We start from the raw sequence: 136783 nt of genomic DNA on the forward strand, positions 1-136783 counted from the left end.
ACCCCAGATTACTTTATAGAAAATTACTCATAAGTGTCACTTTGAAACTTTAATTAGCTATAAGGCCACATAAATTTTTTTATACACAAAAGGCCACTTCTATTTCCAAATTATTTCGTCTATGACAATTATGCCCTTCCACTGTTTCTAACCTCTCAAATAATATCTCTCTCTGGTTAAAAAAAAAAATCCTCTCTCTCTCTCTCTCTCTCTAACCGAGATGCCGTTGTATACCTCAGGAGTTCGCCGGAGACGACCTAGAGGCGTGGCACGACTCTCCCTCACAAACCAAATTAATGTCGTTGCAGACCTCACGAGCTCGCCGGCGACGACCTAGAGGCATGGTGCAACCGGCACAAACCGAAACGATGTTGTTACAGACCTCACAAGCTTGCCGGTGACCACTTGGAGGCATGGCGCGATCTACACGACAAAGTCGTCATGGTCTCCGGCTCTTCAACGAGGCCTCCACAGCCACCATTGCCTCTTCCTCCACCTCACCTCCATCGGAACCTTAAACGAGGCTTCTTCTCCGGCAACGATGACAAGGTCCGCAGCCTCTTCAACTCGAATCAAAATCCCCGACCGGTGGCTTTCTCTTCACATTCAATCTCAACCACCACCAGGTACACTGTACGGCACCTCTAATCCTAGATCTCCACCTCTTTTCTCTGATTTGTGTTTCAGCATTTTAATCGCTGGGTTCTGGTTTCAATTTCGTTCTTGTAATCGATTTCGATGTGCCTGATTTGATGCATTGTTGGCTTTGGTGTGTTTGCTCGAGTGGTAGTAATATTTTGTCTGTGGCATAACTTCGAACACCTGGTGTGCAGTTTAATACAACTTGTTTGTAAGCAAATTTCTGTAAAATCTTGTGAAATTATTACTGTGGGTCATGTTGTATTATGTTATTGGAACTTTTATTTTTGATCTTCTGCCTATCACAAGATGGAAACTTGTTGCATGGAATGGAATCAAATTGTTCCTTTTAATAAAATGGAGAAATCCTCCAAATTTTCTTTGTTGTTCTGATGTGATTTGTTGGTAGTAGCTTTTGGTTTTTGTGAGAGTAGGTTTTGGTGTTGGTTAGTGTAGCTCAGGACTTGAATACCGTATTATTTTCACTCAAACTTGCGATTGTTGTGTCAATGAAGCTGAAACATATTATCACAACTATGATAGTAGGTTTTTAAAACTATAGAAGTGGCTTTTTATTTTCATAGTTTTGTTAGACTTTGAGAATAGCTTTCTCAGTTTATGGGAGTAGTTTTTTTTCTACTTGGTAGTAGCTTTTGGTTTTTGTGAGAGTAGGTTTTGGTGTTGGTTAGTGTAGTTTTTGTTTTGCTTGATAATAGCTTTTGGTGATGGTGAAAGTAGCTTTTGTTACTGGTGATGGTGACAGTAGTCATTTGTTGCTGGTGAGAGTATCTTTTTGTGTCCGTGACAGTAGTTTTTGTTAATGGTGTTAGTAGTTTTTGATTTTTGGGAGCGTATCTTTTATTGGTAACAGTAGCTTTTGTTGTTTGTGACAGTAGCTTTTGTGACCTCGCCGGAGGTTGCCGGAAATTTCATCAGAGTAGCTTTTATTGCTAGCTACAATAGCTTTTTGTGTTAGTGACAGTAGCTTTTGTGGTCGCCGGAATTGACCGGAGATCCGCCGGAGGTTGACCGGAGTTCGGCAGAGATAGGCCTGAGACCCGCCGGAGTTGACTGGAGACCTCGCCGGAGAGGAGAGAGAGAGAATGAATGTTGATTTTGTACTCTAGTGGCATTTATGTAAATATATTTATGTAGTGGCATTTATGTAAATATATTGGTTTTTAATATCCAAAATATAACATCTTTTTTAATGTAGTGGCCTTAAGAAGGAAAAAAATTAGTTGGTGGCCTTATGGCTAAAAAAATATTCTAAGATGCACTTATATGTAATTAACCCATTACTTTATCAAGCCTAAGCTCATTATGAGATTGCTGTTTGTCGTGGTTGGAGTCTTGGAAAAAAGTCTCATTTTGAGACTTAAGACATGGTTAGAGACTTGGAGATCCCGTGAGGTAACTTCGGGCTCAATATATTGTCGATCAAATTACAATATAATTTTATGCATATCTAATGTACAGTCTTTAATTAACTTTCTTCTCGGTGTTGGCCTGATCGTTCATCATTGAATTGAGATATCAGAGTACAAACTAGGCAAATCACTGTCTCCATGTCAACTGTTACATGATGATAGCATGGCAAAGTCTTTGTTGACCAATGATATGGTTTCCAGCTGTCATCCATGTACTAGCTTTCTAGATATTTTCCTTTATTTCCAGCGTGTAATAAGTGTTAGGTTTTTCCTAACTATAAATAGGGTATGCTTGTATGATTTGCGGTGTGTTGCATTAATTGAAGAAACTCAGAAGAAATGGTTCCAGCTTTTTTCCTTCTTCTCTCTTTCTTCTCCTCCATTGTTGATAGCTTGAGATCGTCAAGGTTTAGCTATGGCTCCCATGTTATCATGGTATCAGAGCTACGGCTCATGATCCTGTGGCCTATCATCATGTTGTAGTTGTAATTCATCCACTTCCTGCTTCCGCAATCAAAGTCTCTGTGATTCATATGAGCTGAAGTCCTAGATTTACTTTTGTAGCTTAGATCTCGACTGTGCTTGTAGTGGTGCTCTAGATCTGTGAATTTGTGTGCATCTGAGCTCGTTTCTACTGAAATCTAGCTGTGATTCTTGTTTTGGCTACTCTAATTTGAATTCTGGAAAATCAAGGTGTGATTCTAGATTCTATTCTACAAATCAAGCTTACTCTTCGTCTCAAGCTTACTCCAAGCAATGGCTTCATCTGGTGAGCTTTATTCACTCTCTGTTCTCTCAATTTCATTGTAGCCGTGCTCATATGTTCATTGTGATGCATCTGACTCGTACAACCTTCATATGAGGAGATCTATAAGTTGTTGATAAAGCTTTTCATAGTCCTTTGTGAACTTTGTGATAATATAACAGTTGATAACAAAACTTGTGTGTTGAGGAGAAAAAAAAAAGTTTCTGATAATTGCTATAACTTGTTGATTTGTGATAAAATGAATATCATTGCTATGTCACAATCTGAGATTCGCTCACTGCTGAGCATGATCACTGTTCGACTTGGAGAGAACAACTTTGTGAAATGGAGTTTTCAGTTTCAGTCTGTCCTAGAGGGAATTGACTTGTTTGGCTACTTTGATGGCACATTTCTCTGTCCACCTGGCTTTGTTCTTACTGAACAAGGTGAAGTTACAAGGGAAATCACTAGTGCTTACAAGATTTGGAAGAAGACTGATAAAGCCCTACTTGGCCTTCTAATGGCTACTCTGGATGATGACACTATGGAGGTTATTGTTGGCAGCAAATCCTCTCATGATGCCTGGCTTGCTTTGCTTGAGAGGTTCTCTTCCTGCTCAAGAGCCAATATTATACAGTTGAAGACTGATTTACAGACTATCAAGAAAGGTGCTGATTCTGTGGATGAGTATCTGCTGCGAATCAAACATGCAAGAGATCAATTAAGCTCAGTTGGAGTTACTCTCATTGATGAAGATATTGCTGTTGTCACACTGAATGGTCTGCCTGATGAATACTCTATGATCAAGACAGTAATTCGTGCAAGAGATACACCTATTTTTTTGAAAGATCTTAGGGTTCAGCTTCTTGCCGTAGAAAGGGACATTGAGGGACAACTCCATCTATAGAACTCCATGACTGCTATGGCAGCTAGAAGTAATACATACAGGCCTAACAATATTCCTCACTACTCTTGCAGTGAGAATAAGTCTTACTCAAGCACATATGGAACTGACAAGGGCAAAGGTCTCTGGACAGGTAATAAACTGACTTCCTGGAATAATAATGGGAAATTCAATCAAACTGTCAGCCAAGGAGGTAGTACCTTCAGGAGTCATGCTGGTGTTGAGAGCCAAATCTGCAACAAGAAAGGTCATACTGCCAGGAATTGCTATCAAAACACAGAATGTCAAATTTGTCATAAGAAGGGTCATATTGCTAGCAAGTGCTTCCAGAATCCACTCAATAACAACAATGGTGAATATAGGAACAACAGTGGGATATCACCTAAGTGTCAAATTTGCAGTAAGAAAGGACACACTGCTGTTCATTGTTTCTATAGAACTGATGTTCCTGCTTATCATCCTGCTCATTCTGTGATTGTCTGCCAAATCTGTGGACTTAAGGGCCATGCTGCTCTTGATTGCCACCACAGGAATAACTATGCATATCAGGGTGTTGAACCATCATCAACACTCACTGCCATGACTGCTCAGTCCCAATGCAATGTTTCTAGCTCTACCTCGGTACACCACTCACAAGTTCCTGTGTCAGACTCTTTTGCTATCAGTTCCTCATCTAGTTCTTCTTCTTCTGATACTGCTCCTCATAGGCTACCTGTTTTATCTTCTGATCAATTGCATGCGTTACTACCGTTTGATGTTGACTCTCAGCCTCCTCCTGATACCTCAGTTTGGGCTAAAGGGGGGATAGGTAATGATGCTGCTGTTACTGATAATATTGCTGTTAATGAGATTGGAGGTGTTGAAAACATCAACAACAACAAGGCTTGCTCTAATGCAGTTCCTAGTATTGGTCATGAGGCTGAATCTTCTGCAACAAGTTTGTCTTCAAGTCCTAGTCAAAATCATAAGATGTCTGCTATGAGAATTAAGAAGAATGTGTCTCAGAGGTGTTTAAATGGCAATAGGAATAACATTGGCAACATGTCTGAAAATGGTGGAGGCTACAGGAATAATTTTGGGTTGTCTCCAGAGTGTCAAATCTGTAGGAAGAAAGGCCACACTGCTGAAAATTGCTTCTACAGGGTTGACATCCCTCCTAATCATATCTCTAACTCTGTGATCATTTGTCAAATCTATGGTCTGAAGGGACATGCAGCCTTGGACTGCCATCACAGGTCAAACTATGCATTTCAAGGAGCTGAACCTCCTTCTACTCTTGCTGCAATGACTGTGCATAATATCAATGGAGCTAGTTCTTCTAGTGTTTCTATTACTGCACAGGGTTTTCCATATGTAGGTACTAGTTCTCCTCGTCCTTCTTTTAGTCCGGATCAGTCACAAGTTATTCTTCCTCTCTGTTCTGCTCTGGATAACTCTCTTGACACCCACATTGGTGTTTCTCCTGCTGTGGTTGATGGGGGAGATCAGAATGTGATAAATAATGATCAAGCTGATGCACAGTTGGTGGAGTGTGATTCTAGTGCAGAGCTGCTGAACCAGAAGTTGAAGATTGGTGTCGTGTTATCTGGAGGCCATGCACCTGGAGGTCACAATGTGATTTCTGGAATTTTCAATTACTTGCAAGATCACGCCAAAGGGAGCACGATGTATGGTTTCAGAGGTGGACCTGCTGGTTTCATGAAATGCAAATACGTTGAGCTTACACCGGAGTATGTTTATCCATATAGAAATCAAGGTGGTTTTGATATGATTTGTAGTGGAAGAGACAAGATTGAAACTCCAGAGCAGTTTAAGCAAGCACATGAGACAGCTGTGAAGCTTGATTTGGATGGTCTTGTTGTGATTGGAGGAGATGACTCAAACGGTGTTATACTTATTCCTGAAGGTCTTATTGACTTCATTCCTGAGGTACAGGGGCTTATTGCTGAATTGAATGAAATTCTGCCCCATGATGTTGTAGATGGAGATGGGTTGTGGAAAAAGAAACTCACAAGTCAGTCTCTACAGCTTTTTGACTTACCTTGTGAACAATTTGATCCAAGAAGAAGTCCGATTTATGAGAATTTCATGCTTACCAAAGCCAAATGTTTGAGTATCAAGAAGAAGACATTTCAAGATTTTTGTGCCTTAATTCATAGAACTAGTGTTGATACATCAAGAACTGGTACGCAAAACTTTTTCATGTTGTTAGAGAGTGAGTGTAATGGTATGATCTGTTACTTCATTATGTTCCTTCTTCTGAGCATACTCCAGCTTTTGAGTATACTGCATATGGTCTTACGAAGGGGTTACACTAGCTCAGTTGTCACGTGTCAGTACACATTGCTCCAATCTCAGTTTGGTTAACCCCAACTGAGATTGAGGGGAGGTGTCAACTGTTACGTGATGATAGCATGGCAAAGTCTTTGTTGACCAATGATATGGTTTCCAGCTGTCATCCATGTACTAGCTTTCTAGATATTTTCCTTTATTTCCAGCGTGTAATAAGTGTTAGGTTTTTCCTAACTATAAATAGGGTATGCTTGTATGATTTGCGGTGTGTTGCATTAATTGAAGAAACTCAGAAGAAATGGTTCCAGCTTTTTTCCTTCTTCTCTCTTTCTTCTCCTCCATTGTTGATAGCTTGAGATCGTCAAGGTTTAGCTATGGCTCCCATGTTATCACTTTGTACATTGCGCTGATTACTGTGGCTAGCTTCAACCATTGTTTTCGTGTTGTTTTTATTGGTTTTCGCCTGGATGATGGGATGGCCGGGGAATACAGATCACTCAAGGTAACTAGCTACTAGCTAGCAATATTTGAAAAAGTATCCACTCTTTCAAGAATTCATACTGAACTTGAGATGAATTGTTCGTGGAACAGAGACAAACATAGGTCTAGAAAAAGCTGTCACCCTCAAACAATTAAAAGATGCTACTCGAAATTTTGGCCACGAAAATGAGATTGGTCGAGGGGGTTTTGGGACAGTATACAAGGTAAATGATTTTATCTGCTCTTTCTTGTGTATATTATGGAGTTTCATCTGAAATTTTAGACCTTTTTTTTTTTTTTTGAAATAAATCTGAAATTTTAGATCTAGAACTTTCAAGTTCAGTTTTAATAAGTAATGGACATTGATTAACGTATTGAACTTGTTTGGTTGCAATTGCATGCAGGCCGAATTGGAAGGTCGAACTGTAGCTGTGAAGAGACTTTCCTCTCATTCAGAGGAAAGGATTAGTGAATGGAAAAATGAATTTTATACCTTAAAATTAATGGATCATCAGAACATTGTTCAATTGATGGCCGTTTATAACCGAAAAGGCTTGCAAATGATTATATATGCAAAATAACTCCCTTGCGCACGCCTAATTTGGTAAGTCCTTTTTGTCTTTCAGTTCTATCGATCAGTTCCCTTTCTTTTTTATCTCTGTTATATTTGTGTTTCTGTTGTAACATACTAATTTAGGAGAATATATATTGATGTTGTGACTGTTGATTGCAGACTCAAAGCTCAGATTGCAACTTGATTGGAAAGCAATTGCAAGGTGTAAAATTTGCTTGGGAATAGCAAGGGGCTTGCAGTATCTACACAAGCATAGGCTGCAGACGATTCATAGGGATATTAAAGCTGCTAATATTCTTCTTGATGGAAAACTTGAAGCTAAAATTTCAGACTTCGGATTGGCAAGCCTTTACACTGAAGATAATCAATTCGAGTTCATCAAAGTAGAAGTGTCACAGTAAGTAAAGCTGTAAAGTTGTAGCACCCTACTACCTAACTGCAATGCTACAGTCAATTTGGTCATAAGTAACCTCTTGTTTTTCGCAGGGGATATATAGCACCAGAGAATGTTCGAGGAATTGTCACATTTAAAACTGATGTCTACAGTTTCGGGTTAGTTCTACATGAAACTGTTAGTGGAAAGACAAATGCAGGAACCAAGCGAGATAGCCTAGAAAGTGGATTCTCTTATACGGTAAAAGAAAAGGAAGCTAGATCAGCATTGCTATGTTTTTTGCCTTCTTTTGTTCTACTTCTGTATGAAAGTATGTTGTAATGAGAAAAAATGTGTATATTGTGGAAATGCAGGCTTATCATTTACATGGAAAAGAAGGCTGTTGGACTTGGTTGACAGAAACTTGTCGGGCAGTTATGACGCAAAAGAAGCCGTTATCATCTTGAACTTAGCAGTTAAGTGCACCAGTATAGCTCCAGCCGTGAGGCCTACTATGTCTGATGTTGTTAGTGTACTTGTTGGTGACAAAAGAATCGATCAGATTTGACCTTCTGCCCCAAATGATAATCCCATTACTCAAGATGGAACAGAACACATTTCTGAAACTAAACCCTAGAGAATTCCAAATGAAACAGAGCAATCTATGCTGCATCTATTCCCTATTTTCTTCTCCTCGTTTTCGGAACTTCTAAACTCTACTGCCACGATTGTATTTAACTTGCATGAGATTGATTCTTGGCCTTAAGTGGCTTGCCTTGTCATATTGGATATTAGGTATCACCAATGCATGATCACAAAATTTGAAATTCTGTTAACCCAAAACCCTGACCCAAAAGGGATGCTAATTAAACTTATTCACTGCAATTAATTAACTTTGAGCCTCAAACAACTTGTTTAACAATTTTGAATACCACCTTATGCAGTAACTGACGTTACTTGACATATTAACTAATTTGGGTTATCTCATTTATTACAGCCAAAGAGCTGGTTTTTTATTGACCCAATGCTCAATGCATGTCCTGGTCTGCCCGCAATATTAGGACTTTAATATATTTGAACTTGAAACTATAACGAAGTCTCACCTAATCCAATGCCTGAGCTTCTTAAAAGTTTAGCTGTTTGTTATATATTGTAATTGTTGGTGCCAATTTCGGCATCAACGAGTCAACGGAGGTTCCGTTGAAATCCAAGTGTAAAGTGGTGGGGTTGTTTTCTTCAAGTGGGCCTATCTTTTCTTTCGATTAGTTTGACTACGTGAGTAGCCCTGGTCGTCCACTTGTGACTGAAGGTATGCTCTGGTAGTCCTGTGCCTAGCCTTGGTCGTTCACCTCTTGTGACTGAAGGTATGGCCCCAGGCTTCCTTCACCTGATCCTGGGCCTCCAAGCTACCTTGTTTGGTGAAACTGATAGTCTCGTCTCGGACTTCCTTCACCTGATGTTGGGCTTCCTCCACCTAATGTTGGGCTTCCAAGCTCCTTGTTGGGTGAAACTGATAGTCTCGTCTATGACTTCCTTCACCTAATGCTGGGCCTCCAAGCTCCTTGTTGGGTGAAACTGATAATCTCGTCTCGGACTTCCTTCACCTGATGCTGGGCCTCCAAGCTCCTTTCTTGGGTGAAACTGATAGGCTTGCCTCGGGCTTCCTCCACCTGATGTTGGGCTTCCAAGATCCTTTCTTGGGTGGAACTGATGATCTTGCCTTGGGCGTGCCATATCCTCTACTTGACGCTGGGCATCCAACTCCTCAAGTTGGCGGAGCCCCATGGAAAGGACTTGCAAATGTGAAGAGATGGAAGGTTATCGGAGGACCAGCCTAAGGCCGGCCAAACACACTCCGATGCCTAAGTTAGATAGGTGTGTTTGAACATTTATGGAGATTGGAGAAGAAAGAATGATGCTTAAGCATTTTGATATAAGAATGAAGTTGACATGTCAATGGAGAAAGAGAGAGAAGAGATTATGCATTTTGGCATAGCTTTGGGAGAGAAGAGAGAGTTGAAGTCCTCTCCTCAGCCTTGTGAAGGCTGGGTATTTATAGGAGAAGAGAGTTGACGTGGAGAGGGAAAGGCATGGCTCAATCCCATAAAATCGGGGTGTCAGCCCCCCACTCTCTGCCTACTGACACTCCAGGACGGGCTGACAGAGTTGGTACGTGACAGGTGTCACCACGATGTGGTCTGGTTTGGTTTAGATGGAAAGGACAAAGTATGGGTTCCTCCCTAAAATCTGAGTGTCAGCCCATACCTTCTGCTTGCTGACACTCCAAGGGATGGCTTTGACAGAGTTGGTGACAGGTGTCACCACCATGTGGTCCGATATGGTTGGTGAAGGGTCAGAGACAGGTGTCGCCTATCCAAGCTTCCCTTTTCCTAGAATTACTCTTAGGCCATGCCTTATGTCGGAACTTGACACGTGGCAGGGTTGGTGAGATTTTGCTTTGATTGGTGCTCCATGTCTCTTCATGACGATTACATGTGCGTGACGTTGGAGGTCGAGGCTTTAGCCTTGGAGCTCGTGGTCATGATCCTTAGAGGTCGAGGCTTCTAAGCTTGGGGGTCGAACTCTTGGTCTTGGGGGTTGAGACTCTTGGTTCCTTTGGACTGTGCTATTCTAGTAGTGAAGTCGAGATATTCTTTTGCATTGCCATCCAAGATGGTGAGTCAATGACATGGTGACTGTCCAAGACTTAAGAGGTGGAGATCCAAGGTTGAAGACTTGGAGTACCAAAGTGAGGCATCTCACTAGTCATGATTATTTCCATCTTAAGGTTATCTTTTCTTTCTCGATGAAAGGTTTAAGTGCGTTGAAAGGTCAGAGTCCTACATGGACTCTTTGACATTCAACGTGTACCACGTGGAATGGGTTGAAAAAGTCAAAAGTATTTGTCGAACCAAATTATGACATCAACAATAATCTTTCTTCTTCTTCTTTTTTCTTTCTTTTTCACAAACCTAGCAAGATTGAGTTCAAAAGAACTACCATGCATCTTGGATTCTTGGTCTTTGATATATATCATGCCTCTGGTCCTGTGATCACTGATCACATCTTTTGAAGAAATAACCCATTCCAATGGATTCAAGGGCTGTCTTCTGTCTTCTGTTGATTATGCAGTAGTTAAGCTCTCAGTCAAAATGTAGAGGCCATGCAAAAAATGGAAAATGAAAATGGATTTGATTATTGTAATCAACGTTGCACTCTTCCATGAACAGCTAATAGAGACTGAAATTCCTTCGGTGAGACGAAAGTCAAAGGCCTTATAACTGCAGGCTTGATGATGGGATTGTATTCAGTAGCAAGATATAGCATTCAGAGCCAAAATGATGATAGCATCCTTAGCAATGTGTAATCAAACTCTTGATGCACTAAGAGTATTGGAGTGTGGACTTCAGAGTTGAGTGTCTAAGAAACTGTGCTCCAAAATTGTCCACACAAAGTTTACCACTTTACCTCTTGCCAGTTAAACTTTGTGATTGAAATTTGCAAGAGCTAAGTAGCTAGCTAGCTAGAACTAATAAGCAGGGATTTGGGAAAAGATGTGTAGACCTATGGCTAGAGTTTTTATCATATATTGTCTTTGATTGTTCTTCAAGTTGGCTTTTATGAACGAGGAACACCTTTTAATTAATTATAGAAAAGCTCTACTCTTAGAATTTGTGGCTTTGATACCACTATTGGAATTTGGTGTGGGAGCGTTTGGTAATAGTGGGCTAGAACAATGTCTTTATGAGCTAGAAGTTGGGAGAAGATGTTATTAGAACAACTATGTTAGGAGGTTATGATTTGGAGGAGAAGCAGAGGAGGCTAGGGAAAGAGAGCAATACTTTGAAACTCTTAATTGTATTGCTTCTTCTTCTTACTTTCATTGCTTGCTTGATTACATTACATACTTACCATGATGGATCATTCTAGACCTTGCTAGATTTGTTCAGTAGTTCTAGATCCTAGTTACAATTCCATGACCAATCCAGAACCTTACCACAATTACATGATAATTCTAGAGAATTCCTACACCAACATAATCATTCTAGATCATATTCTAGATTATTATAGCCTGCCAACCCTTGAACTTCTCTTGATTTCTCTAGACTTCTCTGAATTGATGTAGACTATTTCAAATGTTTCAATGTGCGTTAACTTTCAACACTCCTCCTTAATGCACATTGATGATACACCAAGAAATCTCATAGTAATTCAAATCACGATCTTGGAATTGCCTTGGAGAATGTATCCGTTCTCGTCTTCTTTGTCTATTGCGTTCCTTTGTTTTTTTTCCCCTTCATTGCAACTTCACAACTTTTAGGTTGTGGAGTATTGAAATTTCCTTCTTCATTTATTTGAATTGGTGAATTCTTCGACTGCTTTGCTTAATGTGGTGGATTCCTCAGCTACTTTTTCTTTAGGACAATAGTTTTGTTCTTGATTTCTGCTTTTATGGCCATATGTTGTCAATGAATTGGAAAATTTCTATTTTTCATCCTTATTTTGAACATTTTCCTTCTTTTTCTATCCTATATTTTGTGGACGTCCCCATGAAATAATAGAGCATATCCATTTTCCATCATTTGTCCGGACACTTAGGAGATTATGTTCCAAGCTACGAACTAATAGAACATCATTAATATATTTAGTTCCTAAATTTGTTGGATGCAGATCATATATTTTCCTTTTGTCTCGACCATTTCTCCCTTTCCCAATTTCACTTGAAACTTGTACGTGGTTGTTGCAGCCATTGTTGACGTACCACTTCTTCTTTTCTCAGTGAGCTATACTCCAGAACAAAATGGAGTCTCCAAAAGAAAAAAATAGAACTGCAAAGGTACGTTCCGTCAAATCACAAACTATAGAGAAGAGATTTAGAAAATTTGAAAATGAAAGATTAAGAGATCATTAAAAATTACTATACCAAACTAGAGGAAAAAGTAAATCAATTAAGAGCCTATGGTGAAAAAATTAGTAAGACTAGAGTAGTAGAAAAAATACTCATTAGTCTTACTGAAATATATGATCCAATAGTAACTGCCATTGAACATCCGAAAGACATATCGACTCTTACGGTGACAGAATTGATATGCTATCTAGAAGCTTATGAAAAAATATTGAGTAGTCGGAATGAAGATCCTACAGAAAGTGCATTCCGATCTAAACTCTAACATGTATAGAAGAACTGCTTATCTTATTGATTTTCTTCTTAAAAGTATGGTCAGTGATTTTTTTAGTAAACAATTTTCCTTTATATATATGACCAAAATTATCAAAGTTTCGGCATTTTGGTTTTCCTTGAAATCAACAATCTATTTCTAGATGATTATTCTTTTTGCAAATCCCACATGGAGGATAATTTCTTTTTTTCTTATAATCTTTTTAATTTTCCCAATATTTGGGTCTATCTCCTCTAGAAAATTCTTAAAACTTTTTTTTTTTTTTTCATATTTCTTAGATCACATATTGAGGTTAGATCAGAATGCACTTTCTGTAGGATCTTCATTTCGACTACTCAATATTTTTCATAAGCTTCTAAAGAGCCTATCAATTCTGTCACCGAAAGAGTTGATATGTCTTTCAGATGTTCGATGGCAGTTACTATTGGATTATATTTTTCAGTAAGGCTAATGAGTATTTTTTCTACTACTCTAGTCTTACTAATTTTTTCACCATAGGCACTGAATTGATTTACTATTTCCTTTAGTATGGTATAGTAATCTTTAACAATCTCATCATCTTTCATTTTCAAATTTTTTAAATTTCTATTCATAGTTCTTCTTTTTCTTTCAGAGACTCCATTTTGTTCTGGAGTATAGCTCACTGAGAAAAGAAGAAGTGGTACGTCAACAACGGCTACAACAACCACGTACAAATCAGGAGAGAAAACCATCTTCTCCAATCTAGATACTTCGAAAAAGTTTCAAGTGAAATTGGGAAAGGGAGAAATGGTCGAGACAAAAGGAAAATGTACAATTTCCATCCCGACAAATTTATGAACTAAATATATTAATGATATTCTATTAGTTCCTAGCTTGAAGCATAATCTGCCAAGTGTCGAACAAATGATGGAAAATGGATATGCTCTACTATTTCATGGGGACTTTTGCAAAATATATGATAAGAAAAGAAGGCTAATATTCAAAATAAGGATGAAAAATAAAAGGTGGCTTTGATACCACTGTTCGAATTTGGTGCGGAAGCGTTTAGTAATAGTGGGCTAGGACAATGTGTTTAGGAGCTAGAAGTTGAGACAAGATATTATTAGGACAATTATGTTAGGAGGAGACGAGAATAGGAAAACAGAGCAATACTTTGAAAGTCTTAATTGTATTGCTCAACTTGTTTATTCTTCTTACTTTCATTGTTTGCTTGATTATATTACATATTTATAGACCTTGATGGATCATTCTAGACCCTGCTAGACTTGTTAGATAGTTCTAGATCTTAGTTATAATTCCATGGCCAATGTAGAGCCTTACCACAATTACATGATAATTCTAGAGACTTCCTACACTAACATGATCATTCTAGATCATATTCTAGATTATTCTAGCATCTGATCTTAGACTTCTCTTGAGCTCTACACCTCTCTAGATTGATGTAGACTATTTTTTATGTTTCAATGTACATCAACTTTCAACACCTACTATCGAATCAGAAACCTCTTGAATATTTTGAAAGAGTAGTCTTCTGCCATGCCTGCATGTGTCACATTGAGCAGGATTGCCCATCTCTCCTTCAGATTTAGCCTAGCTGTGATGAAAGTCGTCAGGGCCTTGTTATTCTTTTTCCATTCTTTGTATTCCCCAGTGACTTCTATAGTGATTCCATCTTCTCTGGTAATCAGAAACTGGGGAAGTACATTTTCTTCACTGTGAAGTGTGAAGTATAGCTCAAAATAGTTTTATCAGAACCATACCCATCAAGTCCAACAGGAAACTCGACAATTTTATCAATGGTTTCTGAATCATAGAAACCTTGGAGAAAATCTAAGTTGACATAGCATGAGCACTGACACCATCAATCAAAGCCCCATTCCAGCCATTTATCTGTCCAAAGTTTATGGACTTGCCATCACTAATTCTCCAAATCATACCAGCCCTCAGAAGCTGCTCAGCTCCTAACATCGAACCCCTCCATTTGCTTGAACACTGAGCAGGGCTTCTATAATCAAGATTAATACTAGAATCCCCTCCAAGATATTTAAGTTGAAGAACGCAACTCCATAGACCACCCTCATTTTGTTGCAACCTTCAACGAACCTTGTCAATAATGGCTTGGTAAATTTGTCTACTGATTCAGAACTGTACATTTCAAACATAAATTTGATCGGTCTATATTTCCAAATTTGCATATTTACCGGAAACTCTTGATAATTATTTTTCCCGTTAAAAACGCCTGACAATCTGGTGCAATGTTAGGACGCATTTTCGGGATATTTGAGAGCAACCTTTTTTCACCCACCAAGGGGTTGTCTCCCGGTGCATAAAGGTCTTCGAATATGATCATCGATAGAATGAGGTTGAAACTAACAATAAAGCTTTACTGTTCCTAAATACAAACAAATTTGGCCTCCGAAACATACATATTCCAAAGGTCTGCAGAAGTGAATAGCTTATAAACAGTTGAGAAGTTCACAAATATGCATTTATCACACACATTGTGATAATACATGATGACTTGCATACATATGTGCCCAGCTTTCTTCATTATTTGGTACTTTATTGTAAGCATCTGGCAGTTCGGGGTTCCTGGGGAAATGGGTACCAGAACCAATTACATGCAGATTCCTCTTTAAAGAGCTGGTTTTTCACTTGAGTCTTGAGGCAATATCATACGAAGCTCAATGAATCCTACTTCTCTAGAAGTCGAGGAACTGGACGAGCTAATCATCCAAATACAACCATTCGAAAGGCCTCAATGCATCAAATAAAGAGTTTAAGAGAGGGCACTGGACTTTCATGAGCGGCCACCTAACAAACATCAATAAGCAACTTGTGTGCGTTCATGGTTGTTCCATGATTGTGGAAGTCACAGCATCTGTTCATACATCTTTTACTGGAACTTTTATCCATAGTTCTACATTCAGGTCAGTTGCCACTACATGTTTCTAACTATTCATTCTAATCCGAACTCGTACGAAGTGCCAAACTTTCGTCATAACAGTTTGAACAAAATAAAGAGAATAGCTGTCATTTAAGGGTCAAAGCTTTTTTTTTTTTTTTTCCTCTTGAACAAGAGAAAACTTTCATTTATAGAAAAGAGGAAGTACAACAGATGCCCAGAAATGAGCAACTAAAATCACAACAGATGCCCAGAACTCGGCAACAACCAACAACATAGGAAATATGTAAATAGTTCGCACAAGAAGAAGAGCAATTACTTCCCTGTAACATCGATCTTCTCCAAGAACCAACCAATTCAGATAGCAACCAAACCAAATAATGACAATAGTCAGAAAAAAAAATTCACGCCAAGTATATTACTACATGACAGCACAATCAGCACAATATTGGATCAGTCAAGTAATTAAACCAGTTTCTGTTGCAATGATAACTCAAATTTCATGCAACACAAATCAGGGAAAAACGCAGCATCTTCTCAAGCTGCAGCTACTCAAATTTGGTTCTGTGGTTACAAACAGTGCAAAAAACACCATAAAACCTCCTGTTCTTCTATGCTTGCTGTTATCTTGAAAACTCTATATATATATATATATATATATATATATATATATATATATATATATCTTGTTAAATAGTAACTGACACTTAAACCTACCATTTGGAGGTATTTGAACTAATCTTTTGAAGTGGGCTCAACTCCCAAAGGCTTTATCTTCACAGATATTAGACGCTGCTCATGTCCACTCGGCTTCTATGGAGCTGGAAGGCGGGGGTGATCCAGCTCCCGCAACTGCATTGGATGCCTGACCAGTTGAAGTAACCCAGACGAGCTTCACAATGTGCACAGGACAACTTGCCTTCCATTGCACCTTCTTCCACTGGGTGATAGAGAACAACCACAACAGATTATATTATTTCCTAGGCTAAATCACAAAGAACAGAAACTCAAAAAAAAAAAAAAAATGTTCTGCTTTATTAAGTTTCAAAATAGAAAGAAAAAAGATGAACAAGAAAAGCCGTTAAATTTGTCAACAACAATTGACAATTTGGCTGCAACTAAACAGATTAATCTCAAGCGACAAAAGAACCAAGGAATCACTTTTCAAGAGGCTAGGTAGTTCAGTTAAAACTTAAGAAACAGTACTCGTCAAAAAAATAGACCAGCAAAAAGTCTAGAAATAAGGATTGATAGACCTAATTACCTGCTGTCATCCATTTTAGAGGCTCAACAAATATGGATGAACATTCAGAGTTGTTATAGTTGCTACTTTTCTGCTTGCGCCATTCAAAAGATGTCTCACCCTGACCTGGAATGTGGTCCACAACATTATCCTGTACTGCAACAAGTCTTCGGCATTTTTTGCAGCGAAATGCAGATGTCCCATTTTTTCCTCCGATTGGAGATGATTCCACTTGAGAGGTAACTTCACTGGGCAAACCAGGATCAGCACCAAATTTAGAGCTGTCTATTTTATCTCCGCGATAATAAGATTCACCTGAAAGGGGCAAAAATTCTTCAATCGAAAGGGAAATTCACACTAGCCACTGATATTCGAGAGTTCCATCAAAATGGTTGAAGAGTAAGTAAGCAGAACTAAATATGTCTTGTGAGCAAAACAAAATCGGACATGGTAAACATAAAGGAACAGTCGCATGCAATTACCATTCTTTCCAAAATTGTTACTGCTGTTATGGGAGGTATTTCTTTTGGCTTTTCACCACCACACCCCACTATTCAATTACCAAGGTAGAGGAGCAGCCAAATATAATAAAGATAATATTCAAGTTACAGTAGATCACAGTTAGGATATGTAGATATTTCTCAAGTTAGTTTCCTTAAAGACTCAGATTCTTTTTTGGCAAAGGCTGATTCAAATTTATCAGGTCATTGTATGGGTTATGTCACTTTAAGCTAGAGGTTAAGAAAGTAACTGGTAGAGAAACTTGTTTATGGTACTTTTATACCATAACCTTTGACTGTTTTCACTTCCTTTTGGAACCTTAAAGTATCCCCAACTAGCCTCCAAAAAACACAGTTTTGTCATCAGAAATATAGACCGCAGCCTCCAAACATGTTTCTCCCCTCCCCCAAACATTGAGCTGCAGATAAGGTGAAATGTACCGTAAGGCCAGAGCGTCGAAGAATTGTATTAAGATAAAATGGAACAAAGATTATAAGCAATAGCTGCCTCAATTTCTTTAAACTGGTATATACAATACCAACTGGTACCAGAAACTAAAAAGGAAATGAAAGTATCCCACACCTCCAGTATTTATCAGCTGAAAAGTCTCACACCCGCTTCTCTTTAACTTATTTTCTCCAAGCTAGATGGGACAAGGCATATATTTGGATAGATTACACCTCTGATGCTCGAAAAACATCTCGTGGGTCTTGTACAGTATAGTTTCAATTGGTCAAACTACTTGGGTTGAATTTTGAGGGGAAAAAAAGTTACTTGGATTGAAACACTGATTACTGCTAGCCTTACTTCCAAGGACACACAACCCGTTAGGTAGGTCAGTGCTCCTCAATACCTATGTAATAAGGATTTTTAAATAAGAATATCACAATACTCAAGACCATGATACATTTATCAATTAATAGCATATGCATTAGAGCCTACTCTATGTGTCCATGGAACATTTCGCTCGCACAATGTTGGAAAACTAAAATTATGTAGACATGAAGGCATAACATATAGATCAATATCCTTGATTGAGGCAGACCAACCGGAAAATAGGCGAAACAGAAAAAAGGTTGCGTACCCAATATTTTGAGGCGAAAAGACTTATATATGGGGCTGGCATGATCAACCTTGAAGCCCATATCTTCGTACATTTTTAGCTGAAAAATAATAAAAGAGAAGATAAATGGAAAATTCATGATGGGTTATATACAGTGAAATCAGCATGCAGTAGTATTATCCTTGTAAATAATGCCGTATAGAAGAGCCTTGCATCACCTGATTTAGAAAACCATCATTGGGGCAAACAAACTCACAGCTCTGTCGCAGGGATCCTAGTGCATCTACAGGCATGCATGCATAAGTAAGAAAAAGAACCAAAAAATACCAGGTACATGCTGAAGCAACAAAGGATTGCCCAATCTCCTATCCTTTCAGTTGACTTGAATTACTCATATATATTATTCATTTTATTTTACTTGGGACATTATACAAGCTACTCAAAAGCTCTTGTTTTTCTAGACCTTATAAAAGTTATTCCAAAGAAAGAAAGAAAGAAAAGCAAATACTTGAGCAACTGAGCATGTATAGTCCAGTTTCTGCTCTCCGTTTTGTAATCCCAATGGCTTAAAAGCTTTTCTATCTTCAACTGTTTAGAGATAATCTACTCAAGCATGCCAAAAACTACTATTTACCTAAGTCTTCGAAACAGTTATTTTGGATTTCCAAAATATATCATTTATGATGATGATAAAGATATATAGACTGACAGCACTAAGCAATGATCTTGCGATAACTGTTCTGTTCTCATAAGATATGCTGTAATGATAGCTGCACTGCAACAAACACATGCAAACAAGGGTGTAAACCCTTTTAAGCTTAACAAATCAGAAAACTGAAAAAGCTATTTAACCCTTTTATGACATACATGATGACCTTGTGATTAAAGTAAAACGAGCACACATACAAACCAGAAAACGTCCATAGTTCTGCCCCAAAAAAAGTGCAGGCATCAGCCACATTTTTCCTCTTTCCCATAGAATTTGAAAAAAAAGAGCCAATTATATATGCAGAATATATAATATAAGATTCTACTTTATTGTAAGAGCCTCTTATGTAGGTCAATTTGTTTCACTTTTTCGGTCCATCCATCAAACTGTTAACCTGGTTTATCAGGCCATTATCAAGCAACAATTGTATGTTCCTAACGCCGTCATTTTCTACATGGATGGATTTGAGGAAGTCCCTTTCAATTTATGGTGCTGTGCTCGCAAGGATCAATTTTAACCCAGCACTATCATTGCTTTTCAACTGAAACACTGTGCAAATTTCCCCTAATTTCATCTATTTATTACAGTTGTCATACACTAGTATCGTCTAGCTTTAGTCTAGAACTTCTCCAATGAAAAATCTCTACTTCTTTGCTCCCATCCCAATAGCAACATAGCATTGAAAGATAAATGGGAACTGGGGTTGTTCCAATTGAGCTGAAACACGGTATTCCGAAGAAAGGTACCTTCTTTACTTGAGCTAACTACACTGAACTTAACTCATTTCGTAACGAAAATCAAACAAAACTAAAATACGAGAAAAGGAAAGAGAGAATTGAGATATCAATATGTACCTTCTAGACACACCAGCAAAGCAATGCACCAAAACAGACCCCTCTTTTCTACTCTTATCAATAAAATCCAAACACACCTCCAAATAATCCAGCAAATTCTCACTCTCCATATCCCTAACAGGAACCCCCATTCTCACCAGCTTCAAATCCTTCCCCGCATATTCCAACAAGTACAGCAGCTTACCCCCGGAGCCATCATCCTCGGAGGCGGAGGCGCCGCCGCCGGCGTAGACCTTGGTTATCTCCTTGGTGGGGATGGTGAGACCCTTCTTGTATTCGGAGAAGAAGGAAATCGAGGCGGATCCGAGAACGGAGAGAATATGAGTGACGGTGGCGCTGCCGTTCTGGAGTACGTCGACGGCGTCGGTGATGTTGCCGATGAAGAGATTCTCGCGAACAAGGTGCGGCATGATCGCCGGTGAACTGTTTTGACTGAGAGGCTTGCTCGCTCTGGGTGGTGCTGTTCAACTTTCTTAGAGAGGCTTTATTATCTCTCTCGCACACAAAAACCGACCTGTATATTGCTTGAATAAGACTGGTGGCATTCCCTGCATTCGAAAACCGACCTGTATATTGCTTGCCTACAATTACAGAACAAAACAGTAACTGAATTCACAAGTTGACACAAAGCCTTTGCCTTTGTCAACAATCAAAACACTGGTCCATTTTGGACAAATGGGTTCACCAATTTAGACAAAAAGTTTCAAGCTTTGAGTACAATGTACTAGAAAAAAACCACATCAAAAAGCTATTCTAAAAAGAATGCTTCGAACTTCCGAGTTGAATCTACTAAAAAGAAAATCATAAGCATAAAGCCATTGCCTTTTTCAGCAAGTATTGACAACTGAGTTGAGTACTCACAAGTTGAGACCAGTTGGGCCTTTTCGAATTAGCGGTTCATAGCATACCGGGCATGATAACAGGTCCATTTCCAAGCTCTCGCTTTTCTCAGTGGCCATGAAAATTGATCGAGTCTCTTCTGGGTTTCTGGATTGAATGTTGTTTATGTTCTTCCTATTTTCTTTGCATTTTTCAAGCGTGAGAGAGAGAGAGAGAGCAATGCGACTGTGTGATAATTCCAAGTGTTATAATAATAATGGCCGTCTTCAACCAACAACAAACCCATTAAGTGTGACGACGGAGTAGAGTAGCAGACTCCACAACCACCACCCCCACCACAACCAAGACATGTCGGATTTCCATGAAACACCTTGGGAGATTGGACCCTCTAAATCTTCAGAGAGTCTTTCCTTTTACGGCTCACTTTGAAACTCGAGGACGAGCTCTCTGTCTGCACCAAAAAAGCTTCCAATGGAAAATTAAGTAAAAGTGAGCTATGCTCTGTTTCGTACATATCTCACTCACATTTACTACAGCTTCCTTGAAACAGTGTTTGTGCAGAACAAAGTCGAGCACATAGAATTCAAAACTTACGCTCATGCTCTGCCTGGGTTTGGGGCTTTCCATTGGGCATGTTTTGACTTCTAAAAAATGTATAAGCATATCATATTTATCTCAACTATGCTTCAATGGGCATTTAGAGAAACAATAATCAGAGAGAGATAATGCTAGCTTGAAAATAATACAAGTACTAATCTATCTCACTGAGTTCTGACTTTATCACCGCGAGGGATAATGCTAGCTCCACAATACTAATACTATGTCTCATTGAGTTCAGACTCCTGAGTAAGCACAAGCAATCAAACAATTCAAACTCAAACCTACAGATAACTGGCATAATGTACAGAAAACTCTTTGGGTCAAGTCACTGAGTAATGGAAATCTCTAAGCACCCTTGTCTTGGACTCGGAATCCCCCTGTTCCTCCACCTCCAGCCATAAACTGCTTGGTGTACACGCGGTGCCTTCGTTCCCTTGCGTAGATTACCCAAAAGATCAACGATAACATGACTGCTGCAGATACCATTACCAGCCCAATGTAGATCCAGCTGCTATGTTTTCGAAGGCCAGGACAATTCCTATTACTTATGTCGGTGAATGTGTCCCTGACAAATGTGCAGTCTTGCAGATCAACCAAGAATGGACCATAAGTATACAGACCATAACTCACATTTACTGCAGCTTCCATTTGGCCGTAGAAGATGGGAGTCAACCGTCCAGGAGTTATACAGATGCCTGCCGTATTAACCTTACATAACTCTTCCACACCTGCTCAAGACAAAGTTCAAAGTGTTACTCCTTACAATGCTGACATAAATATTACCAAACCTGAAGAAACTGAAGGAAGCATGTAAATACTTCATTAACATTACCTGTGTGGCATTCTGCAGTCCCACCTCACCAGAGGCACACTTGTGATCAGTGAGATCGGTGTTGTATGGGTTGCAAAGAACAGGTAATAGAGGGCCAGACTGATTGAAATATAACGGTCCAAGTTGGGGTGGTGGATTGTTAAGATTTGAGATATTGTTGATGACCTTGTCTACCATGCTCACAAGTTTGTAGGTTGTATCCTTGGTGCGTGATGAAGTCTCTTGAGCAGTAGCATTGTCCACACAAGGGAGTAGATCATCTAAAGCAGTACGGGCAGTGGGGTGCTGGACCCATTCATCCATGGAAACACATGCATCTGCAACCACACTATGCACATACGAAAACAAGTTAGATGATATGAAATTGTAAGTCATGAGTTCCACAAGTTATTTCATCCATTCAAAGTTCAAAGACAATTACTGTTCATCTCTAGTACCAACTATGTGAACAACCCACTTCAGGATCAATTTTCCCCCAAATGTATGCATGTATAGCACAAAATGATCTAGGAAAGAGTTATTAAAGCACATACAGAAGGGCGTAGCTTAAACAAAATGACTTTATTTTGTTATTTTCCTTGGGAAACTAGGGCAGTTTTCCAGGTGGACAGAATATCTAAGAGCAGCCTTTCTATTCAACCAAACACGATCGAAAGACTTGAAATGCTTCTGTTTTCTTTTCTTTCTTTAAAAGAGACGTATTTAATTGAGCTTCAAGCATAAGTGATAAACCCTTGATATGTTTACATAAAAAAATTTTGACGAAATTTTATATCCGTATTTCAGACTGTATCCAAATGAGGGAGTATCTAAGAATCACAAGTCTCTGTTAGAACTTAGAAGATACAGCTTCCTCACATAAATATCTCTTGCATACATCACGACCGTCAAATAAATTGGATACTTCAGTTTGCTTACACGTGCAAGGAAATGAAGCTATCCAACTTCAAACGTTTATCATGTCCATATTCAAACACGATCAATATGCATGAAGATGCATCTAAGCAACCAAACTTTAGGGCACTAATATACTCTGTTGGAGTCTATAACATTAGCCTCTAAAAGAACAGGGATAAGAAAAACAGAAATAAATTATCTCCCAGAATCATTTAAGTTGTATCAAAATTTTTACCTAATAGGTCCGGCGACTACAATCATATGACTATCTAGAATATAGAGAATATAAAACCATAATAAAGTCCATTAGTTAGTTTACATCTGACAGGCTAAAATTAACATCTAAAGGTCACATTGAAGGGTAAGATGAAAATCCAATATAGGTGTAAACTGTAAAGTGGAAATAATGTGATGTAATCATAACAAACAGTACTTATGGAGGAGAAGAAATACACCACACAAAATGAATGCCCGCAACAAGAATCCACCCAATAATCACCAAGCTGCATAAAGTATGTAAGTGTTTGTTTAATAAATGTTTAGGAGCTTTTTATGAGAAAGGAAAAAGAAAAAGAAAAAGAAAAAAAGATAAAAAAGGAAAGGTTTCAAGGGGTTCACTTACAAGTATACACAAGCCTGCATCCCCAGAATGGAGAATACCGCAACAAGTATTGACGGAAAAAATAATTTAATGCTAATAGTCAGATCTTCAAAATCTCTGCCTCTAATCAAAAGAATAGAAAGACTTACAAAATCCAAGAAAGGCCAAACAGAGCATAACAGCAGCAAGGACAAGGAGAGCCAGTCTTCTGTGAAACATAGCAAAAGATAAATTTTATCCAATGCGTTGTGGTCAAAGTTCAAGGCTCAAGAACTTTTAGATTTTACTTACACGCTATCCAATCCATCATCTATACGATTTGAATTCTTTTCAGTTGTATTAGAAAGTTTAGAGGCAGCAGAGTTGAGTTTCGTTATAGTCGTGTCAATGTTACTCTGAACATCTGATGGCAGAAAGACGGAGTCAACTCCAGTCCGCTTAGCTGCACCAAGATAACCTGACAAATTCCGGAGGCTTTCAATAGTTGAATCCGCCTGACTCACGACATAATCGAGTGTCCTTGTTGTACTGCTGTGAAACTTTGCCTGACCAGTGTACAGAACAACGCATCCAACACTAGAATGGCCAGAAAAGTATTGAAGGAAACCATCAGTTCATATGAATTATAGGCTGTACTTCTGTGTGTATGTGTATTGAGAGAGAGAGCGAGAGAAGTGTTACATTGCCGCGACAGTGAAGAAGATAAGGAAGATGAGAGAGAGAGCACAGGCTGTTCTCGAATAACCATAAGGCTGTCTTGGGCAACAGCAGTAACAGAAACAAATAAGTGTCAAGCTTAGCCCAAAGATCACGAACCACAGACCAGCAATGAGAAAGAAGGGAACCGCAGTCCAAGCAACAGACTAAATCACAAATTAAACATCACCATTAAAATACGCACTGAGAAACAAAATCAACGCATATATTTCAAACAATCACAAACATAACAACAGGATTTGAGAAACAAAAGACCCCACACAATATCAGCAAAACCCACAAAATCAATAACAGATAAAAAGTCCATGTTTTTCTATCTGGGCCCTGCTTTATCTTTCTACTCTTCATCCAATTTTGGTCTTAAGCAACATCAGTATAACTTGACCATCCCCAATTACTCATAAATTGAACGAAAACCCGAATGTCAAAAAAGTAAACAAGCAAATGACCCAGAAATGATTGGTTTTAAACATCCACAACATATCTAAGGAAAACAACCAATCAATTACATATGTAAAGTCCCAGTCTTTCTTTCTGGGCCCTGTTTTATCTTTCCACTCAATTATTCATAAATTGAACTAAAACCCAAATGACAAAAACAAAACCAGCAAACAACCCAGAAACGAAAACAAATTGTAGGTTGCAAGAACTCACAGCCCAGTAATGATCATTGCTGATATTCCATCCACCAGTGTACTTATGAAAATCATCAAGAGGGTCCTTCCTGCGAGTCCTCTCCTTCGCCAGAACCAGAGACGAGTTCTGCAGATTCTCATCCGCAAGAGACCTTCTTGTATCCATTGTCATCACATCTCTCTCAACATCACCACCAACACCAAAACCAAATCAACAAAATTCAAAACCAAACCATAAAGCACCAATTTTTTTCATCAGAATTACATTCCGGACAAGAACAGAACCAAAACCCTTCAACAGAGTACCTCTGCCTCGAAATGTGTGAGAAATGTGAGTGTTTCCGGAGGGGAGAGCGATGAAGAGGAAAAGAAGCAGTTTTTTTTAGTTAAAGATTGACATTTTGGGTTCTGGGTTTTGGGTTGAAGAAAGTGAGACTCTAGAAGAAGACCAAAATGTGCAGAAGCTAAAGCGAACAGAGGAGAGCCGCGTAGAGGGTTTTGTTGTTTATAGAAGAAGAAGCGTCTGTTTGTGTTTAAGCGAGTGCTAGAGATACACAGAGAGACAGAGACAGAGAGATGGGGGAGAGATTGAGAGTGGCGTGACTGCCACCTATATTCTGTGTCGGTATTTCAGTGGACTGAAAATAATGCCCCTCTTCGTTTTTCTCCGATTCTTTTTTTCAAATTTTAGATTTTTTTTTTTTTTTAAATCGGAAGTGAGGTAGAAAATCACGTCGGTTACGTTAAAGAGACAGTAATACGCTCACTCAGTCACTGTTGGGACCAAAGTCCTCAAGAGTATCCTAACAAAGCCAAACTAATCTCTCATCGTAAGCGCATTAAATTTCATATTTCAATCCACCATTTACTATTTTTATATTTTATTTGAAGTTAATTTTAGATTTTTTTGAGATATTATATCTTTTGTTTTAGGGAAATGGGAATTGAGAGAAAATCGCTGTGTATTCTCATTAATAATAGGGGTCTCTTTATATAGAAGATTACAATGCATAGAATCTGAATCATACAAGGAATTATAATCATACATTGAATAAGAATCTCTAGATTCTTCTAATCAAACCCTATTACCACTAGGTCAAGTAACCTAGAGTTTGGGCTAGACATAAAATAAGGTTTTACTTGAATACACTCCCCCTTGTGTCGCCCAAATGCGGTGCTTCTCTCGTTGCCTCATTAAAAACCTTGCCGAGTAACAAAAACCCAGTGGGACAAAAATAACCTCGGTCGAAGGGGAAAAAGAGCACAACACACCCTTCACGCTTCAAGATGAACATGTGGATATCTCCCCCTGATGTCTGCGCCTCCTCCTGATGACTACAATCATGGGAGTTCAGATAATTCCGCAAGCCAATTCTTGTCACATGCTTCTCGAACGTGGATTTAGGCAATGACTTGGTAATCAAGTCTGCCACATTGTCCTCATATCGAACCTGGTTTACTTTGATCTTGAGAAGCTTCTGTTGTTGCTGATTGTAGAAAAATTTGGGCAATATGTACTTGGTGTTATCGCCTTTGATGTAGCCTTGCTTCATTTGTTCAATGCAAGCAACATTATCCTCATAAATGCTCGTTGGCTCATCTATGGTAGACTTTAGACCACAATTGCTTCGAACATGTGTAACTATGGATCGAAGCCATATACATTCACGAACTGCTTCGTGGAGAGCAATAATCTCTGCATGATTCGAAGGGGGTAGCGACTAAGGTCTGCTTTGTAGACCTCTAAGATATCGCAGTCTTTGCCATGGTGAATACATAACCAGTTTGGGAGCGACCTTTGTGTGTGTCAGAGAGGTACCCAACATCAGCAAAACCTTCCAAAACACTTATATCGTTTTGGGATGGGGAGAGGGAACACAGTCCACCATGTGTGGCGTCCCAGGCATTGGATGGGTTTGAATCCATCGTCTCTCTATAGGGATAGAACAAGCCCAGATCAATTGTACCACTTAGGTATTGAAAGATATTTTTAACATTAGTCCAATGACGTCGTGTTGCCTCAGAGCTATATCTAGCTAGCAAGTTCACAGCGAATGAGATGTCCAGTCTTGTACATTGTGCTAAGTACAATAATGCTCTTATTGCACTTAGATAAGGCACTTCTGCCTTTAGCACTTCTTCATCGTCATCTTTTGGACGAAATGGATCCTTCTTTAGATCAAGACTACGGACGACCATTGGGGTGCTTGAAGGCTTAATCTTGTCAGTGTCGAAAAGCCTAAGCATTTTTTGGGTTTAAGCTGATTGATGAATCAGGATACCATCTTTGCGGTGCTCAAGTTCCAAACCGAGGCGAAACCGTGTTTTCCCAAGATCTTTCATCTCAAACTCGGATTTTAACTGTTCAGCAGTTTCCCTTAACTCTTTAAGGGTGCCAATTATATTCATGTCGTCGACATAAACAGCTACTATTGCAAATCCGGAACTTGTCCTTTTTATGGACACACATGGGCATAGTTCATTATTGACATATCCCTTACAAATCAAGTAGTCATTTAGACGGTTATACCACATCCGTCCGGATTGTTTCAATCCATATAGTGAGCGTTTAATCTTATAGCAAACACGCTCCGTGGTTTAGAGCCACTTGATTTGGGTAACTGAAGTCCATCTGGAACCTTCATGTATATCTCTGTATCTAGATCCCCATATAGATACGCAGTAACCACATCCATAAGCTGTATGTTCAGTTTTTCAGAAACTACCAAACTGACAAGGTAGCAGAACGTTATGACGTCCATTACGGGAGAATAGGTCTCTTCGTAGTCGATTCTAGGGCGTTGTGAGAAGCCTTGCGCCACAAGGCGAGTTTTGTACCTTACAATCTCGTTTCTTTCTAATGAATACACATTTATGACCAATTGGTTTGGTGTTGGGCGGTATTGGTATAACTTTTCCAAATACCTTTCTTTTCGCTAGAGAATCAAGTTCTGCCTAGATCGCATCTTTCCATTTTGGCCAATCGGCTCTACGTTGGCATTCATCAACGGAGCGTGGTTTGATGTCATCGATCTCAATAATCTCACGCGCTACGGAGTACGCGAATACATCATCAACGATGATGGAGCTTCTTTCCCACGTCCCATGTACACTAGTGTAATTTACAGAGATCTCTACGTTCTCAAGTATAGGTTCTGATATTGAGGCGTCCCCCAATGATGTCTCTTGGACATAACCATAATCCGGAACATTCTCATGCGACGGATGTTGAGCATCAATGATCAAAGGATTTGTTTGTGCCTCATTCGCTCTCTTTCTAGGGCGAGTATCCTTCGAACCAATTGGTCTACCGCACTTCCTTGCGGGACCTGCGGCCATAAACGCCACATTATTGCCATTTTGGGCAATGGCATCATCTCCTGGTGTCACAGGAGTGGCGTTATGTCCAGTATTCAGGACATCGATCCTTACAGGCACGTTTACAGTAGGTATGTGTGATCTCGTCACTTTGGCAACAGCAGAAAACGCATCAGGTAAAGTATCTGCTACGTTCTAAAGCTCGATTATTCATCGCACTTCAAGTTTGGACTGTGCGGTACGGGGATTGAGATGAGACATAGTGGGGACAGACCACGATAATTCATGTTCCTATTGAACATCTGTGTTCTTATCTCCCCCTAACGATGGGAAGACAGTCTCATCAAAGTGACAATCAGCAAATCTAGCGGTAAAGAGATCGCCTGTCAAGGGTTCAAGATAGTGGACGATAATTGGAAATTCATAGCCAACATAGATGTCCATTCGTCGTTGTAGACCCATCTTAGTACGCTGTGGCAGCGTAATAGGCACATAAATGACACACCCAAAAATACGTAAGTGCGAGACATCAGGCTCGTACCCAGTCACTAGCTGTAACGCAGAGTAAGTTTGGGTTGCAGTGGGTCGTAGACTAATTAGTGTCGCTGCATGCAATATTGCATATCCCCAAGCAAAAACAAGGAGACTGGTGTGCATAACCAATGTCTGTGCTATCATCTGTAGTCGTTTGATAGCGGCTTCTGCGAGACCATTTTGCGTATGAACATGGGGAACTGGATGCTCTACATCAATCCTTAGTGACGTGCAATAGTCATCAAAAGTTTTCTATGTAAACTCCCCAGCATTATCAAGTCGAATTGACTTAATAGGATGGTCAGGGTAGTGAGCCCGTAGACGAATAATCTGAGCGAGGAGTTTAGCATAAGTAGCATTTCTAGTGGACAACAGTGCAACATGTGACCAGCGTGTCAACGCATCAACCAATACCATAAAGTATTTAAAAGGTCCACATGATGGTTGAATTGGTCCACAGATATCCCCTTTGATTCTCTATAAGAACGGAATGAGTATTTTGGGATCTTTTGCATAGGACGGTCTCGGTCCTAATTTCCCAAAGGAACAGGCTTTGCAAAATGAGCGAGGGGCCTTAGAAGCAACCAATGAGGATTTTGGTTGGGCTTGAGCGCCTGTAGCGCTATTAGAAGCAAAATGTGTGACTACATAACCCATCATGGCGTTGGAACCATGGTAAGTGGCATCCATGGCGTCATGGCCATGGGTGGCGCCATTTATGGTGTCGTCACAAGGGATGTGGGCGGCCCTATGAATGCTCAAGAGCGCAGCAGCGCCAGAGGTAGCGGTTGTTGCGATCTTGCTAAGTGCGGGAATCAATTTTCGATTCTTGCTTCTTCTCACTCTGAAGAATGGATGTCCGTGTGAAGTCTTTAGTATACGGAGCATCATATCACGACCAAGGTGTCCTAGTCAGTCATGTCAAAACCAGTATGTGTCTAAATCCAAGAGATCTTCTCTTATGACATTATTGGATTCAATTGGTCGAATTGTAGTGACATAAAGTCCACTATATTGACACATAAGCTTCTCTAAGATGCGCTTCTATCCGCAATCATTAGAGGTAATGCAAAAGAACCCTTTTCCGTTCTCAGTATGCGTTTCTGCATGGAATCCGTTGGCTCTTATATCTTTAAAGCTCAATAATGTTCAATTTGCCTTAGGAGCGTAGAATGCTTCTGCAACTTTAATCAAGGTGCCATTTGGCAATAGGAATTGGGCCATTCCATGTCCTTGAACTAAACCTGATGGCCCAACCATCGTAGTCACAGAGGAATATGTAGGCAACATCTCTAAGAATAATTGCCTATGGCGTAGAATGGTGTGCGTAGTCGCATTATCCGCAAGACATTGTAATTCTCCAGAATCCATTCCTAAAAGAAAAGCTCGTAATTAAAAAGGAGTCATAAAGAAAAAAACTCAACTTTTATTAATAAGCCTAACGGAATTACATCATTGTTTCTTAACCAAAGGAAATCTAATCCAATAAACTAGCTAAAACAAAATAATGGCAGTCGTCTAATTTCTTTCGGTAATTCCAATGTAAATGTGACCAGGTGAGTAGAGAGATGTCGGTGGAGCGATGCTCACTTAAATACCACTAATCTCAAAACCTTCCTAGATATCACACTTACATTGAGTACGCCTACTTTGAAGAAAGACTAATACCATTGGCATCTACTACAAAAATAATATAGCAATTGCCTCCATCTCTTGGAAAATAAAATGACTTAATCAAAATCGCCAGTTTCTTGGCCCTTGAAGTCGTCCACCCTAAGAGCAACGTCATCCTCTTGATCTTATTGCTCCATGTAGTGCGCCTCCCTTGCTTCATGATACACCTTGTATGCGTCTGCAACATTATGGGATACCCTACATGCTTTGGCCCAATGTCCAGTTGATCCACATCGAAGACATGCAAACATCACTATGGTTAGGCTCCCTTGACAGAGGTGCCTTTGGGGCGCGATTTGGACGACCATTGCTCTTGGTGGCCGGAGGCTCCGCCTCTCTCTCTCTTCACACGTTAACCTCCATGGTTCCGTGCACACCTCTCTTGGCGGTTTCCTTCCTCTTTAAGGCGAGAGTATAGACCAGAACGTCCAGAATTGTCTCTACTCTTAGGGCTGCGTCCTCCCTTGGGGGCGCGACTATAGTTAGACTCTGGAATAGACTTGGTTCCCATGGGTCTAGCATTATAGTTCTTCACAAGAATATTATCGTGCTTCTCAGCTACGTTCATAGCGCCAATGAGCTCATGAAAACTTGTGATACGTCCTGCATTCACATCAATCCGATAATTCTTTGAAATCATCAGGGCAGAGGCCGGGAAGGTAGAGAGAGTTTTCTCGATCAACATCGTATCAGTTATAGTTTTGCCACAAAACTCCATCAACGTTTTGATACGAAGAGCTTCCGAGTTATAATCAAGCACAGACTTGAAATCACAGAAGCGGAGGCTATGCCATCTCACTTCTAAATCAGGAAGCAGGGAGTCACGAACGTTGCCAAATCGCTGCTCAAGTTCCACCCATATTTTTCTGGGGTCTTCCTCATTGAGCACTTTGGAGCGCGTCATTCATGTGCCTTGTCATGAGAATTATGGCTTTAGCTTGATTTGCTTCAAAAGTAGTAGCTTGCTCAACAGTGAGCACGTTTTGACTAAGCTCTTGGACTTAAGATGTTGGCGTACATCTCGGACTCACCTATGGTATCCTGCGCCAGTTGTCTCCAGTGGAACAAAGTTCAACTCTTTCAGGTTACTCATCCTGAAAAATAACACAAGATTAGGGTTAGTTTCGGAGCGAAGAAAGGCTACCACGAAAAATTATAAAATTTCTGAGCTTAGTCGCTTCCAAGAAATTAGAGATTTCTGAGCGTTGTCGCTTCCAAGAAAATCCGATTCCAAGAGGGGTTTTGGATTAGATCGAAACAATGATGTATGTGGTCGATCATTATCTTCTCAACAAACTCTAAGTTTGGAGGACTCTACAAGTTCCAAGCTTGGAGTAAGCACGAACCCCCACAGTTCAGCTTTTGGTCTCACCTATGAAGAAGAAAGGGGGGTAGAAGAAGGAAGGTTGCAAGTCCCTAAGAAAAGAAGAAAAGAATGAAAAACTTCAAAAACAGAAACTTTTAGAAAAGTTTACCTTGAAAAGTTGCAAGAAATCTTGACCGGAAAAGTAGTTGAAGATGGCCGGAAAAGTCGCTGGAGGTCACCGGAAAAGTGGCAGGAAGTAGGTGGCCGGAGCTAGGCTGGGTTGTGCAGGGCTGTTGCGGAGGCTGTGCAGGGCTCATGCAGGGGTTGTCGGCAGATGTCGGTAGCAGATGCGGAGGGGTTCGGTAGGTCTCGGCAGCAGGCGCGCATGGGCTCGGCATGTGTCTCGGCAGGGGCAGGCATAGGGGTGCGTAGGACTCGATAGCTTCTTGATAGATGCGCAGGGGCAGGCACAAGGCAAGGGCCGGTTCAGATTTTCCGACGGCCGGTTCAGGTCGATTCAAGCCGGTTCCTCCACCGGTTCTGGGCTCCTTAGGATTAGGGCTTCGATATGTGAGACGGTGATGCTGGAATTTTAGGGCTACGAAATTAGGGTTTTCAGGGTTAGGGCTTCGTGCTGATAACGTGTTTTAGGGAAACGAGAATTGAGAGAAAATCGTTGTGTATTCTTATTGATAATAGGGGCCTCTTTATATAGAGGATTACAATGCAAAGAATCTGAATCATACAAGGAAAGATAATCATACATTGAATAGGAATCTCTAGATTCTTCTAATCAAACCCTATTACCACTAGGTCAATAGTAACCTAGAGTTTGGGCTAGGCACAAAATAAGGTTTTACTTGAACATCTTCCAGCTTTTCTTTTAAGTCACATAATTGAGCTGTCTATTTCTGTGCAAAAATTTCTATTTGAATCATTTGACTGTTACGATGTTACACTTTTACATTCGAGAACTGCACGTATGTATTTTGATTCTGTCCGTGGAATAACTTTTATGATAAATCTATTACCTCAAGAAATGAGACTAGCCGAATCAACCAAATTGGCATTAACATTGGGTGAAGGTAAATATTGTTCATAGTTGGATCTTAAACCCTTTTTGAATGTATTTTATTGAAAAAAATATATATGTATAATAAAAATAAAAAGGAACAAATTGAAATTTCAAACGTAATTTTGAGAAAACACGAATCTTGGATTATAGTATCTATTTTCCATCGAGACTATTTTCCTACTAAACATCTGCATAGGGTAAAAATGGATACAATGCCATTTGGCCTTTGAAAATATCTTGCTGCATTAGCATCAATGTACATTTATAGATAGTTGTTGGGAAATACATGATTATTTGTGGTATGAGAATTTACATTAATTGAGTAGTAGTGCTAATTAAGATAGGGCGGTCAACATTAGTTGAAATCATGATTTTTTTGATGCTATATCTAGACTACTATCTTAATGAAGAAGAAATTTGAAATGCGTGACAATCCTCTTGACCTTCTACTTGATTACGAGTATTAATGATTTGTAGATTAAAGTAGCAAGGTTTTCGATTTATATGGTAAAACAAGAAAGGTAGAATGAAAGAAAATGTATTGTGGTCACGAAATGATGAAGATTTATACTTATTGTGTTGTAGGGTTTCTTCTTGATTCGACCATTCATATTACAAACTAGAAGATGTTGAAATTGCTACATTTGGGAGTCAGGACCATATATAGTCCATTTCGTCTATATTTATGTATGGCTTGCACTACACCAAAAAATGAAACAGACAACGGGTAAAATTCGTTGTCTAATTTGGACGCCCACCGTTGTGTATCGGAGCGTTGTGTGTTTAAAATTTGCACAACGGTGCAACACCGTTGTATAATATGCAATCAGTCGACAGATTTTCGTTATCACCGTTGTGTCTTCTCTCGGCAGATGGTAGGCAGAGCTGCTGCACAGCATGGCAGATGCATCATTCATACAACAGAACTTGTTTTCAAACTGTTGTTGGAAAGCCTAGTTAGACAACGTGTTCTTTAATGTCATCGTCGTCTGATATACCATCACACTTCAGTTGTATTGTATGTTTGTTGTGTGAATTGGTTTTGGACAACATTAGTTCATTTTTATCGTTGTGTGATTGTAAATGAGAAGACATTTTTTCTTTAAAACCATTGTGTGATATGTAAAGAATGCATTGAGTGAATGGGCAGTTTTGTGTATTCAGACAACGTTGGATTGCCACACTATAAAACTGTTGTACAATCAATTTCATTTGCTATATTTTGAGCATAGCTCCATTTTACCTAATGAACAGTGATAAATTGGAAACAAAACACACTGCAAATCATCAAATGGATCCACCAAGATGCATTCATATTAGTCATTGTTCCACAAAATCATGAAACCTAATAAGCCAAAGTGGCATATGTTCACTAAACAACCCAAAAGTAAAATGATCGACCTAGTACTTTGATAATGAATTGGTACATAATACTTGAGAGAAATCAGGACTTTTAGCTTCACATTGGGTGAAATGGTTGGAAGAAGTGGTGGGATGTGGGATCAAATCTAGCTCTCCACCTGCCTTCCCAGCACCAACTATGCACCATCCTTTATTTGAACAATATGATCTGCAAATGAACCTAGCAAAAACATGTGCCAATGAGTTGAGAACTAGTTTATCACCGCCATGCTTACTGCCCCAGATCAAAACAACTGTCCCTTCTTATGAAGGTTAAGCAACATCTTCTCCTCGAGTTCATTCTGCCTGTAATTGATTGCTATAGAGTAATAATGCTGGTTTAACCCATGGATCAAAGCTTGAAGAGAAAATTGCATTAAAGATCAGAAAGTTGCTATTGCAAATAATGGGGTTCAAACTGACTCATTGGGAACTTACTTGAATAGATGGTTTATTAAGATGGCCCAGATTGGATGTGGTCTGCCGAGGTTCTTGACCGAGCATCATAATCTGTGGGTTGATAAGGCGGAAGGCTTCAATGACCACCTTCCTCTTCACACTCTGAATTGGATCCACTACCACAGCAACAGCATGTTGATTCAAAGCTCTAGAAAAGATTAAACGACGTTTCAAAAAAAAAAAAAAAGATTAAACATACAAGTGTGGTGGGAAATAGACCTGCTTGAGTTCCAGAAAAGTCAATCCAATAATAAAAAAAAATCCCAGCACAATATACACCCAGACGAACTACCATTGTATTTCACAAGCAATAATCGCCACTCACCTAAAATAAAAACTGAAAAAAAAAAATTAAGAACCCAGAAATGAAAACTATTTCTTTAGAAAACCAAAAAAAAAAAAAAAATCATTACCATGCCTCCCAACTTATAGACAAAACTAAAGTAAGGGACTGGATGTGTGAGGTGTTAGTACGAATGGCTAAATTCTTTCTTGCCACAAACTCACATGCATGTATGAAGTTATGAAAACATATATAAAGTGAACTCTGAGCAGAACACAATGCTAGAAAAAACATATTAAGGTAACCCAGAAATACAGACCCCTATACTTTTTGAAATTGTTAAAATATTTTCTACAAGTAATCAAATTTAATTAGAGCTTGACTTGTTCAAATAGCAGAGCTCCCTTGTTCAAAGGTGGGAAATAGATATGCTTGAGTTCCAGAAAAGTCAATCCAATAATATAAAAAAATCCCAGTACAATATACACCCAGATAAAATGATGAACTACCATTGTATTTCACAAGCAATAATCGCCACTCACCTAAAATAAAAACTGAAAAAAATTAAGACAGTTTCAAAGTCGATTAATCTGAGAAACTAGAAATGAAATCAAAGTCAATTAATTAGTGAGACAAATGTGGCAAGACAGTTTCACCCAGTGTACATGCCTTCTCAAATCTCCGTAAGCACATGCCTTCAAAGAGATCAAATGTGGAGGAGAAAAAAAAATTTGTAAACGACAACAGAATCCCAATAGAAGTTAAAGACATGAGTATGTTTGAACAGACAAAAATTCAAACGTGCAGTTCATCTTTCCTTGAAGCTCAAAGAGGGCATGAACAGGACAATAGGAAAGACTTGATCCCATATATTATCTCATAAGCAACATAACTTTAAGCGTTTTGGCATTTGTGTGACTGTGCATGGAAAGAAAACAAAAAAGTACAATTCAAAGAAAACAAAAAAGTATAATTCATATCGAGAGATAGCCAGACTTGATACATAATCATTACATATAAACAGAGATAATAAAAATAGGAGGTTGAACTATTGGTTATTTGGTCAGAGGACAGCTCATTCGTGTGTGGAGAAAAAAAAAGAGAGGGAGATTTCCTAGATAATTGTCAAGCATTACTACCGGTGTTAAAGGCATCCTGTTTAATGTTGGTCCTTCTTTGCAATAGAGAACCAGTTCACATATTAGTGTGGGGAAAAAATTAATCCAACCACTCAGATGCCAAAGTGAGAAGGACATGAAAAATTAGCTACCAATGTAAACTCACCTATAATGCATCTACACATGACAAGGTTTGGAACAACTTTATCCTTTTCAGCTTGAGAAAGGAGCAGCAGGCCAGCTTCTAGATCATCCTTCCTACAATCAGGGTGCACGGGAAAGAGGTTGAGTTTTCACTTTGACAAGAAACAGAGAGATATAAACCAAATATAAGTGCAAGATCAACTCTAGTCTAAACGACTTACTTTTCACTTGCCACTACAAGTATGGAGTATGTTATACTGTTTGGACGCAGTCCTATACTCTTCATTTCCGACAGAACTTCCATAGCCTTCTGTAGTTGATCCCCATCACCTGACATGGTAATTATGTGATATCTCAATTAAGTTTTGCTAACATATAGACCCATATATTTTATATATATGGCATGGAAAAGGTGACCACTTCAGATTTCAAAAGCAGAATTGCATTGTCATCACACCATTTGTTAGGGCAGTAACATTTGGACACTTACATAGGGCAGTAATCAAAGCATTGACAGTTGAAACAGTCTGCTCAATTTTAGCTGACTTAAGATCCTCATAGAGCTCCAGTGCTTTCTGCCAATTTTTGGCCTGAAGCATGAAATATGCAACTTATTAATTATTATGAAATTTCTAGCAGCATAAGAGAGGTCGCATCAAAAGGAAATAAGTTGAGAAGTTAATCAGAGTTACTCTCTCAATTGGAGAGCAAAAAAAGCTTCTGAATTACTTCTCCATCACAGGACTACACAATTAATTTGCTTGTATGGTTGAACCAGAATTTGTAAGAAAATTTAGTATTCCAAGCCACACACACACACACACACACACATTTATATAGGAACATTACTTTTGTTACAAAAAATGAAAAACCTATAACACTCACCTGCTCAAGTTTGTGTTAATATAGGATGTTATAAGATATTTCTGATGGGCTATTCATTCTCAGTTTGCATGTAGGACTACAACTAATCACAGTTATTTCTTTTTCTTTCTTCTTTCCAAAAACAAAAGAATGTTTACCACAGAAGTGTCTATCTGAGACATACATTGCTACATGCGCCCGTCAATGAGCTATATGATACAGTTCCAACTTGTATTCCTCGATTTCTGGCTTCCTGTATGCTTTCAAAGGCTGCTCTAGCTTTCCAGCATGCCCAGCAACATCTATTATTAATGCACTAAGGAACATCTGCATTTAAGGCAAAAAGCATATGTAAGTAATCTTAAGATTGTATCAGAAGAGTGATCTTAATGATGATTGATCACTGAATGCACCGCTGACATGAATACAAGATTGTTTCCTTCATCCTCAACATACGAGGAACAACATATTAATAAATAAGTAAATAACCCACTGTATTTTCCACTTCTTCTATAAATCCTTCTAACTCCCCAGTCCCCAACTTATCTAAACCAGCTAACATTATTCAAGACTATCTTGTCAGGAGTCACGGCTAGCTAGTGTTGGTAAAACCTGAGCACAAAGCAAGCATTGTGGTATAAACAGCTATAATTGCATACCAGAATCAAACCAAACAGATCGATCAAGATACTAAACCAGAACATGAGTTAGAAATAACGAAAAGCAAGAAAGCAAAAAGAAGAAGTGAGCAACGCACCTAAGTAGATCTCTCCAAAGGATCCACTACTGTTCTTCCGGCCGACTCGGAATCGTCCCCCTACGCGAGGCTCCATAGCCCAAAAAAGCTGCTTCTCTTCGCTGCTCGGAGAACAAGAATTGAAATCTGAGAAACTAGAAATGAAATCAAAGTCGATTAATTAGTAGTACCTTCGGCTTTGGCGATAGAAATAGTGGAGAGTCTGAATCTATCTCTGAAAGGTCACTCACTGAATTGGAGTGAACGAAGTCGAAGGCTAGGCCAGATAGGTGGGCTGTCGCGACACCAGGTCAGAGACAAGCTTCAAAGTGCGGTGGAGTATGAGGGGTCGCGAATGAGTTGGAGAGAGCGAGTTAGCTAGGGTTTCAATGATTGAAGAAACCCGAGAAACCACCCCCCTCCCTCCTCCTTCAAATCCCCAAATTGAAAACCCTAATTGAGTATATCGAACCCCAATAAAGTGTTTTCAGAAGATGGGTTCGATTCTTTAAGAGAAGAAGAAAGATCAATGGTTTTTGATGGTGTTGAGAAGAGAGCTGCTCGAAGAAAGCGAGTTGAGGAATCGGCTGATTTGACAAAGTGTTGAAGTTTTGTAGCTAAAAACTCTCTAAGGCCAAAGTGGGAGTGAGAGATGGAAGGCTTGGCCGCTCGGGATTTTGCTCGAAGTGAAGAAAGGCTCTCTGGATTTTGCTCTCAGGGCAACTCCAACCATAGGCACCATTTGGGGGTGCTATTCTCATTTTAGCACCCCCTTGTTGCACTATTCATATAGGACTCAATTCTCATCTCCAACCATTAAACCTATATGGGGGTGTTATTTTCACTATTCTTGACTAAAATATAATATAAGTATAATTTTGATGAATATTATATTAAAAATATGTTAATTTAATTTGATGAATATCATAATATTTAAAAATTATTCTTATTATTTAATGAATTTAAAAAAAGATTTTTAATTTTTTTTTTGTCGGCATATACGACAAAAGTGTCGGCACATACGAGTAAGAATCTAACTATTTAGATCATAATTTTTAAAAATTATTCTTATTATTTAATGAATTTAAAAAAGGTTTTGAAATTTTTTTTTTTTTGGTCGGCATATACGACAAAAGTGTCGGCATATACGACAAAAGTGTCGGCACATACGACAAAGAATCTAACTATTTAGAAGATATTTTGATGTTTTGTGTCGGCATATATGCCAAACATACGAATTTCGATGTGATATCAGCGCCACGTGTCAATCTCTAATTGGTTGTCCTAATTACGGTCGAGTCTTCGTCCGCCACGTGTCATACATTATCTAATCAAAATAAACTCAAACCGTCCATAAATATGGGGTCATTATCATCCTCATCTCTCACAAATTCACAAACACTTCTCATATCCAAATCATACAAATCTTTCTTTCTTTTCCGTTTTGATTTTGTCAAACCATTTCTGCAATGAATTGTTTGACGAAATGGTTGCAGAAAGATCAAGAAGAGGCCGTCACGAGAAGCCGTCGACGAGCCTTGATGATGTCTACTGCTGCCTTGCAAATCCAAACTCTGGAAGATGAGGATTCACAATGGGGTGGTTCTTCAGAAGGTCGTACCTATAAGGCCAGGGATCGAGAGCTGATGGATCTTCGACTCAAAGCTCAATACTTCACGGATCCGTGCAGGTATGAACCAAACATATTTCGCAGGCGATATAGAATGCAACCTTGGGTCTTTGACAAGATGATGCGCGATGTGGCCAACTACGACCCATATTTTGTTCAAACAAGAGATGCTTGTGGGATACTCAGCTTATCCACTGAACAAAAGCTGACATGCGCCATGAGAATGCTCGCGTATGGCATCACAGCTGATTTCTGTGATGATTACCTAGATATTGCGAAGACCACTGCCATTGAGATTTTTGAGCACTTCACAAAAGCAATCTGGAATGTATACCATGAGACTTACCTCCGCCGACCAACACCGGCAGATTTGCGACGGCTGCTTAACAAAGCTGCAGAACGGGGATTCCCGGGGATGATCGGTAGCCTTGATTGTACGCATTGGCAGTGGAAAAATTGTCCCACCGGATGGGCAGGGTAGTATACTGGCTACAAGGGGAAACCCACAATCATCTTAGAAGTGGTGGCCTCCTACGATACTTGGATTTGGCATGCCTTCTTCGGCCTTCCAGGTTCCCTAAATGATATTAACGTCCTTGGATGTTCACCTTTATTCAATGACGTATGCACCGGTGAAACCCCTGAAGTGAACTACCAGGTACATAATAAGCATTATCGTCAATGTTATTACCTAGTTGATGGCATATACCCTAAGTGGGGGTCATTTGTACAAGCAATCCGAAACCCGAGGTCGGCGCAGACACAACATTTCACAAGGATGCAGGAAGCATACAGAAAAGACGTGGAGAGAGCATTTGGTATTCTCCAAGCTCGTTGGGCAATCATAAGAGGACCAGCTCGTGGTGGAGTAAGGAGAACCTTCAATACATCATGATGACGTGCATTATCTTGCACAATATGATTGTTGAAGATGAGCATGATGAATATGCAGCGCAGCCATTTGATCCGGATGATATCCCAACCAGACCAAGGAAAGCAGAGATATATAAGAGACCAGTAATGGACACCGATGTTGATCGCAATCCGCAACAACTAAATCAATTCTTGCGTCGTTATAGGGAGGTTAGATGTCCAGTGATGAATAAAAACCTCCAAGACGATCTAGTCGATCACCTATGGACCATGAAGTTACAAGCTGATCAGAACCACTAGTGAGTTTTTTTTTTTTTTTTTTTGTGCTTTCAATAAGTGGCCATGTTGTCATGATAAGTGGTCATGGCCTACTTTGGTTGTATTGTTGTGTGGTATGCTTTTACTTTGTGTTGTGTGCTTTTAATTTGTGTGGTGTGCTTTATTATGAAAATAAAAGTTCAATGCTTTTTTACGAAGATGATCTACTAAACAAAATAATTTTTATTATCATAAATTAAAACACAAACCATTCAAAGCAACTAACAATATTCATTACATCCAAGATGTCTCGCCAAGTGGATCATAAGTGGTCAAGGCTGTGTTGTCTCCTTCAGGGGGTGTAGGATCTTGAGATTGTTCCGGGATGCTTGAAGTTTCTGCCTCGTTATCAATTATTTGTTGTTGCTTCCTCTCCCAATAACTCCTCTTTCTTGGGGTGAAAAGTGATGGATCCACCTGCATCGTGCGAGCATCCTCAGCGCGTTGCTCAATTAGTTGACCTTCCTCAAACTGTCTTTGCCTTTGTTGGTACTCGCGTTCGGTTTGTTCATAACATTTCTGCATTTGAACTCGTAGGCCATCCGCATCCTGCTTATTGCCTTTTTTCTTAGCTAGCTTCTGTGCTTTTTGTCCTTGAGGACGTGCCTTTCTTGATGACGGAAGCTCATCCTCGGTAATGGTTGTTCCACCGTCATCCAAGTTGACATGATTAGGAACACTAAAGTGGGTGTTTTCCATTGATGGTGTTTTCCCAAACTTTTCCGTATTTTTCAAGTACTGCCAACAATGCTCAAACACAAAATCGCAACCTTCCGAGTCGTAGTACGTTGATTTAATATTCATGAGCTACATATAATATTAAGTAAATAAAATATTAAAAAAAATATTGGCTTAGTATAAATCGATGAATAAACTATATATTGGACATTATTGAACTACATGATAAATAAATCAATAATCATTATTGAACATATTTCAATATAATTACCTCATCCTCCATATTTTCGCCGCTTCTTCGTTGAAAGTGTTCGACTTTGTTAAGAGCTTGGCGCCACTTCATACATGCCGGACTTATTTTCTTCCAACGAGCGTGGCAACTAGAATGTGTTCTATCCATGCAACCGGCCGGTTTGTGAGCATTGTACTCCTCCGCCACACGACTCCACAATAAGTCCGACTTTTGATCTTTTCCAACGCAACCATCACCCCCAACGGTGATCCAAGCTTGGCAAAGAATAACTTCTTCATTGTGCCTCCAAGAATCCCCTCTTGGTGCCTTTTTTTCCAAGACAAAAAAAATAAAAGGAAGATATATTTAAGAACAAGAAGATGTAACAATGAATGGAAAATTGTGAAGGAGATGGAGGATATTTGGTGTGAGGAAATAGAAAAGAATGGGTAGGTATTTATAGAATTTCCTATAATTCACTGTTCCAACGGGTATATTTTTTCCCCCAATTTTCTGGTAATTTTTTTTATTTTTTGGAACAAAAATGAAATAATAACTCTTCAATTAATAAGAGCCGTTCATCACTTTTTTCCAAATAATCTGAACCATTGGATCTTGAATAGATCCGTTACAGTCAAAAAAAAAAAAAAAAAAAAAAAAAGAGGTAACATCGGACCGTCCAAATTGATCAGTGCAACATCTGGACCATGCATTTCATGACCGTTGGGGGTTCCAACGGTCACTAGGGGACAGCTGCGCAGGCGAGGGGCCCACGGCTGCAGACGGAAAGCTCCGAATTTTCTCTCTCTAGTGCGCGTTCCGCGCGTCCTGTCTCTTCCTTCTCCCTTTGGCGCGCGTTTCCTTCAATTTCTTCGTTCCGCGCGTTGGTTCGGCATGTGGGCTGAGACAGCAACTGGGCTGGCCCCCATGCACAGTAATAAGTTCTGGTCTTGGAAAAGTCTCATATTTGAGACTACAAATGAGTCCAAGTCCTATATTTATAGGACCAGACCCCCCAAAAACAAAAGGTTGGAGATCCAAAGTCTCAAAATGGCCCAAAAATAGGTTTGGCACCCCAAGGTTGGAGTTGCCCTCAGACTTGAAAAACGGCTAATATGGTTAAGTGTGTGTAATGGTGCCCTCGAGTTGTATAAGGCACCACGCATTAATTTTTTTTTTTTAATTACTCAGACAACATATAGAGTTCTATATGTTGTATGAAGTGTAGCAAAGCTGAGGGAACAAATATGGAAATTTCCCGCTTGGGCAATCAAAATTTCAGTTTTGGCACTGAGGTTAGGCATTTCTCAATCACACAACAGAGATAGTTATTATGTTGTAGGAACTTGCAAGCATGACAAACCATTGAAGCCAAATCTGCTCGTTTTGGGGGGGGAGAATGAATGCCATTTTGGAGACTTCTCCAAATTTTGCCACTCACTTGCACAACGGCACATTAAAAACCATTATATGATCATTTGCAAGTATACTCCTACAACACAAGTAACTAAACTGTTGTACAATTTAGTGGCATCTAGGGTAGAATTTGGAGCCAAATTTGAGTCCATCTAGGAGGGAAATCTGCCGCAATTTTTTTTTTATTCACACAACAGATTATTCTTGTAACCATCGTGCAATGACATTCTAGATAAAGACTTCAGGATTTTAACCACCTTATACAACGTAAGTTTACTAAACATGATGTCTAATTCACTTTTCTTCATCACACAACACATTTTTTTTTTCGTTGTGCAAAAAGTGTTGTCTGTTAACGTTTTTGGTGTAGTGTTGGGTGGCATGGAATGCATGTGGATCGTTGCGTCAAATGAATAACATCACATCACATGCAATATGGCATATGAGAATTGCTCTGAAAATATAGTAGTGGAGTTGGGTGAAAGACAAATAATCTTATCAACAAGTGTAATTTCCGATCTGGTCCATTAAATCTTTCAATTCTTTTTGTCCAGGCCTACTCACGAATCGAACTGAGATTCAATCCGTTTAACTTTGTAATAGCTCATTAATTAAAATTGGAGTTCAATTTGCACCGATATAATCATCCGAGTGAATCAAATTCGAGTCACTGCAACATTTCTTTCCCCTCTGTAAAGAGGTGCCTTTTGCAAAACATAGTTACTATATAAAGAGAAAGCAAGCAACCAATCTATCAATATGTGAATATGTAACCATATCAACCAATCTATCAACATTGTCATAAAAAAAAAAAAAAGAAGCCAATCTATCAACATAGTTACTACATAAAGAGAAAGCAAGCAATTGTAGCTCTTAAATCTGTCTTTTGCTAAAGTTTCTAGCCTTTGGCTGATAAGACTGATGTGATTCCATCAATATTGACATAATTTGGAAGAGACAGCTACTCATAGCAAAGGATGCTCGACGTGTTGATGTACTCTGAGGGTGGTTACTGCTTTAGCAACTTGTGGAGGTGTTTCAACAGGTGGGCTTATCCCTTCTAGCTGAATGCCAAGAACTAGCTCTTTCAAATCAGCAACTGTGTCACTGAGAAGTTTCAGATTGCTGCTCACTCTTTCCACAGAGTCAACCGAGGGCAAAGTTGATGAGGTGAGCAGCAATCTGAAACTTCTCACTCTTTCCGCAGAGTCAACCGAGGGCAAAGTTGATGAGGTGAGCCTGCGGAAAGAGTGAGCGGCAATCTGAACTTTGCCCTTGGTTGACTCTGCGGAAAGAGTAAGAAGTTTCAGATTGCTGCTTACCTCATCAACTTTGCCCTCAGTTGACTCTGCGGAAAGAGTGAGAAGTTTCAGATCGCTGCTCACCTCATCAACTTTGCCCTCAGTTGACTCTGCGGAAAGAGTGAGCCGGCCAAGTAGTGACAGATTCTCCAACTCAATGATTTTTAGAAGCCTTTCCAGCCCTATGATTAAATCCTCCTGCTGATCTGCATATCTAGGCTTTAGTCAGGAACCCCAAACGTGCACATTAAAATTGCTAATACTTCCTAATTTTTCGAGGAGCATTAAACCGTCTTCAATTTTCAGCCGGAGCTCTTTTATGTGTAGGGTTGAAAGGTGAAGCTGCACATTGTTTTGTCTTATCTGCTCAAGAATTTGAGGCTGGAGAATTTTGAGTATGTTTTCCAGCTGCCTAAGTTGAGACCTGAATAACTTCGTATTCCGGAGCGCTACCTTAACCATGTCGTACATGAGCTGAAACGGTGCTCCTGCCAAAAATTCAAGGGCCATATCTGGTGCAACCTGAAAGAAGACATATTAGTAGAATTTGGAAGACATGAATACGTAACCGTGTTTTACGTGCCTCCCAATCAGATGTTTTCAACAAATTAGTCCATTGGTAATTATAACAATGGACATTGGTAATTATAACCGGGTCATTCTGATTTGCCATCGTCCCAACCGTTCGATAAGGAATGAAAAAGAAATTGTTGAGAATATATACATCCCACATGGGAAAAATGGGACCTTGCCTATGAGTTTATAAGGGTTTGGGCCACTCCATCCATTGCCAATTGGTTTTGGATGTGAACCCCAGATTACTTTATCATGGTATCAGAGCGGGTTACCCACGTGTGCGTGCCTAACGGCCACACGGGCTCTACGTCACCCAAGTTGTCCACGTGTATGGCTTGAAAATTCGCCACACGTGCGGGGGCGTGTTGAGAATATATACATCCCACATGGGAAAAATGGGACATTGCCTATGGGTTTATAAGGGTTTGGGCCACTCCATCCAGTGCCAATTGGTTTTGGATGTGAACCCCAGATTACTTTATCAGAAATGTCACCAAAAAAGACTAAAAGCAGAACAAGAATATTTCACTTAGCTTTATGCACAACAAATAGAATTATTAAAAGTAAGATCAAATCATAAACTACTCAATTATTGGCATGTAATGCTACTTAATTTGATCCAAATCTTTAAAGTACTTGGGTCATGAACAATATTTAATCGCCAATCTGTGTATATGATCACCCACTTTCATATAAATTTGTGATTGCATTGTTCTACAATCCCTAATTTCATTGTAGCAAGTAATGAGGCTTTGTTTAGCAATTACTAATCATTGTTGGATTCTCTTCTCAATTTGTGAAGAGACACAAATTCAAACTGGGTCTAATTTGTCACACTGAGTCATTGATCCCGTACATATTCAAATTTAAAACCAAGAGCTTTCTAAAAGAGCTTTTTCCTTGTTTGCTACACACAAGAAAGTCCATTACTACTTTAACAAACATATTCTTGAATACTAATTAGTTTAAAGTAGGATGCTCAAGTGAATCATACCCAAACACAATTTTTGGGATCGACCTTCCACTTTTTTAATTAACTTGTACTTTTTATGGTTATCAAAAAATTGAATAGTCATGCTTGAGTAAAAAGATGTTCATATCCATACATGTTAGCTTCTCATTTCTACATGGTAATGTTATTAGAGCAAAACGGAAGATAATGCATTAACTATGAGTCGGAAATAGACATAAGAATTATCCTAAAATGAAATAGACATAAGAATTATCCTAAACCCTAAACCGCAAACCCATTAAAGACAGAAAAACAAAACGATGGAAAACCCAGAAATCATATCTCCAAAATCGAAACATAAACCCAATCAAATGAGATACCCAGTAAAGTGATTAAATCCCTTTCCACAGCACTCAAACACAAATATAGTTCCAATTAACAACATAAACAGACCCTATCACAGTACAAATAAATAAATAAATAAATAAGCCAGCCCTATAAACCGACCTCAGAAAGAAGCCGATTCTTTGCAAGTAGCTTTAACACTTCCGCTGGAAGAACCACACGCCTGCATTGCAAACATTTTAGGTTAATCCAAACATATAAAAAAAAAATGAGAAAGAAGAAAGAATGGAAAGGAACAAACGAAGATGGTTCAAAATTGAGACAGGCAATGCTTTAATCACAAATTGGATCGTTCTTCAAAGATCGATAGCAAGATTTGGACCCGATCCAAATCTTGCTATCGATCCCTACCTCGCTCTTTGTTGAAATGAAAAAAATCACAAGTTCATCTTGAATGAGGACTCTTCAACAATATGAGTGTTTTCGGCAAAACCAAAACATGAAAAGAATAATAAGAAAAAAAGGCATGGTACTTCTAGGATTCTACAATTTATCTGCCGAGTTACTTCTACCTTTACCAAAACTCTACAACAAAGTAATAAAAAAAGAGTTCAAGGCAGATGTAATTTGAGAGAAGAGGACGAGTCCAAGTACAATTAAAAAAGGTGAGAACAGTTCAACCTCAACAACTCTTGGGTCTCATATAAAACGAGCCTAGGAGGTCAAAAAGACGGGGGAGGACGCAACAGAGCACAGAGCGTGGAAAAACAAAAGGAGAAAGCAGCAAAGCAGCTTGGAAGACAAAAGGTTTCGACCTCATTCCATCGCTCTCCACCACCTTTTCTTTTCTGTTGCAGGCCTTCCTCACAATGGCACCTTCGGGTGTCAATGATGTCAAAGTCAACGTGCCGGAGCAGCATCTCCGATGACCATGCAGGGCAGCGTCCCGATGAACCTTGTCGGGCAGCGTCCTGATGAACCATGCCGGGCAGCGTCCCGATGAACATGTCAGAGCAGCGTCTCTGGTGTAGGCCTTGCGCTCTCCAATCACAGCAGCTGGCCTTCCCATATTGTAACAGTGACAAGTTTTGCCGCTCTCTCAACTCCTGGCAGTAGAGTCTCTGTAGTAGTTTCAAACTCATAAAGGAAATCAAAGCTACGGGAGCTACAAGCTTCACTGAATCTTCTGTCAAACAACAACAAAACCATAATTCATTCCTTGACAACCACAATAGCCAAAAAGCCTTCCCCGAGGCCATACTTTATTTCCAGAAGCACCAATCCAAAAAAAAAAAAAACATAATAAGTGCAAAGAAACTAAGAGAAGTAAACAAAGAATCTCACCCTCAAAATAAAGCTTCGAGACGTTGAAACTACTGTGACTACAATCACCTGTCCTGATTGAACCTGCACAACAAACAAATTTGTTAAAATGGAATACAAGCTTTGAAGCATCCAATTAAGAACAAATTTGGTGCACAAGTCTTTATATGTTGCAGAAGGCCAAAATAATCAGAGGAGGCAGTCTGAGGCCTTTAACACCAAAAGATGACAAGCAAGAAAGAAAGCTGTGTAGTCGAATTGCAAGGCGAGTCTCAAGTTGTCAAAATTAAACACACACTTTGTCACAGCCAATTCCAAGACAAATCTGATGCACAGGTTCTTATATTTGTAAAAGGTCAAGACAATCAAATGAAACAGTCTAGACTTGATTTCAAGAGGTGACAAGTATGTGTTCGTGGGTGCAGCGTGTCAAGGGAAGAAAGAAAGATGAGAATTTGCAGCGAAAGTGACTAAGCAAACTTCAAAGTTCAATTATGTGCAGCAGCTTTGAAATATTTGTGTCCCAAAAAGCTTCGAAGCGGTGCCAATATAAAAGCCAAATGAGAAAAGTCTTGGCGGTGGCACTTTTATCTGGGCATGGACCTTTAATTTAAGTATGGTCAATGTGATCCAAACCATCCCAGAACTTGACAAAGCATAAAGCAATATATATATATATATATATATATATATATATATATATATATATATAAAGAAAAAACAAAGAACGAGTGCTCTGGTGATGTGCAGGCGATGAGATAGATTAATTAAGCTATGCAGAAAACAAAAGAGCTTAATTAACAAAGTGTCCAACACAATTGCAGAAGCTGACAAAGTGGCATTGCAGGCCATCAATTCATGCACAAGACAAAAGCTCTTAATTAAGCTATGCATAAGATAAGAGGTTTAATTAAGTGCAACAATAAGATTGATGTAGAGCTGGGCTTGTGAACACAAAGGAAGAAGACCCAAACAATCACAATTTTCAATTCACAATTGATTTGGCTGGTGATAAAAGGGAATTTGGCCTCACCTACCACTCACCCAGAATACAACGGAGTCTTTGAATTGAGTGCCTACCCAATGCACGCTAAGGCTAAGCTCTAGCTAATACTTCTGTCACAACCATTGTCAAATGCAATACAAAGGGGAGATTAGCACCTGGGTCCTTGAATCACGAAGCTGGAAGAACTGAGTGGGGAGTATTCTTACCCAATTTCTCACAGGGAAGCACAACAGCAAATTTCAAGCTTCTAAGTGTTGAGAGATATCCTCTAGTCGAACATCCATGCGTGCTTCCATCTCCAAATCACATTCCATCTTCGGACCCATCTCCAATTCGACTTGGCAGTAGCGCCGAGCTCAGGTTCTATCTGGTTTTGGGTAAAGACAGTGGAAAGAAAGAAAGAAATATAAAAAGTGAAAAAAGGAGGTGAAAAAGGAAATTGGGAAAATATAGCAGCTGGGCCTCCGTATCACTTTGGGCCTCCATGGAGCTTCTGATGGTGACCCATAATAAATCCGGGTGTCCAAAAGAGAAAAAGAAAAGCTTGATGGGTGCCTCCGATCTTCAGGCAAAAATTTAAAAGTGCGACTCGGAGTTTACTCGACGCTATGGGTTCCATTTCCAAATACCCAGGCTTGGGTTTCGTAAAAAAATGCTCCGGAACCTAAAAAATATCCTTTTGGTACAAAACCAAGAAAAATCTCAAATTCCCAAAGATTCAGAACTACAATGGTTTGATCCCTTCACAGGGTATGTAGGCAATCTAGCGACCCACCTGATGCAACCACAAATTCAAATCGAATCCCTGACTCCACCAGTCAAATTCAGCAAATCCGAATCTCTGACTCCACCAGTCAAATTCACCCAAACACCAGAAAAATCAAATCATTCCCAAATCACCCAAAAGCAAATTCAAGTGCTCTAAACCCTCACAAATATCTCAAACACAAATCCAAAAATAAATGGGTCATCTACCCATTTAAATCCCAAGTGCTGGAACTACATGTGGTTTGATCCCGCAAGGGTATGTAGGCAATCTGGAATCAAATAATCTAGATGCAACCGCATCCCAAACACTATTCCTACTCCAAAAACCCAAGGCTTCCAATGGGTCATCCACTCATTAGAACTCTTGAACTACGAGTGGCTTGATCCCTTCCCGGGTACGTAGGCAACCCATTTCAAAATTCGGGTGCAGCCGCAAAAACAAACAAGAACACACTGGTTTCTTTATAAATGGAATCAAATGGTGTTTCTCTTGTAATAAGGGATTGTAATTAAGAGACACATTCTGTCTTGAATGGGTCGAACCCGAAATAATTAAAACTCTATTCTGTTAATGAATACGAGTGAAATTACGTTGGGTGACATTTTACACTTTGTGAAATTTTTAACCTAACATAATTTTTGGCACGCTCGGTGGGATCCATTTTCCTTTTCATCTTCATTTATTAAGAGACTAATCAATTTTGTTACTTGTTTGTCTAAGGGAAATAAAATGGCACCACAAGTAACAATCTACTTCCATGAGCTCAAGGGTATTCAATCAAAAGATGGACATGCAAGATGAGCTGGTTATTGCAAATCATTCATCATTGATCAAGCTTTAATTTCAAGAAATTTATTGAAGTCCAACCATGATGTCAAAGTGAACAAGACTTCTTTGACGATTGACAAGACCCAATTGAAGAAAGCACCTTCAAAGAATGCCCTCAGAAATGCAAGGAAGAGGGTTGTAAGAACTCTACGGAGAAACGCCACTCAGGCTCAATCAAAGGAAGCTGCTCAAGCTGTCCAATCAACATTAGTTACTCAAAATACATCAACAACTTTGGAAATCATACATGCATCAACTATTGAGACATATCATGCCCCTGTCATCACTCAAATTCTGATTGGCTCAATTCCAATCAATTTGATCACTACACCATCAGTACACGTGGATACCCAAACCAGTATATTTTCCACAAAAAATGTAGTGGTGGCATCCATCAAGAAAGAAGATGAGGTTCTAATAAGGCCTGAAGCCCAAACCCTCAAGTCCTCACAACAAACACTACAACAACCGACATTGATGTTCATCAAAGAGTCCGCAACTTCCAAACGATCTCAAACTGTTAGGTTCATTTCAACCTCTGATAGTTCGTCCAAGGAAGAGAAAAGTGTTGTAATATCACAGGGGGCATTCCAAGCCCGAAAAATGGTGGGGGCACTTCAATGTAATATATCACAGGGGGCATTTCCCTAGTTTCAAGTCAAAATAAGACCTCATACTCGGTCAACAGAGACCTCTAAATGGTCCAAGAAAAATATAGACATAAAGTCTGAGACTGTGTCAGTTATGATGACTAATACATTAACACTTGAGGAGCAAATGAAACAATTACAAGCAAGACTAACTCAAGCTGAAGCGGAAGTAGCTCGAAGGCAAGCTGACAAAGAACTGGAAGCCAAGAAACGTGCTGATGTAGAGGCCGAAGTAGTTAGACAGTTAGCCGCTAAAGATGCTGAAATTGCTGACCTAGTGGCAAAGTGTGCTCTCCTTATGAATGAAAAGGACAAAAAGAAAAAGAACGACGAGAAATCTTGTCATTCTGATTCAAATGAGTTCACGCTACAACATGTCAAGACTATGATAGCTGAAGGGAATACGCTGCAGATGGGCCATCACTCGAGGAGTATTGATTGTCACCAAATATGCACCTTATGCTCTGATACCAAACTGTCACGCCCCTGATTTTTAACAAATAAAAATCGATATATAATCCCATAATTATACATGCGTGAACGTTCATTCATCAATAACAAATACCTGGAAACTTTTTCCCTTTAATTTACGCACATATTGATGCCCTGAACCTACTATATCAATATTGACCCGCTCCACAGAGTCATATATTACATAAACTTACGAATTAAATTGTCAACAACAAGATAAAACGTAAATGCTTCTCAGAGTTTAACTACAACGGAAAACCTTATCAATGGTAAAGTCATAAAAATGGCTTCCTACTGTAAAGCTGCAAAGGCGCTACCTTAGCTTGAGCCCCGATTATTCCAACCTGCAGGATTAACCCCTACACTGTTTGAATAGTGTATCGGGTTGTCACACAACAAACCTGGTAAGCTTTTGCAAGCCCGTATGAGTAACTCAAAATAGTTAACACAACTCACACCAGAAATAAGGAAAACAACTCATGCTTTGATTCCTTAAAACACGAAATAAAGGAGAATAATTCACACTTTAATTTCCTTTCAAATCGAAACATAGAAAACAACTCACACCTTGAATTCTATCAAATGTACCATAATCGTACCATAGAAAACAACCCACACTTGAATTCTATCAATATAACATAGAAAGCAACTCACCCCTTGATTTCTATCAGTAAAACATAGAAAACAACTCACACCTTGAATTCTATCAATATAACATAGAAAGCAACTCACACCTTGATTTCTATTAGTAAAACATAGAAAAACAACTCACACCTTAAATTCTATCAAATGTACCATAATCGTACCATATAAAGCAACTCACACCTTGATTTCTATCAGTAAAACATAGAAAACAACTCACACCTTGAATTCTATCAAATGTACCATAATCGTACCATAGAAAGCAACTCACACCTTAATTTCTATCAAATCGTTAATAAGGAAAAACAACTTGCACATTGACCCCTTAAAAACCACGTAATGCCATGAGTTATCTATAACCAGTTCCCGTTACCCCATGAATTACCTATATGGCAGACAGATTAGAGCTCTAACTGAAAACGTAACCACTGGTCCGGCCAAAGACGTGATCACCATATATTCTGCCCAAGGTCATAGACCTTCAGTCCTCGGGCCTCACAGTCCCTTGGAGTAAAACATTAAACGAGTCGCACTGGACCCAAAATGTTACACAAATCTCAACGCTTTTGAAAACAATCGAAATCAACATTTCCATAATCATTGTTTTCCGAAAAAGCCATAACACAAAACAATAAAAAGCATCATTTCATGCATATTGTTTTCATACCCAAATCTCAACGCTTTTCAAAACAAATCGAAATCAACATTTCCACAATCATTTGTTTTCCAAAAGCCACAACCCAAAACAATAAAAAGCATCATTTCATGCATATTGTTTTCATAAGTCCACAAACCACCAAAACATATATATTTCACGTAAATATATATATGTAGTCATTCGCTCAGGAATGCCTACTAATACCAACTATAGTTTGTAGTTACTAAATAACTCTCAAAACGATATAGTAAGCCCGTTCGTGAATGAACTTCGTGAGATTACTCACCTCGAAACTCCCGCTGCGTCTTCAATACAAAACAAGGCAGCCAATCCACAAAATAGCTGTCCAAGGAGTACTACGTGTACCTAAGGAATTACAGCTCTGATTCAGTCAACGAATCACAAGGAATAACGTTTCGAAACCCTAAATCAAACCAAAATTCCCAAAGTGACGCCAAATGAGGAGAAACGACATCCTAGACAACCCAATGTCTCCTGAATACTTATATGATCGATATGTCAAAATCACAAGTCGATTAGATGCTTAAATCCCCATGGATCGAATCATCAAACGGTCCGAAACTGTAAAAATCACAACTTAATCATACGATCTCCAAAAATTGCATATTATATATCGAAATGCTCGTATCGACGAGTAGAAAATATATAATACAAAAAACTGTCCCTTACATGGAATGCCACCGGGTCAAACTTGACCATTGGAAAATCAAGGCCAACAAACATGATCATCATGAAGAGTAGAGCAACTTTCATACTTGAAGCTAAGCCTAGATAGTTCTAGATCATCCTAAATCAAGCTCACAAGATCGACCAATCGCTGCCGTCTGATCAAGCTCCAGATTCACTGTGCACTGCTAATCTTCAACCCTTGTTCTTCCACTCCACACACAAAATCGTCCTTCAAGGCGGGTATGAGGATGATCAGAAGGAGGAGGAGATTCCAAAACCAAGAAGGATCGGCCGAGACCTCACCAGAAAAGTGAATTTCTGGTCAGGTCTCGATCGCGTCGACTGTAGCTGCTCCGATCTCCACCTTCCGGTGAACCATCGTGCAAACCAACACCACAGGGAGGAGCGCACGGAGGAGGCGAACTGATCTGGGCACGTCTGGTGGTCTGCCGTCGCCGGAGCTCGCTGGAAAATCTGGGTCGGATCCACCGGGTCTAGGTCGGGTCAGTCGAAAATCAGGAGAGAGAACGGAGAGAAAAGAGAGTTTCCGAAAATGGAAACTTGGAAATTATGAAAATAATTTTGGAAAATTCCTATTTATACCAAAATGGAAACTTCTTCCGAAAGCCATAAGTTCCCCATACGAACTCCGATTGATGCGTTCTACATGTCCACGAACTCGTATCGATGTTCTCTACAACTTTCATGAAGGAAGTTTTTGGAGAATCCCAATGGATAAAAAGTCAACCTTTGCAACCCCCCTAAAACCATATTCTTCAAATAATTATTCTCCCGAAACACTTCCGCTCCATCCACGAGCCACGAAACCGTCCAATAACCATAATTTAAATTCTGGAAAATAATTACAAATTTCCGGGGCATCACATTCCACCCCCCTTAAAGAAATTTCGTCCCGAAATTTAAACGTACAAAACCAACAAGTACGAATAAACTCATCTCCAAAAAATCCAATTCTGATTCTACTGCAAGAAAACACTCATTCTGAAGCCTCCACAGGGTATTGAACTAGTCAATTATCCCCGATCAAAGTTTCTTTGCAACCCATACAGAAAGAAATCCAAACACTAACACTGATCGCCACATCTTCTATTTCAACAACACTACGATCAATCACACTGGATCCATTGTAAACTTCATCATCGGCATAGAAACAATAAAATATACCGCACCACAAAACACCTTGGAGATAAGGCTGACCTAACATCAAATCTCCACACCTCAAGGTACAATATGCGCCTAGCTCAGCAATCGATATAGGTACCTTACCTAATATCACAATTCAAATGCACCCTACCATCCCACTTGGAGATAATCTAAACATCTCACCTGTTTCAATCACGTACCAATGCAACAACAATTCTGCAAAACTACAGCACTATGCACAACTGCCTAAGAGTCTAGAGTCCTGTCCTCACAGTATCTGCATCACTCATCGATAATGTAACCCTTGCGTTACAAGAATTGAAAATGAAACCGTCATTCAATTCAAATCAACCAATGCCTATGCATCAAAGCTCAATAAGTATCTACCCATCTTGGGACACAAAATCAATCTAAGGTTTAGCCCCACCTGCCCCACACATAAATCATCACCTGTCATTGCAATCAAAATCAAAGTGGTATAGATCCCCTACTACCACAACAATGAAGGATGCATTGCACAACATGCCATTGCAGTTACTAAATAACTCTCAAAACGATATAGTAAGCCCGTTTGTGTAGGAACTTCGTGAGATTACTCACCTTGAAACTCCCGCTGCGTCTTCAATACAAAACAAGGCAGCCAATTCACAAAATAGCCGTCCAAGGAGTACTACGTCACGTACCTAAGGAATTACAGCTCTGATTTAGTCAACGAATCACAAGGAATAACGTTTCGAAACCCTAAATCGAACCAAAATTCCCAAAGTGAAGCCAAATGAGGTGAAACCACATCCGAGACCACCCAATGTCTCCGGAATACTTATACGATCGACATGTCAAAATCACAAGTCAATCGGATGCTCAAATCCTCACGGATCGAATCATCAAACGGTCCGAAACTGTAAAAATCACAACTTAATCATACGATCTCCAAAAATTGCATATTATATATCGAAACGCTCGTATCGACGAGTAGAAGATATATAACACCAGAAACTATCCCTTACATGGCCGGAACGCCGCCACCGGCGCTGCAGGGTCAAACTTGACCATTGGAAAATCAAGGCCAACAAACATGATCATCATGAAGAGTAGAGCAACTTTCATACTTGAAGCTAAGCCTAGATAGTTCTAGATCATCCTAAATCAAGCTCACAAGATCGACCAATCGCTGCCGTCTGATCAAGCTCCAGATTCACTGTGCACTGCTAATCTTCAACCCTTGTTCTTCCACTCCACACACAAAATCGTCCTTCAAGGCGGGTATGAGGATGATCAGAAGGAGGAGGAGATTCCAAAACCAAGAAGGATCGGCCGAGACCTCACCAGAAAAGTGAATTTCTGGTCAGGTCTCGATCGCGTCGACTGTAGCTGCTCCGATCTCCACCTTCCGGTGAACCATCGTGCAAACCAACACCACAGGGAGGAGCGCACGGAGGAGGCGAACTGATCTGGGCACGTCTGGTGGTCTGCCGTCGCCGGAGCTCGCTGGAAAATCTGGGTCGGATCCACCGGGTCTAGGTCGGGTCAGTCGAAAATCAGGAGAGAGAACGGAGAGAAAAGAGAGTTTCCGAAAATTGAAACTTGGAAATTATGAAAATAATTTCGGAAAATTCCTATTTATACCTAAATGGAAACTTCTTCCGAAAGCCATAAGTTCCCCATACAAACTCCGATTGATACGTTCTACATGTCCACGAACTCGTATCAACGCTCTCCACAACTTTCGTGAAAGAAGTTTTCGGAGAATCCCAATGGATAAAAAGTCAACCTTTGCAACCCCCCTAAAACCATATTCATCAAATAATTATTTTCCCGAAACACTTCCTCTCCATCCACGAGTCACAAAACCGTCCAATAACCACAATTTAAATTCCAAAAAATAATTACGAATTTCCGGGGCATCATATTAACTAGGTTATTGCATTGTGAGTACTTTGTGCCACGTGAGTTGGGTTGTTGATTAAATTATTGGGGTTGTTGTGTGTGTTCAGATTGTTGGATTGTTTTACTTGAATTAAAAGAATTGTGATTTAATAAATCAACCGTTCATTTCTTATTTACTCACGAGCTTTACAAAAAGTTTTTCGGGTTTTGTGTTTGCAATCCCGATACACTATTCAAACGGTGTAGTGGATAACCCTGCAGGTCAGGAGTATCAGGGTGGAGATCGAGCGGAGTAGGGCATCAGTGATAAGTGCTGCACTTAACCTATTTGGTGTGGTTGTGGACTCTTTCGGATTTAACATTTTATTTATGTTGGTTTGTGAGACGTTGGTTAAGAAAAAAATTCATGATGTTATTTGTATTGGTTATTATTCATGTTTCGGATTTGAATTTGTTATTCAAAATTTGGGGCATGACAGTTATTCTTTAACTAATATCTTTTTCTATAATTTGAGCAAATGAAATTGGTTCTACTCTTATCATATCAAGTAAGATTCATTAAGAACATCATGGTTTTATTGGTCACCTATGTGATCGACACACCATATCTAATATACATGGTGCATGTATTTGATTACATACATGATTAAAGCTTGCAACAATCAGGGGGAGCATTCAAAATTATGCTACCTAGGACATATGCGCGTTGCACTCTTTTTCTCCTTCGACCAAGGTTGTTTTTATCCCACTGGGTTTTTGTTACCTGGCAAGGTTTTTGATGAGACAACATTAAGCGCGTCCAACACCATATCATTTAGTGGTGGACATCCAAGGGGAAGTGTTATAAATATTATATAAATGTGGTTGTCCACTGTAAATATTCATTAATTATGTCCTTATGATATAAACATTACTCCTATATAAAGGGGTCTAATGAAAATAAAATACACACTTCTACCTCCTCCTACATTTTGTTTCTCTATTCTATCTCTCTCATATTCTCTAGTTTATAACAGTTAATATGAATTAGAACCAAAAAAAAAAAAAACATTAATGTGGCTCGAACCTGGGTTGCCACCCTTAGTGCCTCCTGCCAACGCACCACTGTTGCAGACACGTTGTTGATGTCTTAAGTTTTCTATCTAAGCTTGTTTCTTCAGATTCCAAATCAACCACTGTCATCGTCTTCATCAAAGACTCTTGAGCTTTGAGAGTTTCAGAGGAGACTCAACCTTCATCTTCGTCCTCGAGTCTCAACCTTTAACCTCCAAACCTCTGTCTCCTATCCAATCTTCTGCCAAAGTGCCAAACACAAGATCAAATTTGGCCAATCCATTCCCAATCCAAGCTGTTCTTGTCAGATTTCTTTACTGTGACTGGTTTTGCACCCTCTCTTTGAAATTCAAAGGGTTTGTGTCGTTGCCTTTCTGCCCTTCCTCTTCAATTTCGGTGAGGATCCTTTCAACAGTTCGGCAACAGTACCATTGGAAGTTGAGAAGATGGCGCTGCAATAGAGTACTAAATGACCGATTCGCCCCTCCGTTGAGAGGGATGGGGCCGACAGTAAAGGGTTCTTTTACCTACTACATCGAGCTTGTCATTTGTGAGATCCTAAATGACTATGCAACGCCCGGCGTAGCCAAGAATGTGCCAAAATTTGGCTCTATATATAACATTGTCCAACCTTTTGCAAAAGAAACTAACAGGTAAAATAGCTCCTTAAACGGTACCAAAGAAATATGATAACTATAAGTAGCATTTTCAGGCTCTGCTTCACTATAAATCAGAGTAATGCTAATAACAATATACAGATTACATAGATTTTTCAAGAAGCTAGAAGATTCTTACCTGTGTTTGTGTGTAGCTTTCTCAGAGAAGAGAGAACAAAGGAGAGTAAAACCCGGATGAGAGAAAGCTGGAAAGACTTGACCTTTGAAGGAAGCAAGAAATAATTTGAGATGGTGAGAGTAGCAACGAGTACAGAGTGATTAGGTAGTGAGACTTTTAGGTCAACTACAATAATTATGATCACTTTGGAGCGCTCTAATATGAATCAAAAGTACAATGCAGATTACAGCCAGACGTTGGCTCTGGTCGTATGCCATTTTTGAAACCATGCACTTCTCGTCCCATTTTCCTTTTTCGGCGATTCCTTCCCTTTACTTTTATCAGGTTTTTATTTTTTTATTTTTTTTATACAAACATGAAAATGAAAGTTTCATGGGACTTTGCCTATTTTTGCCAAAATTAATCTCAACACACTCATTTGAACGAATTATTCGTACATGTTGTGCTGCATTGTTTGACTACGTTTCGTGAATTGACCTTATAGTCTTATAGACTATTGTTGCTCAATATCAATCAAGTCATACATCATTTATTCATCCAATTGTATCAAATAAATGATTGATTAACATTTTTATGAGGAAATTAATGTTCACTATAAACCAAATGATTCATTTGATTGGACTTTACAATAGTGATTTCGAAAATAAACAATGTTCATCCAGACACTCTTTATTAACTTCATTAATTTGAACATAATGAATTTTTTTTTTCCAATCATGCACGGGCTAGTGTTAAGTATATTGCTTAGAATTCAATGTTGTGTTTTATGGGTTTGTCATGGGCTTCCCATAGAATTGGTCTGTTAGAATCATTATGGACTTATCACACATTAACATAAACTGATTTGATAGTATCAAATATGTCAAAACTAGTTCAACATGGACACAAACTATAAACCAATATTGTAACTTAATGAAAGAGTGTATCAATTCATTAAGGTTAATAATCCTATTCTTGGTCTGCAAGAAAGACTACAATGAAGTGTTACATTAAGGATCTAACTAGGAAACCTAATCCGATATGGACTGCTTTAATGGGAAGCTTCTTGAGGTTTAAGTCTCGTATATATATATGGATAAAATTGGTCCCTGTTGCCACTATGATTATTGCATTAGTTCTGTCCATTGATAAGCAAGTCGGTAAGTAACAGAAGGCCATATTCATTGATCGAGTTTTGTAGTTGCATAAGATGGAATCCATGCTTGTGATTGCTGAAGGTAAGTTTTGGTCTTATTGTGATTGTTGTCGAGTTGTTTTGCATATAATTGTGAGCATGAATATATGGTTTTACAATTGGTATAAGAGCATAGGCTCACAAATATGAATTTAGTTTTGCTTGACATAAAAATCGTTTTAAGGTTTTGCAAAACAAACAAAAAAAAATTTGCTTTACGGGGTTCAGCCTGTTAACTACTCTAGGCCCAGCCACAGTACGTAAACTATCCAAGCCCAAACTCGACCAAAACATCAAGAACAAGTGACCATTGTATCACAACGGTTAGTTTTGATCAAGACAAAGGTCTGGGAGTGGATTTAGAAACGATCTAGATGCTTTCATCTCGAGAAGGGATTCAAAATCCCGATTGCTGTGATTCAAGAAGGCAATAGAGTTGATCGCTACATCTAGATATCAAGTTCATGCTTCCGCTGAGTTTTTTGCAGCAAATTGGGGAAAAAGCAAAATCATTTTCTATGAAAATTGGTTTCGATTCATAGCATGATAATTGATTTTTTGATTGTGCTCAAGAACCCTAGTTGCATTCCTTGCATGCATTAGGCTAGAGTAGATGGTGACCGGATGAAACTTACAATTTCTTGACTGTTCTGTGGTTTCTTGGAATTGAAACAATTTTGGTTGTGCTTGAATATGCATGATGAATTGATGGCTTATATGGTATTATATTTGTGATTGTGTGACAATGTATGAAGAATTAGAATCTCCTAAAAGCTTTACACATTGTAGAAATTGACAGATGCAAGAGCTTAATTTTCTTATAAAGACAATGATCTGGGTAGAATATAAAGTTAAAAGCTCATGAGTTTCGTGGTTTTCTGTTGGCATAAGTGAACTTGGTGCATAAAGTATCCTTCATTGATGTTGGCAGAAAACATATGGTACAACAAAACTAAAATTGTGTCTTGTGTTTTAAGATTATGCTTATGTTTATCTTCCAAAGAAGTGGTCAAGTATGGTCTTAGAATGCAAGACAATAGTATGCATGCTTAATGGAAATATATTTGGATACTTGGAAATTTTTCTTCTGTCCAAATATGTGGATGAGTCTCCTTGGATAACATATTTTGATTAAGCATGGCATAAGAACTACATGATATTAGGCTTCTGCTCACAAGTGATGCTTAATGTTGTTTTATATATGGACTGACACGAATGCAAGTATGGATTGATTAGGTTTTCTATATGATTGATCTTGTATTGGATTGTTCTTGTTTTGGTTGCTTAAAGCTTAATAAAATACATAAAACTTAAAGTTATTTTCTTTACAAATTGAGAACTCACATGAATTTTGTTTGCTCCTTAGGTAACTCCTACATGAATTTGAACAGTGTCTTGATACTAACTGGAACCAACTATAGAGCTTCGCTAGACTGTGTAGAGAATTATAGGGGAATGCATGAAAATATAGACTATTGTTTTACTAAGGATAATCCTGCAGAGTTGAATGAAAAGAGCACCAAGAAAGAAATTGATCTTTACAAGAAGTAGCATAGATCCAATAGAATGGCTAAGAACCTCATCCGTACCTCTATGTCTAAGACTGTCAAAGGAAGTATAGAAGAGCCTGAGCTAGCATCAGATTTTTTGGAACTTATAGCTGCTAAGTTTAAAGAAAGTGAAAAAGCAGAAGCAGCTAAACTAACTAAGGAGTTTCATGATTTGAAGTACACGGGTTCAGGGGGAGTTAGAGAGCATATTATGAAGATTATCAATATAAATGGCAGACTCAGGGAGCTCTTGATGGGGGTTAGGGATGAGCAGGTAGTGCATTATGCACTGCATTCCCTACCTAATAGTTTTAGTTATCTTAGAACCAGTTACAATTCTCAAAAGGGAAACTGGACTCTAGATGAACTTATATCCATCTGTGTGGATGAGGAAGCTAGGATCAAGGAAGAAAAGGAACCTGTTACAGCCATAAATCTCATAGAGAAGCCTAAGAAGAAAAATCCACAGAACAAGCTGAAGCCTACCAAAGCCATCACTAAGAGTTCAACAGCTGCAATGGCTAAGGAAAATAAGCCATTTAGGTTCAAGTGCTACTTTTGAAAAAGAGTAGGACACATGAAAAAGGACTGCACTAGCTATAAGAACTGGTTAGCCAAGCAGGGTAAGATTTTTTTCTAATACAGTGTTTTCTTTAGAAATTAATCTTATAAATGTTGAACCGCAGTCTTGGTGGATAGATTCAGGCTCACCTATTCATATTACTAATTCTTTGCAGGGATTCATAAGGAGGAGAATCCCAAAAAGTGATGAAGTGAACCTGTGTGTGGGCAATGGCATGAGAGTGGTAATCAAGGCTATTGGCACCTTAAAGCTTGATCTAGGATTAGGAAAATTGATAGTTTTGGACAATGTTTTTTATGTACGTACCTTCCATGAGAAGGAATTTGGTTTCAGTTTCTCTTTTAGTCAAATCTGGTTGTAGACTTGTTATTGATAGTAATGGAATTCTTATTTCTAAAAATTCTATTCAAATTGGTTCTGGTGTTATTAGAGCATGTTTAGCAATGCTAGCTATTTTTGAGTCAAATTTTAGCCAAAGTAGCTAAAAAGTCATTTTAGCTAGCCACTTTAGAAATACGTCTACATCAATGCTCTCTATTTTAGCTAATTTTGAATTTATATTATTTTTTAAATGAAGATTAAATAGTTTAAATGTATTTATAAATTACAAAAAATAACTTAAAAGGAATGTTTTAAATTATAGAGAGCCTAATCTCATTCTCTATATTTAGGAGCAAGATAACTAAAAATTATAATGGAGAGTCACTAAGGAGTCTGGTGCAGCTGCTAAAATAGATAAAAAGCTAAACATGCTATCCAAAATAGCTAAGGAGCCCAAATAGAGAGTCTGCTAAAGATGCTCTTATGAATGATTATTTACAGTTAAATTGTTCAATGGCTCAATAAGAAATTTTACTTGTTGAAAATAACACAAACAGTACTAGCACTTTAACAGGTGTTAAAAGAACCAAACTAAATGAAAAGTCTGCATTTTTGTGGCATAGAAGATTCGGCCATGTTTCAAAAGAGAGACTGAAAATTTTGGTGAAAAACAAAATCCTAAATGAACTTAATTTTTCTGATCTAACAGACTATGTGGAATGCTTTAAGGGAAAAATAACAAATACAAGAAAGAAGACTGCATATAGAAGCCAAAATTTACTAGAACTCATACACGTACACTGATATATGTGGTCCTTTTAGTCATCAAACTATCTGTGGGAATGTGTATCTTATCACATTCATTGATGATTTTTCTAGATACAGTTATGTTTATCTACTTTCAGAAAAGGCACAAGCATTGAAAGCCTTTCAAAATCTTTAAGTCTGAGGTAGAAAATCAACTAGAAAAGAAAATCAAAACAGTGAGATCAGATAGAGGTGGTGAGTTCTATGGCAAGGACACTGAATCTGGTCAACAAAAGGGTCCATTTGCCTTATTTTTGCAAGACAATGGAATTAAAGCACAGTACACAACACCTTATAATCCACAACAGAATGGTGTTGCAGAAAGAAAGAATAGAACCCTTTGGAACATGGTTAGGTGCATGATGTGTACAGCTAGTTTGCTTAAATTTCTGTGGGGTGAGGCTTTAAAACTGCAAATTATATTTGCAACAGGACACCTAGCAAAGCCATAGAAAAGACTGTTTTTGAGCTTTGGTGTGGCAGGAAACCTAGTCTTCATTACTACCATGATTGGGGATGCCATGGAGAAGCTAGGATTTATAATCCAAGCTTGAATAAACTCGACCCCAAAACTGTTAGTTGCTATTTTATAGGTTATCCAGATAAATTTAAAGGCTATAAATTATATTCTGCACATCATTCACCTAGAATTTTTGAAACACATCAAGTAAAGTTTATAAGTGAAAAAGTTCACAATGCAAATTTTGAGGATTTAACCTCAGATGTTGAGGAAATTGTGTCAGATGAGAATATAAGTATAGCATTGCCTTTAGAATAAGAACCATTAGCAACAGAAACTGTTACAGAAAATCAAGATGCACAAGATTAAGTACCTGATCAGGAAATGCATCTTGATGATCATCAAGCTGAACTAGAAATTTTACCTGAACCAATCCCTGATGCAGAACCTCAAAATCCTCAAGTAGCCCCTAATCCTGAAAATCCTCAGCCTAGAAGATCACAGAGAGCAAGAAAACCAACTTATGGGAGGGGAAGTGAGTGACGACATTGTTTATTTGCAAGAGGCAGAAATCGAAATGGACTGTGCAGAAGACAATGATCCAACTACATTTAATCAGGCCATTGAAAGTAGTGAATCTCATTAATGGCAGCTAGCAATGGAAGCAGAAATTGATTCTATGAGCCAAAATGCAGTTTGGGAGTTAGTTGAACCTGACCCCAAACAAAGCCTATGGGTTGTAAATGGGTTTTCAAAACCAAAAGAAATGCAAATGGCAATGTAGAGAGACACAAGGTAAAGTTACTTGCCAAAGGTTTCACACAGAAGAAGGGCATTGACTTTACAGAGATATTTTCTCCAGTTTCTACAAAGACTTGTTTAAGATAATCATGGCTTTAGTTGCTCATTTTGATATGGAGCTGCACCAGATGGATGTTAAAACAGCTAGCAATGGAAGCATAAATTGATTCTATGAGCCAAAATGCAGTTTGGGAGTTAGTTGAACCTGACCCCAAACAAAGCCTATGGGTTGTAAATGGGTTTTAAAAACCAAAAGAAATGCAAATGACAATGTAGAGAGACACAAGGTAAAGTTACTTGCCAAAGGTTTCACACAGAAGAAGGGCATTGACTTTACAGAGATATTTTCTCCAGTTTCTACAAAGACTCGTTTAGGATAATCATGGATTTAGTTGCTCATTTTGATATGGAGCTGCACCAGATGGATGTTAAAACAGCTTTTTTGAATGGTGAACTAGATGAAGTGATTCATATGAGGCAGCCAGAAGGTTCTGTACAAGTTGGAAGCGAAAACTTGGTGTGCAAGTTAAGAAAATCAATTTACGGCCTAAAACAAGCTTCTAGACAGTGGTACAAGAAATTTGATTCTGTGATTTCTACTTTTGGATTTACAGAAAACGTTGTTGATGAGTGTGTTTATTTGAAGACAGTTGGGAAAAATTTATTTTCCTAGTTCTCTATGTGGATGATATACTTTTGGCTAGCAGTAACCTAAAACTGCTTAAAGATACCAATAGCTTTCTGTCAAAAAATTTTGACACGAAAGACTTAGGAGAAGCATCCTATGTACTACGTATTGAGATTAAAAGAGATAGGGCACAGAGATTACTTGGTTTGTCTCAACATAATTATGTTACCAAAATTTTAAAGAGATTTGGTATGGAGAAGTGTACAGCTGGAGAAGTTCCCATGTCCAAAGGAGATAAGCTAACCAAGAAGCAAAGTCCCAAAAGAGATGTTGAGAAAGAGAATATGGAGTCAAAACCTTATGCCATACTTGTAGGAAGTCTCATGTATGCACAAGTCTGCACTAGGCTAGACTTGTCTTTTGTAGTAGGGATTGTATCAAGGTTTCAATCCAATCCAGGACATGAGCATTGAGTAGCTGGGAAGAAAGTGTTGAGATACCTGTAGAGAACCAAGAATTACATGCTAGTTTATAGACAAGTGAAGGATCTGAAACTTGTTGGATTCTCAGATTCTGATTTTGCAGGGAATTATCCAGACTCCAAGAAGTCAACTTGTGGATATGTATTCATGCTTGCAGGAGGTGCCATTGCTTTGAAAACCATAAAGCAAACTCTTGTCTCAACCTCCACCATGCAAGCTGAATTTATTGCAGTGTATAAGACTGTGTGTGAAAAGACTTTGGATCATGAATTTTTTGATGCAGACCAAAGTGTTGAGTCACATTATGGCTGGAACACTTGTGATTTATTGTGATAATGAAGCTTCTGTTTTCTTTAGCAAAAAAGTAAAAGATCAAATAATTCTAAACACATTGATTTGAAGTATTACAGTGTTAGAGAAAGAGTAAAGCATGGTGAGATAGCTGTTTTGAGTATCAACACAAATTCACAGCTAGCAGATCCTTTCACCAAGGCATTGTTAGTGGCTCCATTCCAGAAGCATACAGCAAGCATTAGAGTTTTAGCTAATCTAGATGTTTAGGTTTAGTAGAGAGTTAGTCCAGTTGGAGCAATTTAAAGTTTTAAGGTTCCTGGGTTCTTGTATCTTTTGAGTTGTGATTTTTCAACTTATTTATCATAACTTGTTGGTAATGACAGATTTTACTATCAATAAATTTTGAGGTATTTCTAGTTATGATTTTGCTGTAGGTTTATTGTTTTTGTGTTGGAAATTATCATCTTGTTTTGAATATCATACTTGCAATCAGATGGCCTTGAATCATGTTTAAGCATGATGGTTCAGTTCAAGTAATAAGCAGTAAGGCCATCAGTGTTTAGTAAACTGCTTGTGTTTTTGGTTTAAGAGACATAAAGTAGGTCCTGGTATGTGCCTTCTTGTTGATACACATTAGCATATATCGTATCACTTCTGGTTTGACATATGCGGATTGCAGGAGCTTGTGTTTGTAGTATTGAAACTCTGGATTTTTGTTAAAATGTATACTGTTTCTTGCTCTGCATAAGTGACTGTGATATGACCATGTTGGAATGGATCTCTGGTTTGATTTTGTTGTCTGGCATGTACTACAGTAAGTTGAGTAGTTTCTGACATTTTCTAGTGTAAATTATCAAACTTAATGCATGTCAGTCCAAGGGGGAGAATGTTAGAATCATTATGGACTCATCACACATTAACATAAAGTGATTTGATAATTAGCTTAATGTCAAAACTAGTTCAACATGGACACAAACTATAAATCCTATTCTTGGTCTGCAAGAAAGACTACAATGAATGTTACATAAAGGATCTAACTAGGAAACCTAATCCAATATGGACTGCTTTAATGGGAAACTTCTTGAGGTTTAAGTCTCATATATATATATATATATATATATGGATGAATTGGTCCCTATTGCCACCACGATTATTGTATTAGTTCTGTCCATTGAGAAACAAGTTGGTAAGCAACAGAAGGCCATATTCAGTGATCGAGTTTTGCAGCTGCATAAGATGGAATCCATGTCTGTGATTGCTGAAGGTAAGTTTTGGTCTTGTTGTGATTGTTGTCAAGTTGTTTTGCATATGATTGTGAGCATGAATATATGGTTTTACATGGTCTCCAATGTAGAACATTTTTGTGAAGAAAAAATATGCATCTTTGAGCCTACTACAGAAACCCTTTTGTTTGTGCTAATGCTAGCTTGGAATGAATATTTTGGTAAAAGAAAAACAGGTGAATTTGTAAGAACTAATTCCTTTGGTTTTAGCTTAATTTCTACCATTAGCTATAGGTTGGATATTATGAGTGCCACTTGGTCAATTGCTTAATTGTAGATTGTTTCAGCTTGAGTGCAACCTATTGAGGAATGCTAATTATCTTAACCTTAACTTGGTAGTAGTTGATGTTGTTAGTTTACAAATGAGAGATTTGCTGGTCAATTGAGAAGTTAGGAACTGTGACATATCTAACATGGGTTGTTGTGGAATTTTAAAGTAGTATTATAAGTATGAATCTTAAAGACTGGTTAGGAACTCTTAATAAAGCTTGGGAAGAGTCCTTCATAAGTTTCTATTGATCTTCCTTAACTACTTGGGACCTTGTGAATTCCATGTCCGGAAAGTTTGTGAATGTTCTTATCTCTACAAATCTTTCTGAGGATTGCCTTGGTTTATGTCTATATACTTAATTTGTACTCAGAAGAGTGTTATTGCATTTGATTAAATTCAGTTGGCTAATCTTAAATAGTTGGATGTGTGTGTATGTTATCCAGTCAATCTCAGTTGCAATCTGTTAATGTCTAAAAGTCTAGCGGTAGCAGGACTTTAGCTAACGCTGATCCGATGGGCGGATCGATACTTGTGTTGTTGTAGTTCCCGTTACCTGTCAAGCAAAATACAAAGGGGCGTCAGAGGGAGACCGCGCTGGGCGGTCTTCAGCTCTCCGATGCCTAAGTTAGTCGATGTATTTATGTTGACAAAGTAACCGTAAGCAAGTATTGAATGCGTAATAAATGAGGAGAGAGGAGAGGACCTTTTATAGGTGAGGAAGAGGATGATCTTCTCCTTGTTTTCGATGTGGGACTGATGTGCTTCAGTTCCCAGTTTCAGTAGCTTCTGATGCTAACTTGACACGGCGCGTGGCGGCGCGTCTGCGGTGCTTTGGGGTTGCTCCGGGGCTCAGGCGGTAACCTGGCTAGCTGTCTTTACGCCAGTCACTTATATGGTGGGCGTTGGTACCCCTGGCGGTACAATGAGCGTGGCTCATTATAGCTAATTATGCTTGCAAATGCACATGTATGTACAAGTCCCCCAAATCCCCAGTCAAGGAGGGCAATCTTGGTTGGGGAGTTGATCGGCGGTTTGAATCGTTTCTCCCGCTAGACTTTGCAGAAGCATAATTAGCGTCAGTGCGTCGTCAACCATGGATTTACTGAGCAAACGCTTTGTGCCCTTTCGGGTGGGCCCCTGCTAGGCCCCCAGGGAGTCCCCCACTCCCCGGCTAAGATGGACCTCCGGATGGTCGTTATTATTGTTTGTTGAGGGGGAGCTGCATGGAGCAGTGCTGCACGGAGCAGAGGGTGTTGGGTTGCGAGCCCAATCTTAGCACCCAAGTGACGGGGGTCAACGTACCTGATCAGGGCTGTCGTAGACTGTTGACTAGTCCCCGTGTCCCGTAGGGACATTCTGACCGTAACTCCGCGTGGCGGCGTTGTCAGAGAGGCGTGGCCTCGGGATCCGCCGCTGGCGGAAGTCCCCCTGCTAGATGTAGCAGGAAGCAGCGTCAAGTAGACGTGCTTGGTGGTATTTTATTGAGTGGTATTGCGCTGAATAAAGTACGCAGCTTGTCAGATGAGAAAGGGGGTCCGCTAGCGGTGTGCTGTGTAGCGGAGGACGCCCCGTTTACCGAATGACGAAGGAAGTTCCGGTGGAGACTTCGATGGTGACAAGAAAAGTTTCGCTGGCGGGGTGTCGCTCAGCGGACTGTCACCTGAGATGACAAGTGAGAAAATCCTCTGGCGGGGTTTCGCTCAGCAGAGACTCCGTCACTTGGAGAATGGCAAGTGAAGGTCCGCTGGCGGGGTTTCGCTCAGCGGAGACACCGTCACTTGGAGAATGGCAAGTGAAGGTCCGCTGGCGGGGTTTCGCTCAGCGGAGACTCCGTCACTTGGAGAATGGCAAGTGAAGGTCCGCTGGCGGAGTTCCGCTCAGCGGAGACTCCATCACTTGGGGTTTCTTCTCAAGTGGTGACTTCCCTTGGAAGCTGAAGAAGACGACGGTTGACACGTGGCCAACTCCTAGAGGGTTAGCGTGTGGAGGTTTGTCTGCTAAGCCTAGCCGTCTTCTCGTCATTAATGTGAGTAATGATGGATTTCGTAACTGAGGCGACACCTCGGCTAATCCAGGGAGTTAGTGAAGACGTGGGACACGTGTACGGTTGCTACGTGATGTCATTTTGTAGCGGACGGCTCAGGATTACTTGATGTTGACATAAAAAGGGGGGAACTGAGCGAGTTTCGACACTTCTGGAAAATCTTCAAATCTGAGTTGCCTCCTTCGAGCCTTGTTCGTTTGCGAATTGCGAAGGAGATCCCCGGGTTTGCGTGGAGTAGTCGGACTGGAGAGGACGAAATCTGTCAGTGAAGACGAGCTGCACTCCAAAGTCTTCGACGTGAGGTTGGTATTTCGGATCCTTTTCCTGTTTCATTGAATCTGCAATGGTGGTTTCTGGGTTTTGGTATTTCTGTTAATGGTATGATATTGCTTCTGTGTTATTCTCGGAGGGTGTAGGGAGAGATTTGAGGGAGGTTACGGTGTTTGACAGAAAGTTGGGGTTTTGGGTTTTGCTAGACGGTCCAATCTGGGTTGAGTGTGTGGTTGTTTTTGTTTTGGTATTTTTGTGGGTAATTGTTCTTGACATCTTTGGCTACATCTGATGTGAGAGTAGGTTAGATCTGTATTTGTGCTGACTGATGTGGGTTTTAGGGTTTGGGATGGCCAACGTCATAGAGATTTCGAGCAGTGAGGATTCCGGGTCTGACGTGTCGTTCAGCGTGGCGGATATGACTTTTATTGACTCGTTGCGTCCGTCTGCCCGTGCAGGAACCTCACTGCCAGAACCGCTTGAAGTTGAGCCACTTCAGACCATCCCCTGGGAAGTAGCTATGGATCGTGGTTCGCGTCCAGAGAGCTCTAGGGCGGGTGAGGTTGCTGGGCGCGACGAGCGTTTGGCGAGCAATAGTGCTGCTAGCGGCTCCGCTGGCGAAGGGGAAGTGCCGGGCCAAAATGTCGAGTCGGCGTGGTACCTCTCAGACGGCACCGCCGTCGACGAGGCAGGTGGGCGGATGGATGCCGCCGCTGTTAACCGGATGAAGCGGACGTTCCGGTTGCCGGGCTCGGTGAAGCTGCGCCCGCCGACAGCGGATGAGAAGGCCTCGATGCTCTCAGCGGGATGTGCTGCCGTGCACGAGGCCATATTCCGCCAAGGAGTGACATTCCCGCTGGTGCCCAATCTCCAAATTCTTGTGTGCGAGTTTGGCCTTGCCTTTGGTCAGATCTGTCCCAACATGTGGCGGTTGATGTTGGCGATGAACTCCTTGTGGCGCTTGTCGGGGTGCGAGGGGCCTACCGTGGCGGAAGTGCTTCATTTCTACGAGCTAGTGTATGTGAAGCGCCGAGGTTGCAGAGGGTGTGTGAACCTGAGCCGCCGCCAGGGAGCGCCCAAGTTGATTGAGAATCTAAGGGACTCAATGTCCTACTGGCGGGGGACCTTCTGCGTCGCCACAGATGGCTGGGAATACCACACCAGGTCGAATGTGGAGGGGCCGACGTTTAAGACTAAGTCGGAATTCCAGCCCATCCGAGGTTGGCAACTGGTTTCCGCTAAAAATAACTGGCGGGTTCAAACTTTTGCAAACCTGCGCTTTTTGTTAATGACTATTGTGTTTGTGCAGCGGGACTGAGGTACATTTTGACGCGCGAAGAGGAGTGTCGCGTGGCGAGGATCCGTGGCTGCTGGCGGAACCGCAATTTGCTTGACTTCCGTCTTCTGACCGGTTGGGAATTGCTGGTCGACCTGCGGCTAACTCGTTCTATTGGTGAGAACATTTCCGCCACACCTCTCTTTTTTTTGCAAGTGATCCGGACTGACGGGTGTTTGTGTTTTTCTTTGCAGAAACCCCGCCCGGTAACAAATCTAGTCGCGACGCTTTCGAAAAAGCAATGGATCGTGCCGAGATAGAAAATTTTCTGGAGGCTATGTATGCCGAGGGGCTGGCGGCCCAGCAGACGGTGGTGAACCCGGAGACGCTGGTGCTGAGCCAGTCCGAGGTTGCGGTGGAGCTGCCGATGCCGCACCACTCCCATCTGGGTGAGGATGGTCTGCCGGTAGTACAGGCGGATACTCAAGCGGGCGGCGGGGATAGGGGGATTGTTGCTACCGGGCCGCGGGAGCGGATGCCTACCACCCGGCGCGGTCCTCAAAAGAAGACGGTGCAGCCGACGGAGACTGCCACCGAGTCCAGGGGTGAGCCGCCGGTGCGGGTGACGAGGACCGCTGCTGGGACACAAAGGGCGCTGGAGAAAAAACGCCGGCAGCCTGACTCCCCCGTCGAGGAAGAGGAAGAAGGGGTGGTGATCGGAGTCCGCCAACAAAAGAAGGCCCGGCAAGCTGCGTCGAAGGTTGCAGTGGCGGAGGGAGAGGCGGCAGCCGCCAGTGATCTGGACTCCTTCGCCGAGTATGCGCCATTCATGACAGAAGGGGAGCGGGCGTTCCTTTTCCATTTGTGCGAGCGGCTGGGGTTCGGGGGTCTGGCGGGCCTATCGCGCCCGACGGCAATTGACCAATCGCCCTTCAGCTCGGCGTTTGGTCAAATATCTGCGGGATTACATGGTATGTTCGAGGCGGCGTCTAAGCAGCCCCGGATTGAGGAAGAACTCAAGGGAGAAATCGGAGGTCTCCAGAGGGAGTTGGCGGAGGCCAAGGAGAGACTGGCGGAGGTCGAGCGGGGACTGGTCAAGGCGGAGTGTGATTATGCGGACGCTCGTGGCAAGCTTAATGCGGCCATCCGGCGGGATCTGGAGAGGAATGAGCGTGTCTCCAAGTTGGAGCAGGAGATCGCGCTGCTGCAGGAGCGGATAGCCGCTAAAGATAAGAAGCTCATTATTGTGCAGCGGGAGTCTGCCGCCAGACTGGATGAGGTGCAGCGGCTGGACGGGGAGGTTAACCGCCTGAAAAATGAACAGAGTTCCTCTGCGGCCGCCGCCGTTGAAGCGTTCAAGCTGTCGGCGGAGTATAAAAAGACATTGACCGAAGCGGCGAAGTCTGGGGCCCGGGCCAATATAGACATGTTGACGCGGAAGGGCGCCATTGACTTTGCAAAGGCGTCACAGCCCGACGTGCCGGTGGTCGAGAGTGTCCCGCCGGAGACAGAAGTCGTGCCTGACCCTGCGGCGGGTACTCATTCGGGCAGCGGGGAAAATGGCTCCCATCCGCCGGAAAGGTCCCGGCAGACTCCCCAGCAGACCCCGTCGGAGGTGTCACGTGCCGGATTTCTGGAGGCACACACCCGGGCGGATGGTACTATAGAGACTCCCAGTCTGACAGCTCGAGGGTCCGATCAGGCGAGCCGATCGGTCGTGCCGCCGCCTGTTGAAGCCGTAGAAGCTGAAGACAACCGCTGAAGCTAGCTGAGACTTCCATAGTTTTTTTTTTTTTTGACACTTTGTAATAATGAACTACTTTGGGTGGGGAGTCCCAGCCCTGAAATGAAATTTCAGAGTTTGACGTTTGTCATGATGTGCTTGTACCGCTAGAGTTTTGACGTAGAGATTTTCTTTTGCCAAGCAATGAAACATTAAAGGAATTAAAATTGGTCCAAGTGCACCACGTAGCGGAAGTGGTCCGCTGACGATTCCTGGCGTTGCCAGTTGCCCTCAGTGCTAGACTTGGTAACAATGGTTTGAATAATTCCTCGTTTCATTGATAGCTGACTGATCAGCGTTTACAAAAGAGGGGTAGTACCCGTTGGGTAGCTTCCCTTAGCTAAATATTGAACAAAAATTTAGCTAAGTCAAGATGCTCTTGGGTAGCGGCATGACTATTTGTAATAATATCGAAGGTGTTCGGTATTCCAAGGGTGGGTCGTTGTGACGCCATCCTTGTCCATTAAGTAGAAGGTGCCTGGGCTAACGACTTCCACAATTTTGTATGGACCTTCCCAAGTTGGGCGAAGCTTTGTTGGCGGTGGAATGACTTCCTTCATTACCCAGTCCCCCAGTTGGAGGTTCCGGGCCTTGACTCTGGCGTTGTAGAAACGCGATACCCGCTGCTTGTTTTGCAGGTTGCATAGGTGGGCCTTGTGTCGCTTTTCCTCCAGGAGGTCCTTGTCCAGGTTGATGCAGTCAGTGTTGGTCTCTGGGCGGTAGCCCTCGACTCTGGCGGTAGGTTGAGAGACCTCAATAGGCAGGACAGCCTCCGTTCCGAACATCATGCAAAAAGGAGTTTCACCAGTTGCGGAAGTTGGGGTTGTTCTGATGGCCCATAGAACTTCCGGGAGTTTCTCCGCCCATAGACCCTTTGCTTTGTCGAGTTTTTTCTTCAGCAGCTTTTTGATTATCTTGTTTGCTGCTTCGACCTGACCGTTGGTCTGGGGGTGGGCGACAGATGCAAAACTCATCTTAGTACCCAAGTTGGCGGTGAAAGAGATGAGCTCCTTGTTGTTGAATTGTGTGCCATTGTCGGTGATTATCGTGTGTGGGACACCGTAACGGCAGTAGATGTTCTTCCAGAGGAAGTGAATTACCTTGGCGGTAGTTATTGCTGTTAGTGGTTCCGCCTCTATCCACTTGCTGTCGTAGTCGATAGCCACTATGATGTACTTGAACTGGCCCTTGGCGGTTTGAAATTTTCCCATCAGATCCAGGCCCCAAGTTGAGTGGATCCATGGAGCGACGATGACTGATAGTGGCTCCGCCGGTGCATGCGGGATGTCAGCAAATTGTTGGCACTTGTGGCATGATCTTGATACCTGGCGGGCATCGTCGCCGAGAGTAGGCCAAAAATAGCCTTGTCGCATTGTGCGATTGGCTAAGGATCTGGCGCCTGAGTGGTTTCCGCATTCTCCGCTATGAATTGCTGTCAGAACGACCTTTCCCTCCTCTGGGGTTAGGCAGCGGAGGTTGGGATGGGTGAATCCCTGACGGTACAGCTTGCCGTTCTGGATGTTGTAGCGGGTTGCCCTCCGCTGGAGTTGTCGCGCCTTAACTTTGTCTTCCGGCAATGTGCCGTTGCGCTTGTACTCAATGACTTCGTCCATCCAGCTGGTATTGACCTCAATGTTGAAGATCTCCGCCAGGGTTTTTGTGATACTTGGCTTGTCAAGACACTCCACTCTTGTGTCCGCTGGACTCTGATGTGGCTGGGCGGTTGCCAGTCGAGTATGGCCTGTACCTTGTCCGGGTTAGCCTCGATTCCTCGTTCACTGACAATATAACCCAGAAATTTGCTGGCGGTGACGCCAAAGAAGCATTTTTCTGGGTTGAGGCGCATGCCATAGGCCAGGAGGATGGTAACTATGATCTTGAGATTTGCCACATGTCCGCTGGCCTTTATACTTTTGACTAACATGTCGTCCACGTAGACCTCGATTATCTTGCCCAAATGTTCAGCGAACATAGCATTCATCAGCCGCTGATAAGTTGCACCGGCGTTCTTCAGACCGAAAGGCATGACATTGTAGCAGTACAGCCCTTTGTCGGTGGTGAAGGTGGTACACTCCTGATCGCTGGGATGCATCTTGATATGATTGTAGCCGGAGAAGGCGTCCATCATGCTGAGGAGTTCATGCCCGGCGGTCGCGTCGACCAGCTGGTCAATGCGTGGCAGAGGGAAACTGTCCTTTGGACATGCCTTGTTGAGATTTTTGAAGTCGACACACATCCGCCACTTGCCGCTAGGCTTCTTGACCATGACCAGGTTGGAGATCCACTGGGGATAGACTACCTGGCGGATGAATCCAATGCCCTGGAGTTTGGCGACCTCTTCTCCTATGGCGCGGTATTTCTCCTCGTCGAAGGCCCTTCGCCTCTGCTTGATGGGATGGAACGATGGCTTGATGGTTAGTTTGTGTGTGATGATTTCGGGAGAGATACCTGGCATGTCCGCATATGACCATGCGAAAACGGCGGCGTTGTCCCGCAGGAATTGAGTGAGTTCTGCGGCCACCTCTGGGTCTAGCTGAGCTCCTATGCGGACTGTCCGCTCTGGGTGCTCGTCAGAGATGCTGATGACCTTCAACGATGTTTCCGGATTGACCGGTTCCTTCCTTACATATTTCTCCTCCTCATCCCTAGGATCCTCGAAGATATCTGGTGGCGTTGCCCGATTTCCTACCGTTAGGATTTCGTGGCGGCGGGTTGACCGCGCAATGGTGGTTGAGTAGCACTCTCGTGCTAATTGCTGACTTCCCTTGACACAGCCCGTGCCGTTGGGTGTGGGGAACTTCATGAGAAGCATGTATCCGGCGATGATGCATTTGAGCTTGTTGAGTGCCGGCCGTCCTATGATGGCATTATACGAACTGAAACAATCCACAACTATAAATTCAGTATGCACCTGTGCCATACATGGACTGGAACCGACGGTTAACCGCATGTAATCAGAACCTAGCGGTTGAGTGATATCGCCGGAGAAGCTAAGCAATGGCTCATGGGCTTGTAGTAGTTTCTTGTTCCGCCTAAGGTTGTTGTAACAACCGCTGAATATGACATTGACAGCAGATCCGCTGTCCACCAGGATTCTTCCCACTGACCATCTGTCGAGAATGGCATCGATCAGAAATGGGTCGTCATGGGGTAGATGTACTCCGCGCTCCTCCTCCTCTGAGAAGGTGATGGGCTCCCAACCAGACTTTGGGAGTTTGGCAGATCTCTCGTAGTGGATGTTGCAGACTTCCTTTGGGTGACTTGCGCGTGCATACCGCTTTCTTGCCCTGTGAGACATGTTGGTGATTGGAGCCCCGCCATCGATGGTGTTGATGCGGTCCAGTGGCTCAATGTTGGCAATCACAGGTGGCGGTTGGCGCACCTTAAACTGATCCATCTTGCCGTCACGGTACATGGTCTCAATGGCCGTTTTGAGAGCGTTGCAACTGTTGGTATTGTGACCGCTGTCCTCGTGGTATTTGCACCACATGCCGGTGTTTTTTGGCTTACCCTTTTTGGGGAATTTCGGTGAGGGTGGCGGTGGTATCTGATCCTTACATTGATTGTAAATTTCCTCGTACGAGGCTGTGAGGACGGTGAATACTGCATACCGCTGAGAGGATTCCGTCTGCTTGTTGCGATTGTCCCCATGGGATGGGCGGTTGCCCTTGTAGTGGTTGTCTTTCTGCCTCTTGCTTTGATAACTGCCCTGCTGCCATTCCCTCTTCTTGTCAGCTGGCGGTGCAGTGGGGGCTTTGCTGGCGGTCTCCTGATGGCTGGAGGAGGGTTCAGATGACTTTGTTGGTGTTGCTGGTGGCGGTGGGGTTTCTCCATATGTGATAAATTCCGCCTAGGCATGAATGACCGCCTCACTCATAAGGTGATCATACGCCGCATTGGGATGATTGTAGTTGAGGTGATAGAGGAATGGTCCCTTGAGGAGTCCCTGCCTGAAAGCCGCCGAAGCCATCATTTTGTCGAGATCGCGGCACTGAGATGCTGCCGCTCGCCATCTTGTGACGAATGCCTTCAACGATTCGTCCCCTCCCTGCCTGACGCCAAACAACTGGCTCGTGTTGTGATGACCGGCGGACAATAAGATGAATCGAGAGAGGAAAGCATGAGATAATGCGTGGAATGAGTCGATGGACCCTGGCGGACACTCCAAAAACCAACTCATTGCCTCACTATCCAGCGTTTCGCTGAACAAGTGGCACAGGGTGGCGTCATCGAACCCCTTGTTGTTGGTGACCTTCTTGAACGTGTCCATGTGGACGAAGGGATCGGTCTTACCGCTATAATGTGACATTTTTGGGGTCTTTGCAAACGCTGGTCTGACGGCTTGCAAAATTGTAGCGGTGAATGGGCCTGGTCTGGACGCGAAGAGTGGGTTTGGGGCTGGCGCCGGGGTGCCTGCCTCTGCCAGGATTAGTCTCCGTTCTAATTGCTGCATCCTCTCCAAAATTTGGGTGGTTGCGTCGCCGGCGGGGCCCGCTCGGGCGCTCCGCGGAACTAACCCCCGCCCGGGAATGGGTAGATTGCCCTCAGTCCTTGCTCTAGTCCTCGAGCGGTGGGTGCGCAGCGATGACTCCGCCTCCTGCTCCAACAGTTGTGGGACAGGGGGTGGTCCCATTCCCGCCAGCTCAGGTGGGTTTGGCGGTACCTGCATTTGCACGATGGGTCCTATACCAGCGGTAGGCCGGCTGTGTCTGGTGCTGTGTGAATGCTCACTTCGTGCGGGGTTGGCGTTTGCGTCCAGCGTCCGCCTTAGCTCGTCGAAACGTGTCATCAGTGTGGCCACCTGGTGTTGGGCTTCCGCCTTCTCCTTGCGTTCCTGCTCGCGTTCCCTGTTTGCTTTGTGGAGGTCCGCGAGCGCCAGCTCATACAAGGCGGTGAGGTCCTGACCTGGGGGACGGCTGCTGCTTGGATTTGTTTCACCGCCTGGGTTGACCGGGGTGTTGAATAGTGCGCGGTTGATGTTTACCGCTGGGTGGGCGGGTTGGGGAACGGCGGACTGGTCTGCCTGCTCTTCGACATTTCCCCGCTACCGTTAGTCATGGTAATTGTGATGGGATGACCTTCTGTTCAAGGATTCCCACAGACGGCGCCAATGTTAATGTCTAAAAGTCTAGCGGTAGCAGGACTTTAGCTAACGCTGATCCGATGGGCGGATCGATACTTGTGTTGTTGTAGTTCCCGTTACCTGTCAAGCGAAATACAAAGGGGCGTCAGAGGGAGACCGCGCTGGGCGGTCTTCAGCTCTCCGATGCCTAAGTTAGTCGATGTATTTATGTTGACAAAGTAACCGTAAGCAAGTATTGAATGCGTAATAAATGAGGAGAGAGGAGAGGACCTTTTATAGGTGAGGAAGAGGATGATCTTCTCCTTGTTTTCGATGTGGGACTGATGTGCTTCAGTTCCCAGTTTCAGTAGCTTCTGATGCTAACTTGACACGGCGCGTGGCGGCGCGTCTGCGGTGCTTTGGGGTTGCTCCGGGGCTCAGGCGGTAACCTGGCTAGCTGTCTTTACGCCAGTCACTTATATGGTGGGCGTTGGTACCCCTGGCGGTACAATGAGCGTGGCTCATTATAGCTAATTATGCTTGCAAATGCACATGTATGTACACAATCACTTACTTAAAGTTGTTTGGAAAGTAAAAGAGCCAACAATAATTTATATGTTATAATGCATTCAAGCATCAAGAGGCTTCATTCTCTACCTTAATACTGCTATTGCTGAGATTGGTTGGAACTTTTAGTCACAACATCAGCCTAGTTGATTGCTCACATAATAATTACTTGTCTAACAGTGTCGGTACAAAAAGGATGTAGCTAATTAAATCAGAGTTCAATTTATCATTGTTATCCTTCATCACCTGTTTTTTGTTCAATCACATTATAGACTACATCTACATGTTCCCATTCCAAAAGTTTCAATCTTTCTAACTATGATAAAAGCTATTATTGATATGCTACTATATAGTTTATAGTTTATGTCAATGATATCTCTGCTACTGTTCAGTGATATGATCTGCTATTTGGTTCAATGATATGATCAGCTACTGTCAATGATATGATCTACTACTATTCAAATTGAATTGATCTAATTGCTCCTGCTACTGCTACTGCTACTGCTACTGCTCCTGTTCTTGCTCCTGCTTCTGCTACTACTCCTACTCCTGCTACTACTACTGCTCCTGATACTGCTACTGCTCCTGCTCCTGCTCCTATTCATGCTCCTACTCCTGCTACTGCAAATGACGCTGCTACTGAACCAAGGACACGTTTAGCAATAAAGAAGAAAAAGAAGTTTGACAAAGAGCTCTGAGATTCTCTCTCTTAGCAATGTGTAAAAGGAAGAGATTTTTTGTTTTTGTTTTTTGTTTTTGGCTTTTGACTTCTAATAAGTAGTTAAGGGTAAAAAAAAATTAAATTAACTCATGACATGTGGCAAGTGGAGAGCAGATTATCCTTATTTGTAAGATTTAGTCCTTATAAAAGGATTAAAAGTCAAAAGAAGCAGTTAAGGGTAAAATAGTAAATTAACTCATGACATGTGGCAAGTGGAGAGCATTGTTTGGACCCAAAATGAGCATTTTGGCCTGACAAGGCACGTCTTGGAGAAATTGAGCCAATGTCAGTGGCTCAAGCTATATATTGTCGACAAGTTCGAAATATATATTTAGAGGCTAAATAAAGCCTACTGTGGAAGCATGGAAATGGAAAGTCAACTTTAGCACATTTTCCTACTTCGGCTAGGAGAAACCGAGCTAAACAGAAGGAGCGGCCGCCTGACCAAACTCTACAGATCCATTCTAGACATCCTAAGAAACATTTCTTATGAAGAGTAAAAGATCCAGATAGAAGTGGAAGGCCTTCAAAATATCAGTCCATTGTTCTGCAGAAGCAAAATTGGAAAACTGGACCTGTAAGGGGTCCAACAGCATTTCCGGCCCAACCAGTATACTAAAAGCTCTAAAATTTTACCAGCATGATCTACACTCATAGTGGAACATTTGTTATGAAGACGTCACGGCCAAAATATGAATTCCTGATGGAGATATACATGAAGGAATAAAGGAGCCGAAAGTGCTTCCTTATCTCCCAAATTCATCATTCCTTATCTCCTTATCTCCGAAATTCATCATTTCTATCTCCATTAATGCTCCATCTCCACCTCCCTTATCTCCAATTAGTGCTCCACTTTCATTTGTTTAATGCCAAAGTAGTTGGCATGGTAGCCTATAAATAGAGGTTACAAATTCATCACAAAACACACATTCACAACAACAACATCTCTAAGATGATCTAAGTTCTCTCTAGAGCAACCTCTCTAAGAGCAACTCCTCTCCTTCTCTTTCTCTTACCGGTGATCACACTCCTAGTCCTAGTCTTCCCAGAAGCCGACTTTCAGTGCCACCAAACCCTCTGTCAACGTACTTCGGTCTTAGTCTCCTCGGGAGCCGACGGTAGTGCCGCAACCACAACGGTTACAGAACCAGCCAAGCAAGGGTAATGCCCTAGCAACCCAGCCAAGCTAAAGTCACGCTTTAGCAAGTTCTCCTCACTTCTTAGTAGTTCTCACTCTGCTTGATCTACAACATTGAGTATCGATTGTGATTTTGAAGAAGCTCAGCAAAAGTCCTCACCACGAGGCACAAAGAATCCCAAGACGAGGTTGGTGCTCTCTTCGTCCACAATCGCTTGAAAGAAGTCAGGTTAAGGGACACGCCCGTGCAGAAAAGAGACTGTTGACCAGCTGCAACAAAATTGGAGCCAAACATTTTGGCACGCCCAGTGGGACATACTGGGAGTTGTAAATCACACCACTATTAAGAAATTGAGGTTAGTAAGGGGTTGTGAATCATAACGGAATAGGTGAAGTCTCTTTTGTTAATATTGACCTAAACTCCTTATTGGTGCCTAGCTCAGGTCCCTTAAGGTTAAAGGCAGTTTTTATTAACACTTGTTGAACTGTCTTCACACTTTGATCTTTCTCATCTTAGTAAGTATAGCCTATGTGAAATGGTGTCTAGAAATGGGACAACATTCATAACAGGTTATTGAATCCAGAAGTGCGTACAAATGGGCCTAAACCACTATGTGGGAGTAGTTCATGCCAAAATGGATTCTGCCTCTTTTGTTCGCCCTCCCCCACCAGGCCATTTCAGTAAGGTTGCCCAAAGGAGTTGAAAGAAAGTTTGTGTCTAGGCGACTATACTTGGACCGCAAGTCTAAACCTTGATTCACAAAGTCTTATTGAATTCAGCTACTTATACAATACAGCATACTACCAGATATTCACCATTGTGAAGTCAGACGATAACCCTTACCAAAAGGTTTACGTCAACTGCTTGAAACATAAGACCCCCAGTTATAGACCACACACGCGTGCAGACTGTCGTGGTCTTTCAGAAGAATTAGTAATTCAAAGATTTTCTCTCCACACGCCATCAACAGAGATGACGACCGAACGAGGAGAAGGTCAACAGCCCGATACTGAGGGCGAGGCAGTTCTCACCGTCCAGCCTAATGAGGCCGGAAGAGCGTTTGATACCACCAGGGTGGCTGAGGACGAGGTGAGAGCGGATATTTTTGTACCCATCCCTATCCCAGAAAACGCCAGCCTGGAAGCACAACTTAACATCATGCGAAAAAATAATAGTACATTCTGGGCAAAGACGGCTAAAAGATTCGAGGAGCAGCGACGGATGTCCAACAATCTGATAACGAAAGTCAGGCTAGAGATGGAGCGCAATACGGAGCTATTGCACAACAAGCCCAGGAGCAACATGAACAGCTCATGACCGTGATAAATGCCCAAGCTGCGCAGACTAAGGTCGTTCTCACAGAAGTCGCGGCTATTCGCAGTGAGGGATCCAATACCGCAATCCAAGTTGCCATGCAAAAAACTGAGATGGATCAGGCAAGAGATGTCCTGAATAAGGTGTTAGGGGACCCCAATGCTATTCTAGGGTCCCTCGGCCAGCCTACAGGGTCAGGTAAGTACATACCACCAAATGCTCGAGAAAAAGCAAGCGGCAGCAGTACAGCCACATCCGTTCTTGCTGGATCAGTCAGAGGTAAAGAGACTACTGTGGCAACGGGTGGGAAGAACAACGCCGCGTCATCAGTCACGCAAGGGACCAGGACTTTGAAAATCAATGAAGGGGCCTCTGTTGGTCATAGCCTGTTTCCCCAATATGACAGCGACGGAGTTGAATACTTGCACCACGATCCACCTCCAGCAAGTCATTATGTTATCGACCGGGTTGAAAGTCCAGCGAAGGTCACCGCAGCCACAAAGGGTCAGCCAGCAGTGGATTTTATGTCGCAGACGTCAACCCGACACAAAATGACCCATGGAGGCGGCATATCTTTGGTTAATCAGGCTTCACAGGCGCCACCGCTGATCTGGCCAGTTGATGATACAGTGGTTCACCCACCTCCTCCTGATCCGAGATATATAAGGAGAGAGGAGGTAGAAGCAATGATCAGGGCCGCGAACCAGAGGCCTAACCTGGAGGAGGCATACCAAGGTCCCTTCCCACCGCATATTACACAGACACCTTATCCTAAGGGATATAAGAACATTACGTTCTCTACTTTCTCAGGAGAGGAAGTCGAAAATGCCGCGGCCCATTTGGTTAGGTTTCGAGTACAGTGTGGCCAGTACTAGAACGACAACAATCTGAAGTGTAACATCTTCGCTACTTCTTTATCGGGGTCTGCCTTCACCTGGTTCACTAAGCTGCAACCGGGATCAGTTGAGAGTTGGCCCGCGATGGAGAAGCTGTTCAAGGAAACCTTCAGGACTATCGAGCCAGAAGTAGATCCGGTTTCACTCACTCAGATGGCTCAGCAGCCAACTGAATCCGCTGTCATGTACCTTCAGCGCTTTCAGATCCAGAAAGGAAAGTTGAACGTGATTCTGCTGGAGAAAGAACTGGTGAAATTGGCAATCAAAGGCTTAGAGCCCCGCCAACGCAAAAAACAGCATGGAAGCATGTTCAATTCCATGGGGGAACTGATCACAGAAGTAGGAAGTTTCGAGCACTTGCTCAGGGAGATGGACGCTATGAAAAACGCTTCGAAGGGGACATACATCCCAGGAAAACGCCGAATAGTGGCTGCATTCAGCCATCAATCCAGTTCCTTTGATCCTTACTACAAGAGTGAGGAATCTAGTACAGCAGAGGCTGATGAGTCTGAAGAAGATGAGATAGCTGCCCTGGAGCTCACCGGGAAAAAGGCTTCAACGTTAAAGCAACTGAAGCTGTGCAAAGAACCGGTGAAGCTCAAGTCGGTGGTTTTCACCAAACCAGAATTCGCAAGTTATACTTACGATGTGCACAAAGCGCATGAAATCTTGGATGAAATGATCGCCGCGAAGATGGTGAAAACCGACTTCGGCCCATTTCCCAAACCAGAGCAGCTAAGGGGGAAGAAATACTGCAAACTCCATAATATGTGGAATCATAATACAACAGATTGTGTTAAGCTGAAGGATCAGATCCAAATCTGGTTAAATAACGGTAGTTTGCAAGTAGAGGCACCGACAACAGCAGCAGCGTTGGTGGACCTAGATCGCTTCCCAGATACCGGCGTCAACATGGTGGACGTGGCATGAGGTGAAAAAGATCAGCAGAATCAAAGTCCAGACTATGCGGCTAAGGATTTGAAAAGGGTTGGAGACAAAGTCATGAAGCGGGAATCCAAGACTCGTTTACCCATCGTCCTATGCTCGCGGTGCAAGGAAGAATGTGACACTCAAGCCCTAGATGAGGAAACATCCCAGACTGTCCGCTTTGGATCTCTGCCGCCAATATGGTTAGCATTATCCTCTAGAAACTTCCAACCATGCAGCCCAAGAGTATACAGTGGTTTAGAAACTCTTTCTCCAAGGGACTCAAACTTATTCAAAAAGTTGAAGACCGCGAGGGAAGAAGAGCAAGTAGATAAGCGGCAAGGGGTTTTAACCAGACCTTACATTCCACCAGTGTCGACGTCCTCCATCAAAGAAGGGAGATGGTATACACAGAAGAAGGGCAAGGCGGTGGAGATGAGCTCTTCAAGGAAGAGAAAACTCCAGCGGAGGTTTGGAGAAGCAAAGCGAACCTTGGAAGCACTAGATCAAGGACTGATCAAACCATCGCAATTACTGAAACCTCCAGAAGAGTATCAAAGACAATTGGAGACACTGGCCTCCAAGAGATTCGTTTCCCCGCAAGTTCAGAAACAGCAGCCCAAGGTAGCACACAAAGAGCAAAAGCCACGTGCCCCTAAAAGCAGCGCTCAGGAGAAGTCCCTAGTTCCCGCGAGGCAAGAACCGCCGCTAGCTCGTAAAGTCAATGTTTGGCGGAGAGTATCTCGCGAAGAAAGAAATAGTGAGCCTTCCATCTTTGACAGGTTGGGGGGCAAAGATAATCGTTCCGCAATTGTGAAGAAAGTTCAAAGCTTGGTGGTCGCTCTCCCAGAGGAAGTGCCAGCGGCAAAACAAATTTTTTGAATCACTGAACCAGGTTTCTATGGTACCGGAGCACGAACAAGCCAAGGTGGTGATCCCCGCAGAGGAATCATTGGTTGCTTTCATGGTTAAACGGTTCAACGCCGATATCCCAACAGATGAACCCAAGCTCAATCTTGATGATGACATGGACGAAACAGAAATGGTGGATACCTTTTGCAATATGGTTTATGTGCTCCCTGCTAAGTATGCCTTACCAGTCGCTGCGCAGGAATGTGTAGAAGCTGACGCGATTGGAGAACAGCAGTTACAGATCACTTCAGCCGCAACACCGCAGGTGAAAGAAGCAGTGTTCCTTGAGACTGAAGATGCTAACAAAAAGGGTTTCTTCATGAGCTTCACAAGACCCACACCCGCCATGGTGCAACACATGCGACCTTTGTATATCACAGCAGAAATTAATGGGACTAAGGTCAGCAAGATAATGGTTGATACCGGCGCGGCTGTGAATGTCATTACTACCAGAACCATGCATCTACTAGGGATTAAGAAAGAGAAGATCCAATCCACTTCCCTTACGCTAAAGAACTTCACGGGGACTGTGACCAAAACATTGGGTTTGATTTTCTTACGAGTCAAGGTGGGTCCAGCAGAAGGGGTTTACACTTTCTTTGTTACAGATTGCTATGCGGCATATAGCGCGATTATGGGCCGCGACTGGATCCACAGGAGTTATTGTGTCCCATCCACCCTTCATCAGGAGTTGATCATATGGGACAGAGTCGCGGACAAGGCATAAATTATTAAAGCAGACCCCCGACCTTTTTTAGTGTCTGCCAACTACTTGGACGCAAGGTATTACCTAGAACCAATCTCTCCTTTACAAGTCATTAGTATTGATGATAAGGGCCACCCCACAGGGGTGACGACCTCTGAATTGGCACAATGGGGGCTCGCGGTCCCAAAAAACGACCTCGAAAGGCCTGGATATGCGGTGCCATCTCCAAGTGCTAATTAATGGATCACGAACTCATGGAGGAAGAGGTAGAGGCCGTCCATTCCTTGTACGAGAGGCTATCCTCATACTTGGTGGAAAAAGAGGCCTATGATCGAGTCGCGACCTTAGAAATTGTCAATGAAGAGTTCACGGACCAAGAAGAGGAGGAAGAAGAGATTCAGCTTGCTCCAGCAGCATTGGATGACACACCTCCGAAGGTTACGGACCCTACTGAAAAGGTCAATCTGGGAACAACTGATGAGCCTATAGAAGTGGCTATCAGCACTTACTTAGAGCCTAGCGAGAAACAGAGGCTCGTCGAATTATTGTTGGAATTCAAGGACTGCTTTGCGGAAAAATATGAGGACCTGCCAGGCCTATCATCAGACTTGGTATGCCACCAACTACCAACGTTTCCTGATAAGAGGCCTGTGAAGCAAGAACCGCGAAGAATGAACTCGGAAACCCAAGTTCTGGTCAAAGAGGAAGTTGAAAAGATGCACAAGTCAGGCATTATCAAAGTAGCCAAGTACAATCAATGGCTATCCAATATAGTGCCTGTTCGCAAGAAGAATGGCAAGATGAGGGTTTGTGTAGATTACAGAGACCTTAATTTGGCTACACCTAAAGACGTCAACCCCATGCCGGTTGCGGATATGTTGGTAGACGCAGTTGCAGGGCACGAATTGTTGTCTTTCATGGATGGCACAGCGGGATATCACCAGATTCCGGTCGCGGAGGAAGATAGACACAAGACCGCATTCCGCTGCCCTGGGTTTGCAGGAGTTTTCGAATATGTGGTCATGCCTTTTGGACTAAAGAATGCCGGGGCAACATATCAGAGAGCCATGAACCTGATCTTCCACGACAAACTTGGGAAGATCTTAGAGGTTTACATTGATGACGTCGTCGTGAAGTCTAAGAAGAGTGGAGATCACTTCACGGATCTCAGAAAAGTTTTCGAGCGCATGCAGCTACACAAGCTTAAGATGAATCCCGCCAAGTGTGTTTTTGGAGTTCAGGCAGGAGATTTCCTGGGATTCATTGTCCATCAAAGAGGCATTGAGGTCCCTGAGGATAAAGCAAACGTGGTCATCAATGCATCTCCCCCGCGAACGAAGAAAGAATTACAGCGACTATTGGGTAGGATCAACTTTTTGCGACGATTCATTTCTAACTCTTCAGGCAAAATCCATCTGTTTTCCCCACTGTTGAAGTTGCAAGGACAAAACGAGTTTGTGTGGGAACCTAAACACCAAGAGGCTTTCGAAAAAATCAAGGCCTATCTGGCAAGCCCGCCAGTGCTTGTTCCTCCTAGAGCGGGATTTCCATTAAAGTTGTATGTTTCAGCAGCTGAGGCTTCCATTGGCAGCCTCCTCGCTCAGGATGATGAAAATGGTGTTGAACATGCCATCTTTTACCTCAGTAGGACACTCACAGATTGCGAAACAAGGTACACTCCAATGGAAAAGCTGTGTCTTACATTATACTTCTCAGCATGCAACTTGCGGCATTACATGTTGTCCTTTACTACTTGCATCATTGCTCAAACCGATCTAGTCAAATATATGCTATCACGACCTATCTTGAGAGGCCGTATTGGCAAGTGGGTGCTCGCCCTATCAGAATTTTCACTACATTATGTGCCACAGAAAGCAGTAAAGGGGCAAGCCATCGCAAACTTTCTGGCACATCACCCTATGCTGGATGTCCCCAGGTTAGAGATTCAGAGGTCGCTGCCACAACTTTAGATCGCCCGAATTTAGTGTGCTTGCCAGAGTACACCACGCTTTGTCAAGCCGTAGTCTCACTCCAGCCTTGGGTGTTATATTTTGACGGGTCAAGAACAGATACGCTAGCAGGAGCACAGGTTGTCTTGGAAAACCCGGCCAGCGATCAATTTTCCTACTCTTTCCAGTTGGAGTTCCGGTGTACCAATAACCAAGCAGAGTATGAGGCCCTCATTATAGGCCTAGAGGTACTACTGGAAATGGGAATCAGAGATGTACAAATACTTGGCGATTCTCTCTTGGTTATCAATCAGTTGTGCAACGAGTTCAGATGCAATAGCTTCACGTTGGTTCCTTATTGGAATAGGGCATTAGACTTGTTGCACCAGTTTGATAACATGCATCTTGAGCACATTCCTCGGGAGCGAAATTTTGCAGCGAACGAGTTGGCCCAGCTGGCAACAGGGGTAACATTAAGATATGGCGTGCGGGAGAGAATCCTTAAAGTCGAGCGTCGCACACTTCCTTCATGGATGGCGAGAAGAGATCCTTCAGATGATACCTCAGTCGCGACCTTGGAACCCATTGACGTAGATTGGCGCATCCCTTTGATCGCTTATCTCAAGCAACCATTTCCCACTGCCGACAGGAAGATTCGTTTTCTTGCACTAAATTACTTTCTTAGAGGTGACGAGCTGCGACGATGCGGCGAAGATGGCATAGACTTCAGATTTGTTTATGGCTGCGAAGCGAAACAACTCATGCGCGAAGTTCATTCCGGCATTTGCGGTGCTCACCAAGTATGTCCAAAGATGAGATGGTTGCTCAGACGACATGGATATTTTTGGCCCAGTATCTTGAAGGATTGCATCGCATTCGCTAAAGGTTGTTTGGACTGCCAAGCTCATGGGCCGGTCCAGTATGTCCCTAATGTTCCAATGCAACCCATTATTAAGCCTTGGCCCGCAAGAGGATGGGCGCTAGATTTAATTGGGATGATTCACCCACATTCATCACTTCAGCACAAGTTCATTATCGTCGCGACCGATTTCTTTACAAAATGGGTCGAAGCAGAACCTTTGAAAGAAGCATCTGGTGGTACGTTGCGACAATTCCTATTTAGGAACATCATATGTAGATTTGGTATCCTAGAAGTTTTTGTTTCGGACCGGGGGGCAGCTTTCATGGGTGGTGAAGTTGATAAACTAGCAAAGGAATGGGGAATACAGTTCGTCCATTCCAGTCCTTATTATGCTCAGTCTAACGGTCAAGCGGAGGCCAGGAACAAAATCATCATCACTTTACTGAAGAAAATGTTGGAATCTAATCCGCGACAATGGCATGAGACCCTTTATGAGACTCTTTGGGCCTACCGCACATCGAAGCGAAATCCCACCGCGACTACACCTTATGCTTTGATGTTTGGCCATGACGCAGTCCTGCCTTTGGAAGTCAACGTCTAATCATTACGAGTCCAAGAGCAACATCATCTCATTGGAGAAGACTACGTTCAGGCTATGTGGCAAGAACATGAAGACCTTAGCGAAAAGCGCTTGGAGGCTTTAGATAGTTTGGTCATGGAAAAGAAACGAGTCGCTCGAGCCTATGACAAGCGAACAAGGGGAAGGAATTACAGCGAAGGAGAGTTGGTTTGGAAAGCAGTTCTCCCGCTTGGCGAAAAATTAGATGGTCGTGGCAAATGGACTCCAAGATGGGAAGGCCCATACATCATTTATAAAATCTTAGGGAAATGAGCTTTTCATCTCAAGGACATGGATGGAGATGTCCATCATAACCCTATCAATAGGAGATACTTGAAGAAATAATTTCTCAATGTCTGGGACTCGGAGGAGTCGTAGACAGTTTATTCGCATAAAACATGGGAGACAATTCTAGTGTTCCTACACTTGTAAAGCCCATTCATGAAGGCCTGTTTTTGAGGCCCATAATCATTTCTTCGCTATGCCTAGCAACACTAGGGGGGCAACACTACAATACTAAGCCCATTTAGCCTGACCAAAAAAAAAAAAAAAAAAAAAATTAATACAACTCTTAAGGGGCAATTCTAAGTGTTCATATACTCGCGAAGCTACTAAGCCGAGTCAGCGGCTCCGGTTTTCAGCTTTGCCCTCACAGGAAAGGCTGAGCTCAAGGGAAGTGTGAGAGCCACCACCGTGACCGCCACCTCCATCGGAAGTAGTCCTCATGTTCCCAAAGATGTCCTCACTGTGAATGGGAAACAGTGGAAGGGTTTTAATCTCCTGGTGTTATTCTCCTCGTTGTTCCATGATGGATCCACCAACACCAGCAGAACTAGTTGACCCAAAATTGAGATTAATGGATCCACCAACAAGCCCTGATCTTTGCTCGGGCACTTGAACATCCGAAGTGAGCTTTTTCTTCTTCAGCTTCTCCCGAGCCCTTTGGTTTTAGAACCAATAAAAGACGTTCCTGTTCTCGATCTGTCCGTACCATTTTAGCTGGAGAGTGATCCTCTGAACCTGCTCTACAGTGGGGGACTTAACTCCCTTGTCATCGTAAAGCTCCTTGAGGATTCTTATCTGATCTATGGTAGGAAGCCACCTGGTATTACTCTGCTTGCAATGCATGTTAGGACTACTCTCGACTGCTTTGTTGCTTCCTCCATCCTCGGTTGCATGCTGGTTTTGTGGTTCCATTGATGATGGATTGAGAGAATGTGAGAATGGAAGAATGATGATGATAAGTAATTAAGAAAGATTGCTGTTGATGAAACGATTTTGGGATTGGAAATTTGGATTTATAATGTGGAGGAAGATATAGGCATGCAAATGTCCACCCGTGGATAGACGGTCAAAGAGAAGAGTCAAGTGTCAGTAAAGCGTGATTAAAGTTGCCCTAAATTTCGGAAAAGAAGGAATTATTGGCTCGTGAGGGAACCGAACGGTTTTCGAGGAGGTAACTGTTCCATTTTCAATATTATCTTCTCACGGTGGAGTTTTCCAAGAATTTTGAGTTGGGGCCTATATTTGGGGCCTTGCGAGACACAATTATTGGCTCCTCACGGATATTTGAATATCAGGATAAGAAAACAGCATTATATTCATAAATTGGCTTTGCGGCCAAAAGCAGTACATTCATTACAAAGCCAAAAGTGGCTAGAATACAAAACAGGAATCTGTGGATATCTTTTGAATCTTTGCTCTAGTGGAAGCAGCTATGGAATCCAACGTCGGGTTGAGCCGCGCCATTATCCCAAGGAAAGGCAGACTTCAGGAAGAAAAAGAGGAGTAACGGAGCCCCCGCGCCCCCTTTCCATGGAAGCGGCAGAGGAATATAACATAGGCTTGGCCAACGCCAGCATCGATGAGAAGGGTAGACTCCAGTAAAAGAAAATGGAGCCTCAAAGCCCCCTCAATTGGAAGCAGCTATGGAATCCAACGCCGGGTTGAGCCGCGCCATTATCTCGAGGAGGGGCAGAGAGTGAAGGAACCGAATATCAGCTTGAGTCTCTACACCCCCTCTAGCCTTGGTAACCACCATTAGTTGGACATGAAGTACAGGAACAACCATTCTGTAGCTTGAACCCATTCCTTCAAAGAGTCCATCCCTTCTCATCCCTCCAAGATTCTATCAAGAAGAGAAAGGGGGAGAAGGAGGTAAGAACCAAAGCCCCTTCCATCTGGAGGGCACAACACGGGCCGGGTCCAAAAGGAAGAAAACAGAGGAGGGAAGATGAACCTCAATTTGGCTTCCCTCCCTTCCCCGATTTGCTCCAAGTGGGGGATCCTAATAAAGATGATCTCGCATGATCATGGATCTCACACTTGGAGCCCCCTCGTGTTTCTAAACCAATCTGAAGCCTGGCATTGTTGTTGCAAGATTCTAGAAAGGCGAAACAAGGGGTTGCCTAAGATTACGCCATAAGGCCTAACCCAGGCTTAAGATTACGCCATAAAGCCTAAAATTTAGAGGCTAAAGGTCATTTCATGAGGGGAAGATTTGTGAAGAAGGAGAAAGAGAAGCAAGGACTGAAAGGCCATTTCTTGAATGTTTCAGAAAATTTGTTGTGAGTATTCCTTGCCCAAAATACAACTATTTAAAGGGACTTCAGGAAAATCCCCACCCTTGGATGGATGGTTAAAAAGTCAAACCGATGTCAGTAAATCGAGATTAGTGATTCCAAATCTCGGGAAAAAAGGGACTAATAGCATGTGAGGAGACCGAACTATTTTCAAGGAGGTAACTGTTCTTTTCATAAGATTATTTTTCACGACCGTTGTTTTTCAACGAGTGATTAATGCCTTAAATCTCTGAAAAGAAGGGATTAACAGCATGTGAGGAGACTGAACGGTTTTCGAGGGGGCCTACAGAGATTGGCCCGCAAAGCTCAATTTCAAACAAAGTTCCTCCACGTGGCGTTTCTCCGCAATGGCACCAGCTTCGGCCTGAGTGGCCCGATCTCTGATACGGGCCAGGTTGCGGCCCATTTCTTCAGAAGCAGCCAAAGGTTCATCGAGTTGAGCTTCTTTTGCAACAATCGCCTTCTCAACAAAGGCTAAACGGGCTTGGAGATCCTGGATCCGAAGTTTGAAGTCGGACCTTTGGATTTGTAGTTCCCGCAGACGGATGGCTCGCTCATTTAAAATACCGCGGGGGATGTCCATTTATCGGGAAAGGTTATTGAAAGCCTCTCGAGCGTCGTGAGCCTGGGTGTTCACGGCTGATTGATGGCGGCGAGCCCTATCAAGTTCAGTCAGCAGATCGTCAATAGCACTAAATTGTTGCAGGGTCAATACCTTCTCCTAGCGAAGATACCTTAGAGCTTCCAAGACTCGCGGGAGGATGTCAGTCTCCAATACCCGAGTACCCAGATGTTCGTGAAGCACCATCTTAGCCTCATCCACAGCAGAAGGAGGAGTTACCTCCAACACCCTCATCAATCTCTCAAATCTGGTAGGAGGAGGAGGTGGCGGATGCGCCACAGGATCACGAACCACCAATGCAAAAGGGTGGACAGCCTCTTCAGTTTCTTCATCTTCAATAGGTTGGTCTATCCCTTCATCCGCAGGAGAATCTGGAAACTCAACTCGAGGTTCACCATGGGCAAGTGGAGCAGATTCAAGCACAGAGCCCTCAGCTTCGACAGTTGTCTCATTTGTTCGCGAGACTTGGGGGGCACCACCACCATTAGTATCATTTTCCATCTCTGGGGCGACTGTCTCGCCGATAAGACCAGCAACGTTTGTAGCCACCTCCTCGGTACAAACAGAATCCTGGTCAAGTTCAGAAATGTCAGAGAGCAGGGTTGGATCTAAAGGGAAATGGAAAGCATTGGCCAAACAGTGGCTTACCTCTCGAGCTGTCGGGTCAATATCTAGTACGTGGTCACCAAGAGGAAGAGGCCCCGCCTCATTCACCTCTTGAACCTCTAGTGCTGCGAGAATCTCTGTCGTCATTAGTTCCTCATAAGCAGCAGAAGTCTCAGAGTGGCTTTCCACGCTTTCAACCTCCGAGGAGTCGTCATCAGAGATCGTTATTAGAATGGTAGGACCTTGCAGATGCTCTGTAGTGGGTGATGCGAGAGTTGCCATAGGGTTAGTTGATGCTTGAACTAGCGAGAGAATTGGCTCTTCTGCAGTAGCTGAGGGTCCAGCCTCGCTCAGGGGAGAGGGATCAGTGGTCCTTTGATGGACCTGTCAAAAGATACATAGTGAAAATCCTGCCCAGATTTTAAATTTAAATAGGATAAGATGGGGTCGGAGTTTACCAGTCGCATTCCCAGAGGTTCATCATCTTCAAAACTCTCTTCAACGAATTGAGCTCTATCGCATTTGCAAGCAAAGACAGTAGTGGCCTGTACGAGAAAAGAGTCATAACTCAAAAGGGCGGGAAGCACCAAATATACAAGTTTGGGATCTTTCTTAACCAAATTACCTCAGCAGGATCTTCATCATGCGAAGATTCTCCCTCAGAAGTCTCCTCTGCTATTGCCTTTTGTTTCCCGGCCTGAACAGAGGTTGTCCTGCTCCGGGTAGTTTGCTGCAAAACACACTCAGGAATAAGAGCGGGAAAATCAACACAAGGAAATGGAATGGTGAAGAAAGACAAAAACTTACTATTGCCCTAGGCTCGTGGATTTGTATCCCTGGATGCAATGAGCGAGAAGGTAGAATAGGTCGCGGGGGTTGTTCTGCAGGTTTGGAGAAGCACTTAAGAATCTCGCGGTCCTCCAGACCAGGGCTACTCATGCCACGAAAGATCAGGACGAAGAGTTCGTCATGTGGCAGGTCCCAACAGTTCACTGACACTTCTTTCCACCAATCAGCATAGTCATCATCGACATCGTTGAGGGGGTATAGCGCTCTGACCCAAAGGGGAATCACTATCAAAGTAAATTGACTCTGAAAGGGGGCAGACCCAGGCGGGGCTAATCTCCGCCAAGAGGTGTAGTATTTGGCAGAATCAACCAGAGGCCAGGGTACCAACTGGGCCAACCCAAATTGGCGGGCAAAGTGGTTAGGGGCGTAGAGCTCGTAACTTACACGATCAGTGGCAAGACGAATATCCAAGCAGGAGATGGCGCGCCGAAAGGCCAGGAGGGCTCTTTCACTATGATCCCGTCCACTGGGCAGAACTCCATCATCAAGGGGAGGAGGGAATCGCCTAGAAAGGACTATTTTTGGGTTCGGCATCTCTCCCAGCAAGTACAAGTAAATAAAACACTCGGAGTAGGGTGGAGCTCAATACCTTACGTTGCGGCAAAGCCAGTTCCCCAAAAGGGAATCAACTGGAGGTTCCTTTGGAATATCGCCGCGACGAAAGAGAGGGAAATAAATCTGCAGCCAAAAGGCAAGGATCTAGAAGGGGCCACTAATGTCGGTATCAAATGGGCGCATTACGGCTCTATAAAGAGAGCGATATAACGCACCCAATATAGGTTGCCCAAGGCCAACGCAAATACCATTGTAGAGAGCAGTGGCCAGAGAATTCCAGGGCCCAGTAGGTTTGTTGGAAGAAGTGCAAAAGATAAATTTGCAAAGCCAGAATTCCAGGAATGCGATACCTCCTGTATGGTCTCGCTGGGTGCAGTAATAGTCGCGCCAGAATGGGTAGGATTTGCTGTGATGCCCTCGACCAGCCATATCCATTCTCAAAGAAAATTGAATGCCATCAAATTGACCATGCACATAGGGGTCAAATTCAATGGGCAACCCCGTGATGGTAAGAACATCCAGCAGAGTTATGCTCATCTGCCCAAACCGGAAATCGAATGTATTGCTGGAGGTGTTCCAGAAGCAAAAAGCGGCGGCTAGCGGTGCAGGTCTAGTATTATGGGGAAGACAGAAGAATAGATCGATGGTTTGGGTGATACCCACCGCGTCCCATCGGGCCAAATCTCTCGCTCGGACCTCCTGATACCAAACCTTTTCCCCGGGAGTGACAGTAGGCCAGTAGCCCACTTTCCGCCTTGGTCCCCAACTGCTAAAATCACCAGGCACCTGCCGAAGAGCCGCTATGGGACGACGGATGGGAAGCCCATAATAAGCCATAGCATCATCTGGCAAACGATCGCGAGGTGTGGGACCCAGACTCGCTTGACTATCACCGCCACCAAAGCCCATCAGTCGGCTTCTCTCCTCTCCGGTCTGACATCTACATCGAATACTCATGTTAGTCCGCCAGTTGAATGCGACTTTCTCAGTGCTTTCATCTGCCTGATCGATAACGAATGGTTTCTTGGATGCCATTTCTAGGTCGCAAGGATTACTTCTCCATTACACCTCGATTTATAGCTCAAATATTTCAGAGATTAATTATTAGTTGGGCCAGTGAGTGGCCCTGGTTGATAATTAATGAATCATTATTCCATCTTGAGGATCGCATCTAAGGCGACAGTGAAGATATTCCACCTTTTCTTACCACCGCAGGGCCAGCATAGTGGCCTGATGTTTTTTAATTAAAACATGATTAAAACCGATGCGGTTTTAGATGCTAAAGTTGCAGCAAGTATGGTGATTTCGCTTGGTCATATGTCATGATGTCGATAGCCATGATCCAATCATCCTCTTCAGCATAAGACTCGCGAAGAATTAAATGATAGCAAACAGTTTGCTATTCTGCATCTTATTTCGCCAAGTACTAGAGGCCTTGATCAAGCCAGGAAAGCGGCTCCAACCCCTACATTTGAGAAAATCAACAGAGAGCCAGCGAACAAGGCAGATACTTGTTGCTATAAACATGGCGAAGCAACCACCAAGGAAGAGAAGGATCCTCATTCGCGATCAAAAGCAGTCTCCTTCGCATAGGGGGGCACGCTAAAGTTCTGATCTCCTACAACCTGTCCACGTTTCATCAATTTACTGCATACCAGACATCAGATCCATGGGGGGGCAATAAAGTTGGCAAAGAAAGCGTCAGTTCATAACAAAGGCAATTCAGATTACGGCATTCAAGCTTTATGGCCAATTTAGAGGCCTACATGAAAACAGTCAAGCCAATACAAGTGGCTTTGGAGCAACAACATTATAAGAGTAGTGCTGATTCAAGACCTCTTCAGTCAAGACGAAGACCTTTGACTTCGAGGTCTGGGGGGCAATGTTTGGACCCAAAATGAGCATTTTGGCCTGACAAGGCACGTCTTGGAGAAATTGAGCCAATGTCAGTGGCTCAAGCTATATATTGTCGACAAGTTCGAAATATATATTTAGAGGCTAAATAAAGCCTACTGTGGAAGCATGGAAATGGAAAGTCAACTTTAGCACATTTTCCTACTTCGGCTAGGAGAAACCGAGCTAAACAGAAGGAGCGGCCGCCTGACCAAATGAACTCGAAATGGGCTGAAACTCTACAGATCCATTTTAGACATCCTAAGAAACATTTCTTATGAAGAGTGCAAGATCCATATAGAAGTGGAAGGCCTTCAAAATATCAGTCCATTGTTCTGCAGAAGCAAAATTGGAAAACTGGACCTGTAAGGGGTCCAACAGCATTTCCGGCCCAACCACTATACTAAAAGCTCTGAAATTTTACCAGCATGATCTACACTCATAGTGGAACATTTGTTATGAAGACGTCACGGCCAAAATATGAATTCCTGATGGAGATATACATGAAGGAATAAAGGAGCCGAAAGTGCTTCCTTATCTCCCAAATTCATCATTCCTTATCTCCTTATCTCCGAAATTCATCATTTCTATCTCCATTAATGCTCCATCTCCACCTCCCTTATCTCCAATTAGTGCTCCACTTTCATTTGTTTAATGCCAAAGTAGTTGGCATGGTAGCCTATAAATAGAGGTTACAAATTCATCACAAAACACACATTCACAACAACAACATCTCTAAGATGATCTAAGTTCTCTCTAGAGCAACCTCTCTAAGAGCAACTCCTCTCCTTCTCTTTCTCTTACCGGTGATCACACTCCTAGTCCTAGTCTTCCCAGAAGCCGACTTTCAGTGCCACCAAACCCTCTGTCAACGTACTTCGGTCCTAGTCTCCTCGGGAGCCGACGGTAGTGCCGCAACCACAACGGTTACAGAACCAGCCAAGCAAGGGTAACGCCCTAGCAACCCAGCCAAGCTAAAGTCACGCTTTAGCAAGTTCTCCTCACTTCCTAGTAGTTCTCGCTCTGCTCGATCTACAACATTGAGTATCGATTGTGATTTTGAAGAAGCTCAGCAAAAGTCCTCACCACGAGGCACAAAGAATCCCACGACGAGGTTGGTGCTCTCCTCGTCCACAATCGCTTGAAAGAAGTCAGGTTAAGGGACACCCCCGACGACCGCACCCGAACGGTGCTGGCACGCCCGCGCAGAAAAGAGACTGTTGACCAGCTGCAACAAAATTGGAGCCAAACAAGCATATTGTCCTTATTTGTAAGATTTAGTTCTTATATATTTAATTCAATCTTTAAAGGATGTAATTGTTGAGTCATCTTTTGTCAATAACTTATATGTAATTTGTTTAAAAAAAAAAAAAAAAAAAAAGATCTTCAACTAGACGTTGTGATGCATAAGTCCCAGCTATCCACGGATTCATTTCCAAATCCCACAAGGAAAATGAAAACATGGAAAAACTTGCCTATAAATTATCCACCACTTACCCAAATGGAAACTCTTACTCACTGCAAATCCAATCTCATTCGGAAACATAATAGCAACTGAGTAATGGATCAAGCTAACACCAATGATCAGAAGGGAAAGGCTCTGTCTTTTGCCGACGTCAGTATGGCCATAGATAATCGGATGTTTATCGGCGATGTGAGCGACATGGACTTGGATCTTCTCGAGCAGATCTTACCTCACAGTTTCCAGACGCAGTTGATCCATATAGAGAAGTTCACAAAAGACAGAGATCTGAGTCCAGTGACTAATAAGTTGTGGAAGAGTTTCTATGAGAAGATCGAATCAACCGATTCAGTTTCAGAGATAATGAAGGAGTGGAATCTCAAATTTAAGTGGTCGGACTTGTACCAGGAGAAATCAAAAAGAGTGAAAGAGGCTGAGAAGAAAGAAGATGACAGGAAACTGAGCCAGCAAGTTAGGTTTGCAAGAAGGTTCCACCATCTTCAAGCGATAAAAGAAACAGGCCAAATTAAGAGCAAGTTGATGAGGAAAATTGTTAAGGAGTATTTACATGAAATGTCTAGAGATGTGAAACATACGAGCTATGGAAAAGGAAGAAGGAAGTTGATGAGCTATGAATATTCGAGATGCCAAGGGTGCTTTCGGTGAAAGTGTCTTGAAGCCACTTGTTAGGATTCTTATTCTTGTCATGGGCTATTTTTGTCTCATGGGCTTTGTTGGGCCTTGTTACATTTTATCATTTTGGGCCATGGTCCATATAGAGGGTTCTAGGTAATTTCTACACCTAGTTGCTTAAATAGTAGGGATGCATTTCTACAAGGATTATTAGAGAATATTGAAGTTTAGTCCTCTTGTTTATTTCCTTTACCTTTCTCTTATTTCCTTTCCTTTATAATGTCATTTCTGGACTTGGATCCTAGGGTCCTAACAACTTACTCTTGTTGGGTGGCTTTTCTCAATTAGTAAAGATCAATCTTGTGTTGTTCTTTTAATTTTTTACGTAAATGCTAAATAGCTACTTGTTATGATTTTTTGTAGTCCAAATTAATGAGATCAGAGAAATTAATGAACTATATAGTGTTTGAATTTGATGTTATATAATGATATATTTTCTTGGTGTATGACCTAGCTGTGTTGTGTAGTACTTGTAGATACATTAATACCTACATATAATCAGATCAGAGAGACAAGGTAGCTAGAAGAAGAAGGGGAAAAAAAGGGGAAAAAAAAGAAGGGTAGGTAATATACATTTTTTTTTTTAGTAGAAGGAGGTCAGCCATTTTTATTCAATATGAAAAAAGCAATATTACACAGTGACCGCCCTTGTGTGGCGGTCAGAAAGAGACACCGCTAAACGCAATATCACTCCACCTATTGAGTGAATCTCAGGGGAGAGTAAACTAATAAGAAATTGACAATAAATTTTTTCCTCATAATCCATCAGTAGACTCGCTGACAACCTCAGACCAATAATCCCTGCAGTTCCTTGCGAGCATTGATTCCAATAAAAAATTAGGTACCAAGACGTAAATCGTCCTGGATCCCAAATTTTTATAGAAAATTCACCAGGATCCCAAATCCGGATCCAGAACAAATAGAGCCCACATGTTACAGCCCTAGTCAGCCCAATTGGGCCCAAGCCCAAATCTGGAAAGCATCGCAAAGCCCAAATGCAATTAGGTTTTGCCCTTGCCGCCGCCGCACCAACCCCCCACCAAGCCGCCGGCAATCTGGCAAACTGGAACTAGTGAAACTTCCCTGACTCCCGTACCAACAAACTACCCAGATGGAGAGATGCGGCGACAGCAAACACCTAGGGAAGCCACATAGCCCTCGAAGAAGTAAGACTCCGACAGACCTGCAGCTTCCCCACAACTCCAACAACCTTGCTTCTTCTCCACAGCATGGTCTCTTTGAATGCACCCGCGTTGCCATTCGTGGAGGGCGGACTTCAGCTGAACCCGATCCAATCCCGGCTCAGTCGAAACCGTGAAACGCCCTAATCCCAAATCTTCCAACCACCAGATCAGTTGGTAGTCGAACGAAGCTCAGCCTCAAACCCTGATGCGAACCATATTGAGAAGGAGAGAAAGCCCTCGATCTCGACTTAAAGGAGAAAACTTGGAGGGTGGATTGAAAAGTACTCAATAGCTGCGACACCAGGGGAAGGGTCGAAATTTTTCTCCATCAGAGATGGAGGCAAGTACAGAGGTGATTAGCCATAGCCGGCGCTCTCTCAAACCCTAGCAGAGAGGGTTTTGGTTGACCCTAGGTTTGCATCAAAATAGCTGGTTTGAGTTATTGTTGTCATATTTTCTATTTTTGTCGCAAGTTGTTCTACTTGTTGTCTTGGTTTAGGGTACGTAATATACATAGTTAATAGGTTTTTGTAGCTATTGATTTTGTTATTTAAAATATATACTGCATAATTTCTACAATATAACTAGCTATAATAGTTATTATATATGCAAGGTAAACAGTTGATTGGAGAAGTCATCCAAAGAGTTCTTACAGTAATACAGTATCAGTACAAAAAATGTTTTAAAAGGCTGATGTGTAGCCAAGATGTTTTTGGGAGAGCCTCAGCAAGACGTTCACCTTGAGGCATAAGGCGTAAGCCTTACTTATAAATGAGCTGTATTTATGTAATTATTAGTCTTATATATAGAACATGTATTGTAACCAAAATAACATTATAAATTGTCATCCATTCATAATAAGCAAGTACTACAACCATATCATTCAACAAAATCACCAAACACCGAGCATCTTCTTCTTCTAGACTTTCCAATCCCCCTATCTCCCAACACCCAACAATTCTTGCTCGTTTCTCTTCTTCATTTCTTTTAAGTGCTATAGTGCACCAATCTTTCATATTTGGTGGAACGACTTTGTTACAAGGTTTGATTCCTTTATGAGTGCCAACTAAATGTTACTTGAACATGAATATGCCACCAACATTTCTTTGATCACAAAATGCACACAAGAAGTACTTCAACTCCCCAGGAATTGGTTTAATCCATCGCCAAGCATGATCTTTTTTTGTTGTCCCACTAGTAATAGAACTCATTGTGCCTACACTACACAATTTCAAAACTTATATCAATTTAAAGTGGGAGCAAGACAACTAAATACACAATGCCGATTATAAACAGAACAACATGTCATGAATGAAATGTCAAAAAAAAAAAAACAAAAAAACAATGCCATAAAAACAAACACAATGCCTTAAACCATGTTCAAAATATACAAAAGTTAATTAAAACAAATGGACAGCCATGAATATAATTGACAAAATAACCAACAATCATTTCTATGGTGACAAAATTATTAGGACACTCTATTTCTGAAATCGGCATTGTGCAAGACAACTAAATACACAATGCCGATTATAAACAGAACAACATGTCATGAATGAAATGTCAAAAAAAAAAAACAAAAAAACAATGCCATAAAAACAAAACACAATGCCTTAAACCATGTTCAAAATATACAAAAGTTAATTAAAACAAATGGACAGCCATGAATATAATTGACAAAATAACCAACAATCATTTCTATGGTGACAAAATTATTAGGAAATAGGACACTCTATTTCTATGGACACTCTATTTCTGAAGGTTCAGAAATAGGACACTCTATTTCTGAACCTTCAGAAAGAACTCTTTCCCAAATGTGATCTCTTCAACTCCATTTTTATTTCTTCATGATTTCTGCTTGAAACTTCAATATAATATACCAAGACATCTATAAAAAGAAATACAGCAGGTAAAAGTACATGGCAATCCTTCTCATCTTTGGACATAAACATTTTGCATTTTCATTGATTAACTGCAAGGCAAATCTCAAACAGGACCAGTAAGAGACTCATCAAGCCAAGAACCAACAAAGCCAACCAAAAGCACAACTAAGACTCCGCAAGCTAATCCCTAGACCAGCAATTAGTTGTTATTTGCTAATTTCACACTAAAGATATTGTCATGTGATGGTGAACTCCTAAAGATATAACCCACTCATAACCAATTCTATAAAAGTCTAAATGAGAGAAAGTTCATGTGATCATTCGGCTAAAGAAAGAAACCTAAATTTGTAACCGAAGTTTTTTGATTAGGAACCGTATTTCATATGATTGAGGAGTGAAAGGAAGGAAAAAAAGTGAATCAAAAGGAACCCTGTTTCATAATATTGCAAGGTAGTGAATCAAACATTGCATTAAAAATCCAAATTCCAATTGCACATAACAAAGAAACACGAAACTATACAAAGAAAACAAGGAAAGTTGATCGAAGCATGATCATACCTTAATCTCCTTCTCTTCAAATTTAACAACAACTCTCTAACTCTCTTCAAATCAAATGTATTTCTTGCTCCAATTCTGCAAAAAGCCTCCTTTAGAACCAAATTATTGAGAAAACTTATAGGCTCTTCATGATTTTATCAAATTTTTGAGTAAGCTATTGAGAATTTGGGATGGGCTGCTTTGAGAGTGAAGGAGTCGGGAAAGAGGCTGCTTCCAAATGATTTGCTGCTTGGTAAGTCTTCAGAACATGACCTAATTGACTCTCTCTCTCTCTCTCTCTCTCTCTCTCTCTCTCTCTCTCTCTCTCTCTCTCTCTCAAAACACCAAAACGACGTCATTTTGGTGTTTAAAAAAACCAAAAACTAAAAAAAAAAAAAAACTGGGCGTTCGCCTATTCCGCCTTGCACAGTGTCTTATCCACCTTGCTCAGCGCCGTTCACACCTCCACGCCTCAGCAGCGAAACACACTCACTTTCTTAACCTCCTCACGCTTTTAGAGTGTGGTGTGCCTTTTAATTCATTAGTATAAATCATTTACCAAAAAAACATTTCTTTTACGTACTGTTATCTTAAAACTCAATTATCATGGTCAACTAGTCTATTGTTATAAATTTTCCTTTATAAATTGTGGGTTCTATGTTCGACTCATAACTATATAATTCAATTGTATAACAAAAATAAATATAAAAACTGTCTGGTTCTTGCATGATTTCAATTACTTGGAAAAAGAAAAAGAAAAAGTTTAGCTTTCCAGCATAGCATTGATATCGTTATTCCTTAAGTAATGTTTACTTTTTTTATGATCTTTCTCCTCATTTTCTTATGTTTGTCATTCCTCGTAGGGTCATGTTTTCATATGTTTTCTTCATTCCTCGTAGGATCATAGGACCCATGTTAACATGAAGTGGAATCTTTGGTTGTTATGATGAGTCATGAAAACAGAGGCACCTTGTGAAACAGAGGCATTGCAATTCATCCTGTTCAGATCGGTAAGTTAATAGGCCTCATCAAAAAGCCAGCGGATCAAGTGGGCCGATGGAGGCCCGCCGGCCCGGAGGGCCAAAAACCCTGCCCGGCCCGGTGGGTAGAGGGCTGGGCTTGGTTTAGGGGTTTGAAACCTGGCCTGGCCCAGCCTGTAAAAGCCCGCAAACAAAAATATTATATAAATTACACAGAAACTCTTGTGCAGAACACCTAACTTCTCTGAATTACTAGGAACTGCTCGGATGAAATTAGGAGTTGTACCCTATATGCACGGAAAGCCCCACGTGTCTAGTTTCTGAGGAATATACGGTTTATGATTCCGACTTTTCTAGAAGGAGTTATGGCAATTTAAGTGAATGCAGTTCAGCTTAAAAGAGAATCTGCAATACAGAAACTGTTGTGCAGAACACCTACCTTCACTAAATTACTGGGAACTACTCAGATGGAATTAGGAGCTGTACCTATATTCACGGAAAGCCCCGTGTGTCTAGTTTTTGAGAAATTTTACGGTTTGCAATTCCGACTTTTCTAGAAGGAGTTATAGCAATTTAAGTGAAGGCAGTTCTGCTTGGACGGGAATCTGCAACATCTTTTACAAGTTCATGTCTAGAACCGAATTTCGCTGAATTGCTGAGAACTTCTTGGATAGAATTAGGAGTTGTACCCTATATGTACAGAATGCCCCATGTGTCTAGTTTCTAAAGAATTTTACAGTTTGCGATTCCGACTTTTCTAGAAAGAGTTATGGCAATTTAAGTGAAGGTAGTTCAGCTTTGATGGGAATCTAGAAGGCCCAACACATATATTTGGAAATCTTCAGTGTGCCACATCATCATTATATGTGTGTGTGTGTGTGTCTCTTTGTGTGAGTGTGAATTTTTTGTAATTTGGCTTATGGTGAAATTGGACGTTCTCATACTTCTGTATAGCATATGTGCATATATATTCTACATGTCATGACAACCGTTGACCGATTCGATCGGATTAGAAAATATGGTGAAATTAGCTAAATTTTTTACCACAGTTATAATTTATTATAATAATCTCATCCAACGGTCGGTTTTTCCATTTTATTTGAATTGATAGAGCTTGTCCTTTGGAGTATATGATATATAAATATAGGTTTATAAGAGTAACAAAGTTTGACATAGTTGATCAAATTCTAAACGAGAACTAAATTGGCTGAAATTTTTACAATCACCATAAAACATTACAATCTCTCCATCGAGCGGTTGGTTTCTCCAAATTCATTTTCCACTTCATGTTTGCTTTAGAATGAACCTCAACAATTTAAATGCAATGTATAAGTTATACAACTTTAGGAGGCAAATTGGTATGGACCAATGTATTATACATACTTCTAAAGCCCGGTTAACTGTTCATCGCTGTGGAAAATGAAGTGGCGCTTTTACCCTTCTGTTTCCTCTCAATTACAGTTTGCCATTGCTTTTTTGCATGCTGGTTGGTTTCCGCGAGGTCAAGAAGGATCGAGAGAGCTCGAGCGATTGCAGCTGTGTTTCTTTGCTTTTTTTGAAAAAAGGAGATATTCAGGATCGAGGACACAGGAAGAAGAAGAAGAGGGGAAAGAAGCGGAACAGAGGGAGAGAAGAAGAAAGGAGGAGGATAAGGAAATAAGAAGACCCTCTTGGGTTCGGGAAGGCTCGATCAGACGTAGCGATAACAAGTGCATCCATCAACCTCTCGGATACGAACGTTGGGCTGATAACAAGTAGGAAAAGTTGGTTTACACAGTTTGATATGAAATTTGGGATTTTGAATTGTGGATTTGATGTAAGTTTTCTAATTTTGATTGTAGACTGGTGGGGTAGGAAAAAGTAGAGGAAATATCCAAGGTTTTTGGTTGCTGCTAGAAAAGATCCAAGTAGAGGAAGCTTTCAATAGAAGAAGAGGTATGTGTTTGATTTGGGTTGTTTTCCTTTGGGTGAGTTTTTTGTTTTTGAATTTTGTGTGTTTGTATAATGAGTTGTGAATTAAGGTGATTTGGGGAATTGAGGAGTGACCTTTGAGGAATTGAGGAGGACCACTCTATGACGGGAATTTCTGAATAAAGGGATTATATCTAGCTAGAATGAGGGAGTATTCTTTTGATTGCTGAACCTACTCGGAGAAAGAATCCTTTAGTCGTAGAATGTTTGAAAAGATAAGGAGGAGAAGAATGAGGTCATCTTTGAACCAATGGGAATTATGAAATCTTTTTGCTTAAAAGAGGAGATATATGATGCTGGACATAATCAATCTGGCATTGAACAATTGAAATTGAATCTAAAACTAAACTTTGGTAGAATTCCATGATAGAGTATTTTATGTTCGGATGCACAAAGACTAAGTTAGTTAAAACAATTAAACAATTTTATCTCTTGGAGCTGCAATTAATAAGATCTCTCTGTACTTGCTTAATTGTAATATGATGTGCACCATCATTATATGTATACAAGTTATGCTTTGAATTTCGGTTTCGAGCAGATAATTATTCCAATATGTAGTGGAGATATGAATGGTGAGAACTAAAGGTATAGATTAGTCTAGGTTTAGGGTTTTGTTGTTATACATTTGATGCTCGGGTTGGACTGAAAGTGAGTAAGAGAGGAAGGTCAGTCTCTTTCTCATCAGATTGGTTTCAAGAAGACAGAATAATTACTTCTTTTTTTTGTCGGATTGATTGATTGGGAATTCGGTTCCTTAATTTCACCACAAAGTATTAATCTTTTTGTTGGAGTGATTGATTAGGAATTGGGTTTTGCAGCATTGTGTAGGCTTTATTTATTCAGTTTCATTTTGCGTTTAGTTGCCTTCTTCCTGTGCTTAGCTTCTGGGATGATGTTCAGAATTACAGTTTAATGGTGGTTTGTTTGTTTTGGAGAGCTGATATTTATTTTGTTTTGATTCTGTACGTTCTATGCAAAGGAGTATTTCGATTGTTCTTCTGCCATTGTTCCTGTATCTGTTGTTTTGTATTGGTCTGGTGTTCTATTGTTATTCAGGTATGGAATCAATATCTCATTGACGGTATCTATAATTAGCATTGGTTGAACTTAAACAATATTCTGAGGAGTGATTATTAGTATGGTTATTATAGATAAAGGGATTTATTGGTTATTTAGCAATTTTTGGTTTCTTATTGATTTTTGTGAGTGAGTTAGTATAGAAGATTTGATTACTTAATTGGATGAGTTGACATGTTCTATAAGTTCAAAACTGCGACTTGGTCAGTATGTATTTAATTTAGGATATATAATATATATGTTATGTTTTTGCATTATTATGCATATAGCTGTAATAGGTAATTGTTTATTTCTGTTTTACAGATATCAGAAACAGTGAGCTGTCGAAATTTCCAGGTTTTTTCAATTCAGGTACAAAATTTTCAATTGTTTGTTATTACAATTGCAAGTGTTAATTTCTGTGTAAACAGACCTTAGTTTTATGTGAAGTTGTTTATTGTTGCTTTGTATGAAAGTTCTGTTAGGTTACAGAAGGAGTTAGTTATTAAGTTATAGTTAATCTCTTTATTCTCAATCTGTTAGATTGAACTAATGTTTTCAATACAGTGATGGCACCGAAGGCTGTATCAAGAGGAACAAAAAGAATGTTAGGATATGGTGATGTTGAGGGCCATGATCATCAAGAGAAAATTCAGCAAACCTGCAGTACTCAAAACTCTGTTGGAACAATAACTGAATCTGATGGCAATGAATTCGTGAGGTCAGATCAAGGAGATCAAAGAGGTGGAAAACAGGTACACATTTCTCATGCATTTTGAAATGTTAATTTGTATGAATAGTTTAGTAAAAAAAAAAAACTGTTGTGTGTTTACAGATATAAATTAATTGATATTATTTGAATTTTGATTATAGTATCTCATGTACAAACTGCTAGATCATCAAACAGTTTGCGTGAAGATGACAGACAAAATTCTACTTTAGTCGTGTGCAGAGATTCATTAGTTGGTACAGCCTTAACTATTCATAATGCAATTACAGAAGGTACATTTTATAGAGACTTAATTCCAACAATAATTTCTGGTACATATACTATAGGAAGGTTTTCCTTATGAATAGTGGATTGTCGGTTTTGCTCCTACCTCCTATCTGTTCTTACGAATTGCCCCTGCCTACTCTTTTGCGTGATTACCCTGTCCGGGTGTTACATAAACCCTGGGAAAGCCTCTGTTTCTTTCTCTTTTCTTCTGCAGCTTTCAAGTTTTGAGCTGCTGAACCAAAACAGAGCTCGCAGCGATGAAGACCGAGACGACAGCGTTTGAAATCAACCTGGTTAATCTCATGGCTGTTGACCTTCATCATCAATTTCCCTCTAACCCTTCTTCAAGGTTTGTTTGATCTTTTTTTTATTGTTTTGATTTTTGTATGGTACTGGGTTTTCTGCGTTTTTGCTTCCCTTAACTTATATAAAAATGCTTACTGTGCCCAAAGTTCATATCTTTCAAGCTTAATCAATAACTATGGAACTGGGTTTTACTTTTTTCCGTAATTTTTGTTAAAGTTTGGATTTTTATCAATATGAACTGTTTGAATAGTACGGCATTGGTTTTGGGTAGGATTTTGATATTGAAATTGATACTGTGCTCATAGGCTAGCATGTAGGCTCTGCACCATTGAAACTGTCTAGAGGAGTGTGGTTGTTCAATTTCATGTGGGATGGTTTTGTTCAGTGAGTAATTTTGTAATTTTTATTGAATTTTAGGGAGGAATTAATGAAGGAATGTATTGCAAGGTGATCATGCTGTAAGTCATGATAGTCAAAGGGATATGCGTGCGAGAAATGTGTAACGATTGGATTTTTGCTGCCGCTTTAACTGAAAGTTCTTTCCCCTGAGAAATGGTAACTTGATAACCTTTTTTTCTACATTCTATGACTTAAGAAGAAAGGAAAACAATTCTACTCGATATAGCTGATGCGATTGAATTTTGTTTATGAATTTTCTTAATGAATCTTGCTTATTATACTTGGCCACACGTCTTGCAAAACAACATTTGTGTACTTGCAAACATGGAAGATCCAATTGGCTGACTTTTCAAGAAACACTTAGGTGAGGTGGGGTCTATAAGAATAGAGATTCTGGCTTTTGATATTCTGAAACAAGAATACCCGATAGTATGGACATGTGTGATAGACAATCTATAATCTTTACTGAGTATCTGTTGCCATGTTGTCATCCTGAGGTTCATATTAGACTCATATATCACCATAATTTGTTGTTCTGCTAATTCTTAAATTGCCAGTTACTAACATATTAAATTGTGGAATCTTAAATCTGCAGTGGGTTTTTGGAATGGGAGGTGGGAGACCGTCAAGAGCAAATTGGAGGTACAAGCCATACTAGAGATGTGCCTCTCAATTTGAATTAGATCTTTTGTAAAAATTGTCGTGGAGGGTTTGTTAATTGAATTTTATACCTATTCTTGGTTATAATATTTTCTTCATCTTCTAAATTTCTTCATTTCAAACAGTTTCAATTGTTATTAAGAGTGAGTAAATCAAATTGTTATGATCTACATGAGCACATTACTCACTACATCTCACAATGTAGATTAATATTTTCTCAACTATGTAATGAATTTAAATTTTTCATCAAAAACGATCTTGCTAGAATGCATTACTACAACTATATCGACCCGCAGCAGCGCGCGGGAACTGTTTCTAGTTTGTAATTAAAATTGAAATTTTTATCTTATGTCCACGCACATCCATCGATGAAATATTTACAAACGTGATGTAAAAAATAAGCACGTTTTGCGGTCGTTATGTCATCGGTCAACCAAGAAAACATACAAATGACTACGGTTGACCAATCTGATCGGGTTCGAAACTATGGTGAAATGGACTAAATTTTTAACCACACGCATAATTTATTGTAATAATCACATTCAACGGTCGGTTTTCCCATTTCCTTTGAATTGATAGAGGTTGCTCTTTGGAATGTATGATATATAAATATAGATTTATAAAAAAATTAGTGTCTTTAAATATTTATTATAAATAAAGCCCACAATACCCGTCCCAAAAAAACCCGCAAGGTCCGCTTTATATGGACGGGCTTAGATCATTCGATTTACAATAAAGCCCAGCCCAGCCCGACCCACCATTATTTAAAAATATAATAAGGCCCGGCCCGGCCCAAGCCTGCTATAAATGGGCCAGGCCCGTTGACGAGCCCTAGGTAAGTATGTACAATTTCACCTCTAAGCAAAGACCAAAAATTGAATCAGTTTCGTCCGGTTGATAGAATTTCCAAATTAAAGAGCAAATATCACTAGACCAATCATTTTTATCTAGTCTCCTTTACAATAGCACCTTGTTTTCTGCTCTATCTTCTTTCTTTTGTTCAATATGAGGATAAGGACTCTGTTAAAACGTCCAAGAGAGGGTATTACATGGGTCGTGAGATGCCGAGGGAGTGAAGAAGATGCAAATAAATAAAGACAAAATATTTGAGGAATTGCTTCAAAATATTCAAGGCTTTTTGTATGAAGCTCTTACCGGATTCGCAAAAATCTAGAAGGACTTGACTTTGGAGTCTCTATTCCTTGGTGCCCCAGTCTTTACTCCCTAGTAAGTTTGTGTATCTAGTTAATGTGGAAACAGTCGACTTCGTTCAATGCGTTGATTTCACGTGCTGCCCCGGTGTGTTTTGCACTTTGCTGCACGGTTTCGAGAAGAATGCTTTTGTTCACTAATTTGACTAAAACGAAAAAAGAGGATCGCACGGACTACGCACTGGCGAACCTTTTAATTCAACTTCAAACTACATACCACGCGAGTGGTTCATTGAAGAGGAATACTGCAGTGGCGTTTGCATGGGCCCGATAATGTTATAGCAACCTGCTGATTGTTCTTACAATGGTTGATGGGACGGTGAAAATTCTAGATCTTTGAATGTTTAGACAAGTCACCTTTGTCCCCAATTTACGCAAGGAAATTCACAAGCTTCAAAATGTCATCTACTTCGATATTGACAGAAGGAGAGCAATTTAACTTGGACTTGAGCACTACATATAAGAGTAGCATTTAATGTTCATTACTGTTTGAAAACCTATTGGGATGCCAATGAACATTAGAACCAGAAGCATTTGTGCTTTATTAAATGGCTCCATGTTCTTCTTCCTTTTCATCTTCTTATTCAGCTTGCTACCATCACATTATTACTGTGCTGAAGTTGATCAGATAACTCTTTTGCAACCGTTAGCGCAGGGACAAATTCTAGTTTCCCCTGGCCACATTTTTGAGTTGGGCTTCTTCAGTCCTAATAACTCTGCTAAGAAGTATGTGGGGATATGGCACAAAGATATATCTCAGCGTAAAGTTGTATGGGTGGCCAACAGAGAAAAGCCTCTTGCAGTTGCAGACACCTCAGCGAGTTTGACAGTTACTAGCAATGGGAATCTGAAGCTTGTGGATGGGAAACAAAAGTCTATATGGTCTACTAATATTGCTTCTTTGGTTTCATCATCGAATACTAGTTCAGTTGCTGCAGTTCTCTTAGATAATGGAAACTTTGTTGTCAATGATCATCTGGGAGCTGAGTTATGGAAGAGCTTTGATTATCCTGGTGACACAGTCCTACCAAACATGGTGTTGCGAGACAGTAAGTCTGGAAAGGGGCACTACTTGAGCTCTTGGAAAGCAGAGAATGATCCATCACCAGGGAAATTCTTACTTGGATTGGCCCCACAGACGCCGTCTCAAGTGTTCATTTGGATCAAATGATTCACATTCAATTCCCTACTGGAGAAGTGGTCCATGGGATAAGTCGAGTTTCATTGGTGTACCAGAAATGGATCATCGATATATAAATGGCTTTAGTGTGGATGATAACTTAAAGCAGGGCACAGTGGATTTCTCTTATAGTTTATATGACAAACCTGTGTCGTATATATACATCTCTCCAGAAGGAACAGTGAGGCTTAGATTTTCGAAGAATGATGGGAAGTGGCATGATTATTGGCAGACACCGAAGAATCCATGTGACATCTATGGAGCTTGTGGACCTTTCGGAGTTTGCAAAGCTTCTGCATCTCCAATCTGTAAGTGTTTGAAAGGTTTTGTACCGAAGTCAAGTGCAGAATGGAGCAAAGGAAACTGGACAAGAGGGTGTATGAGGCAGACGAAATTGTTTTGTGAGAGACAAACAAATAAGTCAGTCTCATCAAGAGGAAAAAAAGTTGATGATGATGGGTTTTGGAAGATGGTGTTGAAAATACCAGATTTTCATGAGTTCATTACTGCTCTCAATGCTGAAGAAACGTCCAACGATTGCAAATTACGCTGCCTAAACAACTGTTCTTGCCTTGCTTATGCATTTGTTAATAATATAGGATGTTTGGTATGGTCCAAAGATCTTATTGATATACAGCAGTTTTCGGCGTCTGTCGGAGTAGATCTTTATATCCGCCTAGCACGCTCTGAACTAGGTAACTAATAGTAATGCTTGCCCAACTCTTACAACAATATCTTTTCTTAATTTTCTCTTTCATGCTTGTGTTTGTATAATAAGTTCACTTTTTCTTGTCTTTTCTCAGGTGAAGGAAAGCCAATAAAGTTAATTGGCAGCCTTACAGCTATTGTTTTTGTGAGTATCTTGGCAGCCATAGTATTCGGTTTTTACAGGAGGCGAGCTAACCAGAAGAGTAAGAGATGAACCAATTCGTGCATTAGCACAATATCTCTTCATGCATAACTTCATAAAAGGATTATTATTGTTTTTTTGGTTTATTGATTGGTATCCGGATGTTGCTTGTTGTTTCGCTCAAACTCACCGTTTGATGTTATATATGCAAACAGGACAGACTCAGAACTTTGAATCGACTGGTATGATTAAGAGTTCAAGAGATGGTCTCCGAGAATATATAGGAAAGCATGATCCCTTAGAGCTACAGATATATGATTTTGATAGCATATTAATTGCTACAAACAATTTCAGTGTCGCAAACAAACTCGGGCAAGGAGGATTTGGCCCAGTTTATAAGGTGCTTTCTTTCATACATTTCATCAAGTACAAGAAACAAACATGACTTCAGTTAATAAATTGTAGAGCACGTGGTTTACAGGGTATGCTACAAGACGGGAAGGAAGTAGCAGTAAAGAGACTATCTAGTAGCTCAGGACAAGGCATTGAAGAGTTCAAGAATGAGATGTTGTTGATCTACAATCTTCAACATAAAAATCTTGTTAGGATCATGGGTTGCTGTGTTAAAGAGGATGAGAAGTTACTGATTTACGAGTTCATGCCAAACAAAAGCTTGGATACTTTTCTATTCGGTTAGTTTCATTAGTGTTTTATGTTCAATATATTGCGGTGCAAAAAGTCATCTTCACCTACTTCAATGAAAGTATCTTTGCTGTTTGTAAATGTCGAACTTGGGGAAACGATTAAAATTTCTTTGAAAAGTAAGATCTCACTGTCTTTTTCTTTTTAACAAGAAAAAGAATAAAAAAGTCTAAGGAATTCAACCTTATAATTAGCATAATTTGGGTTTTGGAATCACAACTGCATGCTAACATAAAGCGATGAATAGATTCACATGAAATAGATTACCAAGAGACAAACAATCCATCATTAATTGACTACTTTCTAGATCCATACCGTCAGATATTGAATATGTCTGTCCAATATAATCGTTGCTGTCTGTTCAGTTCAGATCCTTATGTTGCATTCACTACTACTTGTCATACAACTGTGTTTGCATTTCCTAGCAATTAAAGAAGGCTAGAAATCTGGTTTTAACCAAGTTTTGAAAGGGTAGCATTCTCATGACATTTCATTGTAACATGCATGGGAGTCATGATTTATGAACAACCATTAATATTAGACTCTAACTTGGTGCATTAATTATTTTCAGATACGAGGAAGAGAGCAGTTCTTGACTGGGTGACTCGCTTTAATATTATTCATGGTGTTGCTAGAGGGCTTCTCTATCTCCATCATGATTCGTATGTGAAGGTGATACATAGGGATATGAAAGTCAGCAACATTCTCTTAGATGAGAAAATGAATCCAAAAATTTCAGATTTTGGACTAGCACGAATAGTTGAAGGAACACAAAATCTAGAAAATACTCAGAAAGTTGTTGGAACACGGTAAGATTAATCATTACCTTACTAATCCCCAACATGGTCAATTGGTTACCTACTAATAATTAGTTTGCCATGCAGTGGCTATATGTCTCCAGAGTATGCCATGGGGGGGATGTTTTCTGAAAAATCTGATGTCTACAGCTTCGGAGTCTTGGTCTTGGAGATTATTAGCAGTAAGAAGAATACTAGTTTCTGTTTATATGACCAACAGCTAGGCTTTCTAGCCTATGTAAGTTCATACTTTAACTTCTACTGTAAAATGTGAACTCATGAGTAGTTTCTTTCATATAGCTTAAACCTTATTTTTTATGAAACTTTATAGGCATGGAACTTGTGGAATGAAGGTAGAGGGTTGGAGTTGGTAGATGAAATTTTGGGTGATTCATATTCCTCATCGGAAGTACTAAAATGCGTGCATATTGGGCTTTTGTGTGTACAAGACAATGCTGTGGATAGGCCAACTATGGCGGATATAGCTTTGATGTTAAATAGTGAGAAAGATGGTCCACATCCCAAGCTGCCTCTATTCACTATCCAAATTTCAGCTTTTCATCATCAACCACATTCTGAGAATACCAATTCCTCCAAAAAAGAAGCTAGCATTACAATGATTGAAGGACGATAAGGGGCAGCAAATTGTTACACCACAATGCAATTCCTTTTCGTCATTCTCAAGGGCTCTTGTAGATATTGGAGCTTTTCTATTGGGTGTAAAAAAAACCGTTTCTCTTGTGGTTGGTAGTATATGAATGTCTTTTCATAAAAAAAAAATATGCTCTTTTCATAAAGAAGATGCACCTTGATTGGTGTGACTACACTTTGTCTTGACAACTGTTTATACAAGAATAAAGTCTTGACCACGTGATATTTTTTCATGCATGGAAATAATTTCAACCTTTGAAATTGATTCTTCTAGATTCATCATGACAAAATTTGATATACTTTGTTTTGTCATTTTACCACTTAGCTTTTTAGCTTTTCAGCTTTTCAGCTATCACTGCACCAGTTGTCCATACCCACATTTTTTTGTTTATATTTTTACTGTGGTATGATAATTATGAGATGTTACTTGTGGATGTCAATCATTATAGATTAAAAAATGGCTAAATACAGATTACTACCCTGTAGTTTGAGTCAAAAAATCAATTCAGTCCCTGAACTTCTAATTTCATCAAAAACACTCCTGCACTTTCAATTTTGATCTAATAGGTCCAATTTGTTAGTTTTCCGACAATTGAGTTATTTAAGTTGTTATCGTGGCTCATATATGGCATTTGTTTTATGATGTGGTGTCGAGGTGACCTGCATAGTCAATTTAGGAGTGAGTACTACTATTAAAAATAAATAGTTTTTCAACAAATAATCCAACTATAACTTGAACCCATAACAGAATATTATTAACTTACGTCAAAAAACCCGCAAAAGCCCGCCTTGGTGGGCCGATGGAGGCCCGCAAAAACCCGGCCCGGCCCTCCAAAAGCCCGCTAGGCCCGGCCCGTAAAAGCCCGCAAAATATTATATATTTATATGTGTGTGTGTGTGTGTGTGTTTTTATATATATATTAATATATATGTATGTGTGTGTGTTATATATATAGATATATCTATATGTGTGTGTATGTTTATAAATATATATATATATATAGACACATATAGATATATATTTGTGTGTGTGTTTATATAGATATATATATATATATATATCAATATATCATATATGTGTGTGCGTGTTTATATATATATATATATATATATATATATATAGATATATATATATATATATATCTGTGTGTGTGTGTGTTTATATATATATATATATATATATATATATAGAGAGAGAGAGAGAGAGAGATATATATATATATATATAGACAGCCGTTCTCCACTGCGGACGTCCGCAGTTTTTCGATCCGTACAGATTTCCAGTTTGACCCACTTTTCGATCATATTTTCACATCTTAACCGTTCAGTTTTTAGGTCCTAATGTATAGATCACCTCTGCAAAATTTCAGCCAAATTGGTGATCGTTAAGGCATACAAAACTGCAATTTACATCAATGTATACGAACGGTTCCGGTTCGACAGATTCGGTTCGTTCGTGTAAATTGCAGTTTTGGATGCCTTAACGATCACCAAATTGGCTGAAGTTTTGCAGAGATGATCTATACATTAGGACCTAAAAACTGAACGGTTAAGATGTGAAAATGTGATCGGTAAGTGGATCAAATATGGAAATCCGTAGGTTTTGGCTTAGGTGCGGATATCCGCACCTGAGCAAGATTAGAGATATAGATATATATATATATATATATATATCATATATGTGTGTGTGTGTTTATATATATATATATATATATATATATATTAATATATTAATATATATGTGTGTGTATATATAGAGAGAGAGAGAGATATATATATATATATGTGTGTGTGTGTGTGTGTGTGTGTGTGTGGAAGTTCTTATACTATTATACTTTTATATTTATATTGTGCATATATATATATTCTACATATCGGTTGACCAATCCGATCGGATTCGAAAATATGGTGAAATTGGCTAAATTTTTTACCACACTCATAATTTATTGTAATAAACTCATCCAACGGTCGGTTTTTCCATTTTCTTTGAATTGATAGGGGTTGCTCTTTGGAGTGTATGATATATAAATATAGGTTTATAAGAGTAACTACGTTTGACCTAGTTGATCGAATTCGAAACGAGAACCAAATTGGCTGGATTTTCTACAACCACCATAAAACATTACAATCTCTCCATCGAGCGGTTGGTTTCTCCGAATTCATTTTCTACTTCATGGTTGCTTTAGAATGAACCTAAACAATTTAAATACAATGTATAAGTCATACAACTATAGGAATAAAATAGGTATAGACCAATGTGTTTGTAATTAAAATTAATTTTTTTTATCTTATGTCCACGCACATCCATTGATGGAATATATACAAACGTGATGTGAAAAAATAAGCGCGTTTCGCAGTTGTCAAGGCATCGGTCAACCAATAAAACATATAAGTGACTACGGTTGACCAATCCGATCGGATTCGAAAATATGGTGAAATTGGCTAAATTTTTTACCACACTCATAATTTATTGTAATAAACTCATCCAACGGTCGGTTTTTCCATTTTCTTTGAATTGATAGGGGTTGCTCTTTGGAGTGTATGATATAAATATAGATTTATATGAGTAACTACGTTTGATCTAGTTGATCGAATTCGAAACGATAACCAAATTGGCTGGATTTTCTACAATCACCATAAAACATTACAATCTCTCCATCGAGCGGTTGGTTTCTCCGAATTCATTTTCTACTTCATGGTTGCTTTAGAATGAACCTAAACAATTTAAATGCAATGTATAAGTCATACAACTTTAGGAATAAAATTGGTACAGACCAATGTGTTTGTAATTAAATTTTTTTTTTTTATCTTATGTCCACGCACATCCATTGATGGAATATATACAAACGTGATGTGAAAAAATAAGCACGTTTCGCGGTTGTCATGGCATCGGTCAACCAATAAAACATATAAGTGACTACGGTTGACCAATCCGATCGGATTCGAAAATATGGTGAAATTGGCTAAATTTTTTACCACACTCATAATTTATTGTAATAAACTCATCCAACGGTCGGTTTTTCCATTTTCTTTGAATTGATAGGGGTTGCTCTTTAGAGTGTATGATATATAAATATAGGTTTATAAGAGTAACTACGTTTGACCTAGTTGATCGAATTCGAAACGTGAACCAAATTGGCTGGATTTTCTACAACCACCATAAAACATTACAATCTCTCCATCAAGCGGTTGGTTTCTCCGAATTCATTTTCCACTTCATGGTTGCTTTAGAATGAACCTAAACAATTTAAATGCAATGTATAAGTCATATAACTTTAGGAATAAAATTGGTATAGTCCAATGTGTTTGTAATTAAAATTAATTTTTTTCTTATCTTATGTCCACGCACATCCATCGATGGAATATATACAAATGTAATGTGAAAAAAAAAAGCAATTTTCGCGGTTGCCACACCATCGGTCAACCAATAAAACATATAAGTGACTACGGTTGACCAATCCGATCGGATTCAAAAATATGGTGAAATTGGCTAAATTTTTTACCACACTCATAGTTTATTGTAATAAACTCATCTAACGGTCGGTTTCTCATTTTCTTTGAATTGCTATATGTAGCTCTTTGGAGTGTATGATGTATAAATATAGATTTATAAAAAATTAGTGTCTTTAAAAATTTATTTATCAACAAATTAATATCTATATATAAATATAGATTTTTTTGGGTACAATATAGTTATATAGATTGTTATCTTTGGTTGTATTTGATCATTATCTATTGAATTTCCAAAGCTTGATTAAAAAAAAAAAATACTTGTGTCTTTAAATATTTATTTATAAATAAAGCCCGCAAGGCCCGGCCCAAAAAAGCCCGCAAGGCCAAGCCCGGCCCGGCCCGAAAAAGCCCGCAAGGCCCGCTTTATATGGACGGGCTTGGATCCTTTGATTTTTAATAAAGCCTGGCCCGGCCCGGCCCGTTGACGACCCCTAATCCAACCTTTGATTTAAAATTCCTCATATAATCCTTACTTTAAAAGTCCTCAGGTGCCGCACCAGCCCTGCCCTTTATTAAAAAAAAGTCCTCAGGTGCCGCCCTTCGTAATCTATATCTAACAATTACACACACACACACACACACAGTGCTTCTCTACTAAGGACCTCCACATATTTTAAAATATGCAAATTTCTTTGAATACACTCACTTTTAGATTGCATATCTACATCTTGACCGTTTAGTTTTTGGGTCCTAATGTATATATCCTTCTACAAATTTTTTGCCAAATTAATGATCGTTAAGGTATCGAACTATATTAAATCAATGAACAAACTAATTCTGTCCAGCCTGAACCATTCATGTTCATAATTGTATATATTGCAGTTTTGAATGCCTTAATGATTATCAATTTGGCTGAAAATTTGCAGATTATATATACCAAAGAACTAAACAGATAAGATGTGACTATGCGATCGAAAAGTGGGTCTATCAAGGAAATCCGCATATTTTAAAGTATACAGAGGTCCTTAGTAGAGAAGGACTCTGTGTGTGTGTGTTAATGGTAGATGTGTTTAATTTCTTCATACCAGTCATTGTTTATAAATAGTGGTGGTGGGGAAAAACAACTAACAAAGTAGATGGAAATGTTTGTGATCAAGATAATGATACATCATAGTTTTACATGAGTCCAAAAGGATACTGGGCTCAGAGTAGTGCTGGAAACATCATCTTTGCTTCCAATTTTGTTGATTTCTTATAAAGCTTGAGATGTGGATTTTCCTCTGAAGCACTATTATACGATAAAGCTCCCTTTTCCCGTATCTCTCTAAAATATTACGGATCTGTTTGCGTAAAGGCAAATACAGTGTAACACTTCACTTTGCTGAAACTCCAGGTCAGTATATACTTATTGTTTTTCTTCTGTTAAATACCTATATATATTTGGACAATCCCGTCCTAAGGGCAACTCCAACCATTAGTCTCATATATTATGTTATAGGGTCTGGATCAAGGGACATCAAATTTTACACAAATTTTGACACACCTTGTGAGCCATTAGATTTTAAAATGTTCAATGGTTCAAATCTATTCTTTGAATGATGTCAACACAACACCAAGTGATGTGGAAATTACATGGCATTACATATTTCTTAAAATTAAACTTTTCTTCATTAAAAGATAAAACAAAATTTAAATTTAAAAAATCAAAATCAACAAAAACTAAAAAGAGAAAAAGAAGAAGAACAAGAACTCTCAATTCCCATCAAAATTCTGCAGGCCTTCAATTATATTCATCCTTTGGATATCCTTTTCGCAGCTACATATGAGTTCAAGTCCTTTATGAATCCCTTATAAACCCTACCAAATCCTCCCTAGCCAAGCTTTTCTTCCTCTTGAGTTACTAGTTGCTTGAACTAGATCGCCGTACAAAAACTTTATGGGGCCAGTCCCTTGTTCAAATTCATCGCCAATGGCATCACCAATTTCTGTTTGCCTTTGCAATTTTGCAGCAAGCTTTTTCTATTATTTGTTCCATGGCTGTCTATTCCCAATTATGACATTCTTCTCATGGGTCTGCCCGGCATGACCACACAGTATCACCCCTCAGCAAATCAGCTCACGTTACATGGGACTTGGGATTGAAATAAGGAGGAATATAATTGAAGGTCTGCACACGTTACAAGGGACTTGGGATTGGAATAAGGAGAAATATAATTGAACCAAATTTTGATGGGAACTGGGAATTCTTGTTCTTCTGCTCGTTCTTCTTCTTTTTCTCTTTTTAGTTTTTGTTGATTTTGATTTTCTAAATTTTAATTTTGTTTATCTTTTAATGAAGAAAATTTTAATTTTAAGAAATATGTAATGCCATGTAATTTCCACATCACTTGGTGATGTGTTGACATCATTCAAAGAATAAATTTGAACCATTGAACATTTTAAAATCTAATGGCTCACGAGGTGTGTCAAAATTTGTGTAAAATTTGGTGTCCCTTGATTTGGACCCTATGTTATAAGTTTTAGGGAAAATGATCATTTACCCAATTTCAGCTTAAAAATTGTCCGCTTGCTCTACCAACTGTTTTTTAACCTCATTTACCAAAAACACTCTAAGGGATTATTTCCCTAATACCCAATTAATTTTTTTTTATTTTTTTGGGGACTTTTTTGCCCTCTCCTTCTTTTTCACTTAGAGGGAGAAGTCATCCTCCACCTTGTCGGCCTCCGGTGACCAGTGGCCGGGGCGCCGACTCCGGTGACCGGTGACCGGAATCCGGCAACCGGTGACCATATTATTGCCCCCCAGTAATCAGATTATTGCCCCTCAATAATCTATTGACTCTATGTTATTATTTGTGGGAATTATGTTTTTGATAGCTGATACGTTTAATTGTGTTTATAGATTGGAATTGTACTGTACTATGTTGGTCTATTGGGGGGCAATAGACATATTATTGGCCTCCAATAATCTATTGACTCTATGTTATTCCCCCAATAATCTATTGACTCTATGTTATTATTTGTGGGAATTATGTTTTTGATAGCTGATACGTTTATTTGTGTTTATAGAGTGGAAATGTAGTGTACTATGTTGGTCTATTGGGGGGCAATAGACATATTATTGCCCCCCAGTAATGTGATTTTTAGACGTCTATTGCCCCCCAATAGACATTTAACTTCTCTCTATTGCCTTCCAATTGACATTCAAAACTTTTTTTTTCTTTCTTTTTTCTTTCCTTCTGCCCCTTCTGTTACTTAAAAAAAAAAAAATTAATTTGGCACCCAAAAAAATGATCTGGGCACCCACATCAATACCAGACGCGTTTCTCGCCTACCAGGTGTTGGACTTCGGCGAGGTAGGCTGACCAAAGCTGCTTTGTCGTCTTCAGGAGTGGATGCTGCTTCTGCAATCGGCACCGCAGACCGAAAAGCCCAGATCGCCAAAATCGACCAGAAGCCCGGTCGCCGAAATCGACCGTGCTCGTCGCCATCCGATCTCAACAGAGTCCTCGATATGCGGCCTCTGAGGCGTCGTCTTCGGCCTATGCGGCGTCGTCCAGCCTCTGTGGAGCGCAGCAACGGGCACGTTGCGGGGAGAGAGAGAGAGAGGAGAAAGAGAGAGAGATAGAGAGAGAGAGAGAGAGAGAGAGAGGAGGGAGAGAACGCAGATCGATATGAGGCCTCTGAGGCGTCGCCTTCGGCCTCTGTGGCGTCGTCCGACCTCTGCGGCTTTGTCCGGTCTCTGTGGAGCGTAGCAACGGGCACGTTGCGAGGAGAGAGAGAGAGAGAGAGAGAGAGAAGTGAGAGAGAGAGAGAGAGGAGGGAGAAAACGCAGATCGGAGGGATGAAAGAGAGAGAGATAGATATGAGTGTAATTTATAAATTAAAATGAGGGCTATACTGTCAAATACTGTTGAATTAGGTAAATGAGGTTAAAAAACTCTTAGTGGAGTAAGTGGACAATTTTTAGCCTAAAATCGGGTAAGTGGTCACAGCCCCTAAGTTTTATTATGAGGTTCCAAGTCTCGACACTATTCATAAGGACCATCCATCTCCAACCATTAGACATTAGTCCTATATGAAGGTCCTATATTTTTTTATATATTTATTTTAGTTAATAATTAACTATAATATGAATTGATATATTATGAACAATATCATATAGTCATTAATTAAAACTGAAAAATAAATTTAACTTCTTTTTAATTTTTTTATTTATTGAAGGATCATGTAGTTGAATATCATCCATTGAATTTAATCCTAAGAATTTCTTGGGAGCAGGTACATTCAAACTTTTCACTTATTTTTACTTTCTTTTTTTATTTTTAGAATGAACATGTGGACTATTCATTTTGAATGAAATCAATTTGAGCCGCAAGGTTATCGCTTGCCAAACAATTAAGCAATGATTTTCTGCATATGTGAGCTCCACATGTTGTTACTATTAGGTTTGGCGCCTATCTCTCCTTGGTGGAGATATTTTGCATCGCATGAAGGCATGATAAGTGCATGCATTGGGTATAAATGCATGGTCAAGTTGATGCATTGGGAATAAATGCATGGTTAAATTCATGATGGACATTTTTAGTCTTCCTAAGGAGTTAATGTGGGAGATGGGTGGTTGATTCATGAATGTGCATTGATGAAGTGGCTCTAGAGACTTCTATTAATGGTATGGAAGATAGGGGAAGCTGTGTGGAGGCAAGCAAGAGGTCAAGGAGCAACTCCAAGGGTCTTCAAGATGTAGAAGATAGGTGGAGTTGTGTTCAAGGGCGTGTATATATAGCTCTTGGGGTAGAGTGATCTTCTAGGATGAGAGAGGGTGTACAAGGGGTATCCTATTGGATACAAGAGCTTGGGTTGGGCATAACCTTGAGCGGTGCATTCTTGTACTTATGTAATTGTCTCAAAGTGAAGATGAAAGCTCTCTGAGGATGTAGGCATGGATTTTGGCCGAACTTGTTGTCTCCTTAGTTTGGTTGTTGCTTCTTTCCATCTCTACTACTAGTACTTGCATGGCGGGGGATTAATTCCCTAATGTTGAAGAATGTTGACATTTAGTGTGCCTTGTGAAACTAGGATTAGTTCTATGATTGTAATAACAGAGAAAGTTCTAAAATTCCTAGTCCTATTCGAAATAGTTTTCTTTATATCATAAGATTATGTACTTTGTAATCCCTATATATAAGGCTCCTATTATCAATAGTGGAACACACAATTCTCTCATCAATCTCTCTCAATTCTCGTATCCTAAAATACGTTATTAGCACGAGCCCTAGCCCTATCCTTAAAAACCAAAGAAACCGAAAACTCCCCATCACCGTCGAAGTCCTTTGCGCTGCATGCCTCCTCCGCCTCACCTATCGTGAGCCTGCTGCCCTTGCTACTCCGCATAGCAGAGTAGTTCGCTGCCCCTACAGGTCCGCATTGCAGCTCGCTGCCCTTGCAGCACCTCTCGGCCAAACCTACCGGCCACATCCTGGCCAGCACATTCGGCGACCTCAGCCTACATCCCGACCGCACCAGCCACATCTCAGCCCTATCCCACACCTCTAGGCCAAGCTACCTAGCAACCCCGAAACAAGCCTACCACGCACCAAGCCTTCAAATATTCAAGGTTTCAAGCTCCAAATTTAACCAAGTAAGTATTCAAGATTAAAGTTCCTGCTTACTGCAATTTACTTTCTTCTTCTTTTTCTTGAGGACATGCAACCACCCTTCTTCTACATCCCACCTTTCTTATAATGTGGGTTCGATTATTTGAAAAGAGGAATCATTGGGATTCACGCTAAACGAACTAAGAGCCTTCGTAAGACTTCAGACTAAAAGCATCCGTAAGCATCGATTTATGACCATATAAACATCATTGTTTCGGTCTAATCAAAAAGTCTTGGAAATCGATTTCTTGATAACATAGCTCGGAAATCTTATTATTTATTAGTCGTCATGGATGCTTTGACTCCAAAACTAATCTATTTCTCCTTCTTATTTTCAGGATGTCGAAACTGAAGCTCGACTTTCCCATGCTTGATTCAACTGTCTCGGAATACCACAGTTGGGTCACAGATGTTGAGAACCATCTCACTTCGAAAGGGATCATACCCATAATTCAGGCACCAAACCCTGAGCTCATATTTGAGCTTACGGCTACAAACAATGCTACTGCTCTCATCTTGATGAGACGCCACATGGACAAATCACTTCGATTGGAGTACATGGCGATCAAGGATGCTAGAGAACTATGGGTTGCGCTAGAAGAGCGTTTTGGTAATGTCCAGGATTCCCTCTTCCCTGACTTGAAGGTTCAATGGAGTAATCTACGATTCGCCGACTTCAAGTCTATCTTTGAATATCATTCAAAAGTTCTACACCTCACAACCATGTTGGGGTTCTCTGGACAGCCCATGACAAAGCAAGAGCTAATTGAGAAAACTCTCTCCACCTTCCCGGTCTTAGCACTTTTGGTATCCAAGCAATACAGAGGTGAGTACAATGCTAGATGGATCACAAAGTTTCATCAACTGATTAATATCATGTCCGTAGTTGAGAAACATAATAACATCCTCGTGAAGAATTATAATTCAAGACCTGTTGGAACTAAGACCGTTCACGAGGCAAATTATAATAATGCACCCAAAGAAGGGCGCAAAGAGCAGAACCCTAAAGTTAAGGGACAAAACGAACATGTAGGTCCATACAACCGCTCTACAAAGGAAGGTAACTGCCAAAATGAAGGACGGATACGTGGAAACACATGGCAAAGTGGGAGAGGGGACAATGCAGCTCCAGGACATGGAGGAGCCATCCAAGGCCATGGTAATGGAGCCAAATCCTCTAGGGGACGCTTACCAAATGCAAACAATGCACCTCAATTGTGATGCCCCGAAAATTCGTATTTATTTTCCGAGGATTTTCCGGAATCTAATTTGTGGTTATTGGACTGTTTTGTGGCTCGTGGATGGAGTGGAAGTGTTTCGGATGAATTTTTATTCGAAAAGTGTGAAGGTTGACTTTTGATATATTGAGATTCTCAGAAAACTTCATTCACAAAAGTTGTAGAGCGCGTCGATACGAGTTCGTGGACTTGTCGAATGCGTCATTCGGAGCTCGTATGAGAAAGTTATGGCTATCACAAAAAATTTTCCGTTTTAGTATAACTATGGAAAATCAGAAAATGAAATCATAATTCCACTTTCCATTTCCGAAAAGTTATTTTTCTCTCTCTCTTCTCTCTCGGTCGACGCCTTCAGTACTGAAGATATTCGACTGACCCGACCCAAACCCGACCGACCTGACCAGGCTTTCTCGGGGATCTCCGGAGATCTCCGGCGGTGAAACGCTCCAAATCAGATCGTCTCCTCAATCTGGTCATCCCTCTGGTGTCCTTTAGCAGCGATTCTCCTCCACGACAGCGCTGCAAGTCGGCAAAGTTTGGTGTTTTCGAACCTGACCAGAAATCCTAGCTCCGGCGACGACAAGGCTTCAAGCTTCCATCTTTGGGTTCGTGGAAGCCTCCTTAATCGATCTATGGTGTTTGTTTGGATCGATTTACGTGGAAATCGGATCAACTCAGATTGAGCAAAAATTCAAAACTTGTGACGTAGTTTTCGACCATTTATGCTTGTTTTCTGACTTCAAGCTAGTTATGAAAATTCATAAGCATGCTTACATGAAACTTTTTTATGTTGGGAGTTTTGTGAAATATTGAGTTTTGGCCTACGGCGGTGCGCCACCTCCTGTGGTGGTGTTCTGGCCATTTAGGGAACTGTTTCTAGTATTATATATGTTCTACTCGTTGATACGAGCGTTTCGATATATAATATGCAAATTTTGGAGTTCGTATGGATTTGTTATGATTTTTACCGTTTCATACCGGTGGATTTATTCAATCCGTGAGGATCCGAGCGTCCGATCGACTTGTGGTTTGGACATATCTATCGTATAAGTATTACGGAGACATTGGGTGGTCTCGGATGTGGTTTCGCCTCATTTGGCGTCACCTTGGGAATTTTGGTTCGATTTAGGGTTTCAAACGTTATTCCTCATGATTCGTTGACTGAATCAGAGCTGTAATTCCTTAGGTACGTGACGAGATATTCTTGGGACAGCTATTTTGGGTGGTTTGGCTGCTTTGTTCTGTATTGAAGACGCAAAGGGAGTTTTGAGGTGAGTAATCTCACAAGGTTCATTAATGAACGGAATACCTTTATTTTTTAGAGTTATTTAGTAACTGCAAACTATAGTTGGTATTAGTAAGCATTCCTGAGCGGATGACTACGTGTGTATATATATATATATATATTTACGTGAAATATATATATATATATATATATATATGTTTTGGTGGGTTTGTAGATTGATAAAAACAATAGGCATGAATGATGCGTTTTATTGTTTTGGGTTGTGGCTTTTGGAAAACAAATGATTGTGGAAATGTTGATTTTGATTTGTTTTGAAAAGCATTAAGATTTGGAAAAAGCATTGAGATTTGTGTATGAAAACAATATGCATGGAATGATGCTTTTTATTGTTTTGTGTTATGGCTTTTCGGAAAACAATGATTATGGAAATGGTGATTTCAATTGTTTTCAAAAGCGTTGCAATTTGTGTAACATTTTGGGTCCAGTGTGACTCATTTAATGTTTTGCTCCAAGGGACTGTGCGGCCCGAGGAACGAAGGTCTATGACCTTGGGCAGAATATCAGGTAATCACGTCTTTGGCTGGACGAGTGGTTACGTTTCAGTTAGAGCTCTAGTCTATCTGCCATATAGGTAATTCATGGGATAACGGGAATTGGTTATTGATAACTTATGACATTACGTGTTTTTAGGGAACAAGGTGTGAGTTGCTTCCTTATTAACGGTTTTTAAGGGGACAAAGTGCAAGTTGTTTTCCTTATTAACGATTGATAGAAATCATGGTGTTTGGTACGATTTGGTACAATTGATAGAATTCAAGGTGTGAGTTGTTTTCTATGTTTTACTGATAGAAATCAAGGTGTGAGTTGCTTTCTATGGTACGATTATGGTACATTTGATAGAATTCAAGGTGTGAGTTGTTTTCTATGTTTTACTGATAGAAATCAAGGTGTGAGTTTTTTTCTATGGTACGATTATGGTACATTTGATAGAATTCAAGGTGTGAGTTGTTTTATTTGTTTTACTGATAGAAATCAAGGTGTGAGTTATTTTCTATGGTACAATTTTGGTACATTTGATAGGAACCAAGGAGTGAGTTGTTTTCTATGTTTCGATTTGAAAGGAAATTTAAAGTGTGAGTTATTCTCTTTTATTTCATGTTTTAAGGGATCAAAGCGTGATTTGGTTTCTCGATTGAAACGTACGAGGTTTATCCCGTGATTTTTGTGTGAGTTGTTTTGAGTTACTCATATGGGCTTGCAAAAGCTTACCGGGTTTGTTGTCTGACAACCCGATGCACTATTCAAACGGTGTAGAGGTTAATCCTGCAGGTCAGGGAAATCGTGGCTGAAGCTGAGGTAGCTTGTTGGCTGCAGAACAGGTAGGAAGCAAATTTGGTTGGCTTTGCCATTGTTATGACTTCCGCTATGTTGTAAACTCTGATGAGCATTTACGTTTTGTTTTGTTGTTGACAATTTAATTCGTAAGCTTATGTAATATATGACTCTGTGGGCGGGTCAATATTGACATAGTGGGTTCAAGGTATCAATAAGTATGTAGTTTAAAGGGAAAAAGTTTCCAGGTGTTTGGTATTAATGGTTGAACGATCACGCATATGTAATTATGGGATTATATATCGATTTTTATTTGTGTTAAAAATCAGGGGCATGACAGATTGGTATCAGAGCGTAAGGTGCATATTTGGTGACAATCAATACTTCTCGAGTGATGGCCCATCTACAGCGGATCCCCATCTGATGCTCTTCGGTATTGATATAGTCATTGGGTATGCAATGAGCGTTGGAATGTGAGTCTTCAGGGTTGTGTTGGCTCAGTGAACAAAGTGTAGGAGCTTAAGGTAGCTTCTAGGAGTTATAATCTTTTGAGGAATGAGGACCTTTAGATTTAACTCTTGTTTACGTAGGGGATAGAATTGTATCTTCTGACGTAGTGTTGCGGTTGATTTAGTCATGATGTTGACTTATACTTGTAGTTGGAAGTTGTACAAGTATTAATCACTGATTGTTATGCTCCTTAGGTGATGGATTCACAGGGAGGCCAAGATAGGGGTTGAGGTAGACCCAGAGGCAGGGGTAGAGCCTGAGGTTGGGGCAGGATTCCTCCTCCTGTTGAGGAGATGTTTGAGAATGATATCGAGGCATCAAATGTTGAGCTGCCTGTTCCACCTGTTGTGGAGGTTGCGAATGTTGTAGATCCCACTCGTTTGTTGAAGTTGGCAAAGGAGATTTCGAGGTTGGGAGGAATTCCATTCCAGGGAGGTACGGATCACATGTTGGCAGATCAATGGATCGAGAACATGAAGACCTACTTTGAAATGGTCGTCTGCGACGACGTTAAGAAGAGTAAGATTGCCACATTTATGCTCTAAGGCGATGCACGGGTATGATGGAATGGCACACCTAGAGTGATGGATGTGTCCACCATGACCTAGGATGGTTTTATGGAACTGTTCAGGAAGAAGTACTTTCTGCCTTCAGTGAAGGAGCAGTTGGAAAGGGAATTCGTCTCGTTAGTCCATGGGACTAAGAGTGTGAGGGAGTATGAGGCTGAGTTCTCAAGGTTGTATCGCTTTGTGAGGCAGATGGATGCTGAGAGCTTAGCTATGAAGTTTCAGTGGGGTCTGAATGCTTCAATCCTACGCGATGTCACTGTTCTAGAACTGAAGGTGATGGAGCTCATTTTGGCTAAGGCTATGGCCATTGAGTAGGAGAACTTGATTTTCTAGGAGCAGGAGTCGGCTGAAAAGGACTCCCGAAGGAAGGGAAAGGCAACTGCTGAGAGCAGTGAAGGGACAAATGCTCAGGGTGGGTTCTAGAAGAGGCGCAGAACTCATCAGCAGGCGCCAGCTAGGGAAGCGGCTGCACCTGCTAGGGCTGCACTTGTTAGGCAGGAAGCACCTTTGAGATGTTACAACTGTAAGAAGATTGGCCATACTGCTAGGGTTTGTACGAAACCGAAGAACTTGGCATGTTTTACTTGTGGCTAGACAGAGCATTTCTCAAAGGATTGTACCCAGCAGCAGGGTAGGGGACAAGGAAATCAGGGTTTAGGACAGCAGCCTTTGGGGCATGTCTGAGTGGATGCTAATTTCAGCAAAGTGTAGGGATGGAGGTATCTTATTGGCCTTAAGACTTTTCTTGCTAAGGCGAAGTGTGATAGTGGAGAATCTAATTCCTTTGTGTGTTGTGACAGGCTTTGCCTGATGTCTATAGTTAGACTTTTGCGTGTGGCTTCCTTATGTAAAGTACTGTTTTATGTGGTAGGTTGCATGATACATTTTTCATTGTTGTAACAAAGGAGTCTTTTACAACTTTGTTTGTATGTGCAATACATGTGACAATTGATGAGTAGTTTGGCCGAGGCTGAATCTCATCTTGTTGTGTTCGGAGATAGTTGGAATGCTTGTTGTGATTTTGCAAATAGTTGACTGTGGCAAGACCTAGAGTTATCAATTGATTTGAAATGAAATGTCATTTTAAATTTAGCAATGAGAGTGTTACAATAGATGATATATCGATGCAGATACTGTGAGGACAGGACTCTGGACTCTTATGTGGTTGTGCAAAGTGCTGTAGTTTTGCAGAATTGTTGTTGCATTGGTATGTGATTGAAACAGGTGAGATGTTTAGATTACCTCCAAGTGGGATGGTAGGGTGCATTTGAATTTCGATATTAGGTAAGGTACCTATATCGATTGTTGAGCGAGATGCATGTTGTACCTTGGGGAGTGGAGATTCGATGTTTAGGTCAGCCTTATCTCCAAGATTTTATGTGGTGTGGCATATTTTATTTTGTCTATGCAGATGATGAAGTTTACGATAGATCCAGTGTGGTTGATCGTAGTGTTGTTGAAGTAAAAGATGTGGCGATCATCGTTAGTGTTTGGATTACATTCTGTATGGATTACAGAGAAACTTTGATCGGGGATAATTGACTAGTTCAATACCCTGTGGAGGCTTCGGAATGAGTGTTTTTCTTGCAGGAGAATCAAAATTGGATTTTTGGGGATGACTTTATTCGTACTTGATGGTTTTGTACGTTTAAATTTCGAGACGAAATTTCTTTAAGGGGGCTGCAATGTGATGCCCCGGAAATTTGTATTTATTTTCCGAGGATTTTCCGGAATCTAATTTGTGGTTATTGGACAGTTTCGTGGCTCGTGGATGGAGCAGAAGTGTTTCGGATGAATTTTTATTCGAAAAGTGTGGATTTAGGGGGGGTTCTTTTGATATGTTGAGATTCTCCGAAAACTTCCTTCACGATAGTTGTAGATCGCGTCGATACGAGTTTGTGGACATGTGGAACATGTCATTCGGAGCTCGTATGAGAAAGTTATGGCTATCGGAAAAAGTTTCCGTTTTAGTATAAATATGAAAAATCAGAAAATGAAATCATAATTCCACTTTCCATTTCCAGAAAGTTATTTTTCTCTCTCTTCTCTCTCGGTCGATGCCATCAGTACCGAAGATATTCAACTGACCCAACCTAAACCCGACCGACCCGACCAGGCTTTTCAGGTGATCTCCGGCGGTGAAATGCTCCAGATCAGATCATCTCCTCCGTCTGGTCGTCCCTATGGTGTCCTCTAGCGGCGATTCTCCTCCACGGCAGCGCTGCAAATCGACAAAGTTTGGTGTTTTCGGACCCGACCGGAAATCCTAACTCCAGCGACGGTACGGCTTCAAGCTTCCATCTTTGGGTTCGTGGGAGCCTTCTTGATCGATCTATAGTGTTTGTTTGGATCGATTTACGTGGAAATTTGTTCAACTCAAATTATGCAAAAATTCAAAGCTTGTGAGGTAGTTTTCGACCCGTTATGCTTGTTTTCTGACTTCGAGCTAGTTATGAAAATTCACAAGCATGCTTAGATGAAACTTTTTGATGTTGGGAGTTTTGTGAAATATTGAGTTTTGGCCGGTGGCAGTGCGCCACCTTCTATGGCGGCATTTCCGCAGTGTTCTGGCCATCTAGGTAATTGTTTCTGGTATTATATCTGTTCTACTCGTTGATACAAGCGTTTCGATATATAATAAGCAAATTTTGGAGTTCGTATGGATTTGTTATGATTTTTACCGTTTCATACTGGTGGATTTAATCAATCCGTGAGGATCCGAGCGTCCGATCAACTTGTGGTTCGGACATATCAATCATATAAGTATTCCGAAGACATTGGATGGTCTCAGATGTGGTTTCGCCTCATTTGGCTTCACCTTGGGAACTTTCGTTCGATTTAGGGTTTCTAATATTATTCCTTGTGATTCGTTGACTGAATCAGAGCTGTAATTCCTTAGGTACGTGACGAGGTAGTCTTTGGACAGCTATTTTGGGTGGTTTGGCTGCTTTATTCTGTATTGAAGATGCAGCGGGAGTTTCGAGGTGAGTAATCTCACAAGGTTCATTAATGAACAGAATACCTTTATTTTTTAGAGTTATTTAGTAACTGCAAACTATAGTTGGTATTCGTAGGCATTCCTGAGCGGATGACTACGTATATATATATATATATATATCTATATATTTACGTGAAATATATATATATATATATATGTTTTGGTGGGTTTGTGGATTGATGAAAACAATAGGCATGAATGATGCGTTTTATTGCTTTGGGTTGTGGCTTTTGGAAAACAAATGATTGTGGAAATGTTGATTTCGATTTGTTTTGAAAAGCATTAAGATTTGAAAAAAGTGTTGAGATTTGTGTATGAAAACAATATGCATGGAATGATGCTTTTTATTGTTTTGTGTTATGGCTTTTCGGAAAACAATGATTATGGAAATGTTGATTTCGATTGTTTTCAAAAGCGTTGCGATTTGTGTAACATTTTGGGTCCAGTGTGACTCCTTTAATGTTTTTCTCCAAGGGATTGTGCGACCCAAGGAACGAAGGTCTATGACCTTGGGCAGAATATCAGGTAATCAAGTCTTTTGCCGGACAAGTGGTTACGTTTCAGTTAGAGCTCTAGTCTGTCTGCCATATAGGTAATTCATGGGGTAACGGAAATTGGTTATTGATAACTCATGACATTACGTGTTTTTAGGGAACAAGGTGTGAGTTGCTGCCTTATTAACGGTTTTTAAGGGGACAAGGTGCAAGTTGTTTTCTTTATTAACGATTGATAGAAATCAAGGTGTGAGTTGCTTTCTATGGTACGATTTGGTACGATTGATAGAATTCAAGGTGTGAGTTGTTTTCTATGTTTTACTGATATAAATCAAGGTGTGAGTTGTTTTCTATGGTACGATTATGGTACATTTGATAGAATTCAAGGTGTGAATTGTTTTCTATGTTTTACTGATAGAAATCAAGGTGTGATTTGTTTTCTATGGTACGATTATGGTCCATTTGATAGAATTCAAGGTGTGAGTTGTTTTCTATGGTACGATTTTGGTACATTTGATAGGAACCAAGGAGTGAGTTGTTTTCTATGTTTAGATTTGAAAGGAAATTTAAAGTGTGAGTTATTCTCCTTTATTTCATATTTTAAGGGATCAAAGCGTGATTTGGTTTCTCAATTGAAACGTGCGTGGTTTATCCCGTGATTTTTGTGTGAGTTGTTTTGAGTTACTCATACGGGCTTGCAAAAGCTTACCTGGTTTGTTGTGTGACAACCCGATACACTATTCAAATGGTGTAGGGGTTAATCCTGCAAGTCAGGGAAATCGTGGCTGAAGCTGAGGTAGCTTGTTGGCGGCAGAATAGGTAGGAAGCAAATTTGGTTGGCTTTGCCATTGTTTTGACTTCCGCTATGTTGTAAACTCTGATGAGCATTTACGTTTTATTTTGTTGTTGACAATTTAATTCGTAAGCTTATGTAATATATGACTCTGTGGGCTGGTCAATATTGACATAGTGGGTTCAAGGCATCAATATGTATGTAGTTTAAAGGGAAAAAGTTTCCAAGTGCTTGGTATTGATGGTTGAACGATAATGCATATGTAATTATGGTATTATATATCGATTTTTCTTAGTGTTAAAAATCAGGGGCGTGACATCAATTGAAGGGAGGCAACCACAATGACGTGTGTCATCGAAGTGGATCAAGTGAGCATTGGTTCAAACAATGTAAGCAAGCAATCAGGAGCTGCAAGATACAAGGCATATAGGGACCTGAGAGAGCAAGAAGTCTATCTTGTCGAAGAAGGAGATGATGGTGATGACAATGATATCAACCTCACTATAGCTTACTTGAAATATGGCAAAGAAGTGCACAAGGATGCCGCAAATTTTGATTAATGTAGTCCTTTATTTTTCCAAAAATTATGTAATGGCAACTATGCCTTAAGTCAATAAATGACATTTTCTATTAACTCTTTCTCACTAGGCTCACCCAAAATTAATTGTGATGTCTAAGAAAGGTTTGAACTAAGAGAACGGTTTTAAAAGTGAGCACAGGTCCACCAAAATCTCTCCTTACCTTACTTGGTCACAACCAAATTGGAGTTACCAAACAGATGAGTGACTACAATTTGTCTAAGTTTGATTTTTTATTTTGGATTAGATTTTGGTCAAGAAACTTTGATGTAATCATTGGCTATTTTATTAATAAAGTATCAATTTATTTTTGCATGTCTTGGACATATTTTAATTTCGAACTTTATTATTTTTTAGTATGTTTCCCGGAGAGCTAGAATGCCTCGTGGATAGTGCAACTACACATACTATACTTCAAAATAAACAACTCTTCTTATGGATGACGCCTACTCGTTCTTCTATGACTACAATGGCTGGGCCATCAAAATTGATTCATGGTAGAGGACCAGCCCAATTTATGTTGCCAAATGACACAAATATTAATGTCACGAAAGCTCTTTATGCTCCTAGGGATGGAAGAACCCTATTGAGTTTCAAAGATATACGAGCCAATAGTTTTCATGTGGAAACACATTGTGAGAATGGGCAAGAGTTCCTCTGTATCACCTCTAATGACTACGGACATAAACGATTATTATAGAAACTTATGTGTCGCTCTAGTGGGTTATATGCAACCACTGTTCAAATTATTGAAACCAACCATGTCATGAGAAATGACTTATGGGATTCTGACACATATAGGCTTTGGTAAGACCATTTGGGACATCCAGGTCGCGATATGATAATCCGTATATTAAATACTTCACACGGACATCCATTTTTCAGAATGAAAAGAAGTAAAACTCAAAAGCACATGCGCCTCACGGCTCCATCACTATGGAAATGGGGCCATCACTTGCTGGCGCTGCTTTCCCCCTGCAGCCACAACGTGGCTTTGACACCACATGTGCTTCCTTGACTCCAATTTCTACTTCTAAAGTCAATTGTGACTTCATGGCTCAACCAAAATCCTCACTGGTTCTTTCTAAAGCCCATTATTCGTTTTGCAAAGCCTGCTCTTTAGTAAAATTAGGATTGAGACCATCCTATGCAAGTGACACTAAATAAAACATGCCATTCTAGCAAAGAATCCAAGGTGATATTTGCTGACCTATTCAACCACCTTGTTGACCATTTCGATATTTTATGGTGTTGGTTGATGCATCAACAAGCTGGTCACATGTCATGCTTTTGTCCACAAAGAATGCTACATTTGCTAAAATCCTAACACAAATTATTAAGTTAAGGGCTAATCACCTTGATCATCTTATTAAGTCTATAAGACTTGACAATGTTGGAGAGTTTACATCAAAAACTTTTGATGATTATTGCATGTCCATTAGGATTGAAGTTGAACATCCAGTTCCTCATGTTCACACCCAAAATGGTCTAGCAGAAGCTGCCATTAAACGACTTCAAATGGTTGTAAGAGCATTGGTTATGCACACCAATCTCCCTATTTCTATTTGGATCTATGCAATATTGTATGCAGCTGTGCTTATTCGTCTGAGTCCCACTGCCACTCAACCCTTTTCTACGCCTCAGATGGTGACTGGGTATGAGCCTGATGTCTCACACTTACACATATTTGGGTGTGCAGTTTATGTGCCAATTGCACTACCACAACGCACCAAAATGGGTCCTCAAAGACGATTGGGCGTTTATGTTGGATATGACTCTCCAACTATTATCTGCTACTTAGAGCTCTTGACAGGCGATCTCTTTATCGCTAGATTTGCTGATTGCCATTTTGATGAGACAGTCTTCCTGTCGTTTGGGGGAGATAATAACATAAACATTCAACAGGAATGACAGGAATTGTCGTGGTCTGTCTCTACTTTGTCTCATCTTGATCCCCAAACAGCACAGTCTGAAATTGAAGTGCGAAGAATTCTCGATTTTCATAACGTAGCAGATTCAATGCCTGATGTGTTTTCTGATATCGCTAAAGTAACAAGGTCACACATACCTGCTGCAAACGTGTCTGCAAGGATTGATGTCCCTAAAATTAGAGGACATGACACCATCTCAAGGGAACCTGAGGATGGCACCAACGTCCCCTCCTATGGTGACCTTGTGGCAAGGCACATGGCTCCTGTCAGGAAGCGCGAGAGGCCCAAAACTTTGATGGATTCTCGCCCGATAAAGAAATCGAGTTTGGCACAAAATAATCCATTAATCATCGATGTAAATGATCTATCTCATGAGAATATTTCGGATTATGGTTATATCCAACAGACATCATTGGGAGACGCTCCAATGCCATAACCAATTCCAGAGAATAGGGAGATCTCCATGAATTACACTAGTGTACATGAGACGATGAATAAAAACTCTATTACTATTGATGATGCCTTTGCATATTCTGTTGCAAAAGGAATTATAAGTATGATGATATCAAACCTCGCTTTGCTGAAGAATGTCATCGAAGAGCGGATTGGCCTAAATAGAAAGATGTGATCTAGGCTGAATTAGATTCACTAGCAAAGAGACAGGTATTTGGGCCTATAACACAGACACCCCCAAATGTAAAGCCTGTTGACCATAAATGGGTCTTTGTTAGAAACCATAATGAGAAAAATGAGGTTGTTAGATATAAAGTCTGCCTTGTGGCGCAAGGTTTCTCACAACGCCCAAGAATCGACTACGAGAAGACATATTCTCCCATAATAGATGTTATAATGTTCCGCTACCTTGTCAGTTTGGTAGTTTCCGGAAAACTTGACATACAACTTATGGATATGGTTACAGCATATCTTTATGGGGATCTAGATTCAGAGATATATATGAAGTCTCCAGATGGACTTCAATTATCCAAATCAAGTGGCTCTAAACCACAGAGCATGTTTTCAATAAGATTAAAACGTTCACTATATGGATTAAAATAATCCGGATGGATGTGGTATAACCATCTAAGTGACTACTTGATCGGGAAGGGATATATTAACAATGAAATATGCCCATGCGTGTTCATTAAAAGAACAAGTTTCAGATTTGCAATTGTAACAGTTTATGTCGATGACATGAACCTAATTGGAACTCTAGATGAGTTAAAGGAAACTGCTAAGTATTTGAAATCCAAATTTGAGATGAAAGATCTTGGGAAAATATGGTTTTGTCTCGGTTTAGAACTTGAGCACCGTAATGATGGGATTTTGATCTATCAGTCTGCATATACTCAGAAAATTCTAAGGCTGCATATACTCAGAAAATTCTAAGGCGCTTTAATGAAGATAAAGCAAATCTTGTGAGTACTTCCATGATTGACCGTAGTTTTGACCCTAGAAAAGATCCATTTCGTCCAAAGGATGAGGACGAAGAGTTATTAGAGACCAAAGTGCCCTATTTAAGTGAAATAGGTGCATTATTGTACTTAGCTCAATGCACAAGACCGGACATCTCATTTGTAGGACATCTCATTTGCAGTGAACTTACTAGCTCAATGTAGCTCTGCGCCAACACACCACCATTGGATTGGTGTAAAGACAATCTTTCGATACTTAAAAGGTACAATTAATATAGACTTGTTTTATCCCTACAATGAGAAAAGGAATGACGGAAGAATGAGATCGGACCTCATTAGCCACAGTGACGCTATCCATAGAACAGCCACCGGCTATGTTGCTGCTGCCCTCCATCAAAATGACAATGATATTTTGATGGGTTTTGCTGATGCAGGGTATCTCTCTGACCCTCACAAAGGTCGCTCCCAAACTAGTTATGTCTTTACCATGGGAAGCACTGCAATATCTTGGAGGTCTACAAAACAGACCATTATTGCTACTTCCTCAAATCATGCAAAGATTATTGCTCTACATGAAGCCGTGCGTGAATGTATATGGCTAAGGTCTGTAATTAGACATGCATATTCGAGGAACTTGTGGTTTGAAGTCTACCACAGATGAACCTACATGCATTTATGAGGATAATGCAGCTTGTATTGAACATATGAAGTTAGGTTTCATGTGTCACCAAGCATATATCACCTAAGTTCTTTTATAATCAGCAACAACAATCACTTCTAAAGATTGAAGTGAATCAAATCTGATCAGAGGATAATGTAGCGGACTTATTCACTAAGTCGTTACCTAAATCCACCTTCGAGAAACATGTGAAGAGCATCGGATTGAGAAAATTATCCGAACTCCCATGATTGTAACAATCAGGGGGAGATGTCGACATCAGGGAGAGGTATGATGTCTACATGTTCGATCTTGAAGAGTAAAAGACATGTTGTACTCTTTTTCTCCTCCTCGAGGTTGTTTTTTGTTTCCACAGGGTTTTTCACTCGAGCAAGGTTTTTAATGAGGCAATGATTGAAGCGTCACCACCAAGTTTGAACGGCACAAGGGAGAGTGTTGAAGAATGTTGACATTTAGTGTGCCTTATCAAACTAGGATTAGTTCTATGATTGTAATAGGAAAGAAGGTTCTAGAATTCCTAGTCCTATTCGGAATAGTTTTCCTTATATCATTAGATTATGTACTTTGTAATCCCTATCTCCTATTATCAATAGTGGAACACACAATTCTCTCACCAATCTCTCTCAATTCTCGTATCTAATGTACAGTCTTTAATTAACTTTCTTCTCATGTTGGACTGATCGTTCATCATTGAATTGAGATATCAGAGTACAAACTACGCAAACAACTTTCTCCTTTGCACATTTCGCTGATTACTGTGGCTTCAACCATTGCTTTCGTGTTGTTTTTATTGGTTTTCGCCTGGATGATGGGATGGCTGGGGAATACAGATCACTCGAGGTAACTAGCTACTAGCTAGCAATATTTGAAAAAGTTCACTCTTTCAAGAATTCATACTGACTTGAGAAGAATTGTTCGTGGAACAGAAACAAACATAGGTCTAGAAAAAGCTGTCATCCTCAAACAATTAAAAGATGCTACTCGAAATTTTGGCCACAAAAATGAGATTGGTCGAGGGGGTTTTGGGACAGTACGTATACAAGGTAAATGATTTTCTCTGCTCTTTCTTGTGTATATTATGGAGTTTCAATCTGAAATTTTAGATCTTTTTTTTTTTTTTGAATAAATCTGAAATTTTAGATCTAGAACTTGCAAGTTCAGTTTTAGTAAGTAATGGACATAGATTAACGTATTGAACTTGTTTGGTTGCAATTGCCTGCATGCCGAATTGGAAGGTCGAACTGTAGCTGTGAAGAGACTTTCCTCTCATTCAGAGGAAAGGATTAGCGAATGGAAAAATGAATTTTATACCTTAAAATCAATGGATCATCAGAACATTGTTCAATTGATGGACGTTTATAACGGAAAAGGCCTGCATTTGCTCATCTATGAATATATGCA

The 136783-nt window shown here is 40.6% G+C and overlaps 8 protein-coding genes, 2 long non-coding RNA genes and 1 pseudogene across 23 annotated transcripts; 7 read left to right on the forward strand and 4 right to left on the reverse strand.

Annotated features, from left to right (window-relative positions):
• The first annotated feature begins 3691 nt into the window (after positions 1-3691).
• Positions 3692-8219, forward strand: LOC121051674. The gene is made up of 6 exons (XM_040514584.1): positions 3692-6512; positions 6602-6714; positions 6895-7094; positions 7224-7461; positions 7551-7698; positions 7812-8219. Exon 1 carries the CDS (start codon positions 3728-3730, stop codon positions 6083-6085), a length of 2358 nt encoding a protein of 785 aa, XP_040370518.1. The 5' UTR covers positions 3692-3727; the 3' UTR covers positions 6086-6512; positions 6602-6714; positions 6895-7094; positions 7224-7461; positions 7551-7698; positions 7812-8219.
• LOC121049228 (probable LRR receptor-like serine/threonine-protein kinase At1g53440) lies at positions 6309-8005 on the forward strand. The gene is made up of 6 exons (XM_040505898.1): positions 6309-6512; positions 6604-6714; positions 6895-6958; positions 7224-7461; positions 7551-7768; positions 7812-8005. Exons 1-6 carry the CDS (start codon positions 6309-6311, stop codon positions 8003-8005), a joined length of 1029 nt encoding a protein of 342 aa, XP_040361832.1.
• Positions 8220-15841: 7622 nt separating the features above from the next.
• On the reverse strand, positions 15842-21216 carry LOC112199024 (dual specificity protein phosphatase 12). Its single transcript, XM_024340094.2, has 8 exons — positions 20736-21216; positions 19875-20455; positions 19036-19086; positions 18530-18596; positions 18333-18411; positions 16769-17062; positions 16184-16444; positions 15842-16141 (listed from the first exon to the last, which is right to left on the reverse strand). The coding sequence occupies exons 2-7, from the start codon at positions 20282-20284 to the stop codon at positions 16290-16292; spliced, it is 1056 nt and encodes a 351-aa protein (XP_024195862.1). The 5' UTR covers positions 20285-20455; positions 20736-21216; the 3' UTR covers positions 15842-16141; positions 16184-16289.
• Positions 21217-21366: 150 nt separating this feature from the next.
• Positions 21367-25602, reverse strand: LOC112199032 (annotated as a pseudogene).
• A 10068-nt stretch (positions 25603-35670) lies between these two features.
• LOC112164663 (pentatricopeptide repeat-containing protein MRL1, chloroplastic-like) lies at positions 35671-37371 on the reverse strand. Its single transcript, XM_024300948.2, has 5 exons — positions 37331-37371; positions 36799-36898; positions 36530-36638; positions 36331-36422; positions 35671-35741 (listed from the first exon to the last, which is right to left on the reverse strand). The coding sequence occupies exons 1-5, from the start codon at positions 37352-37354 to the stop codon at positions 35671-35673; spliced, it is 396 nt and encodes a 131-aa protein (XP_024156716.1). The 5' UTR covers positions 37355-37371.
• Positions 37372-39377: 2006 nt separating this feature from the next.
• On the forward strand, positions 39378-40019 carry LOC112164670. The gene has a single exon (XM_024300960.1). The coding sequence runs from the start codon at positions 39378-39380 to the stop codon at positions 40017-40019; it is 642 nt and encodes a 213-aa protein (XP_024156728.1).
• A 4678-nt stretch (positions 40020-44697) lies between these two features.
• Positions 44698-46499, reverse strand: LOC112177610. Its single transcript, XR_002927344.2, has 2 exons — positions 46392-46499; positions 44698-44878 (listed from the first exon to the last, which is right to left on the reverse strand). It is a non-coding gene; the product is annotated as an uncharacterized LOC112177610 (long non-coding RNA).
• Positions 46500-81975: 35476 nt separating this feature from the next.
• LOC112164679 lies at positions 81976-82821 on the forward strand. Its single transcript, XM_024300965.1, has one exon. The coding sequence runs from the start codon at positions 81976-81978 to the stop codon at positions 82819-82821; it is 846 nt and encodes a 281-aa protein (XP_024156733.1).
• A 13713-nt stretch (positions 82822-96534) lies between these two features.
• On the forward strand, positions 96535-97101 carry LOC112164683. The gene has a single exon (XM_024300972.1). The coding sequence runs from the start codon at positions 96535-96537 to the stop codon at positions 97099-97101; it is 567 nt and encodes a 188-aa protein (XP_024156740.1).
• A 6029-nt stretch (positions 97102-103130) lies between these two features.
• On the forward strand, positions 103131-107381 carry LOC112176074. 14 transcript variants are annotated; one of them, XR_005809046.1, is made up of 10 exons: positions 103131-103466; positions 103554-103647; positions 104663-104739; positions 105064-105111; positions 105307-105494; positions 105613-105741; positions 105951-106085; positions 106460-106805; positions 107037-107083; positions 107307-107354. It is a non-coding gene; the product is annotated as an uncharacterized LOC112176074 (long non-coding RNA). The 14 variants fall into 14 exon arrangements; XR_005809048.1 differs by having other exon boundaries at positions 103133-103466; positions 105682-106085; XR_005809044.1 differs by having other exon boundaries at positions 103134-103466; positions 105635-106085.
• Positions 107382-108831: 1450 nt separating this feature from the next.
• Positions 108832-112535, forward strand: LOC112164691 (G-type lectin S-receptor-like serine/threonine-protein kinase At1g61500). Its single transcript, XM_040505912.1, has 8 exons — positions 108832-109462; positions 109602-110187; positions 110296-110403; positions 110558-110742; positions 110824-111034; positions 111616-111853; positions 111929-112079; positions 112173-112535. Exons 1-8 carry the CDS (start codon positions 108869-108871, stop codon positions 112473-112475), a joined length of 2376 nt encoding a protein of 791 aa, XP_040361846.1. The 5' UTR covers positions 108832-108868; the 3' UTR covers positions 112476-112535.
• Positions 112536-136783: the final 24248 nt, after the last annotated feature.

This window comes from Rosa chinensis, chromosome 1 (genome assembly GCF_002994745.2).
Source record: "Rosa chinensis cultivar Old Blush chromosome 1, RchiOBHm-V2, whole genome shotgun sequence".
NCBI lineage: Eukaryota > Viridiplantae > Streptophyta > Magnoliopsida > Rosales > Rosaceae > Rosa > Rosa chinensis.

Coding starts and splice junctions, on each gene's coding strand:
- LOC121051674 (XM_040514584.1), top strand. CDS start 3,728: ATGACTGCTATGGCAGCTAGAAGTAATACATACAGGCCTAACAATATT.
- LOC121049228 (XM_040505898.1), top strand. CDS start 6,309: ATGGTTCCAGCTTTTTTCCTTCTTCTCTCTTTCTTCTCCTCCATTGTT. Junction 6,513..6,603: donor GGGAATACAGATCACTCAAG/GTAACTAGCTAC, acceptor CGTGGAACAGAG/ACAAACATAGGTCTAGAAAA. Junction 7,769..7,811: donor TGTTCTACTTCTGTATGAAA/GTATGTTGTAAT, acceptor GTGGAAATGCAG/GCTTATCATTTACATGGAAA.
- LOC112199024 (XM_024340094.2), bottom strand. CDS start 20,284: ATGCCGCACCTTGTTCGCGAGAATCTCTTCATCGGCAACATCACCGAC. Junction 18,412..18,529: donor ATGATGGTTTTCTAAATCAG/GTGATGCAAGGC, acceptor ATTATTTTTCAG/CTAAAAATGTACGAAGATAT. Junction 17,063..18,332: donor TTTTCGCCTCAAAATATTGG/GTACGCAACCTT, acceptor TGCCCCTTTCAG/GTGAATCTTATTATCGCGGA.
- LOC112164663 (XM_024300948.2), bottom strand. CDS start 37,354: ATGTCTCAGATAGACACTTCTGTG. Junction 36,899..37,330: donor CTCAGATAGACACTTCTGTG/GTAAACATTCTT, acceptor TTCATGCTTCAG/GCCAAAAATTGGCAGAAAGC. Junction 35,742..36,330: donor CATGTGTAGATGCATTATAG/GTGAGTTTACAT, acceptor ATCTCTTTGAAG/GCATGTGCTTACGGAGATTT.
- LOC112164670 (XM_024300960.1), top strand. CDS start 39,378: ATGAATTGTTTGACGAAATGGTTGCAGAAAGATCAAGAAGAGGCCGTC.
- LOC112164679 (XM_024300965.1), top strand. CDS start 81,976: ATGGAGAAGCTGTTCAAGGAAACCTTCAGGACTATCGAGCCAGAAGTA.
- LOC112164683 (XM_024300972.1), top strand. CDS start 96,535: ATGGATCAAGCTAACACCAATGATCAGAAGGGAAAGGCTCTGTCTTTT.
- LOC112164691 (XM_040505912.1), top strand. CDS start 108,869: ATGTTCTTCTTCCTTTTCATCTTCTTATTCAGCTTGCTACCATCACAT. Junction 110,404..110,557: donor GAGGCGAGCTAACCAGAAGA/GTAAGAGATGAA, acceptor ATATGCAAACAG/GACAGACTCAGAACTTTGAA. Junction 110,743..110,823: donor GATTTGGCCCAGTTTATAAG/GTGCTTTCTTTC, acceptor CGTGGTTTACAG/GGTATGCTACAAGACGGGAA.